The sequence below is a fragment of the Saimiri boliviensis genome, chromosome 1, assembly GCF_048565385.1.
Source record: "Saimiri boliviensis isolate mSaiBol1 chromosome 1, mSaiBol1.pri, whole genome shotgun sequence".
In the NCBI taxonomy this organism is placed as follows: domain Eukaryota; kingdom Metazoa; phylum Chordata; class Mammalia; order Primates; family Cebidae; genus Saimiri; species Saimiri boliviensis.
The window spans coordinates 81,929,727-82,073,905 of NC_133449.1; the positions used below are offsets into that span (position 1 = coordinate 81,929,727).

Sequence of the window (144,179 nt, forward strand, 5' to 3'; positions counted from 1 at the left end):
TCCAAAGGATATAGAGAAATAGAGCATAGTGCTCAGTGTGTGATCAACATCTGTGAATCTTTTCTAAAATTAGGAATTTTTGGCACCAAATACATCTTCAAATCTTTCCCTTTTTTAATTTTAATTTTATTTATTTATTTATTCAATCAGAGTCTCTCTCAGTCGCCCAGGCTGGAGTGCAGTGGTGCAATCTCGGCTCACTGCAACCTCCTGAGTAGCTGGGATTACAGGCGCACACCACCATGCCCAGCTAATTTTTGTATTTTAAGTAGAGACGGGGTTTTCCCATGTTGACCAGGCTGGTTTCGAACTCCTGGCCTTAAGTAAACCACCTGTCAGCCTCCCAAAATGCTGGGATTATAGAACCACCTGTCAGCCTCCCAAAATGCTGGGATTATAGGCATGAGCCACAGTGCCCAGCCCAAATCTTTAAAATCTCAGATTCCTCTGAGCTCAGAGCAATTTAGGAAGGTGAATTTACTGCAATCTCCACTTGCATCCTGCTTAATCCATGTATCCAGTTTGAATCCATAAAGTTGGACTTCATTAAAGAAATCCTCCACCTGGCATGGTGGCTCACGCCTGTAATCCCAGCACTCTGGGAGGTCAAGGTGGGTGAATCACGAGGTCAGGAGATAGAGACCATCCTGACCAACATGGTGAAACTCTGTCTCTACTAAAAATACAAAAATTAACCGGGCATGGTAGTGTTCGCCTATAGTCCCAGCTACTCAGGAGGCTGAGGCAGGAGAATCGCTTGAGCCCCAGAGGCGGAGGTTGCAGTGAGCCAAGGTGGTGCCACTGCACTACGGCCTGGGCAACAGAGAACCACTCCATCTCAAAAAAAAAAAAAAAAAAAATCAAAATTTAAAATGTCTGGTCTCAAGAGACAGCATCAACAAATTGGAAAGACAAGACAAAGACTGGAAAGAATATTCAAAAAATATAAATCTAAAGAGGACTTGCAGGAAGGCTATTTTTAAAAACTCTTACAACTAGTAATACAAAAAAATAAATAAACCAACAAAAGTTAAACAGAAAATATATTGACAGACAATAAGCATACCAAAAGCAAAATTCAACATCACTAGACATCAGAGAAAAGTAAAATAAAACCACAATGAAATAGCACTTACACACCCACCAGAATGGCTAACATTGTAAATTACTGACGGTACCAGGAGTTAGCAAGGATTTCAGGCAAATTGAATCTCACATATTGCTGGTAAGAACATAAAATAATACACTCACTTTATAAATCAGTTTGGCACTTTCTCATAATGTTATTATTATTATAATAACATTATGAGAAACATACCCCTACCATATGACTTAGCAATTTCACTCCTAAGCATTTATCTAAAAGAAAATATATGCCAACAAAGGCTTATATATGAATGTCCATAACAGCTTTATTCATAAACAATCCAAGTCTCTATCAAGATGTGAACAAACAAATCAGGGTATATACACACAATGGAATACTACTCAGCAATAAAAAGGAAAGTGCTTCTGATACACCTAATAACAAAGATACATCTCAAACAACATGCTAAGTGAAGGCAGTTAGACCCAAAAGAGTGCATGCTCTATGATTCCATTCATAGGAATTCCTGCTGTAAAAAGGCTGCAGGGGAACAAGGTTGTAAACAAGGAGACCAATTAGGAGGATGCTGCAATAATACAGGCAGAAAATTGTGGTGGTTTAGACCAGAGTGGTCACAAAGGAGGCAATGAGAAACGGCTCAATTCTGGATATATTTTGAAAGTGAAGTCAACAGAATTTTCTGAAGGATGGAATGCAGGCTATCTGAGAAAAAGAGAAATCAAGGATGACTCCATGGTCCTAGATCTGAGCAAGTGGAAAGATAAAATTGCTTTAACTGAGAATGTGAAGGTGGGTGGAGTAGGTTGGGGGATGAGAACACAATTGTGTTCAGTTTGAAACATCCATTAGATGTCCAAATGAAGATAGCAAGTTGGCAGTTGGATATATAAGAACAGTTCCAAGCTGGAGACATAAATTTGAGATTTTTCACCCTATGTTTCTGGAAAAGTAGCTGAGGACAGGTAGAAAGAGCTTAAGAGAAACAGGAAAAACCATGTGCACATATCTTCTTACTGTACAAAAAGCAAAAATCATTTTTTTGTCTGAAAAATCTGGAAGTCATTAATGACTTACGAAAATTTCGATAGTAAAAATATTCGATACAATTAGCAAAACCCTGTATACTCAAGTAAGGTTTAGGGAGGGTTGTACACCTCCCCCCTCCCAATCTTGTCCAATTCTGTGTGGCCTGCTGCCAAACTGAAAATGTCTAGGTAACCCACACTTGAAAGCCCAGAGGTAATGAGAGCAGCTTTCACCTGATAATCTCTCTCTCTCTCCTATAAGCTCTGCCTCCATTGCAAGGGCAGAGTCACAGTCTTTAAACCCTTCAGTTTGTAGGTTGTCCCATTCATGAAATTGTATTTGGCCATTTGCTTCCTAGAAGACAGCTGCCTTGGAAGCAAGCTATTACTATGATGTTAGAGCTGGAGCCTTCAGAGATAACTGCAATTTGTGTGGTATGATTTGATAAAGCCAGAAAAAAAAATTTCTCTCTGGATTCCTAAAATTCCACTGAGTATGAAAGGTGAAAGTGAAATGCCCAACTTTGAATGAGCAGTATTGGAAATTTCACTAAGTCAATAAATGGAGAAAAGAGAAACTATAGATGAAAAAAAATCATAAAAGGGAGATTTTTATTATATATAGACAAATTATAGTTGTATATATTAATAGGGTACAAGGTAATGTTATGATTTTTAATACAATGTGAAATAATTAAACAAAGCTAATTCATATATCCATCACTTCAAATCTTTGACATGTTTTGTGGTGTGAACATTTGAAATTTACTCTTACCAATATTGAAATACACAGTACTCAATTATCAGCTATATTCACGACACTATGCAATTGATCTTAAAAAATCAAACTTATTCATCCTTTATTTTTGAGATGCAATCTCGCTCTGTCACCCACAGGGGTGATCTCAGCTCACTGCAACCTCCGCATCCTGGAGTTCAAGCTATTATTCTGTCCCAGCCTCCCAAGTCGCTTGGATTGCAGGCACCTGCCACCACACCTGGCTAATCTTTGTATTTTTAGTAGAGGCAGGGTTTCGCCATGTTGGCCAGGCTGGTCTTGAACTACTGACCCTAGGTGATCCACCTGCCTTGGCCTCCCAAAGTGCTGGGATTACAGGGGTGAGCCACCTCATCCAGCTTTTATTCATCCTATCTAATTGATACTTTGTACCTTTTGACTGTTATCTCCTCATTCCCCACAACCCTGGCTTCTGGTAACCAGCATTCTACTCTCTGCTTCTATGAGTTCAATTATTTTAAATTACATTTAGATACTTGAGAACATGTGGTATTTGTGTTTCTGTATTTGGCTCATTTCACCCAACATAATATTCCCACTTCCATCCATGTTGTCACAAATGACAGAATTCCACACAATGGAATACTATTTAGCCTTTAAAAAGGCATATATATGTGTATATGTGTATGTATTTATGTATATATGTGTATATATGTGTGTGTATATACATACAGATATATATATGGCACATTTTCTTTATCCATTTATCCCTTGAAGGACACTTAGGAATTAACTTATGTTAATTCCGCATCTTGGCAATTGTGAATAGTGCTGCAATAAACATGAAATTACAGATACCTATTCAACATACTGATTTCAGATCTTCCCAGTAAATGCCCAGAAATGAGACTGCTGGATCATATGATAATTCTGCTTTTAGTTTTTTGAGAAACCTCCATGCAATTTTCCATCATGTTTGTACTAATTTACATTCCACCAACAACCTACAAGCATTCCCTTTTCTCCATTCTCACTGACACTTGCTATCATAAAGGGAGGTTTGAGAGACCATAAAACAAACCCCACTTCACAATTTTGTTAGCGCAAGTTCGATTTGGCTTATTCCCAACACTTAGCACACAATAGGTAACAAGGATTTGTTGAATGGATGAATTCTCATTTTTTCCTGTTGTGGAAGCAGACACCACCTCAAAAAAATATCTGCAAGAAAAGGCAAAACAGTTCTATGAATGGGGTTAATTTACTCTCCTAGCATTCACTTAATGGGGAAAAAAAATAACAGCAATTTCTAGAGACCCTCTGTTCTCTGGGAGATGCTGTGTTCCTCTCCTCTGGGAACAAGAAAACACCCTTGGGGGGAGCATCCCCAAGGCTAAAGCACACCCAGGACATCACATGCCAACTAGCCTGGGGTCCTAGGGGTTGGCAAGAGAGGGCAGGCCGGCCGGCGGAGAGGGCCCCTGGACCGGGGGGCGCGGACCTCGCTGCGCTGCATGCTCTCCCGCCGGGCTCGCAGCGCTTGACTCAGCGCTTGCGCCTCCCTCAGCTCTCTCCTCCGCCCCCCTTCGCCCTCCCCCTTTCCCTCCCTTTCTCCTCCTCCTCCTGCCGCCGCGGCCGCTGCCAGACTTCCCTAGATCAGACCCACAGGGCTGCCCTCCCCTGCGCACTCCCCTCGCTGCCCGGACCTGGAGCGCAGCGCGGCCGCGCAGGTAGGAACCCCCGACCGGGAGTTGCCCCAAGCGAGCCCAGTGCCCAGGGGGCCGCACGCGGGAGAGTAACTGAGGTGGGGTGACCTGAGGGATGCTAAGTACCCGGGAACTGCCCTGCACTGTGCAGGGTGTCTCAGGCAAAGAAGGAGGTGGAGGTGTGCAGCCTCGGAATGCGATCTGTCAGCGAGTGCGAGTACGCGGGTGACATCTGTTGGGATGGGCATGTGTGTGCGCGCCGACAACCAGCTGGCAAGGCTTTGCCCATAAACATGGTTTTTGAAAGTTTAGGGGACCAGTGTGCAAGATTTCAGCCGCACCTGGATTCCACAGGAGCTAGTTAGAAGCTGGGACGCTGAGCAGCTGCGGGGGACCGCCGCCTGTTAGCTTGCTGAGAAAGAGACCTCGCCTCCCTGCGGGCTAGGCCGGTCGCCCGAAACTGGTACCTCGGCCTGCGGTGAGATCCCCGGGTCCGGTCCTGGGCAGCCTGATGGCGAAGGTAGCATGTCGGGGACCCAGAGACTGATAAGACAAAAGAGAATCAGACTCTTTGGGCTGCTCCTCCACAGAACCTGGGACTTTTAAACAAAGCTCTGCGCAGAGAAAGGCGTGGAAATGCCACTTTGAGAGTTTGTGCTGGGGGATGTGAGAAGCTCTGAGAGATGGGAGAAGGTCTAGTATTCTGCGAACTGGGAGGAGATTGCTCTTCAAGTTTTGTTTTGTTATTTTGATTAAAAAATAAAAGGTTTGAGGCCAGGGCAATTCAGATTGGCTCGCAGGTATTTTTGCTAAGCTGTGCCCGGAACTTTGCTAGCTCAAGGTGAGCATACTGGGAAAGCCTTAAAGTTCTGGAGAACAGAGTTTTGCAGCCCCACCTCCGTGACCGGGGGTGGAGGATAGGATGGGGGGAGGAAACGCACCCTCCGCTTTGAAATGGATTACTGTTCTTTCCTTTCAACCCCCTCTTTCTGCAGCCGGTTGTGTAGGTGCAGTATAAAATGCACGCTGAATGTCTTTTGCATGTAAACAGTGTAGCAAGATAGAGTAACGTGAAATGCAATTCCGCAGCAGTTTTTACGTCTTTGCTGCCCGGTTCTTGGGCTACAGGGAAAGTTCGGGAGGGGGAGGGGAGGGGAGATGAGAAAGCAGATTGGAAGTTGAGTATGGTGGAGCCTCAGCCTCTCCCACCCTCCCTGCTTCGCGTGTGTTCACTGCTAAAGTTTTGTTATTTTCCCCGCAGCAGATACTAAACATCAGTTTGTCCTGTATTTTCTTTGAGATTCACAATGTTGAAAGCCCTTTTCCTAACTATACTGACTCTGGCGCTGGTCAAGTCACAGGACACCGAAGAAACCATCACGTACACGGTAAGGGGTGATGGAATTTGAGATAAGTGCGGTTCAGCGGGATTCCGTGACAAAAAAAGACTTTACCCACCCCTGCCAGTGTATTTGGGCTGAACTCTGCGGAGGGTGATAACAACACTTTATTCATGGTTCATATCTGAGATTCGTTGTAAATTGCCCCTTGATCCTTTCAAAGGTTCACCGGGCTCACCAAACTAAGATAGCAACCAACATGTAATCATTTGTGCAAGGCTAAAAATGGGATCCGTTTAACAGCTAAAACCAAAGAAAGTTACATGTTTCCAATACATTCAATAAATTAATGGGTGTAAGGAACTGGAAAACCTGGATTCCTACATATATGCAGATAAAACCGATATGTGAGTCAAGTAAGAATATTAAACACCATGAAGACACGTTCTTCTCTCTATACATGACATGCATTCTCATGTAAGTGGCCTTTATTGAACTTATAAAGGCTATATATTCATTCTTTTATAGTATAACTGGTAATTTCAGAAATAAAGGCAGACACACCTTATATGTTACCAGGATGCTTATTGGCTAAAGTGGTTTTAAAATGTAACATGTGCAACTCAGTTTTACATTTTCTAATTAGCATCTCTAATATTTCCAAGTAATATTTGATTAGTTAATTGCATAGGTATAACCAATATTTAATAAAATATTAAAAAGATCATCTGACCCCTCCTGCTGCTACAAATAACTATGGTGAGAACAGAGAAGGGCAGTACTGACCTCACTTCTGGTGAGTCTGTTTGCACCTCTGTTTTGTGTTTTCTTGTCTTTAATCAGTGTTAAGCAAACGACATTTGTCCTGGATTGGAATATGAAAAACACATTTTTCTGCTGCTCCCAATTTAAAATTAAGTAATCCTACTCAAAAGAATGTGAAAAAGTTTTGAAAATAAAACTCTTAGAAATGAACTAATGTCAATTACTGATAATAAACATTATCTCACTTTTTGGTACCACATTATCCCTAGAATGTTAGTATTCATCTGGCAAATGTTCCTTTCTGTTGTTCAGATCCACTATAAATAAAATAGCTTAATACAAATATTTTGTTAACTTCATGTTAAATGCAGTTGCTTCCTCTGCTGAAGATAAATAAAGCAAGAAAAATGAAGGCATGTGCTGTTTATCTTAAAATGAAAATGTTTTGTTATTCAGACTAAACCTACTGCCTTCTCAGGGAGCTAAAATTAAATTCACTACCCACTTTTATAATCATCTCATAAAAGACTTTACTTCTCTTCCAATTGCTTATCTTCTATGCCCTTCCCTTTGCTAATCACCTAAATCTTACTCGTTTTTTTTGTTGTTGTTGTTTTGTTTTTTGTTTTTTGTTTTTTTACCAGCAAAGGTTATCTGTGGCTTAAACATGATAGTTTTAAGACCACTAACTAGGGTTCATTATTATTGTAACAAATTTTCCAGATATGATACCCTTTTGTGCGAAGGTTGGGCCTATTCTCTTTCAAATTTTATATGCCTAATAATTCATAGTTAAAGGACAAGATAATAACTATTTTTGAGTACCCCACTGTGGAGACACGATCTCCTTTGATCCTTGCAGCAATGTATAAGGTAAGTGGCATCATCTTCCCTCTACTGTCGGTACAGCTGAAGAGAGAATGCCTAACTTGCTTAGGGCTACACAGCCAAGTGATGAAGCTAAACCCAGTCTAGGCTTACTTAATAGTATACTCACATTAAATGTCTAGAAGCAAATACCTAAAACAAACGCAAGTCTTCCCTATTTGCCATACAAATTATTCAACTGAACAGCCATTTTTGCCTGGCTTGAAAGATACTTTTCAGAAGAATGGGCTTGTATCCAAAAAATAGCCCCTCATACTCCCCTTCCATATTAAAGATAGAGTACATTCAGCTATATGCTCAACAAGTATCTGCATAAACAATTCTCATCACTATTAAAAGAATTTATTTGTTTGCTAAGAAAATTCAACCCCCTCTCAGGGAATTTACCCTGGGAAGATAGTGTTGAAAACTACAAAGTTCCTAAGCAAGTACAAATGATGTTATTATACAGATTATACAAATTGCCAAGGAAATAGAAAATCAAGGAGGTGATTAATGCTGGTGCCAGCCTATTAGAGGAGATGGAAGTCTGCTGGTTCTTGAAGGCAAGTGATGACCTCAGATTGAAAGCCTGAAAGAGGCGCTGAGTCAGAGAGTGGCATAATCAAAGACTAGAGCTGAAAGCATCTGAGACCAATCCAGGCAGTGATAAGGTCAGATCTGCTGGAACAGGGTAGTGGAAAGAACCCAGAGATGGTGATGATGAGAGACCTGCAGGCCACTGTGAGGTCTCAGAGAGGTGCAACATAACAAAGGTTTCAAGAAAGATCATCAAGGGGACTGTATACAGCATGTAGAGATACAGGATCTTGCCTGCTCACAGGGCCAGCAAAATGCTTAGGTCAATGTGGTAGAGGTCTAAATAGGACACAAAGTCAACAGAGATGGAAGGAAAATAAGCAGAGCATTCAGCACTGATGTTAAAGTTGGAATCCTGGGTTTCGAGAAAGGTGGTGGTACCTTAAGCACTGTTTGGGAAACAAGAGAAAAACTAATTTAGTTCTCACTCCAGTAAGTTTCAGACATCAGTAAAATATCTAAATGGATCTCTGGGCTTCCATTCAGCTATTTCCTTGTCAAGCATCCGCTGTGTACATAAGCAGCTCTTGGCTATATTAAAAGAATTTAAGTTTATTTGTTTGTTTACTCCACTTTTGCTCAATCCTTCCTTAGGCTTCTTCCTCACAGTGTCTTTCTCAGATGAGCATCAGATCAGTTTGTTTTCTGAGCTTAAAAATTCTTCAGAGGCCTCTTATAGCCTATAGCAACATTTCTCAAGAAGTAGTTCCTAGACAACCTGTATCAGAATCACCTGGGATACTTGCTAAGAATTTAGATTCCAGGCCCCCTACCCAGGCCTAAAGAATCAAATCCTTGTGGGGGGGGGGGGGGGGCTGGAATCTTCATTTTAACAAGCACCCTGGGTAATCCTTAGACACAGTGAAACATGAGATTCACTGACCTTCAGGGTAGAATTCAGCTCTTCCCTGTGCCAAAGAAAGGTGTTCTGGACTTGGCCCTGCCTACCTCTGTAACCTCATCCCTTGCCACCCACCCAGAACTCCTTGCAGCTCCTTCACTTTTTAATAATTTTATGGCTTTGTCACAACAACCTCTCTTCCTAGAATTCCCCCATTCACCTGGAAAAAATCCTGCTCATCCTGTAAGGCCCAATTCACTGTGACTTCCCCTGTCAAGCTTTCCCTTCTGCCCTACCATGCTCACCACGGCAGAGTTCATCACTCCTTCCTGCATACACTTGTAGAAGGCACCTGCCATCTTGCTGCAACTTGTCTACCTGTCTGTCTCCTCTTCTGGCCTTTGAGCTGCTTGAGGACAGGGACAAAGTCTGCATCATCTTTGCATCCCCAGGCCCTAAAACAGTGCCTGGTGTCAGAAGGTGCTCTATAGGTTGTTCAGTGGGTGAACTAGAGAGGAGACTGAAGCTGGGAACTGCTAGGAGGAACACCTCTGTTCCTTAGTAACTGAAACTAGGAAGCAGGCCAGGGTGTGACATGGAGGTAAGAATGGTAGGGAAAGCCAGGTGCATGAATGCTGAAAGAGGATTTAGAGAGAGAGAGAGAAGAGTCTGGGGCTGATGGGAGTTGGGGGAGGCAAGGAATAAGAGAGAATTTGGCTTTTTTTTTTTTTTTAACATTTACAATGTGTGAAAAAGGGCAAATTAAAAAAGAGCAGAGAAATTGGAGAAGATTAGTCTCAAAACAAAAGAAGATGGTACTGGGCAACTGTACCAAAAACAACAGAAGAGTTTAGGCAGCTGATGATTGAAAATGGATCCTTGAATGTGTCCAATGCACAGACTTGTCTTTTAAAAAAGCAATAGAATGTTAAACCACCCATCTCATCATATATCTAGACTCTAGTGCAAGGATTGTTGCCATAAGTATGAAGCTTTTAGAATGATTTCTTAGGGAATGGACATATCAGTTAACTGTCTTCTGGCCCCTCCTTTGATGTTTTCTTTGCAGCAATGCACCGACGGATATGAGTGGGATCCTGTGAGACAGCAATGCAAAGGTGAGCCAGCTTCCAAGACCTCCCATGTGATCATTGCCTTCTGCCTCCATCTCTTGTGTCACTCTTCCTGTCCTGTTATATTTATATGTTTGACTTTTCCTTCTTAGAAGATTCCTGACTTATTTTATTACTGACCACAGATATTGATGAATGTGACATTGTCCCAGATGCTTGTAAAGGTGGAATGAAATGTGTCAACCACTATGGAGGATACCTCTGCCTTCCAAAAACAGCCCAGATTATTGTCAATAATGAACAGCCTCAGCAGGAAACACCAGCAGCGGAAGGAACCTCAGGGGCAACCACCGGAGTTGTATCTGCCAGCAGCGTGGCAGCTAGTGGAGTGCTGCCTGGGGGTGGTTTCGTGGCCAGTGCTGCTGCAGCCGCAGGCTCTGAAGGGCAGACTAGCCGAAATAACTTTGTCATCAGGCGGAACCCAGCTGACCCTCAGCGCATTCCCTCCAACCCTTCCCACCGTATCCAATGTGCAGCAGGCTACGAGCAAAGCGAACACAACGTGTGCCAAGGTAGGTAGGATTTATCTTCCTAACCACTGAAAGCTTTTGCCCAAGTGTACCTGTGGTGAGGATGATAATAGTGCACATTTATTAAGGACTTTCCATGTGCCAGACAATAGGGCTAAGTGCTTTGTGTGCATTATCACATTTAATCATCACAATGTTCCTAAAAGGTGGATGACACTGTTGTCATCATTGTTTTACAAATGAGAAACTTGGCTCAGAAGATTCATCAGTGGTTCTCAACCTTAGCTGCCCATATTTAGAGTCACTCGGGAAACTTTAAAACTTCTCGATAGCCAACCTACACCCCAGCCCAATTAAATCACAGTCTCTGAGGCCGGGTTGCAGGCATCGGCTTTTTTTTTTTTTTTTTTTTTTTTCTTTTCACTTTTTCATGTGTGGCCAGGTTTGAGAACCAGAGATCACACAGGTGCTAAGTGCAGAGCTGACCTTCCAACCCAGGCAGACGGGTGCCAAAGTCACAGCTGGCAAAAGTTGCCATCAGGTTATTCACTGGGAATTTGAAATTGTCATGTCAAGCTACTCCACAGATGTACCCTTTGGTTTCTCAAGTTTCGTTTCATTTAACTGGCCATGGACTTATTTTCCTCATTTAGGAATAAAGAAATGGGCTCGTGTTTCTCATTACCTTGGAGGTACTCTCTCCTACTCACATTTAGTCTCTTTTAAAACTCTCATTTGAGCATATTTCACTTATATCATTTGCACCATGGCATCATCTGCCTAGGTTTTTTTCGTTTATTTTCACAGAGCATACACATCACTGTGTATTCTAGAAACAGCTGTAGGCTCATACTAGCAAAGTGATAAGAATCTGGGGCTTTGAAGACATGTAGAATATTAGCTAACCAAACTGTGCTAAGAGATGATTTGTTTTCCTTTTCCTGCTTAGCAAACCATTTCACAGCAGCCTGGTACGGAGACTGTGTTACGGAAATGGGGCTATTTTAGCCCCCAGGCTCCTTTCTCCCTGCCAGAGGCTAACTAGGTAGACCCCGTAGTGCAGAACTCCATGTCACCACCACATGCGTGTATGGCACACGTGAGCCCATAAAAAGGGCCCAGGAGTTCTTACTGTCTATCTGGTCATGCGTGAGAAAGAGAGCACCATCCTCCCTTATCAACAAGGGTTTCAACAGAGACCACTGAGCTGCTGCATTAAATGAAAGATGCAAGTTCTTGTGCCCTAGGATGCTGCCCCTTATTCACCCATGCTTAGTTTTATCTTCTGCATAAAAGATACTCGAATTTAAATGACTTAAAAATGAAGTAAGGGGCTGGGTGTGGTGGCTCACATCTGTAATCTCAGTAGGAAGTTGAGGCAGGCAGATCACCACAGTTCAGGAGTTTGAGACCAGCCTGGCCAACATGGTAAAATCCCGTTTCTACTAAAAATACAAAAATTAGCTGGCAATGGTGGCATGTGCCTGTAGTTCCAGCAACTAGGGAGGCTGAGACAGAAGAATCACTTGAATCTGGGAGGCGGAGGTTGCAGTGAGCTGAGATTGCACCACTGCACTCCAGCCTGGTCAACAGAGAGACTCTGTCTCAAAAAAACACAACAACAAAAATGAAGTAAGGAAAGCTGTCATGCTCTAACTTTTATTTATTTCATATTTTGTTTGTAAGTTTTAAGTACCCCACATCAAGACCTAACCCATGTTGTGATGGTGGCACTTTTCAGAGGGTGCACTGTATTAGCATCTGCTTTGTGTTACTCTCATGAGTCAGAATTCTAGTATTGATGATGAATGCTTCAGCATCTGCTTGATATTCTAATATTGAATTTAAGGATTATGTCAAGGAGAGAAAATGATGAGGTTATTCTTATACATGTATTTGGGTGAATACTGATTAAAAATATCTTGAGTTTATTTAAGATATACAAACTTTAAACTGTGTTACTTAGTTATATAACTAGATTGGAAAGTTTGGTGTTATTTTTCCCAAAATCAAAAAGTTTTGCTGAAAAATTCTTAAGTGTCAACTTTTATATACTGCATTATGTTAACTACTTCAGATGTATATTTTAATGGTACTTGGGAGAAAAAAAAATGGATAAACAAATAAGTCATTTCCTAAAGTACTTTGTAGACCATCATTGACACATATGGTTGAATTCAATAACAATGCCTAGAACTAAATGAAGAGGTCCTAGAATAAAATATATTCAAGGCTTACCACATGCATTGGTTATGGTAGAAACTTTACTGTGATTAATTAAAATAAAATCCTATTTAACTTTTCTTGAAAATATTTAGACGACCTAACAAAGTAAGTTACATTACACATAGTAAAACATTTATAGTTCTTAATTCTTTGTGAATTTTTTAAAATTATAAGCAGACTATTAAGTGCCTTGTTTATGGAACATGCTAAATACGTACTTGTTGACTGTGTGCACACAGGTTATTTCCAACCCTAACTGTTCTGTGTAATTCAGCCAGTTTCTAAAATTTGGGATTGGTGTCTATACCATTGAAAGGAGGGTTAAGAGCGTTTTGGAAGGCTTATGGCTTAAGTTGGATTTCTTCCCACCTTAGAATTTTGCGAAGTGCCCATAAGTGTGGATTTACTTAATTGTTGATAAAAGGGGGTATTTCAAATGATAACAACAGGATAATCTGCCTAGGGATTTTGACTAACATAAGTTGAGTCACACTTATGCCCGTTTATTATTGAGCTAATCAAACATGCAGTCCAGCTTCCTCTAATTGCCTGCAGATGTATGACATTCTCATTCCAGGCCAGCAGCACAAAATAATGTTTTATAACCAATGTGAAAGTATGGGGACCTCCGTTTAAAACAGTAATGTGCTCCAAGGACCTATATTATTGACATCATCATGGAGTTTGAGGAGTCTTCTGTTTCAGTAAAGCTCTGCACGCCCTTTTAAATGTTGCATATTTATACCCAGTAATCCAAACACATTTTTCATGGTCTACTGGATTAGAATAAATGAATCTTACAGATAAGTCTTATATGCATAAAAATTATTCCTTTTTGGCCGGGCACAGTGGCTCACGCCTGTAATTCCAGTACTTTGGGATGCCGAGGCAGGTGGATTACAAGGTTAAGAGATCAAGACCATCCTGGTCAACATGGTGAAACCCCGTCTCTACTAAAAATACAAAAAATTAGCTGGGCATGGTGGCGCACGCCTGTAGTCCCAGCTACTCAGGAGGCTGAGGCAGGAGAATTGCTTGAACCCAGGAGGCAGAGGTTGCGGTGAACCGAGATCGCGCCATTGCACTCCAGCCTGGGTACCAAGAGCGAAATTCCATCTCAAAAAAAAAAAAAAAAAAAATTATTCCTTTTTTCCATATACATTTTTTAGCAGGTATAGTTTATCATTATATAACCTAAAACTGAGGACATTTTAAATGTAAGAACTGAAATCTGTACTGTGATTCTGTCTTCAAACCTATTGTGCCTTTGAATGCACTGTACCAGTCACAGATGGCTCCTAAATAATTTAAATAATTAGATTTTTAAAATGTACACTATTTTATAAATATATCTTTTAAGAAGCTATCCATGTTTTAACTGCTTAATGAAAACATGATATTTTTACTCCTCTTCATGTATTTTTTTGGGGGGGAGTTCAGTTTTTTACGAAAACAAGGAGTTTAAAATACAACATAACATCAAAGATCAGGTCATAGTGAGCAGGTTTTTTTCAGGGAATTTTTGCTAAATGAGGATCATGCTGTGGGAGCCAGTCCCACTGAGAGTTTCCCATGACTGACATTATTCTTGGCAGCTATAAAATGAAGATCATTTCAGTGTTATATACCTGAAGCCATGTATAAATAGTTTTAGAAATTAATTGTTTCCATGAGATATCATCTGTCTCAAAAACAACAGATACTTACTTACACCAAAAATAAGTTGAATTGAATGGGGCCTATATTACAAACTGTTGCTGGCTCACCTTTAATTTTCTACACCTTTATTGCATAGTCTCTTTAATAATCTGTCTCTTTCTTTCTTTCTTTCTTTCTTTTTTTTTGAGACAGAATCTTGCTCTGTCACCCAGGCTGGAGTGCAGTGATGCTGTCTTGGCTCACTGCAACTTCTGACTTTCCAGGGTTTAAACAATTATTGTGCCTCAGCCTCCTGAGTAGTTGGGACTACAGGTATGCACCACCACACCCCGCTAATTTTTGTATTTTTAGTAGAGATGGGGTTTTGCCACGTTGGCCAGGCTGGTCTCAAACTCCTGACCTCAGGTGATCTGCCCACCTCAGCCTCCCAAAGTGCTAGGGTTACAGGTGTGAGCCACCATGCCTCACAATAGTCTCTATATAATTTTTCTAAAGGAGATGGAGTTAGAAATCACCAGATGCAGTTGAGAAAGGATTTTTTTTAAATCATATATAACTTTCTAAGACTTCCATTCCTGTATTTAAAAAAATCATTTGGGAACTGAAAAGAAAGAGAAAGTATTGATTGTCCTAACTGAAGAAACTTGTTTGTTTAATTGAACTTTAATAAAAATTAAAACACAAGGCATTTTGCATAGCTGGTAATTAAGCCATTACCAAACTCTGTCAGAACTTACAGGTATGACTACTAACTTGGTAAAGAAACTATGCCATCAAGAAATGAACTCAGTATGAATGCCTAATAAAACTGATTGTAAAACAAATCAAATACAGTACATGGCTTATATTATATAAGATATCATTAAGAAATATGAAAAAAACATATGCTAGGGTTTCTACCATCTCTGTCTACCGGGACTGTCTGGTTGCAAAACCAGAAGTTCCATGTTCCTGGAAATGCTTTCGTCTCAGACAAATAAATGGTTGAGCCCCTAGCATACCCCCCTAGACAAATCGCCTGCACCTCACAGAAAATAGTGAAGAAGTTCTAATATTAGAGCCATTTTTTCAGGTTGAGGCATTGATTGTCCAGTGAGACTATTTTTACAATTTGTTTTAAACTTTCAAAAGCCAAACTGCACTGATTTTAAACTAGTTGGACAGAGTCTTTCTTTTGCAGTTCTTGGGATCCCATTTGCCAGTTTGTCAATGAGCAAGTTTCTACATTGTTTTAGATGTTTTATGTGTAGGATATCTGGACATTAGAACCTGCACGCTTAAATGTGTGTCATACTATGGGAAAGTTAGGAATCTTTTCACATTTCTACCTGGAAAAAATTTCACCACATGGTCAAATTAAATACCATGTTTCATCTATAAATTTTTCAGTTTGTTAAAATTTTTATTTTTTCCAACTTTCAACTATATTTTCGATTTTATTTTATTTTTATCATGATTATATGTGATACAGGAGTGATTAGAACACTAAAAAATGTATTTTTGCCTTCTAAAGCAACAAATTACAGTGTACCTAGGGTAAAAATTCCATAAACTTAGGAACCATCCATTATATTCTACCATTTCTTTATAAACATAAGGGCAACTAAAATACTGTTTTGAAAAGGAAAGAAGTTATTATCTATACATTTACCTTTGCAAAGATGAACTTGAACTAACATGTACAGCTTCTCAGATGCTAGAGATATCTTTCTTTGACTTCTTCTATTTTAAACTTAAATGACCTCATATCCAGAAGAGAATTAGAAAATTATAGTGTAACCAAGTGGCTTAGTTATCTGGTATTGTCATTACCAAACAGCATTCAAACACTGCCCTTTTGTTGATTCTCATTAGGGTCACTGGTGGCATGGGTTAGTTTTTTGAGGAAATGCCTAATTTTTCTTACATATAATTATATAGCCCAGTGAAGACCTGTGATCTCAGAAAATAGATATTTTGCAAAAGGAAGACTATAATTGAGTAAATTATGATGTTAACCTAAGAAAAAGTACTTCAATCAATAAGGAAAATGGGCATTTAGCCTGCTTACAGTTCTTCATTGTTTTTAGTTGTTAATTACCTCAAGTACCTGAAAATTCTCTAAAGCCTTGTAAATGGATAAGAGTTGAGTTTATAGGGGAGACTTAATTATTTTTCAAATTATACAAGTGATTGATTTGCTTCTAAAAATTCTAGCACTGTTTCATAATTTACTTTTCAATATACTGCAGCCATTGAATTTCTAGTCAATTTATGTCATTTTAAATATGATTTGTGAACAGTATGTATATGTATCTGATTCATACACAGTCACAAAATGTTCTTTAAGTTCCTTTGTAAAAATTGAATGACAAACGTTTGAGGTAGAAGGATAGAAGAGGTCGGTAAGATCACTCCTCTGCAGCAAGACTATGCTATGCACCTCCCTAATTCAGTGGTTCCCAAAGTGTAGTCCCTAGACCAGAAGCATCAAGAATCACTGGATAACTTATTAGAAATGCAGATTTCCCCCAGACCTACTGAATCAGAAACTCAAGGACCAGGACCAGCAATCTGGTCCTGGGATTATATTGTTTTAGTATATGTGCTGCTGAAGCGAGCACAGGATTATATCGTTTTAACTATATATATATATAAAATATATATATTGTTATAAAAAGACAATTATATATATTTTGATAACAATATAAATATACTAATATAATTATGATATATAACTATATATAGTATATAACTATATATTGTTTTAATGATCCCACAATAGTGACACCCTCCTCAAAACTGAGAACCAATGCCTTAACTTAATCTTGACTTCAAGAAGCTACATGCAGCTATATAAATCTGAGGGCAGGGTGGGAATACTTCACATGGGATATAAGAAGCAGTGAAAAGAAAACATCAGAAATATACACTCTGCCTCTAGGGTAAGATAATATTTCTGTTTTACTTCTTCCACTCTTCTTACTGTCATCTCTAGTACTCTGATTCCTAAACATGGATGGCCATGAGTCCTGATTAAGACCATATTCCTGAACCAAGGACATAATGTATGCAATCTAAAGGAAAGGGGACATATTAAGAAAACAGGATACATATCTCTGCAAAACCTACAAATATGCAATCATATAACTATTCTTAAGTTGTCAGTAGGTGAGACTTTAATTTTTGTTCTGGCTATGGCAATGATTGGTGCTAAGTGACACCTATATCTTCTATAGGGCTCCTCCTTAAGTTCATGGCACAAACTTTTAAGATGAGGCAATGCCGTTTGGCGGTTCAGTTTGTATAGAACCACAAAAGAGAAGATTGACGCTGACTTGACTGTAAAGCATCCTTCAGTCACCAGAGTGTTATGAGATCCTTCCAATATCAGATGCACAGCTAAACATCTCTTTTCATTTAGACTCTGTGAATATCAAGTATTTGAAGAGTGTTCACATAAGCATCTCCCTTCAATTTAAACTTTATCAGCGATTGACTTCCCATCAAAGACTAGGAGATTCTTTTTAAAACTAGTTAATGTTTAATCTGTTGAATGAATTTTCCCCTCCCGATTGCAGCAAGAAGAAGCAGATTAGAGTAGAATTGCAACCCTGGGTAACTTCAGGAAAGTGCACTGGTACTGGCTCATTATTTAGATCTCCAGTAGGAAGTCTCAGGCTACATTCCCTGAAATCAACAAGTTGCCCCTTCTGTAAGGATTCCTTTTGCACGTGTTGAATTGCTGGCACAATTTTATTATTTGAAACCAAAGAGTAAACAAAATTTTTCCCAATGTGTTTGGTTTTGCACGAATGTCCAAATAAGTAATTCACGCCACATCTGAAATTCATTAGCATGCTGCTTTTTCCAGGAGGTAATTACAAATTGCACACTCAAAAATTAAACTGATCAAGAAAACTGCATTTCAAATATTGGCAAAAGAAAATGCTGTCATTGCAAAAATTTAAAAAGAATTGCAAATTTGTAGTTTAAACTGAAATGATTTGTAAACCTTTAATAAAAATGATGTGAATAAATTACATGAAAAAAAAAGGCTGAATGAAGATATTAGCATGGCCACAGATTAAAAGAAGAAACAGTCAATCAATGTATATAACTGTGTACTAATTACACTAAAAAGCTTGAGATTTGCACTAAATCAAATTCTAAAACTTCAACTACCTTTCAAATGATTGTGCGTCTATCCCAGTCCAGGGTCACTAGTCAGTATTGCAAGTGAAATTGATCAAATGGAACACGAAAGCATTTCATTAGAGTTCAGTGAATTCAGTCAAGTTTAAAAACCACTTTCTGTTGTGGCTTAATAGAGTCAAAGTAGAAGGAAGGAATGCTCATAGTCCTTAGGGAATTTGTCATAATTGTCCCATGAGTTATCAAATAACAAAAGAAACAAACAACAGTTCAATAAAGTAACATGGGACATCACTAGAAGTACATAGTGAATTGCCAAAAGTAGATGTAAAACTAGCGTGTGACACAGATAGCACCACAATATACTAAAATAAATATTTGGACAGGAAAAGAAATATGTTCACAGAAACGTGGTTAAGTACAAAAGTCTGTTTCCTCCCTGGAATGGGACATTTGGGAGAGAATAATGAGGAGACATTGGGAAATCTGATAAGGAAATTAAAATCCAAACATCAGAGGAAGTAATCACACTGTAACTGCACAGAACAACTGAGAAGCATTCTATTTTCTCCACATTGTATCTTTCCTAGAACGATTTCCCAGGAGGGGTCCCCAGAAACAGTGTGCTTCTGATTGGAATGCTAGCAAGATAAGGTGGGGAAGAAGACCAAATCAGAAAGAATAATTGATGAGCCACTTTACAGAGCAAGTATCTATGACTAGCTCCATCCTCAGTAACTCCAGCAAAATGCTAATGAGTTCATCTAGCTCTGTCTAAACATCTTCCAGAACTACCTCCTGTTTTACTTATTATTGAATAGGCAATCAGTTAATGTTGTCCCTTTAACAGGGAGGTCTTGGATACCTTGTCCCTGTTTTAAGCTTATGCTACTTGAAAGAAAGATTCATAAAAGCTAGTATTTATATCCTGAATTACTAGGTTTTCAGTAAATATTAGTGACTAAACAGCTTGCTGTTATTCCTAGAGCAAGACTAGTTGAGAAAAACATGAATACGTTTTTATTTTCCAGTAAGCCATTTAACCTGGAAATGTATTTCTTTATCAAATATATCCTTCTTCAGAAATCTCATGGAGAATAATGAAAATACACTTTGGTTGGAAAAGTGTTAATATTTATGATACTTGAAGTGAGATAATATAAGGCTAAAAAATATTTTTGATTTTATAATTTTATTTTTAATTGACAAATTATACATATTTATGGGGTACAATGTGATGTTTTGATATATGTATACACTATGGGATGATTAAATCAAGCTATTTAACATAACCATTACCTCACTTTTTTTGCAATGTAAATATTTAAAATCTACTTGCTTAGCAGTTTTGAAATATACACCATATTATTATTAACTATAGTCACCACATTGCACAGTAGATCTCAAAATCTTCCTGTTTAACTGAAACTCTGTACCCTTTGACTAACATCTCCCTATCTCCCCACATTTCCAGCCTCAGCCTCTGGTCACATTTCTCCCTCTACTTCTTTGAGTTTGACTTTTTTAGATTTCACATTTAAGTGAGATCATGCAGTATTTGTCTTTCTATAAGGCTAGAAAAAATTGATGTGAGCTCTCTGATACTGTGAAGAAACTCAAGGCTTTGATGAACTTCTGTAAAATAAGATGAAGGAAGAAGGACTCTGAGCAATCTATCTTACCTTAGACATCTCCCTGGCTAGAAATTATTCTTCTCAAATCTGTCTTTAGACTCCAAGAAAGTCACTTAGTTGGGTACAGGTGATATAAAAGAAGAATTTTTTTATCTCTCCTCAAAGTAGAGGAGCTTGAGGGAGAAGGATAAGTGAGAAGGAAAGCCATAGCTCTCAGGAGCCCAGGAAGAAAGAACAGAGCTTGCTGAGAGCCCATTGAGAGCTGATAAACTAGCTTAGACTTGAACTGTAGGTGAAGTAAGAGTGAAGTAGGGAAGAGAATCCAAGAGAGCCATAAAAACTGCATTTGCTTTTACATGTGCCTAGTTAAAATGAGAATCATGACAGGAGCTGGAACTGCATATAGTTAAATCTCAGAAAGTTGTGAGGAAGGCGGTGAAATAAGTTTTCACTCTAAATTCCTTTCGTTGCAAGGAATCTAATTCCACTCCCTTGAGTGAAGCTACAGAACACAATCCAAAATGGGAAACAACTCAGGGGTCCTACTCACTGCCCACCTTGCAGACCAAGTCTGACACAACTTGGGTTAGGGAAGAATTTTTATTCAGTGATAATGTTAGATTTCCCTTGTGAAATATTTTGCAGCAAAGCCCTTCTCTTGTATATATATAGTCACACCAGCATGCCATTAAATTACTATTTTTGCTGTTTTCTGAAAACTTATATATCCCAATATTTTCCAATATACGAAAATTACAAAGGGCAGTATAAATCTGTTTTCAGAGTTTGCTGTTGAATCCTCAGAATTGTTGATTTGAAGAGACTTCATATGTGAGTAATTTAAGTCTCTGGCTGGAATCATTCAACTTTGCAAAACCTACCAGTGAACTTTTTCTAATCACTACTTATCATAATTTGGGGTCTAAAGAGATACTATTGTATAAAATGATTTTCTCTCTTTATCCATGTTCTTTCCTGAGTAGTTTGTGATACCAAAAGATCCCACTTATAAAAAGAAAAAAATATCCCAAGAGAAAAAATTAAAAGACATTTTAGACACCTGCCTATGCAGGCTAAATATCCCTTTTATTGCCTAGTTTATTCTAGCTATTTACACCTATATATGTACACATATACAGATACCTATTCAAGTACACAGCTATATACATGCATATGTACAAACATGTAAACACACCATTATTTTCAGTAGGAAGGTACCATGTACCAAAATGAAACTGATCAAAGTTTATGCTGCTTTTGAAATGGCTGAATGCAGAGAGAAGTTTCCTCTTATTATTCCTGTAACATTAACATTGGAAACTGCTTTCTTTTTTCTTTTTTTAATTATACTTTAGGTTCTGGGGTACATGTGCAGATAATGAAAGACTGTTGTATAGGTACATACGTGGCAAGGTGGTTTGCTGCCTCCATCCCTCCATCACCTATATCTGGCATTTCTCCCCATGTTATCTCTCCCCAACCTCCCCACTCCCCACTGTTTCTCCTAGCCACCCCCATGACAGACCCTAGTGTGTGATGCTCCCCTCCATGTGTCCATGCGTTTTCGTTGTTCAACACCCACCTATGAGTGAGAACATGCGGTGTTTGATTTTCTGTTCTTGTGTCAGTTTGCTGAGAATGATGGTTTCCAGATTCATCCATGTTCGTACAAAGGAAACGAACTCATCGTTTTCTATGGCTGCATAGTATTCCATGGTGTATATGTGCCACGTTTTCCTTGTCCAGTCTATCATCGATGGGCATTTGGGTCACTTCCAGGTCTTTGCTATTGTAAACAGTGCCACAATGAACATACATGTGCATGTGTCTTTATAATAGAATAATTTATAATCTTTTAGGTATATACCCAGTAATGGGATTGCTGGGTCAAGTGGAATTTCTATTTCTAGATCCTTGAGGAATCACCACACTGTCTTCCACAATGGTTGAACTACTTTACACTCTCACCAACAGTGTAAAAGTGTTACTGTTTCTCCACATCCTCTCCAGCATCTGTTGTCTCCAGATTTTTTAATGATCGCCATTCTAACTGGTGTGAGATGGGATCTCAATGTGGTTTTGATTTGCATTTCTCTAATGACCAGTGATGATGAACATTTTTTCATATGGTTGTTGTTCATATCCTTCACCCACTTTTGAATGGGCTTGTGTGTTTTCTTTTCTTGTAAATCTGTTTTAGTTCTTTGTAGATTCTGGAGATTAGCCCTTTGTCAGATGGATAGATTGCAAAAATGTTTTCCCATTCTGTTGGTTGACAGTTCACTCTAATGACTGTTTCTTTCACTGTACAGAAGCTCTGGAGTTTAATTGGATCCAATCTGTCTATTTTGGCTTTTGTTGCCAGTGCTTTTGGTGTTTTAGTCATTAAGTCCTTGCCTATGCCTATGTCCTGAATGATTTTGCCTAGGTTTTCTTCTAGGGTTTTTATGGTGTTAGGTCTTATGTTTAAGTCTTTAATCCATCTGGAGTTAATTTTAGTGTAAGGTGTCAGGAAGGGTCCAGTTTCTGCTTTCTGCACATGGCTAGCCAGTTTTCCCAACACCATTTATTAAACAGGGAATCCTTTCCCCATTGCTTGTTTTTGTCAGATTTGTCAAAGATCAGATGGTTGTAGATGTGTGGTGTTGCCTCTGAGACCTCTGTTCTGTTCCATTGGTCAATATCTCTGTTTTGATACCATGCTGTTTTGATTACTGTAGCCATGTAGTATAGTTTGAAGTCAAGTAGCCTGATGCCTCCAGCTTTGTTCTTTTTGCTTAGAATTGTCTTGGCTATGTGGGCTCTCTTTTGCTTCCACATGAAGTTTAAGGTGGTTTTTTTCTAGTTCTGTGAAGAAGGTCATTGGTAGCTTGATGGGGATAGCATTGAATCTATAAATTACTTTGGGCAGTATGGCCATTTTCACGATATTGATTCTTCCTAACCGTGAGCATGGAATGTTTTTCCATCTTTTTGTGTCCTCTCTTATTTCCTTGTGCAGCTGTTTGTAGTTCTCTTTGAAGAGTGCCTTTCTTAGGTGTATTCCTAGGTATTTTATTCTATTTGTAGCAATTGGGAATGGGAGTTTGCTCATGATTTGGCTCTCTGTTAGTCTGTTATTAGTATATAGGAATGCTTTTGATTTCTGCACATTGATTTTGTATCCTGAGACTTTTTGAAGATGCTTATCAGTTTCAGGAGATTTTGGGCTGAGACGATGGGGCCTTCTAAATATACACTCATGTCATCTGCAAATAGAGACAATTTGACTTCCTCCTTTCCTAATTGAATACACTTTATTTCTTTTTCTTGCCGGATTGCTCTAGCTAGAACTTCCAATACTATATTGAATAGGAGTGGTGAGAGAGGGCATCCTTGTCTAGTGCCAGATTTCAAAGGGAATGCTTCCAGTTTTTGCCCATTCAATATGATATTGGCTCTGGGTTTGTCATAATAGCTTTTGTTATTTTGAGATACGTTCCACTGATACCTAGTTTATTGAGAGTTTTTTGGATAAAGGGCTGTTGAATTTTGTTGAAGGCCTTCTATGCACCTATAGAGATAATCATGTGATTTTTGTCTTTGGTTCTGTTGATGTGGTGGATTACGTTTATAGACTTGCATATGTTGAACCAGCCTTGCATCCCTGGGATGAGGCCTACTTGATCGTGATGGATAAGCTTTTTGATTTGCTATTGCAATTGGTTTGTCAATATTTTATTGAAGATTTTTGCATCTATGTTCATCATGGATATTGGCCTGAAGTTTTCTTTTTTTGTTGAGTCTCTGCCAGGTTTTGGTAACAGGATGATGTTGGTCTCATAAAACAATTTGAGAAGGATTCCCTCTTTTTATATTGTTTGGAATAGTTTCAGAAGGAGTGATACCAGCTCCTCTTTGTACATCTGGTAGAACTCGGCTATGAAACCATCTGTACCTCGACTTTTTTTTGTTGGTAGGCTATTAATTCCTGCCTCAACTTCAGCCCTTGTTACTGGTCTATTCAGGGTTTCAACTTCTTCCTGGTTTAGGCTTGGGAGGGTGCAAGTGTCCAGGAATTTATCCATTTCTTCCAGGTTTACTGGTTTATGTTCATAGAGTTGTTTGTAATAATCTCTGATGGCAGTTTGTATTTCTGTGGAATCAATGATGATATCCCCTTTATCATTTTTTACTGCATCTATTTGATTCTTCTCTTTTCTTTTTTATTAATCTGGCTAGTGGTCTATTTTGTTGATCTTTTCAAAACCAGCTCCCGGATTTATTGATTTTTTTTTTTTTTTTTGAGACAGAGTTTCGCTCTTGTTGCCCAGGCTGGAGTGCAATGGCGCAATCTCAGCTCACCTCAACCTCTGCCTCCTGGGTTCAGGCAATTCTCCTGCCTCAGCCTCCTGAGTAGCTGGGATAACAGGCACACGCCACCATGCCCAGCTAATTTCTAGTATTTTTAGTAAAGACGGTGTTTCACCATGTTGACCAGGATAGTCTCAATATCTTGACCTCGTGATCCACCCGCCTCAGCCTCCCAAAGTGCTGAGATTACAGGCTTGAGCCACCGCGCCCAGCCAATTTATTGATTTTTAAGGGGTTTTTGTGTCTCTGTCTCCTTCAGTTCTGCTCTGATCTTAGTTATTTCTTGTCTTCTGCTAGCTTTTGAGTTTTTTTGATCTTGCTTCTCTAGCTCTTCCAATTTTGATGATAGGATTTCGATTTTTTATCTTTCCTCCCTTCTCATGTGGGCATTCATTGCTATAAATTTCCCTCTAGACACTGCTTTGAATGCGTCACAGAGATTCTGGTACATTATTTCTTCATTCTTGTTGGGTTTGAAGAACATCCTTTTGTCTGTCTTCATTTCATTGTTTATCCAGTCCACATTCAAGAGCTAGTTGTTCAGTTTCTGTGAAGTTATGCTGTCTAAGTTAGTTTCTTAATCCTGAGTTCTAATTTTATTGCACTACAGTCTGAGAGACTTTTTGTTATGCTTTCTGTTCTTTAGCATTTGCTGAGGAGTGATTTACCTCCAGTTATGTGGCCAGTTTTACAGTAGGTGCAATGTGGTGCTGAGAAGAATCTATATTCTGTGGATTTGGGGTGGAGAGTTCTGTAGATGTCTATTAGATCCTCTTGGCCCAGATCTGAGTTCAAATTCTGGATATCCTTGTTAATTTTTCTGTCTTGATCTGTCTAATATTGACAGTGGAGTGTTAAAGTCTCCCACTATTATTGTGTGAGAGTCTAAGTCTCTTTATAGGTTGTTAAGAACTTGCTTTATGTATCTGGATGCTCCTCTATTGGGTGGGTATATACTTAAGATCGTTAGTTCTTCTTGTTGCATTGATCCTTTTACCATTATGTAATGCCCCTTTTTGTCTCTTTTGATCTTTGTTGGTTTAAGGTCCATTTTATCAGAGACTAGGATTGCAACTCCTGCTTTTTTTTGCTCTCCATTTGGTTGGTAAATCTTCATCCATCCCTTTATTCTGAGCCTGTGTGTGTCACTGCACATGAGATGGGTTTCCTGAATACAGCACACTGATGGGTCTTGACTTTTTATCCATTTTGCCAGTCTGTATCTTCTGATTGGGGCATTTAGCTCATTTGTATTTAGGGTTAATATTATTATGTGTGAATTTGATCCTGCCATTTTGACACTAGCTGGTTGTTGTGCCCATTAGTTGACACAGTTTCTTTATTGTGTCGATGGTCTTTACCATTTGGTACATTTTTGGGGTGGCTGGTACTGGTTGTTCCTTTCCATGTTTAGTGCTTCTTTCAGGAGCTCTTGTAAGGCAGGCCTGGTGGTGACAAAATCTCTCAGCAATTGCTTGTCTGTAAAGGATTTTATTTCTCCTTCGCCCATGAAGCTTAGTTTGTCTGGATATGAAATTCTAGATTGAAAGTTCTTTTCTTTAAGGATGTTGAATATTGGCCCTCACTCTCTTCTGGCTTGTAGGGTTTCTGCCAAGAAATCCACTGTGAGTCTGATGGGCTTTCCTTTGTGGGTAACCCTTTCTCTCTGGCTGCCCTTAAATTTTTTCCTTCATTTCAACCCTGGTGAATCTGACAATTGTGTGCATTGGGGTTGCTCTTCTTGAGGAATATCTTTGTGCTGTTCTCTATATTTCCTGGACTTGAATGTCAGCCTGCCTTGCTAGGTTGGGGAAGTTCTCCTGGATAATAACCTGAAGAGTGTTTTCCAGCTTGGACTCATTCTCTCCGTCACATTCAGATACATCTATCAAACATAGAGTAGCTCTTTTCACATAATCCCATATTTCTTGGAGGCTTTGTTCATTTCTTTTCACTCTTTTTTCTCTAATCTTGCCTTCTTATTTTATTTCATTGAGTTGATATTCAATCTCTGATATCCTTTCTTCTGCTTGGTCAATTCAGCTATTGAAACTTGTATATTCTTTGTGAAGTTCTCGTGCTGTGTTTTTCAGCTCCAGCAAGTCGTTTATGTTCTTCTCTAAGCTGGTTATTCTAGTTGGCATTTTATCTAACCTTTTATCAAGGTTGTTAGTTTCTTTGCATTGGGTTAAAACATGTTCTTTTAGCTCAGAGAAGTTTATTACCCACCTTCCGAAGCCTGCTTCTCTCAATTCATCAGACTCATTCTCCATCCAGCTTTGTTCCCTTGCGGGTGAGGAGTTGTGATCCCTTGGAGGAGGAGAGGCATTCTGATTTTTGGTGTTTTCATCCTTTTTGCGCTGGTTTCTTCCTATTTTTGTGGACTTATCTACCTATGGTCTTTGTAGTTAGTGACTTTTGGATGAGGTCTCTTAGTGGACATCCTTTGGGTTGATGTTGAAGCTATTTCTTTCTGTTTTTTACTTTTCCTTCTAACAGGCCCCGCTGCTGCGGAACTGCTGGAGGTCCACTGCAGACCCTGCTTGCCTGGGAATCATTGGTAGGGGCTGCAGAACAGTAAGGGTTGCTGCCAGTTTCTTCTTCTGTTATCCTTATCCCAGAAGGGCACCTGCCAGATGTCAGCCAGAGCTCTCCTTTATGTGGTGCTTCTCTGGATATACAGAGGTTGGGGGGCTGCTTGAGGAGACAGTCCATCTCTTATCAGAGCTCAAGTGCTGTGCTGGGAGCGCTGTTGTTCCATTCAGAGTGCTGGGTAGGTATGTTTAAGTCTGCTGCAGCAGAACTCACAACCACATTTTTTTCCCAGGTGTTCTGTCCTGGAATGGTGGGGCTTTATTTATAAGTTTCTGACATGCTGCTGCCTTTTTTTAGAGATGCCCTGCCCAGTAAGGAGGTAGTCGAGTCACAGTCTGCCAGCAGAGGTGTTGCTGAGCTGCCACAGGCTCTGCCCAGCTGCTGTGTAAACTTCCTTGCAGTTTTGTTTACAGAGGTAGAATTAGAACTGCCTCGGTAATGGTGGTCTGCCTCAGTAATGGCAGACTGCCTCAGTAATGGTGGATTGCCTGGGTAATGGCAGACTGCCTCGGTAATGGTGGACCTTCTGGGTAATGGCAGACTGCCTCGCTAATGGCGGATGCCCTTCCCACCACAGAGTGCCATGTCCAGCTGCACTTGCCACGAAACTCTCAATCCAGACTGTTTCAGACTACTGGTCTTTGTGGGGTGGGACCCACCAATCCAGATCACCTGGTTCCCTGCTTTCAGCACTCTCTTTTTCAGTTGGGTGGGTGACTCTGTCTCTCAGGCATTCCAGGTGCCAGTTGAAACAGACGTTAAGATTTGTGTGAGTTTTTGTGCAGAAACCCGGGGCACCAGCTGAAACAGCTGTGCTGGAAACTCATGGCACTTTCCAGCCAGGGAATATCCTGGTCTGTGGGTGGCATAAACTGCGGGATAAGCGCAGTATCTGAACCAGAATGCTGGAGTGGATGGAAAAGCCAATGATGACCTCCATTAGGTAGGAAGGGGAGTCCTCCGGGGATTGCACTTCCTGGGTGAGGCAGCATCCTACCCTACCTAGGCTAACCCTTCTTGGACTATACCCACTGTGCAAACAGTCCCATTGAGATGCACCTGGTACCTTGTTTGGAAACGCATCGATCACTCACTCTCTGCTTTGCTCTCACTGGGGACTGCACTCCAGAGCTGTCCCTATTTGGCCATCCAGGGTCTCCCAGAAACTGCTTTCTTAATGCATATGTTCACCTATTACAAGAGAAAAGGACACCTTGGACAGTTACTACACATTTTGTTAAAAAAAGATTTGTGTTAGATGGATTATATAGAAAAGGTTGACAAAAAAGTAAAGGTGCTAAGACATAACCTCTGAGACTTTGTCATAATACATTTCTGCAGCACGCCGATCACTTCATAACTAATCTTTCTCACAGATTTGCTGGATTTCATCCTGACCCACCTTTGTATTTTATACTGAACAACTTAATTTTTAGCAAAATTAACATTTTTAATAAACTATCTTTTAAGATAGATTTAAAAATTACTTATCTGGGACTGACACTGAATCTCCAGGCTTTTTCATTCTTCAGACTTTGGTAAATTATATAGTCAGGAAGTAGTCTAGAATGGAACTCCACTCAACAAGCAAGGCAGAAAATTCCAGTCATTCATGATGAAATAAACTTTGCAGTAAAAGCTGTGGGCACCTTTTGCTAAAAGAGTTCATGACCTGGAATATCAGAAGAATCTTAATCCAGGGAGGAAGCCAGAGAAAAAAGTCCTCCTATACAAGCTGGTAAAGATGTAGGGCTTTGGCTAGGCAAGGTGGCTCATGTTTGTAATCCCAGCACTTTGGGAGGCTGAAGCAGGCAGAATCACCTGAGGTCAGGAGTTTGAGATTTTCCTGGCCAACATGGTGAAACCCTATCCCTACTAAAAATACAAAAATTAGCTGGGCATGGTGGCATATGCCCGTAATCCCAGCTACTAGGGAATCTGAGGCAAGAGAATTGCCTGAACCTGTGAAGCTGTGGTCACAGTGAGTGGAGATCACACCACTGCACTCCAGCCTGGGCGACAGAGCAAGACTCTATCTCCAAAAAAAAAAAAAAAAAAAAAAAAAGATGCAGGGCTTTGTTCCGAACTTTAATCATATGACCTCCCTCCTTCATTGACTATGGTGGTGGGGGGTAAGCCAATGTTAAAAAGAAACTAAATGGAAGAAGGAAATTTAATTGTAGTGTAATTTAAGCAGCTAATAATAGTTCTGAGAAACAGGGAAGATTAGTTGGTAAGTAGCTCATTCAAAAAAATGTTAAATAGCAAAACTATTATAAATTAGAGCTCAACTCTAAATCAACTGAAAAATCTTCTCACTGATTTTTCAATAAGCAGAAAAATTGATTGTGTAAGAATGCCAGGGCAATAATTTCCAATAAACCAAGCTGTCACAGAAGGTTAATACCCCAAATAGACTATCGCTATTTAATACCCCAAATAGAATATCACGCTGTTAGAAAAAGAGCTTATACTATCTAGTTGCCGTTGTAAACACTTGGCAAGAAACAGTATTAGGATTCTAATCGAGCTTTAAAGAATTATTGGAAAATGAGACTGGGCACCGTGGCTCACACCTGTAATCCCAGCACTTTGGGAGGCTGAGGTGGGCGGATCCCCTGAGGTCAGGAATTCAAGACCAGTCTGACCAGTATGGTGAAATGCCATCTCTACTAAAAATAAAAAAATTAGCGGGGGCGTGGTGGCAGGCACCTGTAATCCCAGCTACTTGGGAGGCTAAGACAAGAGAATCACTTGAACCTGGGAGGCGGAGGTTGCAGTGAGCCGAGATTGTGCCATCACACTCCAGCCTGGGCAACAAGAGTGAAACCCCATCTCAAAAAATAATATAATAATAGAATTATTGGAAAATCTGTTTATAGTATCAAAGTCAGGAATAGGCAGACTTTACAAAAGTATTGCAAACTTTTGATATTTTCTCAGTAAAATATATAGTTTCTGGTTTCAGATTACGGGAAAAGTTTATAGTGACAAGAGAAAATCAGGAAGACTTCAATAAAGATTACAGTCATTATTTAATTAAAATGTGAATGGTATTTTGAATTTTTTCCCTAGCTAAAAAATGTTGAGTAAAAGTCCTGAGACATGGATAACTGCAAGCAACAGACCTGCTTATTTTTCAGTGTAAATCTTGATAGGCTAAGAAGATACGAAAAGAAGAATCGGTGCAGATTCAAATTCATTCCAAGCCTTTGCAGTTGGAGATCCTAAATTTTGTATTTATTCTGATAGGTAACATACCATTGTTATGCCAAAGCTGTTGCTCAGCAGAAAAAAAATGTCACTATCCCTTAGAAGAGAAGAAATAATTTCTCTTCTCTGTCACAGTTAAGTGAACCTCTATATTTAGTCAAGGTTCTCTGGGAAAACAGACTCAGTAAGATACATGGAGAGAATAAGAGGGAGAGAGATTTGTTATGAGAATTTCTCATGTGATTATGGAGGCCAAGAAGTCTCATCATCTGCCATCTACAAGCTGGAAAACAAGGAAAGCCAGTGGTATAATTTGGTCTCAGGCTAAAGGGCTAAGAAGTGGGTGGGAGATGGAACCTGCTAGTGTAAGTCCCAGAGTCCAAAAATCTGAGAACCAGGAGCTCCAAAGCTGCTTTCTCAAGGGCAGAAGATGGATGTCCCCTCTCAACAAAAGAAAGAAAAAATTCATCTTTCCTCTGACTTTGTTCTATTTGGGCTTTCAGTGGACTGGATTACACCACCCACTTTGGTGAGGGCCATCTGCTTTACTCAATCTATTGATTCAAATGCTCTCTTCTGGAAACATCATCACAGACACATTCAGAAATAATATTTTATCAGCTATCTGGACATCCCCTAGCCCAGACAAGTTGACACATAAATTTAACCACCACAGACTTGTAACCACAAAGATCACAACTGGATAACAGCAATTGCTGAAAATTCATGACTTGGTGTTGCTTGCCCATCAGTCAATTTAAAAAACATATACTGCATATTATTAAGATGAAACACTCAAGCTAGTGATGGTACTTCCTGGCTTCTGCAAGGCTTAAGTAACAGTGACACTCACCCTCTAGTACCACCTACCACTACCAGATAGCACTCAGGTATGAAAATCAGTCTTCTAAGGAAAAAGCAAAAATTCAGATAGTACCTACTAGGGTAGGGGCTAGGACTATATTCAAACATATTTGTGGAGAAAAAGCAAAATGGAGCAAACAACTGAGCCCTACCTCTTAACCCTGGAAGCCTCCTCTTACCCTGAAAGACAGGACCATCTGCAAGAGGAATGACAGGCTGAAAAAAAGATGTGGAATGGAACTGGGAAGTAGATTAAAAGAGAGCAAGACAAGGGAGTAGAGGACAATGAGCAATCACAGGACTATACTAATCAAAAGTAGATTATCCTAAAGTATCTCATAAGATATTGTAATTACCAACTGTCCACTCATATATGTGTGTATGCATACATATATATGTATAAATGCATATATATTTGGATAAATGCATATTTTCCACAAAAGACTGATGATGGAAAATAGAAAAGGTGACACCTAATAAATCAGTTCTGCTGTTTTTATAAACTTGGCTAAAGAAGTCTTTAAATTTGGGTTTCGATTGTTTAATATGTTTTTTAGAATCTTCTCCATGCTATGTTTGAGAAGATCAGTGCTTCTCAAACGTTAATGAACATATTAGTTCCCTGGGGATCCTGTTAAAATGAAAACTCTGATTCTGGATAGGTCTGGGTTAATGTATGGCATTATATATTTCTAACAAGCTCCCTGGTTTTATTGATATATGCAGAACCCGTCTTCCAGTAGCTGACAGTATCCTTCCTATCAAGAAACTGATAGGTCTAATGATTATTCATTCTCTACTTTCTGCAGCAGCAAATGTGGTATAATTTGGATACAGTCAAATTTGCATGTGGTTACTTTTCAAAAATACATTTTTCTCCTTTGTTAGATACTCAGTTTCTCCAGTGCAAATTACATTGTAACAGCTATGGCTATAATACAGAGATATTTCCCTCTCTTACTAATTAATAGAATTTTCTCCTGTAGTGGAATGTTTTTATGATTGAAGACTTCAGAGGATTCCAGAAAGTAGTCTTTGGCAGCAAAGAGTGGTGGAAACTCCATGAAACTAAGCAAGAGATTAAAGTTCCCATTTGGGTCTTCCCCTGAATGACTTGCTGACTTTATTAAATCAGTTCATCTTGCCGGATCTCAGTTTTCTCAGCTGTTACAATTAAGAGTTGTCCTTTCAGCTCTTACTTTAAGTTATTTAAAAAGAACAAGAAAGAGAAAGAAAGAGAAAATGGGTTCACTTTATCTAGGCTGTAAGCCTTGCGGATGTATGGTAATGATATGTTTCCTAATTGATGCATGCCTGGCATTTAAGATGTTTCCATTGATAGGAGTTCATCTTTGCCTTTTGGATGGCATTTTTATCAGAAAAACATACCCAGGCAAATCAAAATCCACCCTGGAAAGAATGCAGGTGCATTCTGTGATTATAATAGCATTAATGACTCAGAAGCAAAAAACCAGACAGTTCTAATCGCCTGAGCTTTATTGATGAAACAGTTCACACCTACTACTAGTTGTTTGCTAAAAGTCTGGACCAAATCACTGAAGCTTGAAAAACTAGATCACTGCAGTCTTTTCCCCAGGCTCTGACCTGGGTGATTATGGTATTGTGGTTCATGTCACAGCCCAAGGCTTCATTTCAGTCCTACCTTGGAAAAGAGTCATTTTTATTTTATTTGGTGCACAGTAAATAAACTTTGCATATATTAATATAAACCCATTTTAAATGTAAAGGTGTCAACACTAAATGTGTGCAGCCCTTTATTATTTTCTTGACTCTTGAATTAAGATTTCCCATCTTCATTGGAGATGAGAGTGTTTAAAATCTATGAATTAGTTCATTTCACATTTTGGAATTTCTTTCAGCCTCCAGCTCACACCATGCTTATAATCAAAGCAGTGACTCTTCCCTGAGTTTATTTATTATTTTCCGTCACATATGAACCGTAAGGAAGTCTAAGTGCTGGTTAATCTGTTGCTACATAACAAATTACCCCAATGCTTACTGACTTAAAACAACAAACATTTATTACCTCACCTTTTCTCTGGGTCAGGAAGCAAGCTGTGGCTTAGCTGGATCCTCTGGCTTTGGGTCTCTGACAAGGCTGCAGCTCTCTCAATGCTTGACTGGGAAGGATCCACTCCCTAGCTCACATACTAGTGGTTGCTGGCGGGATTGACTTCCTGCCTCCTTTTCTCATAAGTTCTTCCACCTTCAATTCTTTGCCACATACACTTCTCCGTAGAGCATCTCACAACATGGCAGCTTTCTTAGCAAGTGAGGGAGCAAGAGAAGGTGCCAGCAAGAGAGAGGACGCTAAGACCAAAGTCAGAGTCTTTAGTAAGCTAATCAGAAAAGTGACAACCTATCACTTTTGCCATATACTGTTCATTGGAAACAAGCCCCTAGATCCAGCCCACACTCAAGAGTATGAATGCCAAGATGCTGGCACTATTGTGAGCCATGTCAGAAGCTGCCTACCACAATCTAGATTTAAAATTCTCCCTGACCGTTTAGAGTTAAACCTAGAATTTTAAATGATTCTCTGACCATTTAGAGTTAAACCTAGAATTTTAAATGATTTCAAAAATCAAAATATGAGTTCAGAGCAAAATATACCCCCTCCCCAGCAGTGCAAGAGGCTATATGACTCACGCAGATAGGCAGCCTAATGGGTGTGGTCAGTAGCACAGGCAAAGAAGAACCTGGCTGTTTCTAGAAGCTCCTTTTGAATAAATGTAGCCTTTTCTTCACTGATCTGAGACTTCTAAAATGTTATCAATCCTCCCCAAAAACACTCAAATCATTCCATCTCCTTTGATTTTAAAACTTGTTTAATTAGAATCTTATTTTACTCCACTCTACAAATAATATTCATGAAACAAAAACTTTATGGGCAAGCATTAAAAATTCCCTTATTGCTGATTAACATGTACTCATCACAAGCTTGTTACATGAAAGACATTTAATACACACTGCTCTTGCTTCATGTTACCTTTTGTCCTAGACATTCTGGTATTAGTGTTTGTTAGGGAATCATGGAAATCATGTTCTCCATCTCTCCCCTAGAAATCTCTCTTCTGTTCTGGTCACATTTTTCCTCCCACACTCTATTCAAAAGCCTTCGCCTAGAATCATCACCCCTATGTTTAAATATGTTTACATTTCTGTTGCCTCAAAATTCTACTAGGCAACGTGCACTGAACATATCCTAAGGTTACAATAAATAGGTTGTGTAAGAGGTAAAACTTCAGCAGCAACAAAATCCAACATGAATTTTCTTGGGGTCTCAAGGAATAGGTATCTCAATAAGAGGCAGGATAGTGGCTTATTTTTCAGAGAAGGGGCACTAATGAGGTATGATAGCACTCTGAGGAAAAGAGAAAAAATATATAGCTAAAAGTCAGTGAAGGTAGAAACCAGCTTAACAATTATAGCAGGAACTATGATATGAGATGATGACATGAAGGGACAACCACCAGCCACATGCAGTCTCCCCATGAAGATACTCTAGTAGCCAGATTGTCAACCAGAGAGAAAAAAATAAAGAAAAATCTTAATGCAGCTATTAGAAAGTGTAACTAAAATCTAAAGGAAAGTTTTGGGGGTTTTTTGGTAAAGAAGATAGAAATAGACCAAACATTCTTAAATTGCTTTTAAAAGTACATAATACAGGTCTATATGGAGTACAGTACATTTTCTCCTTAGTTCACTCTCTCCCAGATTATTTTTCAGATTTCTCCAGGTGTTTCTTATGCCAATAATACAAATCTCTATGAATCAGTTAAGTGGGTTGTGGGATAAATGGGCACCTCACAGCCAGGTAGAGGCCAGCCCAGAGCATCCCTGGAAGGCTGGTCTAGTCCTAGTCCACGAGGCAGGCAGAGAGAATAGTTGGTGGTGGGGGGATTGTGGGGGTAGTCAGATCTGATTCCCTTTATGGTGAACCCCAGAGGGAAAAAAAAGCATTACTTTCATAAGATTTCCTCATATTCAGCCATCCATTTGCTAATATATTCTCTTGACATAAGTAGCACCACTAAATTCCTCTTTCCTCATCACTAACTCTAAAATGACAGTTTAAGGATTATCCTTGCTGACACTTACCATGAAACTCAGCTCCAAACCAGTTTGTTGTAGGTTTCTGAACTTAACTACATAGCTCACAACTGAGTGGCTAATCAATCATTCTATGACTGAATCCATCTGGAACAAATTTGAAGAAGTGGCCATGTAGGTTTCTTTAGGGATAAAAAAAAAAAAAAAAATCTAAACTGAAACCAGAGTTGATTTTTTTCAAAAGTTCAGAAGAAAAAAACTTATAAAACTTAGCAATGACTTTTCCCCCTAGAAATTGTGCGTGCTCTCTGAATAAGATTTATTCTGTCCTGCTCTATTCTGCATTTCATTTCATCCTTCAGAGAGGTGGCCTGTGAATGTGGTGCAGCAAAGTCCACTTTCCAGAGAATGTGCTTGTGGTCACTCCTTGGATAGAAGGAAAGGGGGACATGGTGTGGCCAGGTCGTCAACATAACCTAATGTTCCTCTTAAATAGCCAAACACACAGGGCTCAACTGAGAGATTATGGAACCAAAAGAGCCTGTTTCTGGTCAATTCTGCTTTTTGCCCCATAGGCATTACAGGATAAGATTCAAATACTAGATGGTTTTTAGAACTCTTCCTTTCCTTTTCCTTTCCTTTCAGTGATTTTTAGAACTCCATCTTTCCTTTCCTTGTTAATGTAAATTTAGGATATATTTCTCCATGCATACCCTTAATTCTGCACTATTTATGCATTTGTTCAATTTTTAGTGATTTATTCATCAGTTACTGCATCAGTGCAGTCAATTAACGTGTTCAAACTATACTAGAAGCCTAGGCACACCACCTTTCTTGCAAGGACTTTCCAGTCTGTCTGAAGATGTAATGTAAGATCAGACTTTCAAAAATTAAATGATACAAATAATTCAGCTCAATGATTCAAGTCAACAGACTCTAGTTGAGAGCCTTAGTTCCCACATCATCAATGTTAAGTGGTGATTACTGAAAAATTCTGGAGAAGTCAGAGGAGCGATTGGTCCTGTCACCCAGTAGCCAGTTAGGACTTTTCTGAGAGAATAGATGTGATTTAGGTCATGAAGGATGAACCAGAGGTGAACAAACCTTAGAAGAACAGGACAGGCTTTGCTGGATGAACACCCTAGATGCAGCATAATGGTGACAGTATTGTCCTTGTGTATCAAACTCTCTCCTTTTATGCCTCTTACTAGCATAGGTACTGTATGTAAAGTACTTGAAAGTATGCAATTAGTTTTTAGGAAACTCCCTTTTCCGTAAATCATAGTGACATAAGCCCTCACCACGGTTTCCCACCCAGTCCTAGTGTCACTGTTTGGGTTGAGGGAAGGGGGTTACTGTGGGTATGCAGTAAACAAGATTGGAAAATTCCATTGGAAGACAGTTTAGGTAGGACCCAGAATTCTTGTTTAAGCCATTTAGATTTATTACTGTCACAATTAGTGACAGATTTTGAGCAAAGAGTGACATAATGAAAACCCTATCTCCAGATAGGTGTAGGATGAGGAGGAAAAAATACATATGTACATATGGTTAAATGTGTTAAATCATCCTAATGGGACTGAGGTGAGGGGCATTGGTGGTGAGGGCCTATGTCAGTCTGATTTACAGAAAAGGGAGTGAGTTTCTCAAGAAAGAATTGTATTACTTTCAAGTACTATACATAAAGTAGCTATACTAGTAAGAAGCATAAAAAGAGAGTGTGATACACAAGGACATTTTCTGGATCATAGTAATTAGTTTAAAACTATTTAAAACTTCTAACAGACACATTCATTATTTTGCCATGGAGCAACTTCTCCTGCATGAAACAGTGATTCTAAATAAGTTTGACTCTAAGTAAGGTGAACAGTTTGTTTCTAATATTCTTGACCAATATATTTAGTCATAGGTATTACAAAGATAAGCATCAACTACAAATTAATAAGATGGTGTGATTTCACCCCCCCACACACACTTCATGAAATAACGAATTTGGAGTTAAGTAAGCCCTTACATGCTCTGCTGAATAATCAGCCTTTCTGCCTCATGCCCACATTCATTAAACTATAGAATGTTCATTAGTTGTAATATGTGACTGAAGGAATATGGAGCAAGTCTCCAACTACAAACTACGTCTAAACAGGCTATAAACAGCAGTTACTCTTATTTTAGCATGTTTAAGGCAGTGACCCTGCAAAATGCAGTGAATTCAATGTAAGCAGAGTCATGGTAACAAGGTTTTTGCAGTATTGGAAATCTTGGCAGGGGACAATTATCCATAGGCCCATTCTACCCCACAGCCCCCCTACCATCCATTCTGCAAATAAGCATGAACTAAAAAGTAATCTGGTTGCGGATAGAGGAAAGCAACAAGTTTTCCTGATACATCTAGGGGAAACATTTTCCAGTTAAAAGTTATTTTTATTTAAAAATAAGCATTTAAAAGGGGTACAGAAAGAGGTTTGGGAGTAGGGGTGAGGCTGGACTGCTGAGCTAATAAAGCAAGAATTTAAGAACATAAGAATAGATAGTTTAGTTTATGGATTAATCCAAAAGGATTTTAACTGAATTTATATCTTACTTCACTAAGTCTTGACTTTTTTTCTTGGGAGACGCCATAGCTATTTTGCAAAAGTAAAACACTGATTTATCCATTTATTGACCTACTTAAGTTTCCATTCTGAAATACTTCATTAGCAATAGTTATACCTGTACTTTTCCTCTCAATGGTGGGGGTCTGCTGGAGATGATCTGTTCGTTATCTGGAATTTACTTTTTTTAATTTTCTAACAGATTTAGGAATAATAAGATCAGGCAAAATCAATATTGCTTTGTTAGTTACAGTTTGGGAGATAGCATAAAACCCCAGACTAGATATCCTGTAGCTGGATCTCTAAACATCATTTCAAAGTGTGAGACTATTCAACAAGCCTGAATTAAGTAACTAGTATGTGCAAAGCACAGTGGGTGCTGAGAATACAAAGATAAAAGCTTATGGGATCTACCCTCGAAGAGCTCTGTCTATGAGGAAGCAGACAGTAATTAAAGTGTGATATTTTAAGTCCCATTTTAGTGACTTCCTAAAGAAGGTGACACCAGGCCTCAGTCTTAGGAAGTTGTGGCAATTAGACTTTAAAGAAGTGGGGAAAGGAGAAAGAATGTTCCAGGCAGAGAAAGCAGCATTTGCTAAGGTCATCAGAAGATGGGAAAAGGGCAGAGCAAACTGTTCTGTATAGCATGAGAGTAGATAGGAGTCCAATAATGAAGGCTTTGCCAGTCCTGTTTTAAAGTTTGGGTTTCATCTTACAGGTGGTAGGAAGTGATGTAATCAGCTTCCCTTTATACAAAATGAAAGATGCTCTATGTCAGCCTGAAACTCATGTATGCAAATCGAAATGAAATCTGCCCTCTTTGCTCACAAAAATGTTAAATACATCATTTACTTTTAAAATTTATTTCTGAGTTCTCAATTGTTTAACCTATCTAGATAATTTTATTATAACAAATGGTTTCATTCTCCATTTATAATAGTTCTGTGGTAGAAAATTAAATATGAATTTCATTCAAAAAATAACACAGGTCTGTTCGTAAGCTTAAATTTTTATCAAACATAAGGAGTAGGGAAAATATTTTAGCTCAAGGAAAAGCTATGGAAGTCAAACCAGCCCTAAAAATGGATTCAACATTTAGTGCATCCATTCAGGCCATTTCTAGTTTTTCTCCACATAGAATATAACTGCAACTTTTAAAGGATTTTTACTGTTTGAGGTTTGCTCTATTTTAGAGTTTGTGCTACCACTTATTAGAAGACTGGTTTGAAAACAAAATTGTAATTCAGCCTTTGCAGAAGTTACAAGAGAGTTTTACACATTCACATTTTTCATCACAACATCCCCTAATCTTGTAAGACAAAATATTATAATTATGATATAATTGTGTAAATACTATGGAAGCATCAAATGTTATTTAAGTGTTTTGTCAGTTTATAATATAAACATCCTGGAATTTATACATCCAGTCTAATGGACAGCTCAATTGCTATCTTTAACAAGTTGAGGCATAAAGTTATATAGGCCACTGATAGGAGCCTGAGGTTATTCAGCTATTAGTTCCCCCGTGGGGAATGCCAGACTTCGGTGGTCAGCGCAAAACTTGTTTAGGACCCTGAGCCAGCCAAACAAGGTGCCTCATCCTTAAGGGGGCTTTAACTAAGGATGAGGTGGGGAGCAGCCATTGATCGCCTCCCCAGGTCAGTAGAGTTTCCAGGGGAGTGAGTTTGCTGCAATTCTCTTTCTTAAAAAAGATAATTTGTGGACACAGCTGTACCAAAGTTCATCTAAACAAGGTACTTTCTGTGGTGACCTGGAGTTGAGCTGGACCCTCAAGGGGAAGGTCTTTTTCTTGGGAGATCCCACAGCTAGTTTGCTAAGGTAAAACACCTGACTTATCCATTTACTGACCTACTTAAGTTTCCATTCTGAAACACTTCGTTAACAATAGTCATACCTGTACTTTTCCTTCTCAGTGGTGGGGATCTGCTGGAGATGATGTGTAATTCTCTACCTACCTTCCTGGTAAGGTAGAGAATTTAGAGGGAGGCTCAGGGACAAAGGCAGACAAATGGCAAGAATGTGTTGCATGTGGCAGTAGGTGGCCTGACTGATGTAGAGGGTCATGTGAGATGGCACTGATGAGATGGAGCCCAAGGAAAAAACAATTTTGTGTATGGAACCACCTGTTATGCTGAAGTGAAGGTTCACGCTAATCATACAGGACCATCTGCATTGTGTTAACACCTATGTGCACAGTCACAGGCAGGTCTTGGAGCCCTGGGAGCCTGGCAGCAGCCCAGCATCACTAGAAAGGTGAAGATGGCAGAGACAGTCTTACCAAGGCTGCAAGGAGTGCACTGCAGAGCCTGAGCACTGGGCCAGGGAAGCAACCCAAGAAGAAGTGTCCAGGGGCTATAGAGCAGTAGGAGGCAGTCCTCACACCACTTCAGAGGTGGCAGCAGTCAGAGTTCACAAGTTGGAAGAATGGTCTCGAGCAAATGAAAAATTCAATGTTTAGGTAGGAAGGGATCAGAAATGTAGGATGATGATTGATAGGCTAGTATGACAACAGAGAAGGAGTCAGCCTAGCCATGAGATTTGTCACCTTATTATCATAAGCATGGTGCTTTTCCTTGGGCCTTAAGTTCTTCCGTTTTTCCTGTTTGTTAATACTCTGTCTTACAAGAGTAACAAGAAACAGTCATGTACGCACATATAATTTACCTTCAGCAATAATGAAGGCATTTGAAGAAGGTCATTTTGTATTCAAAGAAACTAAAATTAGCTTTCCAAAAGAATACTTTTCTAACATGCCACGGTTTTACTGTATTACTAGCACAGCATTTAAAAAACAAATAAGTGGCCCAAAATTAAACTTTCCTATATGATATGACTGGATGAATGTTTCATTAAATACAATAGTGAAGACTATGCCAGCCTGCTCATTCGAAAAGTCAGGCATTCAATGTTTTAATATTAAACTCTAACTCTAAGCTTTGTCCTTAAGAACAAATGACCAAATATCCTTGTCCTGGCTTTATATGCGTTTAACTCTATGACATTTGAAAATATTCCCTGTTTGTTCATAGTTCTGGTTGACAAAATTTTATTACTGCCTTGAAAAATGGTGACCATAATGGCCTTAACATTCTCAAAATAAATAAAAGTAGCTGCTAAAATTTACATATATCTTTTTCATAGCTAGAACTTGTTCACACAAAAGTTATCTCCCAAAGTTACATGTAGGTTCTAATTAGAGCTCTAGTTAATGTTATGTGTGCTAGGTAGTCTTTATAAATATTAATACTTCATTGCTATGAAGCAATCCTGTAGCCATCAACAGTCCTTTCCTCTGACAGGACTGATTCTATGAACCAAATATTATGAAATGCAGAAGATGCTAGATTTGTTTTGTTTTGACAGATTTTGTTTTGCTTAAATGTTTGCAATTTTCCTAATGAGAAATAACTTTTAGCAAGAAAGGCTGTGTTTGCCTTTTCTTATATCCATTCATCTGGAATATGCCAAAGGAAGGGAAAGTCATGCTATAATGCTCCTCCTGATTGGGTTTCAGTCATAAAGACCATATCGAGAACATGACACTAATCAAGAAAACAAATGTAGGAAATTTAATAATGTGAAAGTGTATAGAAAATTACATTAAAAGCCCTGACTTTCTGCAGTTTTCTTGCTTCGTTCCATCTGTATATAGAAAAAGTACCACCATGATCCTACTACCAATTTAAGTCTTCACACTGTTAAGTATAATTTATTGAGCACTTACTGTGGACCAGGTACATCCATTTTGAGTGTGCATTGTTTCAATTAGTCCTCACAATATCATTATGACCTGATTAATGTGGCAGTGAGGTTATACTTCATAGATGTGGCAGTGAGATTTGGAAAAGTGGAAAAGTTAAATAACTTTCCCAGGACACATAACTAACATGTGATGTTGCCTGGATTTAAACTGAGGCCTATTTGACTCTAAAACTTGTGATCTTACCCACTCTTCTGTGTTAAGCATAGTTGTCAGTGAGCTCATAAGAGAAAAAGTTATTCTGTGATTCTCAGACTTTCTTAAAAAGATCAACAAGTCCTCCCTTGAACTCTAATTCTTGGTATAATAAATTATATATAAATATTAATTCTTGGTATAATAAGGCTAGTTAAAAAAAAGCTAGCATAAACAACTACAGAAAGATACAATCTCAAATAAAAGAACTTAAAAATACTAGCTGTGAGAGAATAGTATGATTTCTCTAATTCTGAAAATCATGAAAAGAGATTTGTAATTGAAGGTCACTGACAGGGTATCTTACCTCCTTACACCTATCTGGCAGCCTCACAGTCATCCACATTAACCACATATGTGCCTAAAGCCAAAGGTTTTCACTTAAAAGTTTCTATAAACAAATTATTACATTTCTACAGGAAAAAATAGTCCTAGGCTAATTTTAAAATTAGCAATCTAAATTGCTCAATTTTTCCACTTTCTTTCAAAATGAAAACTTGGAATATGATAGACTCCATGGATGTGCTCCATACAATAACCAATTTAAGTATATATAACAGATCTAAGAATGTAGGGTTTGGTTTTTTTCATCTGTTTATTCATGCCAAGAAATTTTCTTTAAGATTGACTTAGTTTGGCATCAAGCTCTAACACATCAACTGCATAACTGGCTTGGGTCCACCTGCCTTTGTACTCTGCAGACACACAAACCTTGTAGAGGGCATGTTTTCCTACCAGATTTTTTTTCAGAATTTGCATTGCCAAACAGACATTAAGCTACTCTAAATTCTTGACAAGTATGTAACTTTACAGGTACACAGTAGTGCATTTAAATTGAAGAGAACTTTCTAGTCATCCCACTCTCCTAACAGAGCCATTTACTCCTATGCAGAAAGATGAATCCATTTTCAGACTCCCCTTTGATCCTACAGATTAAAGGGAGAGAGAAGTCACTGCTGAAAAGTGGAAAAGGAGGGAAGAAAAAATGGAGATCCGTGACTATGGCCCCAAGAAAGCCAGAGCATGTTACTCAGGTTTTCCAATATCCAAGTTTGAGAGGGAAGAAGATGTTAAAGCTAGAAAACAAATACTTTTAAAAACAACATTTTGGAATTGATCAAAGTAAGCATTAATTTCAGATTCATAAAACTGAAACAGATCACAGAGAACGTATTTTCTGAGAAACTTATTTCTCTCCCCAATAGAAATGTAAGGTAAAATGCCCCAGACTCATTTTAAAGTCCAAAGACTATTTTATATGCTAGCTTGGAGAAGTCTTTAGAATTGCAACACTCACAGGGTCAGAAGTTTTATTGAACAGATTTTCTTTTGTCCCTTATGGCCTTTAGGCACTCCTTGAATTAATATTCAGGAGTTATTTGAATGCTGTTGCTTCACAACACTAAAAGTGGTTTAACATAGAGGGGGGACAATACCACAGCCTATGTCAACATAAATTATCAATAAATTAAGTCCAAAATATGCATGGTAATTTATGGATAATTTGGAGGAAATGGTAATTATGGTATCAATTTGGAACAAAACCAAGAAGTCAAATCTCACTTGGTTTAATGTTATCTGAAGGATCTGGGCACAATTTTAACATTTTGATCCCTAAATAATCTTATGCCTTAACATGATGAAAACTGAATCTTCCTTCCTGAAAAATCCTTAATACAGGACAAGAAATAATAAGTCTAAAATTTCATAACTGTTTTCCTTCTCAAGGAAGAGGGAGGGAGTAAATAACCACTTACAATGAAATCTTTCCTTGCTACACTTTATCATGAGGCAAGTTTTTCAGATGTTGGGAGATAGATTGTAAAGGTATAAAAGTTAACTTCACAACTGTACAAAGCTATATGTATGTGCACCATGTGTCAAATGAGAGAAAGTAAAGGTAGTCATTGCTGAATCCTCACAATCTTCTATATTAGACTGCATGCAGCATCTAGTTTTCCATTTTTAATCATCATTTCTAAACTTAGAGAAAAATTAACTGTATAGCACAATGAACCAATGAACATGGAACACCCACCATTCAGATGAAAAAATTATTAAAACTTTGCCATATTTGCATGTAGCATGTTAACACTATTTTAAACACAGATGACTAGTTAAATCCCCCACGCCATGCTGGGATCCACATTGAATCATTTGTGTATTTTCAGTGATAGGAAGCTCATTACTTCCTAATACATCAAAACATCTAATAACCACATTTTTTCTTACACTGAGCTAAAATCTGCCTTTCTTGCATTTCTAGGCATTTATTCTGTTTCTGCTTTTTGGAAATACATGGTTAAAATCTTTTCCTCTTCCCAGGATGAAGAGCAGAAGAAACAACTATTGAGTACTAGGATTAGTATCTGAGTGACAAAATAATCTGTACAACAAACCCTCATGACACAAATTTACCTATACAACAAACCTGCACATGTAACCCTGAACTTAAAAGTTAGAAGAAAAAGATTTTTTCCTCCTTCCCTAAGCACCCTTTCTTTACACTGAAAACCATCTCAGATACAGACCTTATCTGCATTTTCTTCTCTTGTAAATTGAATAAAGGGAAAAAGATAAGGATGGTGTGAGGAGGCAGGGTGGGGCTATGGGCCTTCTTATAGGTTGGCTTTTTTTCCCCCCCACAAATTCTTTCATTCAGTTTGAGATTTTTCAAATTTCAGTTTTGCTGTCTTTAAACCATGGGTTGTTCTGAAGTATGTCTAATTTTCCAAAAGAAGGGCTTTTTCTAGCTTTGTTGTTGTTGTTGTTTCTATCTTATTTGCACTGTAGTTGGAGACCATAATCTGTATATTGCAAACTTTTGAAATTTATTTAGACTTACTTTAATGCCAGCATATAGCCATTTTATTTAAATGTTCTCTCAATACTTAAAAAAGCTATGTATTCTGTACAGTGCTCTATACATGTCAATTAGTTCAAAGGTTTTAATCACATTTTCTATTCATTTCTGAAAACATGTGCTTATTCTTTCAATTACTAGGAGAAGTGTGTTAAAATCTTACTGTAACTGTGCTGGTCATTTTCCCCCTTTAGTTTCATTTATTTTTGCTTTGTCTATACTGAGGCCATATGATTAAGTGGATTTAAACTTAGAATTTCTACATATTCCTGATAGATTGAAATTTTATCATTATGTAGTATTCCTTTTTATTCTCTAATAATCATTTTTCCTTAAAGTCAACCTCTTCTGATACTAATATTACAAAGCCAATTTTCTTTTGTTTAGTGTTTGCATAAATAGTTTCCATCTTTTTTCTTTTAATCTGTGTCCTTATATTTAAATTATGTCTCTTGAAACAGTATATTTGAATTTTGTTTTTTAATCAATTTGACAATTTTTGGTTTTTAGTGAGAGCATTTAGTCCATTTACATTTACTATAACCACTGATAATGTTTAGGTTTAAAACTACCTACCATTCTATTTACTGTCTATTTGTCCTGCATATTTTAGTTTCCTTTTCTTTCTTGCCTTCTTTCTAAATTCAGGCAGCATTGTGTATTACTCCATTTCCCCTTTATTAGCTTTGTCATTTTACTTTTTTGCCGTTACTTTATTGTTTTTCCTAGGGATCATTTGAACATGCATCCATGACTTACCAAAATTTAAGACAAATTTGTACTTTTAACTCTTCCTGTGTGATGCAAAGGACCTTAAAATATTTAAACTCTATTATTCCTGCCAACCTATATATGCTATTATTCGTATGTATTTTAATTCTAAATATTTTGTAAATCCCAAAATACTTTACTATTATTGTTTTAGGCAGCAGTATTTATTTAGATTTATCCGTGTCTTTGTTCTTTTCATTGCTTTTCATTGTACTGGAATTCTGAATCAAAAAGAGAACAGAAAAAAAGAATTTAGTGCAAATAAGGGCCCTGAGGCATATGGAGAAACATTGCACAGAAAGATCATAAGTAAGATCTAATGAAATGGGCAGGAAAATACACACAAGAAAATAACATTCTCTGAAGGCAAGAGGCACAAAGATATTCTTTATTGAAAAAGCTTTAGGCAAGCAGTTAATGAGTTGGAGAAGTATTGCCAAGTTACACTCACCAAATTTAGTAGTATGCCTCAATTTAGTGGGCACAAAAGCTGCTTATTGTTGAATGAACAACAAGCATAATGTAATTGGTCTCATACAATTAGGAGGTCAGCAAGCCATGCTTGTTATAATTGGCACTGCCATAGCCAGGGGCTTATGCGACCTCAAGTGATGATTTGCCTGAAGGAATAAGCCAGGAATGTGTGTGCTTTGGGCTTCAGAGACTTGACTAATCTGGCTGCAAGGCCTCAGGGAGGGAGGCCAAGAATCAAATCACAGTACTCGGGCAGGGCTTGGTGGACTCAGTTGAATGTAGTCAGTCTCCATTCAGTTCATCTCTCGCCAGTGTTTGATCCAGACCAGGGAAGTGGGAGATAGGAGAGAGGAGAGATGAAGTGGCCAGGCACCAGGAAAACACAATTGAAATGTCAGTGCAGAGGCATCCTGTAATAGGGCAGGATCTTAATTCTTCTAAGGGCCATCACTTTGAAGCGGGTCTCCAGCCTGTGTGGAATGGGCTTAAACCTTCACACAAAGGGTCTTTAATTCCTAGTACTGAGTCACCCTGGAGCAAAGACTTATGGTGCTGTTTGTTTCAAAATACAGGTTTACCTCCATAAGGTGACAGATTGATGATTGGTTGTAATATCCCAAATATCAGGGTTATCTTTTCCCAAACATTTTTTAAATTAATAATTAAGCTGGGTGGGGAAAAGGAGTTTATCTGGGTATGACATATTCACAGAGATGCCAGAAAATACTCCTAACTATTAACCATCATTTATCAGTAGACAATGTTGTTTTCTTGAGCTTTTGAAAGCATAAAGTTTATGTTGCCAGTGGGCAAAAACAGCTGAAGAATGAGAAGTAAAGCCTCTGTTTCCTTGCTCTTCTGTTTCAGCCTATGACCCTTTGGTTCCTTTGGTTTGTGTGTAGCACAGATGAGTCACAGATTGGTCGTTCACATGTACCAGTTGGTTTTCTTCCTCATGTTCATGAACTATATGCCTATCCAATCATCTAGCAAATGAACATTATTGTCCACAGAGGAAGCTGGGTGAGGGGGTCCATTTGCAATGCAAATCCATCATCATTGCTGGAAAAGCAATTGGAAGTAGCATGATTTTTTTCCTATGAGAACAGCCTATTGTAAAATCCTGATAGAAAACAATGCAATGCCAAGAACTTCTAGGACACTTGACTCGCCACTCTCTGAAACAGAGAAATGAACTATCAGGGAAGCTGATATTTGTTGATTTTGGTGATATTTTTGTTTATCATTTAAAGCACACCAAATTATTAAGGATCTGTTTTGCCAGAACTGATAAGAATCTAGAACTATAAATCTACTGCTGGCCATCGATGAAGACAGTTCTTTCTTGTTACTTAATATTAGTATTTATTTTCTCCACTAGAACTGCTTAGCTTGGGTGAATTCTAGCTGATAATTTCAGAAGGGTGAAAAGCTAACTAGAACTGGGCATTTGGCCCAGATAAATCTGATTCCAGTGCTATGAAAGAAACAGCAAGGGAACTAGAAAGTCTTTAACAAAAAATTGTTGATAATTGGCTAAAAACTGGGGAGAGAAACAGAAAGCTTGGAGGGCTATGAATGTTATTCTAAGTAGAAGAAAGACACAAGGGAGGAATCAAGGTGCTGTGACATTAACAATCCTATCTTTAAGGCTAAAAAAAATTAAAAACACATATAACTCCACTTAAAACTGCTCTCCAGAACTCTTAGGAAATAAGTCTTTCTGAAGATCTAAATTGCAGAAACAAAATGGAAACCTTGGGTTTGAATCTCTGCTCTATGTGACCTTGGGCAAGTCCCCTCAACTGAGTCCATATTTCAGTGATATTCTTCTTCCTCATCTGTAAATTGTGGATGAATTAACTACCTCTTCCACAGGGCTGCCATTAGGATTAAATCAGAGGCTTTGTAATTCTGCCTTCCCAGTCAAATAATAGATCTTTTCATATTGGTAAGGATTTACCTATTTTTGTACCAATTAATTTTAGAATATTACCAAGTTTGTATATGAAGCTATGTAAAACGTTATACACTTTCTTCTAAATCAGATTTCAATCTACATAAGTTATCATATTAATTACTCAGGTTATCGTTATCAATAGCAATTACTGAATGAGTAAATCAGTAGTAAACTGTAGTGCCCTCAGCTCTTGCTGAAGTGGTTCTTACCTTCCAGGATTATAGTAAAAAACCAAATATTCCTAATACCTCTAAGACCTTCACTCAATGAGTCCCTTTTTATTTGAAAAGTTTCAGAGAGTAAGCAAGAAGAGTACTTTGGTAGGAACTAGTTTATCACCCTCTCCCTAGAAAGGATTGGGAGCAATCATCTTGAGCAGGTGGGTATCTAAATCATTAAGAATGTTGGGGGGAAGGAGGCCAATGGTAAAGTAGCTCCTCCTTCTAACAAACATGAATACTTGACCTTGACCTTTTTTCCACTTTACTCCATTTTGATTGAGAAAGCTAGGTATAATATGGTTTTAAATCCACACAGATCAACAAGTATCAGCAACTTGAGTTTAACCACTACTTTTTCTTTAACCACAAGAGTTCACAGGATAGCACCACCGAATAATACTTGCAAAGCATGCACAGGGTCCACACAGAACTAGTAAAAACATGGTTATTTGACTCCAGAGATTTATAGTCTGGAAATAAAAAAGCATATTGTAAAGAATCTGAATACTTTAAAAACTCTGTGTGTTATTGTTGCTATTTTAGAGATGGAGAAACAAAGAGAAAAAAATTGATACCATGACTCTAGATTACATGGGAGTGACAGATTCGAAATAATTTTAGCCTTCTTTGTCCTATTACTAATGCATTCTCGTTACTAGTCAACAGTGGCTTATTCAGAAGTAGTTCTGAATTATTTATTAAACCAAAAGCAGTACAATTTAGAAAAGTCTAAATGGTACTCAACACCATTCAAGGAACAGATAATTTTTGTCTGTGAAAACATGCTGAAGGGACTCCATGTCGTGGTAAGTTATCAAATTATGGAAAGAACATTGCAGAGATTAAAATGTTGCATAAGAGAGAGAAAGCAGCATGAGTCAGGGGTTTGGGAAATATGAGTCAGACTGAAGAGAAGGAGCCAAAAACATAGAGAATGAGGACCTAAACAGGGACTTAATGGACACCACAGAGATGTGGACATAGTTGCCTCCATTAACTTTGAGAGAAAATCAAATGTGTGGTTCTCTAGACTTGGGGTTTGGTGTGTCAAAGAGGCTAGAATTGAGAGCTGAGCAAAGATTAGCCTGCGTTATTTAAAGCAACTAATGGTGCCAAAGTCAGCAAGAGAGGGACCTACAATAGTATAAATCACTAGGAAGGAGCATGTGGGCACATTTTTGAAAAATGAGGGAATCACCAAATATTGCCATTAGCTATTCTTAATGTATTAGAATGATGAAATGTGTTGTGATATTTTAGGAAGCATATTCTATTATTTTGTTATTTGGTAATGTTAGCATTAGGCTCTGTCTGCATAGTTCAGAGTGACTCCCCATGTTGTTCAATCCAGACTCTAATCCTGCCTTTAAGGCCTTGAATTTTGCTCACCACAGAGCTAGCATTTCGTGATCCCCTTCAACCTGGCACTGCACTAGTCTCCTCGCACAGAGCCCCTGCAGCTATGCTGACTCCATCTGTCTGCCATTCTTCTCATGGAAACCAGTTTTGTCTTATCAGCATTTTCTAATGCGAGCTGCTTTCTTCCTAGAAACAGCCTCCTTTTCCTGGCAACCCATGCATCTCGTTTTCTTCAAAATGCAGTGGAGAACTCACTTGCTCTGGCAAATCATCCATGGCTACCCACTGCCAATGCTACTTTATACCTCATAGCCTCTGCACTCCTGGACTCAATTGCTCAACATCATTTTTCTTTGACTAACATCTGCTGATTTTGCTGTGTTTCTCAGATATTACCTGTTACTTTGCTTTATACATTTTTAGCTCCATTAGGTAAAACACTGATCCTACTTTTCCTGAAACTTTAGGCACCAATTCTCAGCAAATGGTAGTAACTCACTTACCCATTTATTGAACAAATACTTACTGAAAATTCACCATGTTTCATGCACTATCCTAGGCACTGGGAATATGGTGGCGGGGTGGGGGGGAGAAAGTAAGATATATATCCCCCACCCCCACCCAAAGAGCTTGGGACCAGGTCCCAGGAAATTTATTAACTGACTGCCTGAAAAACCAAGTGAGCTTAACTGTTAATGACAAATTATAATCATGAATAAACAACAACAAAAAATTTCTCCCTATAGTAATTTGTCCTAGATTATCAGGAAAATCATGGCTGACCTGAGTAGTTTCCCTTATAAATAAAGCATTGCTTTTGCCAATGCAGATATTCTCCCATATAAATGTAGGAAACTGATTTTTCTTACACACCATGAAGATACCTATGAAAGGCAGTGTTTGCACTATGGGGAGTCAGGAGCAAGTAGAGGACAGTGGGCTGTCATCAACCCTCCTGGGAGAGCCATCTTTTCCATAGAATTTGCCCAGGGATGGATATTCTGCCTTGAGTTTCTGACATCATTGTCCATTTTAGTAATTTTTGTATCATAGTATCATAGTGAACTTTCTGATATTTAAGACAAATGGAAATGCATAGAAGTAGAAAAGCAAACATAATAAATTTAACAATGTGTAATAACTTTATATGACTTTGTATAGATGTGTAAATAAGCAATGCCAGGATCAAAGTGTAATTTTCAAAATAATAAAATTGTGTTCTTTAGATAAACAAATAAATGGACATTATAATTGAAAATAGGTCAAAGAAATTCAATCTGTTTATAGCCCCTAGCATTAGATAAACTGACAACAGCAAGGGAGAGGATAAGTATTTTAAAGTATAGCTAGAGAAGCCATAAATGGAAATGTAGTTAGTAGCTGCTTCCTGGTCACAGAGGTCACTTTTTTGGACAATTTTATGAGTCCCAGTAAGTAGAATGTGTAATCACCAGTCAGTCCTAGGTGAGGCAAGTCTTGTTGCAGCTTTGTTTAGGTTTTGGTGGAAAAAGGGAAGAAAAGTAGTGGCAGTGAACACAGTAGTATTGTATTTGTTTTTGTTGTTGTTTGTTTTTATTAAATTAATTTAACTCACGTAATATTTGTTTTAAATAATTCTCTCAGAAGATGTCATTCTTAAGAAGGAGTAGCACAAATTTTTGTGTTTAAAATCTATGTAATGTTATATTAATTCCACTGGAAATGTTAGCCTATTTATCAGACACTAAGAAATGAGTGACAAGAAAGTAGGAAGGAAGTCATAGGGCATAAGTTGTAGGAATGCAGTGGGGTCGAGGCAGTTTGCAGAGAGATGTCAAAAAGAAAAGCCTCAGTCACTGCTGAGGCCTCCCTTAGAAAATGCAGCAGCCAGCCCAAGGCCTTGATCTTCTGCCAGAGGAAACTTGCCACATCTGAATCTAACATTGCTGTATCTCTCAGGACTGTTATCACTGCAAATGCTGGCAAATGTTTTTGACATAAAACAATAGAAATTCTGCTGTCATTTCTGCATTAACGAGTCATAAAGCTCCGAAGAAACCCCAATAGAAAGGTTTTCATCAAGTGCATCTGAGAAAATAATAAAAGACACAAAAAACAGCAGATAATGTCAAAGCAAGATTGTTGCACCATCGCATAGTACCTAGAAAGGACAGTTTGTAATCACTGATTTGAAAATAATACTAGTAGTAATTATAATAAATTCCAAAACAAAGTAACAAAAACCTTAGCCAAAACTTTAAAAGCAAGTTCAAAGAATTACGTAAGTGGATGCTTTATAGATTATTATCCAATAAATAGCCATACATCATTCAAGTGTTTTTCATCTCCCCTTCCTTTTTCTTATGGAAAGAATCTCTCTTATCATTTCCACACCCAGCTAAGTGAAGTTGATTTCTGAAGACAACCCTTTTATAATCTCAACTTTATATATTATTATACTGCATACTGTAAATGCAGCAGTCCCCCTTGAAAACTACAGAAAAGTGAAAGGCAAAACAACCCTAGGGGCTACTCTGAGATTCTTAGAGGGAAGACAGAAATCGGGTAAATTCTAGTTACTGATTTTTTTCTTATTGATTCTTTCCCTACATTTTCCTCCAAAATACTACCCTGGGTCTGCCACAGTGATGATCTAAGACCCCTGAGGCAGATTTAAGGAGTCTTAGATGATCACTGTGGTAGACCCAGGATAGTATTTTGTTTTTTATGCAAAATTTGTCATCTAGGAATCCCAAGTTTTAAGATATTTTTTAATGAAGCTTAGAGTGGTTGTTGAAGAATGACGTAATTATATGATCCTTTCTTGTGTGCTACTTAACTTCAAAATATGGATTTGAATGAATATAAAGGTGATATAGATAAGGCAAAATTAATTACTATAAATATGAATGCACACACACAAATTTACATTACCTTTTGATCCCAAAGAAATTTCTTGTAACTGGTTTATTATGCTATCACTGAGCCTTTACTTTCCTAGAATTGTAACCTGCATACTCCTTAAGGTACATTCAGTAAATTATTCCCAGAAGTACACTGCTTTGAGAAAATGTGGATTTTTAAACTACACAGGCTAGAGGAACATGATTAAATTGAAGCCTTTGCATGCTGAAATTTGCAATGAAATATTTATACATACATGTTACTCTGCTGTTTGCAAAAACAAACAGTGACAGGGAACATACAATATTAAAGTTTGATTACACCCAGTTATTGGTCAGATTTTTAGAAATTTGTCAATGGAAATTATCTCAAATACAATATATTGGATGGAAAAAGCAAGTATCATGTAATCTATTTAAATTTTTTAACGTACAAAACAATACACTATGTCCTAATGGCTGCATCCCTGTCTAACAGAAGCACAGAAACATCTCAGGGAAGGATTCATGCCTACCAAGATAGTGGTAGGTGATGGGTCAGGGGATGAGGATGGTGTGAGGCTTTAGCTGTATCTGAAATGTTTCTTAACAAAACAGAGTGTGAGTTGACACCAACAAGGCAAATGTTAGCATTTGTTAAATCTGAGTGGTACACACTGGTATTTGCAAAATTATTTTCTGAACACTTGAAATAATTTATACTTTTAAACACTTCCAATGTAACAACATTATAAAGCTTTAAGAATAAAGTAAACACTTAAGAAGTGGCAAAATGGAGGAAATATCAACATCTCACAACTGACAATTCTTTCTGTTTTGCGTGTCTCTGACAGACATAGATGAGTGCACTGCAGGGACACACAACTGTAGAGCAGACCAAGTGTGCATTAACTTACGGGGCTCCTTCGCATGTCAGTGCCTTCCTGGATATCAGAAGCGAGGGGAGCAGTGTGTAGGTAAGTACCACAGTGTAGTGAGCACGGTCCTGTCTTGAGTACTTTAACTGTTTCAACATCAAGCATTCCAATCAAAGCATTCAGATTTCTTTGGAGAATGGTAGCTAACAACTGCTTATTCTTTTATAGACTACCCATCCATTTTTACACTAACAAGAAAAAATTCACCTTACAGGTTGAGCCTATTCTGGATAACAAAGTGTTGATAAATATTAGACTAAGCAAGAGCAGATATTTGGGGTATGAATGGGACCATAAAAACAACCAAAAATAATTTTAAATTCGCTGTTCTGGGGGCCATGGCGCTAACACACTGGTACTGTGGGCTTCGTTCACCATTAAGTGCTGCAGAGCACAGCACAGAGAGCAAATGGTGGAGTTGCATTCCAAGCACCACCCCCAGCTCACTTTGAGACCCTGAGCAAGTTACTTAAATCCTGTGTCTCACTATGTTCGTTTGTACTGTGGAGATAATACTAGTCCCTACCTCCAGAGCTCATGTAGGGAATACTTAGAATGGTTCCTGTCCCTGTGCAGTAAAGCTGTATGCTGTCATTGTGTTTGAGTCAACAGATGGGTATTAAAGGCTCTTTATGCTGCAAGCCTTTGTAGGGTACCAGGAGTACAAAGCCAAGTTCAGCTTATGCCTCTGCTGGAGGACCTTCAGGGCATGAGCTCCCTGACAGCAAGACCAGGTCAGCTTGTGTCACTGTGGTCTCCCCAGACCCTGAAAGGTGCCCACCACATGATGGAGGCTCTATGTGTGTGTTTTGAGTGAATAGAGAACAAAGTATGAGGAAGCCAACTGGCAGATAGTGAAGTAAAATATAACACTGTGGGCTTAATCATGTGACTCAGCAATAGGCATGAAACTCTAACTCCCTCTGTCCATTTATTTACATACCCCCTCTTACCACAGATCAGTGAATAAGCCTTGTTTCCTCTTAGGAACAGAGGGTGAAGATGTGGAGACAGACAACCAGCATCAGTTTTCGTCTGAGAATGTGAGCTGTTAATGTTCACATGTCCACACTGAGTTTGTGGGCCCCAGCCCAGTTCTGCCTGCCATAGGGCTGTGCCTAGATGTTGGGGTTAGTGCCCAGCCTCTGAGGAAGGCCCAGGGTTTGCTGTAAATAAAGCTATGGTTTAAAAGAAGAATGTGTGGAAAACTCCAGCGATACCAAAGTTTTGCTATTGTGTTAGACAGGAAAATAAACATTTGACGGCATCAAAAGTACAGAAAAAAGAACTGATCCAACTTAGTGTAGGATGAATCAAAGAGAATCAAACATATGGTCACAGCCCTTTTAATGTGGTAGGAGATGCTCCTAAACTCAGATGTAATCGTGTGTCTTCCCCTCCTGCTTCCCTCACTGAGAGAATCAAGTTTACATTCCTCCACAGAGCATGAAAGGTTTTGCTCAATCTGATCTTTGTTCAGCTCTGTTGCATAAACACCTCTCCCCCATCAAAAAAAAAAAAAAATTACACTCCAGCTTTATTCCACCAGTTCTCTACACATATCACACAGTGTTACTTACACTTTGGTGCCTCTACACAAGCTCTTTACAGCACCAAGAACATTCCCTCCTGGCAAACTCTTATTTCACTATCAAATCCTAGCTTAGGATCACTTTCCCTGGGAAGCCCGCTGTGATCTACCCAAATATAATTAGTTGCTCCCTCCCCTGTGCCAGTACTTCTCAAATTATGGTAAAGGATACTTTTTTGTAAATTTCCAATCTGTGACGGACCAATACTTCTGTAAAGTACAACAAAAATGATGTTGCAGTAATGTCAAATTGCTATGTCTAAACATGTACTCTCAGTTTCTGTATTTACTCATTGCAGACTGGTCCAAATAGTCCATGAACCAGCAGCAGTCAGCAGGCCACACCTCAAGTGGCATGGTACTCCCTCTGTCCCATACACTCGTTTCTTTTTTTTTTTTTTTTTTTAGATTATATTGTAAAATTTATTTTTGCTCTAATTCGAGGAACGGCAAGCAACTCTGACCAATTTTATCTGTCAAAGTGTCTGAACTATTTGCTTTCCCTCCCAGTCCTTTTTTTTTTTTTTTTTTTTTTTTTTAAATTGTGTGTGTGTGTGTTTTTTTTTTTTTTTTTCTTTTTTTTTTTATTGCATTTTAGGTTTTGGGGTACATGCGATGAACATGCAAGATTGTTGCATAGGTACACACATGGCAGTGTGCTTTGCTGCCTTCCGTCCCCTCACCTGTATCTGTAATTTCTCCCCATGCTATCTCTTCCCACCTCCCCACCCCCCGCCCCTCCCCCATTTCCCCCCAACAGACCCCAGTGTGTAGTGCTCCCCTCCCTGTGTCCATGTGTTCTCATTGTTCAACACCCGCCTATGAGCGAGAATATACGGTGTTTGATTTTCTGCTCTTGTGTCAGTTTGCTGAGAATGATGGTTTCCAGGTTCATCCATGTCCCTATAAAGGACGTGAACTCATCGTTTTTGATGGCTGCATAATATTCCATGGTGTATATGTACCACATTTTCCCTATCCAGTCTATCATCGTTGGGCATTTGGGTTGGTTCCAGGTCTTTGCTATTGTAAACAGTGCTGCAATGAACATTCGTGTGCACGTGTCCTTGTAGTAGAATGATTTATAATCCTTTGGATATATACCCAGTAATGGGATTGCTGGGTCAAATGGGATTTCTATTTTTAGGTCCTTGAGGAATCGCCACACTGTCTTCCACAATGGTTGAATTAATTTACATTCCCACCAACAGTGTAAAAGTGTTCCTATTTCTCCACATCCTCTCCAGCATCTGTTGTTTCCCGATTTTTTAATGATCGCCATTCTAACTGGTGTGAGATGGTATCTCAATGTGGTTTTGATTTGCATTTCTCTGATGACCAGTGATGATGAGCATTTTTTCATATGTTTGTTGGCCTCCTGTATGTCTTCTTTTGTAAAGTATCTGTTCATATCCTTTGCCCATTTTTGAATGGGCTTGTTTGTTTTTTTCTTGTAGATCTGCTTTAGTTCTTTGTAAATTCTGGATATCAGCCCCTTGTCAGATGGGTAGACTGCAAAAATTTTTTCCCATTCTGTTGGTTGCCGATTCACTCTACTGACTGTTTCTTTTGCCGTGCAGAAGCTGTGGAGTTTGATTAGGTCCCATTTGTCTATTTTGGCTTTTGTTGCCATTGCTTTTGGCGTTTTGGTCATGAAGTCCTTGCCTACACCTATGTCCTGAATGGTTTTGCCTAGATTTTCTTCTAAGGTTTTTATGGTATTAGGTCTGATGTTTAAGTCTTTAATCCATCTGGAGTTAATTTTGGTGTAAGGTGTCAGGAAGGGGTCCTGTTTCTGCTTTCTGCACATGGCTAGCCAGTTTTCCCAACACCATTTATTAAACAGGGAGTCCTTTCCCCATTGCTTGTTTTTGTCAGGTTTGTCAAAGATCAGATGGTTGTGGGTATGTTGTATTTCCTGTGAGGCCTCTGTTCTGTTCCATTGGTCTATATCTCTGTTTTGGTACCAGTACCATGCTGTTTTGATTACTGTAGCCTTGTAGTATAGTTTGAAGTCCGGTAGTGTGATGCCTCCCGCTTTGTTCTTTTTGCTTAGAATTGACTTGGCTATGCGGGCTCTCTTTTGGTTCCATATGAAGTTTAAGGTGTTTTTTTCCAGTTCTGTGAAGAAGGTCATTGGTAGCTTGATGGGAATAGCGTTGAATCTGTAAATTACTTTGGGCAGTATGGCCATTTTCACAATGTTGATTCTTCCTAACCATGAACATGGAATGTTTCTCCATCTGTTTGTATCCTCTCTTATTTCGTTGAGCAATGGCTTGTAGTTCTCCTTGAAGAGGTCCTTTACGTTCCTTGTTAGTTGTATTCCTAGGTATTTTATTCTCTTTGTAGCAATTGTGAATGGCAGTTCGTTCTTGATTTGGCTCTCTTGAAGTCTATTACTGGTGTATAGGAATGCTTGTGATTTTTGCACGTTGATTTTGTATCCTGAGACTTTGCTGAAGTTGTTTATCAGTTTCAGGAGATTTTGGGCTGAGATGATGGGGTCTTCCAGATATACAATCATGTCATCTGCAAATAGAGACAATTTGATTTCCTCCTTTCCAATTTGGATACCCTTTATTTCTTTTTCTTGCCTGATTGCTCTGGCTAGAACTTCCAGTACTATATTGAATAGGAGTGGTGAGAGAGGGCATCCTTGTCTAGTGCCAGATTTCAAAGGGAATGCTTCCAGTTTTTGCCCATTCAGTATGATATTGGCTGTTGGTTTGTCGTAAATAGCTTTTATTGTTTTGAGATACGTTCCGTCAATACCTAGTTTATTGAGGGTTTTTAGCATAAAGGGTTGTTGAATTTTGTCAAAAGCCTTCTCTGCATCAATCGAGATAATCATGTGGTTTTTGTCTTTGGTTCTGTTTATGTGGTGAATTACGTTTATGGACTTGCGTATGTTGAACCAGCCTTGCATCCCCGGGATGAATCCTACTTGATCATGGTGGATGAGCTTTTTGATATGCTGTTGCAATCGGTTTGCCAGTATTTTATTGAAGATTTTTGCATCTATGTTCATCATGGATATTGGCCTGAAATTTTCTTTTCTTGTTGAGTCTCTGCCGGGTTTTGGTATCAGGATGATGTTTGTCTCGTAAAATGATTTGGGAAGGATTCCCTCTTTTTGGATTGTCTGGAATAGTTTCAGAAGGAATGGTATCAGCTCCTCCTTGTATGTCTGGTAGAATTCAGCTGTGAACCCATCTGGACCTGGGCTTTTTTTGGGTGGTAGGCTCTTTATTGCTGCCTCGACTTCAGACCATGTTATTGGTCTATTCAGGGTTTCGGCTTCTTCCAGGTTTAGGCTTGGGAGGTTGCAGGTGTCCAGGAATTTATCCATTTCTTCCAGGTTTACTAGTTTATGTGCATAGAGTTGTTTGTAATAATCTCTGATGATGGTTTGGATTTCTGTGGAATCTGTGGTGATATCCCCTTTATCGTTTTTTATTGCATCAATTTGGTTATTCTCTCTTTTCTTTTTTATTAATCTGGCTAGTGGTCTGTCTATTTTGTTGATCTTTTCAAAAAACCAGCTCCTGGATTTATTGATTTTTTGAAGAGTTTTTTGTGTCTCTATTTCCTTCAGTTCTGCTCTGATCTTAGTTATTTCCTGTCTTCTGCTAGGTTTTGAGTTTTTTTGATCTTGCTCCTCTAGCTCTTTCAATTTTGATGATAGGGTGTCAATTTTAGATCTCTCCTTTCTTCTCATGTGGGCACTCATTGCTATATATTTTCCTCTAGAGACTGCTTTAAATGTGTCCCAGAGATTCTGGTATGTTGTGTCTTCGTTCTCATTGGTTTCGAAGAACATCTTTATTTCTGCCTTCATTTCATTGTTTATCCAGTCAACATTCAAGAGCAAGTTGTTCAGTTTCCATGAAGCTGTGCGGTTCTGAGTTAGTTTCTGCATTCTGAGTTCTAACTCGATTGCACTGTGGTCTGAGAGACTGTTTGTTATGATTTCTGTTCTTTTGCATTTGCTGAGGAGTGACTTATTGCCAATTATGTGGTCAATTTTAGAGTAGGTGTGATGTGGTGCTGAGAAGAATGTATATTCTGTGGATTTGGGGTGGAGAGTTCTGTAAATGTCTATTAGGTTTGCTCGTTCCAGGTCTGTGTTCAGGTCCTGGATATCCTTGTTGATTTTCTGTCTGGTTGATCTGTCTAATATTGACAATGGGGTGTTAAAGTCTCCCACTATTATTGTGTGGGAGTCTAAGTCTCTTTGTAAGTCATTAAGAACTTGCCTTATGTATCTGGGTGCTCCTGTATTGGGTGCATATATATTTAGGATCGTTAGCTCTTCTTGTTGCAGTGATCCTTTTACCATTATGTAATGTCCTTCTTTGTCTCTTTTGATCTTTGTTGCTTTAAAGTCTATTTTATCAGAGATGAGAATTGCAACTCCTGCCTTTTTTTGCTCTCCATTTGCTTGGTAGATCTTCCTCCATCCCTTTATTTTGAGCCTTTGTGTATCCTTGCATGTAAGATGGGTTTCCTGGATACAGCACACTGATGGGTTTTGGCTTTTTATCCAATTTGCCAGTCTGTGTCTTTTGATTGGGGCATTTAGTCCATTGACATTTAGGGATAGTATTGTTATGTGTGAATTCGATGCTGTCATTTTGATGCTACCTGGCTGTTTTGTTGGTTAGTTGATGCAGATTCTTGATTGTGTTGCTGCTTTTTTACCATTTGGTGTGTTTTTGGAGTGGCTGGTACTGGTTTTTCCTTTATGTGTGTAGAGCCTCTTTCAGGAGTTCTTGTAGAGTAGGTTTGGTGGTGATGAAATCTCTGAGTGCTTGCTTGTTCACAAAGGATTTTATTTTTCCTTCACTTATGAAGCTGAGTTTGGCTGGATAGGAGATTCTGGGTTGAAAGTTCTTTTCTTTAAGGATGTTGAATATTGGCCCCCAGTCTCTTCTGGCTTGTAGGGTTTCTGCTGAGAGATCTGCTGTGAGTCTAATGGGCTTCCCTTTGTGGGTAACCCGACCTTTCTCTCTGGCTGCCCTTAGCATTTTCTCTTTCATTTCAACCCTGGTGAATCTGACGATTATGTGCCTTGGGGTTGCTCTTCTTGAGGAATATCTCTGTGGTGTTCTCTGTATTTCCTGGATTTGAATATTGGTCTGCCTTGCTAGGTTGGGGAAGTTTTCCTGGATAATATCCTGAAGAGTATTTTCCAGCTTGGATTCATTCTCTTCATCACATTCAGGTACACCTATCAGACGTAGATTAGGTCTTTTCACATAGTCCCACATTTCTTGAAGATTTTGTTCATTCCTTTTTGCGATTTTTTCTCTGTTCTTGCCTTCTCTTTTTATTTCATTGAGTTGGTCTTCGACCTCTGATATCCTTTCTTCTGCTTGGTCAATTCGGCTGTTGAAGCTTGTGCATGCTTCACGAAGTTCTCGTGTTGCATTTTTCAGCTCCATCAATTCACTTATTCTCCTCTCTATGCTGTCCATTCTCGTCAGCAGTTCGTCCAATCTTTTTTCAAGGTTCCTATTTTCTTTGCGATGGGTTAGAACATGTTCTTTTAGCTCATTGTAGTTTCTTACTACCCATCTTCTGAAGTCTGATTCTGTCATTTCATCACCCTCCTTCTCCATCCGGTCTGGTTCCCTTGCTGGTGAGGAGTTGTGATCACTTTTAGGAGGAGAGGTGTTCTGGTTTCGGGAGTTTTCATCCTTTTTACGCTGGTTTCTACCCATTTTTGTGGGTTTATCCACCTGTTGTCTGTCTCTGTCCCAGGGAGTTGGAGTTTTATGAGTTTCCGTTGCACTACTGCCTTTTTCGATTTTTTTTTTTTTTCAGGTCGGACCCGCCCAGCTAGCAGCACGCCTAGCCTCTGCCTGCCCGCGGGGGCTTTGCTGAGCTGCTGTGGGCTCCGCCCAGCTGCCCTGAGCTCTTCCCTGTAGTCCTTTTTATATGGGCGTAGTTAGAACTGTCTGGGCAATGGTGGCCCCGCCTCTGTTATGGCGGACTCTCTCTGTTGTGGCAGGTTGCCTCGGCAATGGCGGGTTGCCTCGGCAACGGCAGCCTGCCTCCGTAGCCGTGGAGAGTCTCAGTAATGGCGGAAGCCCCTCCCCCACGGAGCCGGACCGTCCCGGTTCAGCTGTGCTTGGTTTGAAGGGCTCAACCCAGAGGGTTTCCAATTACTGTTTTTGTTTTCGTTGTTGTTGGGGGTGGAGGGGTGGGACCAACCGAGCCTGATCACCTGGCTCCCTGACTCAGAGTCTTTTCTTTTAAGTTGAACGACCCCGCGTTCCGGTTGCTTGTTGAAAAGGTGCCGGGATCTCCCGTGCTGCGACTCACGGAGTCGGCTCGAACCGCGGCGCCGGCTCCTGGCGGATTTTTTGCCTAGGAATCTCCTGGCCTGGCTCGCTGTTTCAGATGAATGGGCTATTCTGCCGTCTCAAGGCTCTGCTCGCCAGCTAAGAGGGCTCCCAGACCAGTGGCTTTTGTATGGAGAACCGCAGCAACAGGGAGTGGTCACAGCAGCCGCGCGGGCGGAATCAGCCCCGCGGGGGCCAAAACAGCCGCACCGGTTGGGACTGCGACGCTGGCGACCCCTCTGCCTGGGTATCTCCTGGTCTGTGGGCAATAAGAGTTCGTCTGGAAATGCGGCGTCCACTCACCCTCTGCACTTTCACTGGGAGCTGAAGTCCTGAGCTGTTCTTAGGCGGCCATCTTGAAAGTCGGATCCCCAGTCCTCCATACACTCGTTTCTATTGTTGATCTTATCATTTCATGGAATAACTTGTTTCATACCTGTCTTTTATACCAGACAGGGCAGAACATATGTATATTTATTATCATTATAAACTTGCAGTGCCAAACACAATGCTAGCAAATAACAATGGTTCAATGAACATTTACAAGTTGAGAAGACATGCATCATTTATTCACCAAATAGTTACTGAAGGCTTACTGTGTAAGAAGCATTGTTCTAGGCACTGGGATAGTAGTAAACAGTTTACAAATTGATAGCCCTCATGGAACTATTAGACAGTATAATACCATTCATATGAATTAGCTATCAATACTAGCACTTGACAATAGTACTGGACTAGGAAGCACTATGCTAAAATTGCTCTTAATCAGTGTGAAGTTTCAATTCATTCAAATAATATTTATTGAGCACCTACTATGCTAGGCCCTATTCCAGATTCAACAATGAATGACAAAAAACCCTCTACCTTCACCTCAAGGGGAAGAGACAGGTCTTATTTGCCAGGCATTATAGTGAGGGAGACAGACAAGAAGCAAATAAACATGTAATATAATGTTGAACACTGTTAAGGGCTACAAATAAGTCTAAAGTAGGGTAAAGGATTAGAGTAGAAGGATCTATTTTATATTGGTGGGAGAGTGGTCTCCCTGAGGAGGTAACATTTGAACAGACACCTGAACAAAGGGGAAAAGCCATGTGAATATCTTCTTATCATTTATTTCAACATTCAAGTTGAATCAGATGTATCTTGCAGCTTATTAGCTCCCATTTATGTTTACCTGCTTTGTGCCAGGAACTTTGCCTACATTATGACATGTAACCCTCCCAACAATTCTACTTACAGAAGAGGAAATAGAAGTTCAAGAGGTTAAGACCAAGCTAGTAATTGCCAGAACAAAGATTCAAACTCAGGTTATCCTGAGGCCACTTGAGTACACTGTCTCCCACAATTTTAGTTATTAAAGTACCAAAAGAGCCCAGCATAAAGGTTTGTTTTGTTTTGTTTTGTTTTACCATAAGGCAGTGTCACTATCTAGTGTTACATTGTATATGCATAATTGTTGTTTTAAATTACACATGCCATGTTGGAATTGCCACAAAGTGTAGAATCATGAATTAATGAAATTTTATTATGCTTCTAAGATGTTAGTCCTACTCTGCAAGTTCTCAGTTGAGCATTTTATAGTTGAAAATATTTATATGAGAAGGACACAGGCTGGAACACTTTACCAAAGTGTCAGAAGAGCACTCTCAAGAGGTAACTTATTTAGCATCCTATTCTTCCACAGTGTTCTTCTATTGGATACACAAAAACTTCCTAAGATACACATGGCAAGACTTGCTATCCAGATCTTGCAAAAGAAAAAAACAAAATACTAAACGTATAAATGACTTAGCCAAGGTCACCGGTTGAGCACAGCCCACAACTGTTTCCTCTCTTTTGTACAGCACTATGCACTTTAGTAGTTCTTTTTTACTTCCGTAGTTATAAATAAGCTTTTGACTCCCCAGACTGACATATTATATATATATATATATATATATATGTGTGTGTGTGTACAATAGTCTTAATTATTTTCTTTTCTTTAAATCTCAACCTATCCACCAGGTTTATTTACCACTGAATGGTGTGAACACTGAGTCTTTGTTTTTAACGTCTTAACTACAGAATACAGACAAAGTATATTTAAAATATATATACTCCAATTTTAACAAAACAGAGAGGAAATTATTACTTTTAAAAAGAGATTTTTCACTAGATAATGCTCTACAGAGAATTTGAAAGCAAACAGCAATGCTAATTCAATAATTTGGTTCTCTTTGTGTGTGTGCCTGATAACCTAGACATAGATGAATGTACCATCCCTCCATATTGCCACCAAAGATGCGTGAATACACCAGGCTCATTTTATTGCCAGTGCAGTCCTGGGTTTCAGTTGGCAGCAAACAACTATACCTGTGTAGGTAAGCCTTTTGAGAACTTGCTGATTTCTGTCTTCACAAAAGGAAACCCCATGCCCTGTTGCAGTATTTCCAGTTTTCTATGTTCTTGACTAAATAGTTTCCATTGACTTCCCTTCAGCAATCATAAAGCTTAAAAGATAATAACCAATCTGTGTCTTAAAACACATCAAGATGTGAATGGAAAACTTTTTAACTTTGGTTTTAGTTATCCTCTGTGGATATATCAACAAATTTAAAACTAAAAATCAATTGATAGACACACACCAATTAGTCAACAGTGAGTGATATAATGCTGAAAGTGCCAAAGGTTTAACTACAAGTTCAAGTATATAAACTTTCCATTGAACGTGCATCTGATTTTTACATGCTGCTTTTCCTTTTTCAGAATGCAATGTCATGGCACACTTAAAAGATTGGCATGACATGGAAAAAAATCTAGTGTAGAAAAAATGCCTTTTCACAATATTTGCAGTGCTTTAGAGCATTGCAAAACTCTGTATGGGTCTCAAAGGCTTATGTTATAATTGTAATGGAATTTAACAGAACCCATTTAAAAAGTAATAAATAGCACAGATTAATCTGCAGTATAGCATGTTGAGAGACCATATCAGTATAAGTGTCTTAATATCAATTATTTATAGACTTGGCATTTTGTATCTGAACAACAACAAAAGAAAATAGATACTGGAATGTATATTTATTAGCAGCATTAAATTCCTTTGGAAAGATTCATCAAACATCAAACTGTCATTCCTAGAAAAAATACTTTGGTATTTCCAAGAGATGTATATGACAGATGTTAGAAGTTGTTCCAACACATATGAAACCTAAATGGATGTTCTGCAGTGAGCTTCTGCAGGGCAAGTAATTCAGCTAGGGAATTACTCACTTATCAGTAGATGACATAGGTACAAAAGAGCAAGGATATGTTTAAAGTCTATATATATTTTTAAAAAAAAAAAACTTTTTTCAGATATAAATGAATGTGATGCCAGCAATCAATGTGCTCAGCAGTGCTACAACATTCTTGGTTCATTCATCTGTCAGTGCAATCAAGGATATGAGCTAAGCAGTGACAGGCTCAACTGTGAAGGTAAAACTCTTCCCAAATAGTATGGAATAAGAGTCCAGTTCCTGGGACTCCATGTTTGGGTACCCTTCCACAAACACTCCCTTTGTGGAAGCTGTTTTTCTCTATCCTGGATTTTCCCTCTGGAGTCCCTTTCCACACTCTCTTGTGGAAGCCTGTCTTCCCCTCCTAAACTCCATCTCTCTCTATTCCCTTCCACTCAGTGTGGAAGCTGCTTTCCTCTCCTGGATTCCATCTTTCTGGAGTCTCTCACTCAGTGTGAGTGTTAGCTGTTTCTTTCTCTCTCCTCCTGTTTGTTTCTCTCTTTCTTTAAATAAATCACTTTCCGAAAAATTTTAAAAAAGAAAAAAAAAATTTAAATAATAAAAATAAAAATAGAAGAGTCCAATTCCTGTGATTGCTGTTGTTTTATCTGATTATGTACCTGTTTCTGAAAATAAATGTTTACTCTTGGGAATTCTGTTCTAAAATCCAGTGAATGTAGTTCAGTTGTTACACTGCCTTTTTAATATGTTACCAAGAAAAAGGGAAAGAAATAAAATAACTGAAATACTAGGTGCAGGCTGGATCTAATAATTAGAAAGGGCGCTCTAGCATGTTGCTTCTCAGTGTGTTATCCATTGACCAGGAATGTCAGCACCTCCTGGGAGCTTATGAGAAATGGAGAAACTCAGGCTTCCCACCCAGACTTCCTGAGTCCAAATCTACATTTAACAAAAACTCCAGGTGACTGGTGTGCACATTTAAGTTTCAGCTTAGTGAATGTCAAAACATTAAAATAAAAAATCAAGAGATCTGGCTTCTGATCTTATTCTTGCTGCTGTGTGACTTGGGCACATTTCTTAAGTTGCCTGGGTTTCACTTTCCATGTGAACAAGAAGAGATCCATTTAACTAAATTGATGAACTTCAGAGTCCATTGCATGTGCATATTCCATTGTGTAATGCAAAAGGCATTAGACACCCTGAGGGGAATGCCACGGACACTTGATGTCTCTGACCTTCATTCAGCTTTACACAAAGTTCAAACCCCACTGAGAGAGGCCTCACATCATGCCATTATGCGTAAAATTGAAAGAAGCTACCTCAGGACAGCTGCCTCTGCCCTTCTGAGGAAACTGGTAGGGATATCACTATTCAGAAATGCAAAGCATTCTTACCCTGAAGGCCAGCTCCTGCCAAGCTGTCATTCTGGAAGCTTGCAAAGGTAGGGGACTTGGAGTTCAAAGCTCAGATGAACTTGGCGTCAAAGTCACCCAGTTTCTGAGAAGACATACATGAACCCTGCATCCTGGATATGTCTGCAGAATCCAAATGAAGAGCGACAACCACAGACAGTTCGTTCAGTCTGTTCAGCTATTGTAGTTAGGTACAGGATTAGCCGAACTGTCAGAAATGATTCAGTAAAATTCCTGATAAGAAAAACTCTTCCTGCTGTGAAATTATAGAGGGAAATAAGCTGATATTGTTAGAATTTGCCTTTGAGCTGCTTATAGTTTTGTATTTCTATTTCAGAATTTGCAATATTTTTACACTTTTTAGCTCACATCAAAAGTATATTGCTTCCCCCTGGACTGTTGAGCAGAAGAAAATAAATAAATACATACATACATACATACATACATACATACATACATACATACAAACATACAGAGGTGAAACCCAGGCAACTTAAGAAATGTGCCCAAGTCAAAACATAGCAGGAATAAGACCAGAAGCCAGATCTCTTTACATATACATATATATACACACATATATATAATTTTTCCTTATTAAAATATAAATAATTTTAATTATGTATGATTATTTTAATCTTATATAATTATTTTTATATAAATAATTTTCATTATATATGTATATATATAATTATATATATGTGTGTGTATATACATATAAAACAAAAGTAGTGGTGCATAAGCTTTTCAACCCTGTGTCCTTGCTTTTGTCTGATTCAACAGACATTGATGAATGCAGAACCTCAAGCTACCTGTGTCAGTATCAATGTGTCAATGAACCTGGGAAATTCTCATGTGTGTGCCCCCAAGGATACCAAGTGCTGAGAAGTAGAACATGCCAAGGTAAGTTTATTATTTTCATATACATTAGGTATTTAGTTTTAACCAGGAAGAGCCGAGAGGAAGTTATGAGATTCTCCCATAGATTTTCATTTTTACCACTTTGAATATACAATGTAAGCCCGTTTTTCCCCTGTCCATCATAAAACATATATATCTCATAAAGAGGCAATTCTATGTTAACACTGACTTTCCTTGAAATTCAAAGTAATCATTTTTCCTCCTTAAAAGATAAATAATTTTAATAAAATATTGATATTCCTTTTAACCTACATAATCTCTTTGAGATACATCTTCAAATCATCCACCAGAAAAGATTCAGTTATTAAAATGTTTTACCTGTGAGTTTGAGTTTAAAGCATAAGCTCAATATGTGAGTTAAACATATCTCAATCCAGTCTCAATGTCTTAAATGCCAGAATTATAAATTGGGTAAGAATGTAGATGCTGAGAAAAGTTAGCCTTATATGTAGTAAAATGTGCTTGAACATCTTGCAGAAAAACTAACTCCAAAATAGCTAATGACCTGGGTCCATTTCAAAATAAACATTCAGATGATCTTCACACCTATTCTTAAGTGGAAGAGGCAGCTCCCTACAATGGTTATGATTTCAGAGTCTCTCAGGAAGATCTAAAAAAAAAGAATTTGCACCCTAACTCTGAAGTTGCATGTCGTTGAAAATCTTAACAGGGAAAAGACTGTCAGATAAAACCAAAAATGTAGAAAATCCTGGAAAAGCTAGTACAAACACTTAAATTTATACAAAGCAACAAAAGAATGAAAAAAAGATGGAACTTGAGGACAGAAAACTTGTTTGAAATTCAGCTCCACTGTATTCGGTCTGCATAATCTTGAAGAAATATCAGACTTCTCTGAGCCTCAGCTTTCTCATTTGGAAAAGGGAGTTGTGAAAATTTAGTGGAATGACATACATACAAATAATTTGTAAACTATAAAGCCGGTAGAAGTCAAAGTGTTTTTATGAAATTTACTTACCAATGTAAGTGACTAGTAGTAAATCTGCTGTAGAGAGTCCTTTTTAATCAGAGTTGGAACAAAGACATAAGGACAATAAAGATCCTGTTAAGAAAAGATCAAGGGAAGGAGACACTGAGGATTCTCAGTCTATATCATGATTTTACAGGAAAATATTAACTCAGAGGAAATCTATGACCTAGGATTTTATAATATGCACACAATTATTCAACTAGACTCCAACCACTGAATATGAACATAATCAGAATGTCGTTCATTGAACAATGAACATCTTTATAATCCTTTCCAGGTTACTAGAGACTTTATAAATGTGAATTGTGGGAAAACATTGCATTCCAATGGTTTTACTTACTGAAACTTAATTGAGACTTTCAACATTCATATTACATGCAAGAAAATGTTAGCGGGATGTCTTAACAAATTTCTCTGGAGTCCTTCAAATATCTGTGTGTTTCTGATCAAAAATTGATTTGATGCTCAGCAAAAGACAGAAGCAAATTAATGCACAGTGGGATCCTACCTGCCTAGTCTGTCTATCTAGAAACATTTATATCTACTGTAATTAAAGGTGAAAGTGCACTAAAATTGCAAGATGGGGATTCATAAATGTTACATGTTGAAAATATGGAGCTTTAGAATGTTTGGTTAAGCCAAAACATTTTTTTTTTAATAAGACTTAGCATTCTTCTAAAGTATAAAGCAATTGCTTTCCCCCTCTGAAATCATTCCTTCTGAGCCTTGTCCACAGAAATAAAATGAAATTGAAAAGGTTTGGATTCTTAACTTTCTCCAAAAAACTTATTTTGGAGGTGAAATAACTTTTCTCATTTCACAGGCCTATACAATTGAAAACTCATGTGTGTGTGTGTGTGTGTGTGTGTGTGTGCACGCGCAGAGACAGAAAAAGAATACACATACACATAAACACATACTCATCAAATATTTTGAGAGTATTAATTTCTGAAAAATATTCCAGAATGATTAAGATGATGATTATGCTAGGCTCTAAATTACTGGAAGTAATAAATGAAATTATAAAGTTGTCTTTTGCTTCTGTTGGACTCCATGTAACAAAACAGTATTAGTTTTCCCTGTACCTAAACAGCATCTTTATTTTTCAAAAAAGTGGAAGATATTGAAAGCATAAGTCAATTCTGATTTCGTCTGAAGAATCTGTTTTCTTTCTTCAGCCATAGCCAGTCCAAGAAGACACATTTTGTAACTATCTCTTGGAGACTACCTAGCTTTCCCAGTTTCCTCTTGGGTTCCAGATAACTTTAGGCAGTTTGGAAGCTAAAATACTTTTTTTCTGTAAACTCAAGGCATGAATTACTTTTAGAGTATATGAACTTGATTGAGCCACTAAAACTTGTTTGTTTTTACCCAATATCAAGTGAAAAATATCTTTCTCACCTATCTTCACACAGTTTGTGTTAAGAATAACTTAGCTCAATTTAATATTTCTTAAAAGCCAGGTGCTCTATGGCATTAGTTCTAGGTGATGAAAGGATTAAAAGATGGGTACAACAGCCCTTACCCTCAAGGAGTTTACAAGCTAATAGAAGGGTTAAAATAGACATGCAGATTTCAGTAATGCAAAGCAAAAAGCAATAAAGGCCCTTTAAAAAGAACACCAGGTATGATAATTCAAAGGAGATCATATCCCAGCCCATGCTTGGCTTACAGCAAGGATTCAGTAAATTACGTGTGGAATGAGTAAATTCATGAATAAAAATATCTCACTGTAGACAATGAACGGTTCAGAAAAAGTTTACATTGAATAAAATATAAATCACTGTTCAAATGTAAAGGGAGACAGTCATAGAGATATAGATATTAATTTTATTTTTATTGTTTTTGTTGTTCTTATAAATGTAATGACTGTCTAGTAAAACTGTTGTCTCAGATGTCATCTGGAGGCTTCTGATTCCCAAATCTAAAGTCAGTCTTTGTCCAGCCTGACATAAATACAGCCCTTCTTCCCAGGACTCTCCCTCTGGCTACTTTGGCACTGCCTTTTTCTGGGTTGTCTCCCTCCACTGACAGCCTCTTCCTTAACTTCCTCTTCCTTACCGTCCTAAAGTTGCTATGCTCTGTGAGGTGGAACACTTAATAGATTCATTTCTTGTGCTGTGCTTCCTCTGGACAGTATAATCCATTCCCAGTGCATTAACTACCCACCAGCATGCTTCAGCTTACTGAAACCACATTTCTAGTCTTTTCCTCTCTCCCAACCTCCAGAAAGAGATGATAAGCTGTCCTCCATAGTTTGTGCTTGCTGATTTCTCAGCGTGGAAAGTGTTCCCTGCCCCAGCCATGAAAACATCTAACCACCAACCTTCAGGGCCACATTGAGATGCCTCTTCCTTCCTTCAGCCTTCCCTAATTCCCCAGGCAAAATTATCCAACTCTGCTCCCCCAATATACTTATCTATCTCTTCTTTAATTCTGTTTTATTTTCTAAGTAACCATACACCTATTCCCTAAAGTATAATCTCCCTGAGGACAGGAACTGGTGTTTTTTAAACTTTTATACAAGCAGAGTCAATGGTTAACATTGGGCTTTGCATTCAACAGATGAACAATAAGTACTTGATAAAATATCATGAAATGACACATGTTAATCTGTCTAGAGTGACTCAACTCTGTCTGTTCTGAATTCAATGCAGTGAACACCCAGTCTGGTGTCTAAAAGCAGACTGAACACAGTCCAGATGCCCACACCTCATTTCTTGCAAACAGAATCTGCCAGTTATATGATTTAATTAGATCGGTTCATTAGTTTAGTTAGTAAACTCTTTGACCCTACATCTCTACAGATATAAATGAGTGTGAGACCGCAAATCAATGCCGGGAGGATGAAATGTGTTGGAATTACCATGGCGGCTTCCGTTGTTATCCACGAAATCCTTGTCAAGAGCCCTACATTCTAACACCAGAGAAGTAAGAAAAATCAGAACTTTTGAAAGTGAAGATTTTCCGGTCTTAGGAAGCCAAACTGGTGACTACTTTTGTTTGTCTCTGCAGCCGATGTGTTTGCCCAGTCTCAAATGCCGTGTGCCGAGAACTGCCCCAGTCAATAGTCTACAAATACATGAGCATCCGATCTGATAGGTCTGTGCCATCAGACATCTTCCAGATACAGGCCACAACTATTTATGCCAACACTATCAATACCTTTCGGATTAAATCTGGAAATGAAAACGGAGAGTTTTACCTACGAGTAAGTATCCTGAAGGCAGCCTTAACTATTGAGAAAGATGGGAGTTGGTTGTTGTTATGTAGTATCCATACATGGAAGGAGAGCAAACTTTGAGTCTTATGTGTAGGTATTGTGCAAGGCCTTCCAGGTACATTATTTCATTTATTCTTCTTGACAACATTGCCAGATAGATATTAATATTCATCTCCATTTTCAACAGAAGAGAAAAGTGAGATGCAGAAAGATTAAGTAGCATCCCTGAAGTCACTCAAATATTAAGTTTGGCAGCCTCTGATAGAGTTGTATGTGACTACCAAAATACAAGCCTCCCAACCCCCTACCTTCCCGCCAACACACACCCTAAGTAGGGATCACTAATCATTGACGGTTATTTAATTATACATAGACATATATATAATTCAAATCCAAAGTAATACCTGGAGCTCCTCAAGAGATTTTCAAAAATCATGAATTAATCATTGTTACAGTCACAAGGTAGTTTACATTCACACCAAAACTAAAACCTGTAAGTATGTGAGAAGTGACCCCACCTTCCTGCAGAGTATGTGTCAGTAGTTGTAACATTCTTGCAAAACTTCTGGGCTGACAGTATGGAGTCACCTCCCTATCTTTCACCACCTATGTGAAATCTACTTTCTGAATTCTGCTATTTCCTTCTCACACTGTCTCCTGGGTTATCTTTGCTCCCTCACATCCCTATCTCTCTTCCTGTAAACTGGCTCCCATCGCTTCCCTGATCCCTTCAGTGACTTCTGAGTTGGTCTCCCTGACACCAAAGCCTCAGCCTTCCAGTCTTCCTACAAAATCTCAGCAAGTTCATTTTAGGTTAAAATTTGGACATATTTTAAATACGGCTTACCACTTCATGTGAAAATAATGGCACCCTACCAAGCAGTTTGCAGAGTTACGGTAACTGTTTCATGCTAAGGTTGTTATTCATCCAGTTATAATTTTCTCAAAACTCCTTTGGGCACTCTTTATTTTTAATCAGATTTTAAAGTCAATATTTCATTTTGAGAATATGAATTAAATTGGGAAATTCATCCTTGTGGTATGGTTTACAGATATTTAATGTTTACCCATTTATCCTGTTTTTTGATATATTAATTTCCCTTATAACTCCAGAGTTATGTGATAATACTTCTTTGCCAGTAAATTTTAAAATGATTAATTTCTCATGACCAACTTCTGAAAAGAAACACCCAATGCAAAATGCAACCTATTACAATTATTTTTTCTAATAAAAATGAATATAGTTCTTTAACATTTGATATTTTAAATTTGACATATATTTGCCATTTATAAGAAATTTCCACTGAATGAATTTTACACAGTTGAGATACTACCAATTAACTGATTCTAGCCTAAACAAATAACATTATTTGTAACCCATGGTAATAAAGTGGGTTCATCTCAAAACCTTTAAAAATAATTTTCTATTTTGAACTTTTAGCCATAATTTAAGAAAATGAAGTTCCAACATGTTTTATCTTTGCAATTAAACATGGCACTTTTATAGTTATTTATTATTCATATCAGTGCATTTATTGACTTGATATTTTCAAATAAGAACACAGAGTTTTTCTCAAGTGAAATCCTTATTCTCATGACCCATATAAAACATTGCCAATTTTGCTAATTCCAGAGTTAAATAATGTTACATTATCCGAAAATTATTTAAAATAATAAAAATAGACATTTCAAGACTATTTCTTTTCACATAATCAAAAAAGTACTTGGATCAAATCCTACAGAGTTTCTCCACTAAAATTCTGTTTGTGCAGAGGGCATTGAAATGCATGAAAATCAACAGTAGATTAATTAAGTTAATTAATTAGGTTATTTAATTAGATTAATTAAGCACCTACTACATGCTCAACTCTATGCTAGGTGTCATGAGGAATTAAAAGGACATATAATGCACATTTTCTGAATTCAAGGAGCTTTAAGTATTACTGTGTAGCAAAAGTTAACATCTATGAAAATACAAAGAGGCAATTTTATGCCTAATTCCGTGGTCCAAATACATCAAAAAATTAATGTGGGCTGTCAAAGAAGGTTTCTTGATAGCCATGTGTCAGCCTGATTCATGAAAGCATGCATGGAATATAAAATTTTATTTATATTCCTTTTGGGAAAATACTGAGAAAACTATCTTCTCTGGAACAGAGAACATATTGTAAATAAGGTATATGAAATAGAAGGTTGAATATCCAACATCCCCCCACCCCACTCCTCCAGTGTCTCTGCTCCCTTACTGAGACTTACTGTTTTTATTCATAGCCCTATCACCACCTAGTCTATTATTCACTAGACCTTGTCATCCACTAGATTGGGAGCATAATGAGAGCAGAGACTGTGCCTGTCTGTTCACTCTTCTATCCTCAGAACATAGAACGGTACCTGGCACATAGCAGATGCCAAAAAAAAATTATAATGAATAAATTAATTCAATAAACACCTTCAAGGTGTTGTTATTACCTACAACTATTGCTTACAAGAGGTACGCACTATGGAAGATCCTGGAGACACAACAATGAATAAAGCCAAGCCAGTTCCTGCCCTCATTGGAGCTTGTAGTCAAGACATTGAATAGTGATCAGAAAGAGGCTGACTGCTGCAGCAGAGGGTTGAAAGCTGCTCATGAGTATATAACAAGTAGACCTAACCAAAGCATTATCTCCCTTGGTTTAATGTCCACCCATTGAGGTGATTGCTAAATCCTAATCCATGACTCTATCCCTTGGTATTCAGACTTACACATCCACTTACCCGCCCCTCCAACCTCATCTCCTTCTACTCACAAGAGGGAGTATTCATTTTTCATCAAAATGAAACTGCACCCAGTTCTCCTGAACACATTATTTTACAAAACTTTCCTTTATCCCTGGTGACTCTCCTCAGGTTTTCAAAAGCTTTCCCTCAGTGCTTCAGGGCTCTTTCTCTGCTTCCCTGTATACATACACCTTCATGTTTCTTCATACGTGCCTTGCATAACCCCATGTATCTTAGCATCTACCATATTCTGTTGAAAAACTGTTTACATTTCTCTTTACTAACCAGAATGTAAACAGATGCACAATGTCAAGAAAATGAAAAAGGACAACTTTGTTTACAAGTTCAGAAATTATCAGATTCTCACTTAAGCTCTAGCCTCTGTAAAGACCACAAGTAAAAGTGAAGAAAAATGTTAAACAGAGAGGGAGGAATCAAAAACAAAGAACTATTTTAAAAAAGCAAGTCCTTGAAACTTGGAGCTAATGACTGTATTAGACAAGGGATAAGAACAGAGGAGAGTTGAAACCAAGAAGGGAACAAGTAGTGGTTCTTATATATCACCCTCAAAATTCTCCCCCTAATTCTTACAGGAGGTATACTAACAAAGCACAGAAACTCCAGTAGAAGAAAAATTATTCTCTTCCTCTCTCTTTTTTCTTTTATTTTAGCAAACGAGTCCTGTAAGTGCAATGCTTGTGCTTGTGAAGTCGTTATCAGGACCAAGAGAACATATCGTGGACCTGGAGATGATGACAGTCAGCAGTATAGGGACCTTCCGCACAAGCTCTGTGTTAAGACTGACGATAATAGTGGGGCCATTTTCATTTTAATCTTTTATAAGAGTCAATCACAGGCATTTAAGTCAGCCAAAGAATACTGTTACCTTAAAGCACTATTTTATTTATAGATATATCTAGTGCATCTACATCTCTATACTGTACACTCACCCATAATTCAAACAATTACACGATGGTATAAAGTGGGCATTTAATCTGTAAAGATTCAGTTTGTCCTTATTACTGTATGTAAATTAGACATTAATCCACTAAGCTGGTCTTCTTCAAGAGACCTAAGCATGCACTCTCTGGTGAAACTTGGATTCTTTTCTATAAAAGTGGGACCAAGCAATGATGATCTTCTGTGGTGCTTAAGGAAACTTACTAGAGCTCCACTAACAGTCTCATAAGGAGGCAGCCATTGTAACATTGAATAGCATGCAAGGGTAAGAATGAGTTTTTAACTGCTTTGTAAGAAAATGGAAAAAGTCAATAAAGATATATTTCTTTAGAAAATGGGGATCTGCAATATTTGTGTTGATTTTTTTTTTCATTACCAGGCTAAAGGTGGTTCTTTATTATGTAGTAATAAATCATTATCATACAATATGCTGGTTTCTGTAGGGTATTTTAAATTTTGTCAAATTTTAGATTGTGAATATTTTTAAAAAAACAATAAGCAAAATTTTCCAAAATTCCCAAAATGAACCATATATCCCCTAGAAAATTATTCTATTGAGAAATCTATGGGGAGGATATGAGAAAATAAATTCCTTCTAAACCACATTGGAACTGACCTGAAGAAGCAAACTTGGTAAATGTAATAACATCCCTGAATTCAGGACTTCTACAAGATGCAGAACAAAATGGAAAAAAAAGGTATTTCACTGGAGAAGTTTTAATTTCTAAATGAAACTTGAATCCTAACACTTCAGTGATTTATAAATAAAATTTCTCATCTTTGTGCCTGATGCTCACAGAGGAAGAAAATGATGATAGTTCTTATTTCTGGAATCCAGAGTGACAGTGAACTTAAGCAAATTACCCTCTCTCTCACCCAGTTCTATGGAAGATTTAATACATCTCCTTATTTAAAATGTCACTACTTCACTTTGATGTATCATATTTTTAAATAAAAATAAATATTCTTTTAGAAGATCACCCGATCTTTGGAGATTTTTCAGTGTAGCCAATAGCCTCCCATATAATTTTTATATCTGGGGAAAAAACATCAGTTATAGGTGCAAAAACTACCGTTAGATTTTTTTAAATAAATAAACGGAAATGAGGAAGCAAAAAGACAGTTAAAATCATGCCACAAAACAGGTACACGGCCAACTTTTTCTGACATCTGGTGTCACAGCATATAGGAATAGCCTCTGTCTCCAGGTAACCTTGCTGCTAAAACAAATATCTCTCAAAGAGTTGACTAATGTACAGGAATTGCTAAAAAGAAAATTCACCAAGAGACCAAGGAACAAAACACAAACTCTTGTGTGAGAGTAGGGGATGGGCTCTTAAAGGTTGAAAAGGCACAGAAACAGTGGAGAGAACAGATCTGACCGAGGGAGAGCACAGAAGCAGCGTCAACAACCAGCCACAATACAGAAAGACTGTTGAGTTCATTCCTCTCACCCTGTCTCCATGATTGCTTACAATCAGGATAAATTACAGCTTGATCTAAACACTTCCATTTTTAATCAATCTAGTGATTTTTCTGCATATGAAAACAGGTCTCAAGAGCTGGGAGTAGCAACAGTTAGAAAAAAAAATGCCTAAGACCTTCTTCCAACACATTTTTCACTCTTAAACAAGAAGACTGGTCTTGTCTATAGCTCCCCAGGGAATTGTAGAAGAAACAGGAATCTCTGAAATGTTTATGCTAAGCTCTGGCCCTCAATTTCTACCTCCAAATATATATATTCTGAGCCTATGGAAGCCATTAACTGCAGACAAGATGTTTGCCCTTTTATCCCAAAGCCTAGTCCTACTCACAAATCACAGACACATGGAGGGGGTTGACATTGAAGTTTCACTGAGGCAATTTCTTTGTTTTCTTGTGATAAAATTTACCATTTTAGACATTTTAAAGTGTACAGTTCAGTGGCATTGAGTACACTCACAGTGCTGTGCAAATATTGTCACTATCTAGTTCAGGGGTCCCCAACCTCTCCCCCAACAACTGCAGACTGGTACCTGTTCATGTCCTGTTAAGAACCAGGCCGCACAACAGGAGGTAAGTGGCAGATGAGCATTACCACCTAAACTCTACCTCCTGGCAGATCATCCCAGCATTAGATTCTTATAGGATCACAAATCCTACTGTGAACTGTGCATGCAAGGAATCTAGGTTGTGCACTCTTATGAGAATCTAATGCCTGATCATCTGAGGCCTGAGGTGGAACAATTTCATCCCCAAATCATCCTCCACCCTTACCCCCTCCACCACCACCCCATCTCTACTCTCACGCAGGGAAAAATTGTCTTCTACCAAACCTGGTGCCAAAAAGGGTGGAGACTATTGATCTAGTTCCATAACATTTCATCATTCAAAAATAAACCCCATACCCATTAACAGCCACTTCCATTTCCCCTTCCCATAAGCCCCTCGGAATCAACATTAATCTACTTTCTGTCTATGGATTTCCCTATTCTGGACGTTTTACATAAATAAGATCATACAATAATATGTGGCCTTTTATGTCTGGTTTCTTTCACTTAACATAATGTTTTCAAGGCTTATCCGTGTTACAGCACGTGTTAGTACTTCATTTCTTGTTCCAACCGAGTAATATTCCATTGCATAGATCTATGACATTTTGTTTATTCATCAATTGATGAAATTCAGTTGGTAGGTAAACTGTTTATACCTGTGATTATTCCTTTTCAATCTTGAGTGTTGAAAAGTAATTGTTTCCTAGACTATTTACAAGCTAGTTTAAAAGCCTAAATTCACCCATTTTAGTTTGGTTTTTGACGAAGAAAAGTAGCAAGTAAAAAATTTTTTTTTAATTCATGGAAGCAAAAACCTGAAAAAAGCTTTGAGAAGCTAACACATGAGTTCCTTTACAGGTGCAGTCATCCTCAGTAAACATAACTATCTCCTGCTCTCAATTTGAAATTGAAAATAAATATCATCTCTAAAAACAAATCAAAGTAGTAAGACAAAATTCCACTGTTTTCAAACTACACATGCCTCCTTCCTTTCCTCAGTGAAAATCACTGATTTAAGCCTGTTCCCATAGATGAAAATTATGGAAATAATTTATTGTCACAATCATTTATTATTGTAATTTTTCTCAGCATTTATTGAGAAACTTGGAAGGTTATTCCTTCCAATGTCTAATAGTGTGATAATATAGAAGAACCAAGAGTCTAGCCTTTGTTCTAAAATAACCAGCCAAGAGATCCTGGGGAAGTCAACTTAGCTTCTCAGTACACTGGTTTCATCTCTTAAAGTGGAATGTTGAAACAAGGTGTTCTTCCAGCTTTAGAAACCATATTTAGGGCAAGTGTGATGGCTCCCACCTTGGGAGGCCAGTGCAGCTGAATCACTTGAACCAGGACTTCGAGACCAGGCTGGACAATGTAACAAAACCCCATCTCTACAAAAACATGCAATTAGCCAGGTTTGGTGGCATGTTCCTGTAGCCCTAGCTACTTGGGAGGCTGAGGTGGGAAGACTGCTTGAGCCCAGGAGGTGGAGGTTGCAGTGAGCTATGAGTGCACCACTGCACTCCAGCCTGGGCAACAGAGTAAGACCCTGTCTCAGGAAAATTCACACACACACACACACATACACACACACACACACACACACATGCCTTACCCCAGGCATGCACCATTGAATGAAGAGTTAGCTCTATTTGCTAAATCTCTGAAAACATCTGAGTCTTCTTTGTATGCAGCAGCTACTGGGAAGCATTAGTCATTGGAGGAAGAAAAAAAATGAATAGTGCCCACCCAAAAAAACATATCTTCACATTATAGGCTCATTATTAATGCCTAGGTCATAAGAAATAATCCAATTTAACTATGTTTTTTAAATTGCAATTCAAACTACAATTACTTTTAGTATTCACTCTTACACATGTTTTTGCTCCTTTCCACTAAAACTAATTGCAATCTGATTACTCATGTTAAACTGGAAGTCATTTTACCTTATTTCACCAGTGGAAAAAATGGCCACTCATGAGTTCCCACACTTCCAAACATGCTTTCAGGGAAATTCCTATGTTTTTACTCAGTGAGCCTCAGTAATGAGGACTGACCTAGATGTTTCCAACACTTCCCTATTCTAATACCTGTGGCCTGGGCTCTCAGACTTTCATGCTCTCTGACTGGACATAGTTATTTTTTGACAGTGGTTAGAAAAGACTTGTTGGTTGTTAAGCTCTCAAAAGGAAAATAATTTCCCTTCAGCTGCCAAATTTCCCTCTTAAGCAGTTTCTTTAACAACTGGCAATCTCCATCTCTTCCAAACATAAAATATCTCCTATTTCATATCCTTATTTTTAATAACAATAGGATTCTAGAACTTAGATACCATCCTGTAAAATTCACTTATTTTTAAGACTTGCACAACACTGCAGTTTGTTGAGCAAGAGTGCTATGCCTAAAATGCAGTTCTTATGACTTAGATTAGGGCTCTTTTCATTGGCCATACTCCAAATTTCAAAACCAACAAGCAATCTCTTTGCTTTTAAACCTCTTCTTGAACAGTGTCCCCTCCACATCCAGGGCCAGCATTTCTGGTTACATGACTTTCTGTCACTGCTGCTGTCACATGCAATCGGATTGAAATAACATAGATACCACACCAACCTGATTCTGATTTACTTTCTTGAACTGTAGCTTATTTGTTCTCTTTAACTTCAGAGAGGCAGAAGTAATTGTGTTACCCAAAATACTCCTGAATTCTGGAAACTGAAATGCAAAAACCAGTCATGTAGACCTCACTACACTTGAGAGGACAGCAATTTCCTGAAGAAAAGGGTCTATTAATAGAGATTCAAGTGGATCTCTACTAATAATGTGGGACCTTTGAGAGAAATAGTGATTGATATGGTTTGGATGTTTCTCCCCTCCAAATCTCATGTTGAAATGTAACCTCCAATATTGGATGTGGGGCCTGGTAGGAGTGTTTAGGTTATGAGGTGGATCCCTCATGAATGGCTTGGTACAGTAACACGTTCACATGAGAGCTGGTTATTTGAAGGAGTCTCCTCCTTTCCCTTGCTCCTGCTCTGGCCATGTGATATAACTGCTTCCCTGCTTCACTTTCCACCATGATTGTAAGCTTCAGAGGCCCTCACCAGAAGCAGATGGTGGTAGCTCATTACCTGTACAGCCTGCAGAATCATGAACCAATTAAACCTCTTTTCTTTATAAATTACCCAGTTCAGGCATTTATTTACAGCAATGCAAGAACGGCCTAACACAGGGGTGAAGATAAAATGAGTCTAACACTCTCCTGGTTCCAGGAGCTGGACAGAAAAGCTTACAGCGTCCTTCCTGCAATAAGGATTATGATAAGGTAAAGGGTTCTTGTAAAGAATACTGCCATTCCTTGACACTGGTTTATGTTCATTAGGTGATTTCGAAGGTGCAAACATGAAAAGGAACATCATCACCTATGGCTTCTGTTTTAGAGGCCCAGAGTAAGATAAGACATCACACTTTATTAACAACTTAGTCCTCAGTGGGGCTTTAGGTTCTTTCACATGTTTAAGTGAAAATGGCAAAAACATGTAAGTTTTTTAAAAATTGTAATTTAAAAAATAAGTATTGAAGAATAGAAATCAGCTAGAAACTAGTCCCTATATCTAATACATGTAGTAATTTCTATCACTTTTCATTTTCAAGGGAGATGCTTTAGTAAATTCAAATGATGGAAATAGAAAGATTGTTCAATCCCCTAAGGCCACCTGAACACAGCCCAGTGGGATTATTATTTTGAGGGAAGCTTCACAAATAAAAGTTTATTGTTGAATCTTGTTTCCATGACTTCAAGCAGTTGCTTGTGTTTTGAATAGCTATGTATAGTTCTAACTTACTAACTCTTCTTTTAAAATATAGAACAGCTGCTGGTCTGCTCATATGTTATGCATAAGAGGCCCACAAGGGACAAGGCCTTCTATTAATATGTCGAATTATTTTTAACACACTTATATTTCTACCCCAAATCATCATCTCTGAAAGATGGCAAGCTTCCATCTTCCCAGCTGGGGGGAGCACCTGCAAAATTCAAACCTAAATTGTGACACATCTGGTACCAAAAAACCAATCTTGTTTCATCTGGACAGCAGACTAAAATATCAAAATCACTGAACAGAAACAAGGCAAAAAGTTAACTGCCTCTTACATTCAGTCAACGCAGATGTCTAGTTAAGCTGTTTATATAGTAAGCGCATGTGTATGTTAACGGAGCACAGACCCCTTTAATAAGCCAGAGTTGGAATATAAATGCAAGAGAATTTTAAAGACCTGAATGCAATATTTCAGTTCTTTTTTATCTTCCCATAGAAACTAAATTAGTTTCTGCAAAATCTCAGCATGATCTTTAAACAGATGCATATAACACAAACAAATGATTTTGTTGAATTGAGTATCTCCAAATTGTTTATTTCCTTTAAAAACTCCATTTTATGTTTTTGTATTTTAATATTTAGATTATGTTTCTTTAAGTGGTAAATTACTTGCGTATGGCTTAAACAACGTGTCTTGGTTTGTGTTGCCCCAAATGCAGATTCTGACACAAGAACTGAGTTCTGGTAGGTTGAGAGGTTCTCTTGGGAAGCAAACTTGAGGGAGTGGGCCAGGGAAGGAAGAGATGCTAATGAATCAGTGAGTTAATGAGTGGGTCACCTCTGTGAGCAACTGGAGCTCAATTCCTCTGAGAAGTCATATGGAACTCAACTGAGAAACATTCCACTAGAAGCCACATGGGCTGCAGCATTTATCTACCAACCACCACCCCTGTGGTAAAGGTTGCTCACACACACTGCCTGCAAGAGGGTATGCTTCCTAGTACTGGAGAAAGCCCTCAGGTGAGGGTAAGAAAGACAGGCTTGATATGGGATGCTGTTGGCAAACTAGAAACTTCTACTACACCATTCAGTAAACTCATGTGGCTAAGGAGATGTGGGGCGGACATCAACATTCACTGACCGAGGTCAGTGCAATGCTCGATGATTCTGACAACTGGAGCTTCTGTTACTTACTGGCTTGATTGCTTCATATCATAAAAATCTCTTCCTTGACCTTTTTCTGTTCATTCTCCCATCTTTTCTTTCTTTTACTCTCATTCTTTTCTTCTACTCAGCACTAACCATGTCCAAGGCACATGATACTGAATTAGATTCAAGGACACATGCAATATTATGCAGTGGTATTGTATAGTTAATACCATGAACTTATCTGACTCTAGAGCTCATCACAAGTCCAATTGCAGAGTACTGAGTAGAATGAGTAGCCCTTCAAAAGCTAATCTTCAGGGAAACTAATGAAGCTAAAGCTTCAAGGCTCCTCCCTTGCACCAGCCCCTTCCAAGGTCCTGAAAGGGACCCTATGTTCACACAGTCAAATATTTTTGTAAAATTTGTATAAGTAATACATTTTAGTTGAACTGGTTAGAATTGCTCTTTCATCTTGGGCTCTCCCCATCACACTTCACATGTCACATGGCTCTGAAGTGGGTCAAAAGTATGTTTGGGATTCAGCCTGGGAAAATTGAGTTAGGAGAGTACATTTAGTTTGTATTTAGTAGGATATATTTATATAGTTCACATTCACTTCTATGTACGGTTAATTTGAGCTCCTGTCTGGGGTAGGAATAGCCTCTAGAAATATTCCCACCACTCTCTGTGTTGACCATAGGTAACAGCATGCACAAAAGTTCAGGACCAGGATTCCCATCACACTATAACATTCTACAGCATCCAACACCAGATGTAAATAGCAGAGGAAAAACAAGAATTTAAATATGCAAAGCTATAAATTAATCTATGGAAAATTCTTCCATTCACCAAACATGTAAAATAATAAGCAGAGGATGTGGTTTTTAATCAATGCCCAGTCATGAATATATCTAATCATGCAGCATATACAATTATAAATGTGCCATACCATAAAAATGTTTTTCATATATTTCTCTAGAACTCACCAGAAATTATTCTAACAATAAAAACTAAGTAATACAAGAAGTGATAATTTTTGAGAAGAAGAAATAAATTTCAAACAGAAGTAATAAATAGACTCTTGAGTTGATTGATAAATTAATGGAGAGGACTGTGAATCATATGAATACACTAGGAAAGAACACAAATGTCCTGCTACTTTGATCTAGAACACTAATATCAGTGAAGGTAACAGAAAACTGGTCATTATACACCAAAACAGGACATCAACAACTCACTGGCTAATTAGTATGACCATTTCACAGGATGTTTAAATCAGCCCCTGCACAAGAACACTTGGAGTGATCTGAACTCGTATAGATCTAATGTGACAGAAACCTGATAGAGATGTCCCAAATCTGAGCAATATTAAAAATTTGCATGACATTGTAATAATGATTTGTGAAGGCAAAGAAACTCTTATAAACTACCAATTTAAAAAAATCATAACCATGCTAGAGGAAAACCTGGATTATTTTACTATTCTCTCTATAGAAAATAATACAAAATTGTTTTCACTGGCAACCAGAGTATGCATCAAAAAATGTAGGAAAAAAAAAGTATTATAAAGGAGTGTTAGGCAGCTAATTAACAAAAAAAATTATTTTTCCAGACTTTGTGATTTTTGCTGTATTTATCAGCTTTTAAAATTCATAATTGGTTGTAATTGCTTATGTCATTCTAAATAAAAATTCATTTTTGTGTCTAATTTTGTACTTTTAATTCTATATTTTTTTTCTTTAAAGTGAGCCTTCAAATACATATAAGCTTCATCCAAAATCTGGACACATCCCTGGAATAAAAGCACAAAGCAGTACTGCCACTAGCTTAAATGGTGCTTTTGTGCAAATTAGAAAGGACACATACTCTGGGCCTTCCAATATTTAACTAGGCAGAAAAAAGGTACATATTGCAGGTGCAGGAGGTGGCCCTTTATTTCAATCTTTCCCCACTGCCTATAACCATCATTTAGTCTTGTTAACAGTAATTGTAGAGTTAAGAGTTACATTCTGACTCAAGCTCAAGAGTTGAAAGATATATTTCAACCCTTGGTCTCCATAGATGAGTTTTTCTCGTAGTGCTTCAACATTCTGTTTCCTCTGCTTGTCTCTTAGCAGTGATTATCTGCCTTGACTTTCCTTTAAGATCTATTGACCAGTCATTAATAAAAAGGCAAAGACCTCAAAGAGGTCAATCTATGACTGCCTAAATCCCCGATCATATCCCAGCTCCTGGATGTTGCCTTATAATTCTAGTGTCATTTACTTAAATAAACATTTCACCGGGCATCTGCCATGTGCCAGGCACTGTGTTAAGTACTAAGGAAAAAGATAAAAATGGCATGGTCTCTGACCTCAAAGAAACTTACGAGATGGTGGGGAAAATAAACAATGTTTTCGGTTTAATTTTTTTAAGTCACTGTTTCTCAATTGTCTATTGTTCATAAGCTGCTTTCAACCCATTATCTGACTCCTCAAATTCATCCTAAAAAGAAGGGATTATTAGTTTCATTTTAATTATGAAGAAATGGATTCAATGATTTGTTTAGGTCCAAATATCAAGCAGGGACAGAACCAAAACTAGAAACAAGTTCCATCTTTCTCCAAAGACTGAGTATGTTCTTAGGGGAGCATAGCTCAGGGCAGTTAACCCTGATCAAAGCAGGTCAGTGAAAGCATGCCTGTGCTGATCTTAAAGGTGGAATAGGGTTTCTTCAAGTAAGGAAAGGGTGTTTCAGCAGAAAGGAATTTATGCATAAAGGCAAGGAAGCAAAACATAACAAGCAACATGTCATGAAACCTCATAAACCTTGTTGTTCCAAACCCTCAACCAAGATTCTGACTCCTAATAATGAATCATGTGGTAAAAAAACTCACTTCATCCATCAGTTTATTTCCCTAACCTTTTTTCCCTCTTTTCTTGCTTCTCCTTATAGTTCATTCTTTCCACAAGCATGGATACAATGGTTGTTTAAACACCATATCTACTTTTTTTTTTTTTTTTTTTGAGATGAAGTCTCTCTCTGTTGCCAGGCTGAAGTGCAGTGGCATGATCTCAGCTCACTGCAACCTCTGCCTCCTGGGTTCAAGTGATTCTCCTGCCTCAGACTCCTGAATAGCTGAGACTAAAGGCACACGCCACCACACCCAGCTAATTTTTGTATTTTTAGTAGAGACAAGCAAGGTTTCACTATGTTGGCCAGGATGGTCTCCATCTCTTGACCTCATGATCTGCCCACCTCAGACTCCCAAAGTACTGGGATAACAGGCGTGAGCCACCACACCCAGCCAACATATCAACTTTTAAGGAATGTACAGTTTATTGGAGAAACAAACTAATCAATCCCACAGACAAATGTAATTTTTGAAATTACATGTAAATATACTTTACACATTGCAACTGTGACAGGTGCTACAAAAAAGGGCATGAGATGCTACAGGAACCTATGAGGAGAAAATCAAATTACCTATCAGGCCTCCAGAGAAAAGTGTCCCTTGAACTGAGATCTTAAAGATGAGTAAGAGTTAACTACATAAAATAGGTAGGTAAAAACATTCAGAAAGGGATCTGCTCATGCAAACACCCTTTGGAGGGAGGGAACATTTTCTGGGACCCAATCCAATCAACCAAAATACCAGTGTAGCTGGAGCCACAGATAAGCCTGGAGAGATAAGTAGATACCATTGAAGAAGTTGTGTCTTTACTCTTATATCAATGAGAAGGTATTTAAACATTTTAAGCAGGTAAGTAACAATCAGATTCACACTTTGGAAAAATTCCTTTTTGCCTGGAGATAGGTTGGAGCAAGCTCAGATGGCTGCATATTAGAAAGCTATTCCAGCAGCCAGGGGAAAGATGACATGTTAATTTGGGCAAGAGTGTTGCTAGAGAGCATGAGAAATGAACAGATTGTACTGTATACAGGAGATGAAAACTAAGACTTAACAATGTATTGGATGCGGAAAGTGAGGCAGAGGAACGTGTTGAGAATGAGTGTAGGTTTCTGGCTCCCATAATCTGATAGGCAGGCAATTGTTTGCAAGTAGAGATTCATAGATCCATTCAAGGTTCTCCCACTGTGGGGTTCTATCACCTTCAACAACTGACTTTCAAGGTCACCGTGCTCATCCCACATCAGGAGGTAGGTGGAGAAAATCATGAAGAATAGAATCGAGAACTTGTTAGGGGGCAAGTGTGGAAGCTGCTTACCTCACTCTGCTCATCTTCCTTTGGCTGGGAAACAGAATCTGGCTATCTTTCCAGGAAGAAGAGCAAACAGGTTTTGTCACTAGTTAGCAGTCTCTGCCTCAATGCGCAAGCTAGAAAATGATCATATTCTTTATTCTGGTCATAGAAGTATTTCATGGGGACAGAGAACAGTTTTCCATCTTCCAGATTTATGGTTTACTTTCACTTATTTCTCTTTATCCCTATACCTCTTGTCTTTAAAAAAGTAACTAGAGTTCCACACTTGCATATATTCATTTTTAGTGGGGGCAAAACTCCAGTAGCACCTGTATCACCAGTGAGACAGAACCATTCATTCCCCTGGAAAGGGGGTTGAAGCCATGGAGCCAAGTGGTCTGGCTCCACAGATCCCACCCCCACAGAGCTCAGTAAGCTAAGACTGGCTTGAAATTCTCACTGCCATTACAGCAGTCTGAGATGGACCTGGGATGCCCAAGCTCGGTGGGGGGAGGGGAATCCAACATTGCTGAGGCTTGAGTAGGTGGTTTTATCCTCACAGTGTAAACAAAGCCACTGGGAAGTTTGAACTGGGCAGAGCCCATGGTAGCTCAGCAAAGCCTCTGCAGGCAGACTGTGTCACTTGACTCCCTCCTCACTAGACAGGGCATCTTTGAAAAAAAGGCAGCAGCCCATCAGGGACTTATAAATAAGGCACCCATCTCCTTGGGACAGAGAACCTGGGGGAATTGGTGGCTGTGGGCACAGCTTCAGCAGACTTAAACGTCCCTGCCTGACAGCTCTGAAAGGAGCAGTGGATCTCCCAGCACAGTGTTCGGGCTCCAATAAGGGACAGACTACCTCCTCAAGTGGGTCCCTGACCCCTGCGTAGCCTGACTGGGAGACACCTCCCAGTAGGGGCCAAGAGACATCTCATACAGGAGAGCCCTGGCTGGCATCTGGTGGGTGTCCCTCTGGGATGAAGCTTCCACTGGAAGGAATAACCAGAAATCTTTGCTGTTGTGCAGCCTTTGCTGGTGATACCCAGGCAGACAGGGTCTACAGTGAACCTCCAGCAAACTCCAGCAGACCTGCAGCAGAGGGACCTAATTGTTAGAAGGAAAACTAAGAAAAAGAAATAGTATCAACATCAACAAAAAGGATATCCACTCAGAGACCCCATCCAAAGGTCACTCACTGACTTCAAAGACCAAAGGTAGATAAATAAATGAAGATGGGGAGAAACCAGCACAAAAAGGCTGAAAATACCAAAAACCAGAATTCCTCTTCTCCAAAAAAATCACAACTTCTCACCAGCAAGGGGACAAAACTGGATGGAGAATGAGTTTGATGAATTAACAGAAGCAGGCTTCAGAAGGTGGGTAATAACAAACTCCTCCAAGCTAAAGAAGCATGTTCTAACCTAACCCAATACAAGGAAGCTAAGAACCTTGAAAAGGGGTTAGATGAATTGCTAACTAGAATAATCTCAGAATAAATGACCTGATGGAGCTGAAAAACACAGCACAAAAACTTCATGAAGCATACACAGGTATCAAAAGATGATCGATCAAGCAGAAGAAAGGATATCAGAGATGGAATATCAACTCAATGAAATAAAGTAAGAAAACAAGATTAGAGGAAAAAGTAGTGAAAAGAAACAAATAAAGACTCCAAGAAATGTGGGACTATGTGAAAGCAACAAATGTATGTTTGATTGAAATGAAGGAGAAAATGTTAATAGAGAGAAAGACAGAGAAAAGTCAGTTTACCACCAAAGGGAAACCCATCAGAATAACAGTGGATCTCTTGGCAGAAACCCTATAAGCCAGAATAGAGTGGGGGCCAATAGTCAACATTCTTGAAGAAAAGAATTTTCAACCCAGAATTTCACATCCAGCCAAACTAAGCTTCATAAGTGAAAGAGAAATAAAATCCTTTATAGACAAGCAAATGCTGAGAGATTTTTGTCACCACCAGCCCTGCCTTACTAGAGCTCTTGAAGGAAGCTCTAAACATGGAAAAGAACAACTGGTACCAGCCACTACAAAAACATACCAAATTGTAAAGACCATCGATGCTATGAAGAATCTGCATCAACTAACGGGCAATATAACCAGCTAGCATCACAATGACAGGATCAAATTAACACATAACAATATTAACTTTAAATATAAATGGGTTAAACGCCTCAGTTAAAAGACATAGACTGGCAAACTGGATACAAAGGCAAGTCCCATTGGTGTGCTGTATTCAGGAGACCCATCTCATGTGCAAAGACACACATAAACTCAAAATAAAGAGATGAAGGAATATTTACCAAGCAAATGGAGAGGGAAAAAAAAGCAGAGGTTGCAACCCTGGTCTCTGATAAAACAGAGTTTAAACCAACAAAGATCAAAAGAGACAAAGAAGGTCATTACATAATGGTAAAGGGATCAATGCAACAGGAAGAGCTAACCGTCTTAAATATATATGCACCCAATACAGGAGCACCCAGATTCATAAAGCAAATACTTAGAGACCTACAAAGAGACTTAGATTCCCACACAATAATAGTGGGAGACTTTAACACCACACTGTCAATATTAGACAGATCAATGAGACAGAAAATTAACAAGGATATGCAAGACTTGAACTCAGCTCTGGACCAAGCAGACCTAATAGACATCAACAAAACTCTCCACCTCAAATCAAAAGAAGATACATTCCTCTTAGCACCACATCACACTTATTCTAAAATTGACCACATAATTAAAAGTAAAACACTCCTCAGCAAATGCAAAAGAATGGAAATCACAACAAACAGTCTCAGACCACAGTGCAATCAAATTAGAACTCAGGATTAAGAAACTCACTCAAAATCGCACAACTACATGGAAACTCAACAATCTGCTTCTGAATGACTACTGGGTAAATAACAAAATTAAGGCAGAAATAAAAATGAATCTCTGGGACATATTTAAAGCAGTGTGTAGAGGGAAATTTATAGCATTTAATGCCCACAAGAGAAAGCATGAAATATCTAAAAATCAGCACCCTAACATCACAATTAGAAGTACTAGAGAAGCAAGAGCAAACAAATTCAAAAGGTAACAGAAGACACAAAATAACTGCGACCAGAGCAGAACTGAAAGAGATAGAGACACCAAAAAAACCCTTCAAAAAAATCAGTGAATCCAGGAGCTGGTTTTTTGAAAAGGTCAACAAACTAGATAGACCACTAGCCAGACTAATAAAGAAGAAAAGAGAGAAGAATCAAATAGATGCAAATTAAAAAGATAAAATGGATATCACCACCAATCCCACACAAATACAAACTACTGTCAGAGAATACTATAAACACCTCTATGCAAATACACTAGAAAGTCTAGAAGAAATGAATAAATTCCTGAACACATACACCCTCCCAAGACTGAACCAGGAAGAAGTCAAATCCCTGAATAGACCAATAACAAGTTCTGAAATTGAGGCAGTAATTAATAGCCTAGCAACCGAAAGAAGTCCAGGACCAGACGGATTCACAGCCAAATTCTACCAGAGGTAAGAGGAGCTGGTACCATTCCTTCTGAAACTATTCCAAACAACAGAAAAAGAGAATCTTGCATAACTCATTTTATAAGGCCAGCATCATCCTCATACGAAAACCTGGCAGAGATCCAACAAAAAAAGAAAATTCCAGGCCAATATCCCTGATTAATATTGATACAAAAATCCACAATAAAATACTGGCAAACTGAATCCAGCAGCACATCAAAAAGCTTATCCACCATAAAGTCAGCTTCATCCCTGGGATACAAGGCTGTTTCAACATACACAAATCAATAAACGCAATCCATCAAATAAGCAGAACCAGTGACAAAACCCACATGCTATATCAATAGATATAGAGAAGGCCTTCAACAAAATTCAACAGACCTTTATGCTAAAAACTCTCAATAAACTAGGTATCGGTGAGTCGTATCTCAAAATAATAAGAGCTATTTATGACAAACCCACAGCCAATATCGTACTGAATGGGCAAAAACTGGAAGCATTCCTTTAGAAAACCAGCATAAGACAAGGACGTCTTCTCTCACGACTCCTATTCAACATAGTATTAGAAGTTCTGGCAAGGGCAGTCAGGCAAGGGAAAGAAATAAAGGTTATTCAATTAGGAAAAGAGGAAGTCAAATTGTCTCTGTTTGCAGATGACATGATTGTATATTTAGAAAACCCCCTCATCTCAGCCCAAAATCTCCTTAAGCTGATAAGCAACTTCAGCAAAGTCTCAGGATACAAATCAATGTGCAAAAATCACAAGTATTTTTTTTTTTTTAGATAGAGTCTTGCTCTGTTGCCCCGACTGGAGTGCATTGGCACAATCTGCTCACTGCAACCTCTGCCTCCTGGGTTCAAGCAATTCTTCTGCCTCAGTCTCTTGAGTAGCTGGGATTACAGGCATGCACCACCATGCCCAGGGAATTTTTATATTTTTAGTAGAGATAGAGTTTCACCATGTTGGCCAGGCTGGTCTCGAACCCCTGACCTCAAGTGATCTGCCCATCTCAGCCTCCCAAAATGCTAGGATTACAGGAGTGAGCCACCATGCCCGGCTGATGACAAGCATCACTATACACCAATAACAGACAAACAGAGAGCCAAATCATGAGTGAACTCCCATTCACAATTGCTACAAAGAGAATAAAATGCCTAGGAATACAATTTACAAGGGATGTGAAGGACCTCTTCAAGGAGAACTACAAACCACTGTTCAAGGAAATAAGAGAGAACACAAACAGAAAAACATTCCATGCTCATTGATAGGAAGAATCAATATTGTGAAAATGGCCATACTGCCCAAAGTAATTTATAGATTCAATGCTATCTCCCTCAAGCTACCATTGATTTTCTTCAGAGAATTAGGAAAAAAAACTGCTTTAAATTTCATTTGGAACCAAAAAAAAGCCCATATAGCCAAGACAATCCTAAGCAAAAAGGACAAAGGTGGAGGCATAATGCTATCTGACTTCAAAGTATACTACAAGGCAATAGTAACAAAAACAGCATGGTATTGGTACCGGTACCAAAACAAATATACAGACCAATGAAACAGAACAGAGACCTCGGAAATAACACCACACATCTACAACTCTCTGATCCTTGACAAACCTGAAGAAATAAGCAATGGGGAAAGGATTCCCTATTTAATAAATGGGGTTGGGAAAACTGGCTAACCATGTGCAGAAACTGAAACTGGATCCCTTCCTTACATCTTATACAAAAATTAACTCAAGATGGATTAAAGACTTAAATATAAGACCCAAAACCATAAAAACCCTAGAAGAATACATAGGCAATACTATTCAGGACATAGGCATGGGCAAAGACTTCATGACTAAAACCACAAATGGAATCTAATTAAACTAAAGAGCTTCTGCACAGTAAAAGAAACGATCATCAGAGTGAATAGGCAAACTACAGAATGAAAGAAAAATTTTGCAATCTATTCATCTGACAAAGGGCTAATATCCAGAATCTACAAAGAACTTAAACAAACGTAAAAGAAAAAAACAACCCCACCAAAAACTGGGTGAAGAATATGAACAGACAATTCTCAAAAGAAGACATTTATGCAGCCAATAAATGTATGAAAAAAAGCTCATCATCACTGGTCATTAGAGAAATGCAAATCAAAACCACACTGAGATACCATCTCCCTTTAGTTAGAATGGCAATTATTAAAAAGTCAGGAAACAGCAGATGCTGGAGAGGATGTGGAGAAATAGGAATGCTTTTACACTGTTGTTGGGAGTGTAAATTAGTTCAACCATTGTGGAAGACAGTGGGGTAATTGGGACAAGTATCTAGAACTAGAAATACCATTTGACCCAGCAATCCCATTATTGAGTATATACCCAAAGGATTATAAATCATTATATAAAGACACATGCATACATATGTTTATTGCAACACTGTTCACAATAACGAAGACTTGGAACCAATCCAAATGATCATCAATGATAAGCTGTGTAAAGAAAATGTGGCACATATACAGCATGGAATACCATGCAGTCACAAAAAAGGATAAGTTCACATCCTTTGCAAGGACATGGATGAAGCTGGAAACCATCATTCTCAGCAAACTAACACAAAAATAGAAAACAAAGCACTGCATGTTCTCACTCGTAAGTGGCAGTTGGACAATGAGAACACATGACTATAGGGAGGGAAACATCACATCCTGGGGCCTGTTAGGAGGTGGGGAGCTAGGGGAGGGAGAGCATTAGGAGAAATACCTAATGTAGATGATGGGTTGATGGATGCAGCAAACCACCACGGCACATGTATACCTATGTAACAAACCTGCACATTCTGTACATGTACCCCAGAACTTAAAGTATAATAAAATAAAATTTAAATTTATTTATTTTTTAAAGAAATAAAGAGAAAGAAGGAAAGGAAGAAAGGAAGGAAGAAAGGAAAGAAAGACGGAGAAAGAAAAAAAGAAAGAAAGAAAGAGGAAAAAGGAAAAGAAAAGAAAAGAAAGAGAGAGAGGAAGACGGAGAGAAAGAGGGAGAGAGAACGGGAGTCTTTCTCTATTGGCCAGGCTGGAATGCAGTAATGTAATCATAGCTAAGTGCAGCCTCAAACTCCTCACCTCAAGCCACCCTTCCACCTCAGGCTACCCTACCAAGTATCTGAGACTACAGGCATATACACCTCTGTGCCAGGCTAATCTAAAATAAAAATTTCATTTTCTTTCTTTTCTTTTTTCTTTTTTTTGGAAACTGTTTTCTAAAGTGACTGTCTTGTTTTGTATTTCCACCAGAAACATATGAGTTTTGCTCCAGTTGTCCCACATATTCACCAGCATGTTGTATTATCAGTTGTTTTATTTTAGCAATTCTAAAAGATGTATAGTAGTGTCTTAATTTGCTTTTATTTTGTACTTCCCTAATGAGCTATGATGCTGATATCTTCCTTTTTTTTGTAATTATTTTAATTTAATATAAATTAAATTACACATCTAATTTCTCAGTTGCACTAATCACGTTTCAGAGGCTAAAAAGCCGCATGTAGTTAGTGGCTATCTTATTGGATGGCACAGATTATCAAACATTTCCTTTATTGCAGAAACTTCTGCTAGACAATAGGATGCCTTAGCTAGTCATGAGTTCTTTCACATCAGATTCACGGCTAATCTTCAGTAGGAATTTAAATTTAAAAAACATTAGGCTCTTGGATAAAGCAGATCAAAATTTTGAGCTCACAGCAAAAATATAAAATATTTCTGTCTAACATAAAAACTGCTTTTGTCTACCATGCAGGGATTAAAAAGAAAAAGGCAGGAAAAAAAAACTTTTTAAAAGTGTTTATTTACCTGCATTTACTAGTCAAGAAAAACAGACTGACAAACAAAAAACAGATTCAAGGATACTTGAGTATTTTTGTTTTTTATACAATTCAGCCAGTTTCAGCTAAAATGTAAACACTGAAAATTTAACCCTAAACTCATCTAAAACTAAGAAAAAGTTTGGGGGACAGTTTTTAAAACCAAACTGGTAGTTAACTGCTTTAGTCAAGATTTTAGTCCATAGCTTTCATTGTATTACCTACAGGGACAAGTAAAGTTTAACAATGTAAACAAGTCTTCGTTTTTGTTCAGAAATATAATTTAGATTCAACTATCTTTTAAAAACTACTGAATGTGTACATAGTACTAAAATTCTAAAAATGAAACCTGTAAGATCTTTATTTATGTGTATATATATGTTATGTGTTTATACATATGTACATTTATTATATGTTGTGTCTGCACGGTGAAATAGGGCATAGTTGGCCAAAAATTCCCTAAGGAGTTTTATTCATATTGGCTTAGACAAATGAGCACTCATATAAAATACATACTAATGAACTCAGTCACAGCATTTTACTTCATGTGACTTAAGCAAATTTTTCATAAATAAGCTGGTTTTAAATTATTGGCAAAATTAAAATAGAAACTTCAGAATTGTCAGCATACATTTTTTCCTGGGTTTACTGATCAGACAGTTTTATATATTTGTCATTGCTGTATTTGTCCATCTAGCAAGGACAAATATATAAAACTGTCTGATCAGTAAACAAGGTATCAAAATTTGACATAAGGTTATAAAATTATAAACCAATCCTAAAACAGAATGAACTTTGCTTGTGCAACTTTTTGATAAGTAAGACTAATTTAATATTGTTGGCTTAATAAAAATGACCATATCTTCTGAGTTGTCAACAATATATCAATATATTTAACTTTAAGGTTCATACCTGGGTGAATGTCAGATATTAAAAGGCTATAAAAATGATTAACAGGGATAACTTTAAATGATGACTAGCTTTCTCTAATATTTCAGTTTTCACACATAATCTATGTAAATTGTTTTAAAAAGCAAATAAGTATGTAAAAGAGATAAATGTTTATCAATAAACTTTCTGTATAATTTGAGATTTTAAATTTATGTTGAATTAAGCAATAGATATCCGCTAAATGTCAGGGTTAAAATTTCCAAATAAAGCCAAAGCTAAAACATAAATTGCCTGGGCAACAGAGTGAGACTTCATCTCTACAAAAAAACAAAACATATTTTTAAGTAGCCGCATCATTGCCTTCAGCGCTTTCTCCCCTTGGGAAGGCCAAGGATGATAACTTTCTCCATGAGCCTTTCATTAGCTGGTGGAACATCTTTTTTTCCCACTTCTGACTCTACTGTTACCACCTGACACTAAAATGCTTATCTTGAAGGCCCAGAAAAGCAATGTTTTGCTCCACTATAGTCTGGACTCTTGGCTTTTGTTGATGTGTTTGAATTTTCCACATAACCAGTAAACCTCTGTGCTGTTACTAAGAACCATATATTCTCCTGCTCAAAGTACTAGTTTTCTTGTTTACATTCCTCTATAGTAAAGTGCACACTTATGACCTTGGACATACTTCTTCCTGTGCCTTATTAAATTCAAATACCCTTTTTAAAATCAAGTTCATCTTCCAGTTTATTTAAATAGGCTTCCTACAAGAAAAAGCAATCACATTGCAGGGGATTTTTCTTCACCTTTTTTCTAACTGGCAAAAACAAAAACAGAAATTTATATTTCATTAGAATAATTTCCTGTGTCCTCTTTATTAGGTTTTTTATTACTTAGAAAAACCAAGCTTTGAAATGATTAAGGTTTTGCATACATCTGATTTTCTGTGCTGTTTTAAAGTCTTTTGATTATCACTGTGTAAATAAATGACTTATTTCACCATGACCTGTGATCCTACTTTGAGTGAGTATTTTTGACCTTTTAATATTTTTGTCAAGCTTATCCAGAATCACAATTATAAATCAAGTCTTTTTGATATAGAATTCACTTTGGGATTTTCCAGTTGAGCCCCCGGAGAGTCTCAAAGGATACATCTCTTATCTTGTAGAGATATTAAATGATTACTATTATTTGATAAATTATATAGGAAACATTGTCAAATAATAAGTGACACTATATCCTCTTTCAGTTACATTTATGAATATATTATTCAAAAATTATTCTGAAAATTATATAAATTCATAGAATATAACATGCTAGTTGTACTTTTGGTTATATTAAATTCTCTTTAAAGTTATATTTGTATTGATGATATTGATGTGAATATTCTAAAGATTATGTGGAATTTATAAAAGTTTGGATGTAGCTCAGTCATGATTCTGGTTGTCAATCTTAAAATATATAATAGAAATAACTAAGTTTCCTTGCCAATTGTGAATTCTCATCAGTTTTAACCATGACTATTCTAAGTTTTTGTCATCCACAGTTACTGTTTGTTTGTTTGTTTTAAGATGGAGTCTCGCTCTCTCACCCAGGTTGCGGTGCAGTGGTACGATCTCAGCTCACTGCAACCTCCACCTCCCACGTTCAAGCAATTCTCCTACTTTAGCCTCCCAAGTAGCTAGGATTACAGGTGCCTGCCACAATTCCCAGCTAATTTTTGTATTTTTTGTAGAGACAGCGTTTCACCATGTTGGCCAGGATGATCTAGAACTCCTGACCTCAGGTGATCTGCCCACCTCCACCTCCCACAGTGCTGGGATTATAGGCGTGAACCATGACACCTGGCCTATAATTTCTTGTCATGAAAAAGATTCTATGTTTAAGAGAACATAGGTTTCCAGTAACATTAAGAACAATAGACGAAATAAAATTTTGAGAACTGCAATAAAGAAACTGAAGAATTCATGAAACGGCTAATCAAGATCAAACAGAACAAAAGTTAATTATACCAGATTAAGTAACTGATGAAAATAATGTTTTTATGACTGTTACTACATTACTGGTTCTATATATAAATATTTTGTTTTCCAGATTTAAGAAAATTTTCTCTCTTAAGCTATCCATAGTTTACAGCAAGTTGGTAAAGTATACTTCTGTGAACAAGAATGAAAGCATTTGCTTTTGCTCCCTACTTGATTCCTCCAAAATTCATAAACTATTTGTAAGTGTTCTGATGGCAATATGGTTCTTTGCATAAGTCTAATAAAAATATACTCCCTCTTTATAGCAGGATACAACTGGAAATGTTGGTTTATATTGCCAAGACCTTAGTGTCATATTTAAGAATGTGCATTGAATTCCTGGCTTTCTAGCCTTACAATAGCCTATTTGAGTAAATTTAAAATGCCATTCTCTGACAGGCCCAGGAGCCTTAAGACTGTAGATAAAATCTGAAGTCTGCCTTGGCTTGGCTGCCTAGCCTCAAGAGGTTTGTAAATCTGAAGTTTCTATGTGATCAATGTAGAGAGAAAAAAGTTATGTTTCTAAAGAAAAGCTATAATACACCTGTTATTAGATTGTAGCCCTGTACATTGTTTTCAAGTTTTTGATATCCACCTAAAGGCTAGGCTAGATCCTAAATTCTTTTTGATTCCTTCAATCTAACTCTGTCCATTAAGTTACTAAAAACAGGAACTGCTCTACTCCTAAAGCCCTGTAAGCTGAAACTAGATGAATTTTAAGAAACAAGTCTTATATCCAATGTATGAGCCACACAGAAAGTTCACCAAACCACCCAATGCATAACCAGAGACATTCAAACCACAAACCAACATAAGAACCTGGTATTTTCACACTGTTAACAATTTTTCCCAATACATTAGAACAGGCTTTCTATCATAATGAGACTGTTACCCCCACTTGATGTCTGCCTTTTTCACTTAGCAGGATAATGATGTAATTGAAATTTCACAATCAGTAGTTTCTGCTGGTACCTTGACAAAACCTGACCCAAGAAATCCTTTTGTATCTGTTGGTTAAATAAGGAACGGTCTGTGCTAATACTATATGTTGTACTTGAATAAATTTCTCTGGGAAAATTGAAACCCATACACACAAAATAAGAAAACAGGCCACATGGTTACAACCCATACATACAAAGTAAGAAAACAGGCACATGGTTACTCATCTAATTCTCTACACTCACTTGACTGACTTAATTGGTTGCCTTTGAAGTCAAGGTTCATGGCTTAAATCGATTATGCAAACTGAGATTGTAATATTACTATTAATTTTACTTTTGTATTTTCTCTTTCTAAACTTTGTGTCTGGTACTTGTTAAATTTTTGCAGAAATATAACTCCTAAATGCTGTCCCAGTACTTTGAGATGATGGGAAAAGACTACAGAACAAAGTTAAACTTAATAATGAGCTCCAAGTAGGCTTAGCCTGAAAGCCTGTCCCTTCGAATCTCCTTTGTTGCTCAAATGTGTTAAGAGTTTTAACTCTGACTGCTAGCTACCATTCACTCTTTCCAATATAAGACCAGAACAGAAACCCAGGACAGGCCCATCCTGGCACAAAGGGGCATCAAAATTTAACTACAGGATGATTGATCAACAATGTGTTTGGAGAGAGATCTTGATCAAAAGGGGGATGGGCCAGGTGCCGTGGCTCGCACTTAAAATCCTAACATTTTTGGGAGGCCAAGGCAGGAGGATTTCTCGAGGCCAAGAGTTCAAGACCAGCCTGGGCAACACAGCAAGATCCCATCTCTACAAAAAAGTAGAAAAATGAGCCAGGTGTGGTGACACACACCTGTAATCCTACCTACTCAGGAGGCAGAGCTAGGAGAATCACTTGAGCTCAGGAGTTTGAGGCTACAGTGAGCTATGACTGTCCAGTGCAGATGATAGAGCAAGACTCTTTCTCAGAAAAAAGAGAATAAAAGGGCAGTGAAGAGTGGAAATGTGGAAATGTTGCATTTTAATCAAAATAGTTACCTGTGTTAAAAAAAAAAAAAAAACTCTCACATTTTAATCAAAATAGTTACCTGTGTTAAAAAAAAAAAATACCCTGATGAATAAGGCCAGGAATATTAAGAGGGCGGTTCTCATTCATAAATGGCTGATAAAAACTATCACAAAAGATATTGCAAATACTGCCAACTTGAAAACACAAAAATACTTCTTCAAGGACACTTCCCCAGCAAGTGCCTGTCTAACTTTGGGCTGGTGTCACTATTGTTGATCCTTGTAGCCAAGGGTAATTATCTCAAAACAATTATGTAATCCTCCTCATTTTTCCTTTAAAAACTTTGTCTTTCTTTCCCTGCCTGAGTATGCATATAGTTTACTATGGCACATGCAAAGCAAAGATTGCCTCATGAAAGCTAAGCAAAGACTGTGCAATTCCCATTGTAATGCTCTATTCCCAAATAAATATCATGTTCTTTTAGAAAGCCTCTCTCTTTTATTTAGACTACCATCAACAAACCAAAGTAGGGCTGGCAGACATCATGAGTAAATAAACTGCATTAAATTCCTTGATCTCTGTTACAGTAATTGTACTAATAGAAAACTATGGAAGTTAATTTGGGAAATACAGAAGTCTTCTCAGCACCCCTAACATGATGGGGACTGGAGATGACTCTTCTTCCCCATCTCTAGACAAGGCAAATAGGGAAAAAACTAGAATATGCATGCCTATAGTCCCAGCAACTTGGAAGGCTCAGGCAGGAGGATCTCTTGATCAAGGCTGCAGTGAGCTATGATCCTACCAATGCACTGTAGCCTGAGCAATAAGTGAGATCCTGTCTTAAAAAGAAGAAGGATGAGGATGAGAAGGAGGAGGAGGAGGAGGAGTAAGAGGGGGAGAAAAAGAGATAAAGAGAAAAAGAAAGAAAAGAAAGAAAGAGGAAGGAAGGAAGGAAGGAAGGAAAGAAGGAAGGGAGAAAGGAAGGAAGGATCTGTACTAGGAATACTCAGGCAGCTATGAAAATTAGTCTGTTTTCAGGAAGGACCAAAATGGAGTAGGTAAGGCATTAAGCAATTACAATATCTTAACACAATATACATGGCTGTGAGATTCTTTTTTAGATACTGAAATGTACTTCCTTTAGACCAAACATCTAAAGGACACTGTTAAATAATAAAGTTTAAACATAAAAAAACACCCTTATAATACAGTAAACATTTGTGTGAGCTGAAGAATATATTCAATTGTGTAGGACTGAAGAATTGATAAAACAGGAAGTACTCCTTTGTTTGCTTCTTAGAGATTAATGTAGTTCAATATCAGTTGTAATTTAATAACATGATCAGATTTTTGCATTTTTTTAATTGCTCAAGATTTGGCACATTTCTTCTATTGAGTGAAAGCCCATGCATGCAATTACCTGTGAGGAAAGCTACAGACACTCTAGGGCCATTTTGCCCTAACAGAAGTAACTGTACATCATCAACTGCGTTTTCTCTAGCTCTGGCCTTAAATCTAGCAGTCCATTCCAGAAGCATCCATGGGAGCTTAAGCACACATCATTTACTTCCTACTCCAAAAAAAGATAATTCCTTAAACAGCAATTCTCTTCCTGTTCCCAAAAATGGTTTCAAACCCTCTGTGATGCAATTATGCAAAGGAAACAAGTGTTCCTGTGAATGTTACAAAATGGCATATGGAAGTCTAATAGCAGCCTATGACCACTTGGGAGGAGGATAAAATTAAATATCTGTCCAAACACACAAAAGAAATTTTGTTAGTATTTTTTTTTAATGGTCCAAGTGTCAATCTGAAGATTCCATTTTGAAGTCACTGAAGTTATAACAAGATACATTTTTTTATTCAATGAGAGTGCTCAGAGGTGGGTGGGGCAAGTTTCCATGTCAAACAAATAAAAGTAGATGATAAATAAAAAGAAGAAATCAAACATGATGTAATACAAAGCCATTTAGCTCTGCCAGATGCTTCTGTAGCAAACAAGGAATCTCAGCAAGTCAAATGCATGTCCTGTTATCTTCCCAATAGCTTCAATAATGAATTATTTGGTGTGAAAGCAAGCTTGGGTCCCAGCTCTTGACAGTTTTATAGTCCTTGGTCAAAGTTTTCAACAGCATTTGGGGCAGGCGTGACTAGGCAGCTAGATTGCACATACTGAATTTCCACTTACAGATACAAAATATTTACTTTTCAGGGTGAGCCAGTAAACCAGCTGACCAATTAGGCCACACATTCTTTGTGCCTCATGAAAGCTAAGCAAAGTCTGTGGATGTAAAAGCCTCCGAAACACATGGAGCTAGAATTTCCTCCAATGTGCCTTCATATAATCTCCATGAAAAAGACTCAGAGACCAGAACCCTTCTGTATCAGAAGCACTGAGGTGTAAAAACACCAAGAGTGTCTCTCAAGTGGAAAGTTCTATTTCTGTGGATTATGGAGAACCACATCCAGGCGGTTGAGAGAATCAAACTTCAGAAACGTAGGCAAATTTTTACCAAAACTTCTTCTAAACTCCTTTACATTCCCTATCACTCAGCCTGTCATTCAGGTTTCTCCACAATCAATTGTTCAAACTTTTAAACCAAAATGTCCTTAAATGAATCCTATATTCCAATCAAACTGATCTTCTCACGGTCTTCTAAATATGTAGTATATATTTCTACCTCTCTGCCTCTGCTCAAACCATTGGCTCCACTCAGAATGTCATCATCCTGCCCTTCCTATCTGTTATTCCTCATCATAAATATAACACCTCCATATAGACCCCATTCGAATGCAACATCCTCCATGAACACTTCTTGGCTACAGTGATTTCTGTCTTCCCTGGCCTCTTGTAGCATTAACTGCTTTTATACTCATTTGATGCTAATGCTGCTACATGAACATTCTCATATCATTATAGAACTTTTTTTTATGTGCATTTTGCCCTTCCAAAAAACTGCCCAGCCACCTATAGTCTGCTTCTACTTGGGTGGCTGCCATACTGCAAATTCAACAAATCTACACCAAGCCTATATCCTTCTTAAATATCAACTACCAGAACCATTATTCATACATTTCAGCTGGGCTCAAAACTATGAAATCACTTTATTTTTCCATATTTCCCATACTCAATCAGTCACCAGGGCCTGTGAATTTTAGCATTGTCATTATCTCTCACAACCACCACTTTTTCCATTTCTGCTGCCAGCATACCTGTTCAGGCCCTTATTTCTTCATCTGGACTGTTTCAGTAATTTCCCAATGGCCTCTCTATCTGCAGTTTCTCCACCACCTCCAATCTAATCTGAGCATGCAACTAGACTAATCTTCTCAAAGGCAGCTCTGACTCACATGATTTCTCTGTGTAAACGTCTCCAATGGCATGCCAAGGCCTACCAAATAGAGCAAAAATTCCTCAATCCAGTTTGAACTAGGCCCTGTGTAGTGGATGTGGTCATGTGCCACCCAGGTCCTCCAGTACCAGGATAGTCATTCTCCTAGATACCAGCAATGTTGGCCTCTGACAGGTTATAGTTGAATCCCTCATGGGAAATTGCCCTTGGCAAAAGGAGCAGTTTGTCCTGAGTTTGCCCCCTCCCCAGAGTTAGCCCACATTCAATGACTGGTTGCTGTGAAGATACACAGACACAGCCCCATTGCCTCAATTCAGAACTTTATAAGGTTATGCCAGCTTCTAAGTACCACATGGGATCAGCTGAGAGTCCTGTTTCAATTTCATTTCAGTTCAACTTCACCCTCTGCCATATCCTGCCTCTCTTACTCCCTCAGTGTCTCGCAGGAGTTGATCTTAAGAGCACTCCCCAATAAACTGCCTGCACTGGAATCTTCATCTCACTGTTTGTGCTCAGGAAACCCAGTCTAAAACACCCAACCACCTTTCTTTCATATCCTCCACTTTTGCCTTTTGTATGTCCTCTACTCCAGTCAGTCTGGGTGATCTGCTTCTAAGAAGATCAAGAGAATTCTTGATCTTCCTTTAAGCCAATTCATGGAATACCCCTCACTCATTCATCCAGAAAGTGTCTACTGATTATCTAGAATGTTCCAGACTCTACAAGGAGTATTGGCCTAAATAAATATAGACAAGTAAACAGGCCAGTAGGATAAAGTAGGAGCAGTGATTTCCCAGCTGAGACCAGAGAAAGCAAGGGAAAAGAGTGTGCTAGATAGGGAACAGTGTGCACGGAGTCTGATAGAGAGGAAAATCTGCCTGGTATGTGAGTGAACTGTGGGTGCACTTCAAAATGTCTGAAGCTCAGGAGCTTGAGGAGTGGTGGCAAGAGAGGAGGCAAGAGATATCAGCAGCTCCAGAATGAGAAAGACAAAGAAGACTTCTTAGAGACCTGGACACTATCCTTACAGCAAAAGGGAGATATTAGAGTGCTGTAAGGAAAGAAAACATAACGATCATATTTGCACCTTAGAGAGATCCCATTGGCTACAATGTAGAAAAAAAAATTATGTGGTGGAAAAGTTGAAGGAGGATGGCTACTGCAGTCATCCAAGCAAAAGATAATGATGAGCTGACCCAAAAAAGTAGCAATGGAGATGGAAAGACCTGGACAGACGCAGAAATATAAAATTTAATTTAAAAGGTGTAGTTTTTTTTTAACATGGAAGGTGTGGGGAGGGAGGAGTCAAGATTATACCATCGTTCTGAGTTGAATAACTGGGTGTACATTATTCACTAAGATAGGAAACTGAGGAAGAGGCAGATTTGGGGAGAAAGATAATGAGTTCAGTTTTGGACATGCAGAACTTAAGGAATTTAAGTAAGAGCTGTATATATGAATGTGCACAGCAGAAAGTTAGCTATATAGATTTGAACTTCAAAGGGGAGCCTGGCTAGAGATATAGGCAAGGCATCATCCGTATATATACACACAGTAATAGAAACCTGGAGATGAGATTGAAAAGAGCCATCAGAAAAGCAGAAGTAAACACAGCAGAATGTGTTTTCAGAAGCCAAGAGAATACTTCAAGATGAAGCAAGTGGTCAACAGCATCAAATATTGCTCAGGCCAAATAAAATAAGGACTAAAAAGAGTGTCCACTGATTAGAAAAACCTCTGTGCCTTTGCTCAAACTATTCCCCTGATTTGGAATGTCCTTTCCCGCAACCAGAGACCACAGAAATATTTTCCATCTTTCAAGGATCTGCTCAAGTTACCTCACATTTGCATATGGTGGTTTACTAAACATCATCACATGTTACTTCATTTACAGACAGCAAGATTTTGAGGGTTAAGACCATCTCTTATGCATCTTGGCATCCCCTTCAGCTCATTAAAATGTAGATGCTGTAGGTTCAGAAAAGGAGCCAAATGTGCAGGAAAAGGTTCATAAAAGAACAGAATCTAGGATTGGAAGAGCTGATCCACAGGGCAGAACCATTGCCTGTTCCCGTCAGCAAAAGTGCATACACATAGGACAAGCCCCTGTCCATGTGGGAAGAGTGATGAAGAAATTTCCTTTACTGTTTAGAGAGGAACTCAGTATAGCCTTTATCCTTATAGGCAAACTTAGTAAATGAAATGGTAGACAAGACTTTCCTGGTTTTTTATTGTGACATTAATTTTGTAGACCAGTTTAGTGCTAGATCTGGAACAAAATACCCATAATCTTCCAAAGCCTGGCTGACATCACTTGCCCAAATGGAAGGACCTGAATAGCCATAGCCACTGATAAGCAGACATTCATCTTCTTTTTTTTTTTTTTTTCCTGGAGTATAAACATCTAAAGAGAAAGCCTTTTTGAATTAAGTGAAACTGCCAACTTCATTTACCCCCTCATATTTAATGAGCCTATTTTGTTTTATGGGTACTTCAAAAGAGCTAACAGAGAGGAGGCGGCTATGAATAGAAAACATGAAGCAACTTGCTGAGCCCTCATTGTGAGGTCGACAGCTTGCTTTGTCACACTCTGGCAAACCTATGTTTTCATGATTTCTTTTTCAAACACTTATCAAAATCCAAACCAGAAGAGAATTCTTGATCTCCTCCAAAGCGTCAACATGAAAGAGAGTATTTTAAGGCAGCCTGAGGCAGATGTGGTCAGCAACACAGTAACAATAATCAAGGCAGTAGTAATGCGGTACATTTTTTTGGAGGAATTCAGCCCAGTCCTCCAAAATTTGCTGCACAGCTGCAGGGATAGGCATTATTCTGCCCTTCCCCCATTCCTGCCTAAGCAACATTCCTCTTGACTTGTCAAGAGGCCCTGGCATTTAGAACACTGGCAAATATTTACTCAACACCAGTAGAGTACTTTAAATACGGTGAGTCCTTAATGGTGGAGACACTCAACACCGCTAACAAACAGCCCTTTGAGCAGTAGCTTTTTATAAATGTAGGGAGGATAGAGGAGATAAAATTTAATAAGGATAGAAATTCCCAGCAGCTTCTATCTGGAATATGACTCCTAAAGGAATTTCGAGTAAGTTTGTAAATATCTATTAACACCAAGTACTGCAGGATTCTGGGTGGCCCCCTCTTTTCATCACCTCATTTTGCTGTTTTGGCACTGCCTTCATATTAATATTGCATATAATATTACATACTTCACTTCTGAGTGTCTTTACTCCTTATATTGTGGTTTCCACTGACAACATGAGCAGGTTAAAAACAGATGATCTACTTCACACTGCTCTATCCCACAAGTGCTAAAGGATGAATAGTATCATAAAAATGGAACAAGCTGTATAAGGAGAGAATTTCAGGAAGAAGAAAGAGTCAGATAAATCTGACACCCAGAAAGAAAATTAGGATTTAGTCCAATGCCAGCATTTTACATGATTAAAAAAAAAATTTTTTTTAACAAGCTAAGACATGAGAAAAAATGTTTTACCAAGATCACATAATTATAAGCATCTTCTCAGAATTAGTTTTATTCTCCATGTGTTTCCTCTGTTTTTAATACCTATAATATTAGAACTCAATCACAATATAATTGCATGCTACACTTTACAATCTTTTTTTAAAAAAAATTATTTTAGGTTCAAGGAGTACATATGCAGGTTTGTTATATAGGTAAATTGTTTGTCACCAGGGTTTGGTGTACAGATTATTCATCATCCAGGCAATAAGTATAGTACTCAATAGGTAGTTTTTTGATCCTCTCCCTGCTTCCACCCTCCCTCCTCAAGTAGGCCCCAACACCTGTAACATGCACTATTTGATACTGTTTCTGCTTTAGTTTGCTTAGGATAATAGCCTTCAGCTCCATCCATGTTGCTGCAAAGACATGATCTCATTCTTTTTTATGGCTGCATAGTATTCCCTGGTATATACCATTTTCTTTATCCAGTCTATCATTGATGGGCATTAAGGTTGATTTCATGGCTTTGCTATTGTAAATAGCCATGAACAGATGTGTGCATGTGTCTTTATGTTAGAATGATTTACATTCCTTTGGGTATACACCCAATAATGGGATTGCTGAGATGAATGGTAATTCTATTTTAAGTTCTTCAGGAAATCACCACACTACTTTCCACAATGGCTGAACTAATTTACATTTCCATCAGCAGTGTATAAACATTCTTTCTCTGCAATCTCACTAGCATATTATTTTTTGACTTTTTAATAATAGCCATTCTAGGCCAGGCACGGTAGCTCACACCTGTAATCCCAACATTTTGGAGGACTGAAGTGGGTGAATCACTTGAGCCCAGGAGTTCAAGACCAGCCCCAGCCTGGGCAACATGGCAAAACCCTGTCTCTACAAAGAAATACTAAAATTAGCCAAGTGCTGTGTTGTGCACCTATAGTCCCAGCTACTTGGGAGGCTGAGGTGAGAGGATCACTTGAGCCCAGGAGGAGGAGGTTGCAGTGAGCCGAGACTATACCACTACACTCCACCCTAGGCAACAGAGTGAGACTCTGCCTCAAAATAATAATGACAATAATAATAACAATAACAATAGCCATTCTGACTGGTATGAGATGGTATCTCACCATGGTTTTGATTTGCAATTCTCTAATGATTAATAATGTTCTGTGTTTTTTCATATGCTTCTTAGCTGCTTGTATGTTTTCTTTTGAAAAGTATCTGTTCATGTCCTTTGCCCACTTTTTAACGAGGTTGTTTGTTTCTGCTTGTTGATTTAGGTTTCCTATAAAATCTTGTTACTAGACCATTGTCAGATGCATAGTTTGCAAATATTTTCTCCCATTCTGTAGGCTGTCTGTTTACTCTGTTGATAGTCTCTTTTGCTGTGCAGAAGCTCTTTAATTTAATTAGCTCTCATTTGTCAATTTTTGTTTTTGTTGCTATTGCTTTTGCCATCTTCATCATGAAATCTTTGCCAGGACCTATGTCCAGAATGGGATTTCCTATGTTATCTTCCGGGGTTTTTATACTTTTAGGTTTACATTTAAGCCTTTAATCCATCTTGATTTGATTTTTTGTATGTGGTGTAAGAACAGGGTCTAGTTTCAATTTTCTGCATATGGTTAGCCAGTTTTCCTAGCACGATTTATTGAACAGGGAGTCCTTTCCCCATTGCTTGTTTTTGTCAACTTTGTCAAGATCAGATGGTTGTAGGACTGCAGCATTATTCCTGGACTTTCTATGTTGTTGCATTGGTCTATGTGTCTGTTTTTGTACTAGTATTATGCCGCTTTAGTTACTGCAGCCTTTACTGTTTGGAGTCAGGTAACAAGGTAACATAATGCTTTTAGGATTGCTTTGGCTATTCAGCCTCTTTTTCGCTTCTGTATGAATCTTAAAATAGCTTTTTTGTAATTCCATAAGGAATATCATTGGTAGTTTGACAGGAATAGCATTGAATCTGTACATTGTTTTGGGCGGTATGGCCATTTTAACAATATAGATTCTTCCTCTCCGTGAGCATGGAATGTTCCCCCATTTATTTGTGTCATCTCTGATTTCTTTGAGCATTGTTTTATAATTCTCATTGTAGAGATCTTTTACCTCCCTGGTTGGCTATATTCCTAGGTATTTTATTCTTTTTGTGGTTATTGTGAATGGGACTGCATTCTTGATTTGGCTCTCAGTTTAGATGTTGTTGATATATAGAAATGATACTGATTTTTGTATATTAATTTTGCAGCCTGAAACTCTACTGAAGTTGTATATGGTCAGAGATTTGGGGTGTTTCTAGGTATAGAATAGTGTCATCTGCAAGGAAATTGACCTGAAGTTTTCTTTTTCATTGTGTGTCTCTGCCAGGTTTTGGTATAAAGGTGATGCTGATCTCATAGAATGAGCTGGGGAGAAGTCCCTCCTCCTCAATTGTTTGAAGTAGTTTCAGTAGGAACAGTACCAGTTCTTTTTTATACATCTGGTAGATTTCAGCTGTGATTCCATCTGGCCCTGGGCTTTTTCTGGTTGGTAGGCTTTTTATTACTGACTCAGTTTCAGAACTCATTATTGATCTGTTCAGGGATTCAGTTTCTTCCTTGTTCAATCTTGGGAGGTTGTATGTTTCTAGGAATTTATCCATTTCTTCTATGTTTTCTAGTTGCTGTTCATAGAGGTGTTCATAGTAGTCTATGAGAGTTCTTTTTATTTCTGTGAGGTCAGTGATAAAGTTCCCTTTGTCATTTCTGATTATGTTTACTTGGATCTTTTCACTTTTTTCCTTTATTCTTCTAGCCAGCAACCTATCAATCTTATTTATTCTTTCAACGAACACACTACTACATTTGCTGATCTTTTATTTGGGTTTTCCCATCTCAGTTTCCTTCAGTTTAGCTCTAATTTTGGTTATTTCTTGTCTTCTGCTACATTTGGGGTTAGTTTACTCTTGTTTCTCTAGTTCCTCTAGATATGATGTTAGGTTGTTAGCTTGAGATCTTTCTAACTTTTTTAAGTGAGTCTTTAAGTACTATAAATTTCCCTCCTGGTACTGTCTTAGCTGTGTTGCAGAGATTCTGGTATGTAATATCTTTGTTCTCATGAGTTTCAAAGAATTTCTGGATTTCTCATATTTTACCCAAAGTCATTTAGGAGAGCAGGTTGTTTAATTTCCATGTACTTGTATAGTTTTGAATGATTTCTTAGTATTGATTTATATTTTAATGGTGCCATGATCTGAGAATGTATTTCATATTTTAGGTTTTTCAAATCTGATGAGGACTGTTTTATGGCCAATTGTGTGATTAATTTTAGAGTATGTGCCACATGCAGATGAGAAGAAGAACATAAAATCTGTTGTTTTGGAATGAAGACTTCTGTAGATAACTGTTAGGCCCATTTGGTCAAGTGTTGAGGTCAGGTCCCAAATATCTTCATTCGTTTTCTGCCTCAGTGTTCTGTCTAATACTGTCAGTGGGGTGTTGAAGTCCTCCACTATTATTGTGTAGTTATCTAAGTCTCTTTGTAGGTCTAAAAACTTGCTACATGAATCTGGGTGCTCCTGTATAGGGAGAAAATATATTTAGGATAATTACATCTTCTTATTCAATTGAACATTTTACCACTACATAATACTCTTGTTTGTCTTTTAAATCACTATTGGTTTAAAGTCTGATTTGTCTCAAATTAGAATAAGCAACCCCTGATTTTTGTTTTCCATTTGCTTAATTGATTTTTCTCCATCCCTTTATTTTGAGCCTATGGTGTCATTAGATGTGAAATAGGTCTCTTGGAGACATCATACAGCTCAGTCTTGCTTCTTTTTTTTTAAGACACATTTACTCAGTGTCATATCAGACTATTACATTTAGCAATCAACAGCATGGGTCAAAAAAAAAAAAAGTGTACATTAAAACCCTGTTGGAATGCTGTATACTTTCCACAGAACAAAAACTAAAATAACTTGTTATAAAATTACTCACAAATACAGTACTTGAGTTTTTTGCACATACACAGGACTATTTATTTAAAACATGTCTTCCTTGTAGCAGCTAGGCCCTGCCACCACTGTGTTTCATTTGGTTCACAAATCTGTTGTAACCTGTAGCTTCCATGTCCCTTCTCTGGCTCTCTTCACTTGCTGAGCTTTGTTTCCTGGTAGCAACTAAAATCTTCTGCCACTGCCATTGCTTCTTTATCCAACTTGCTACTCTGTGCCTTTTAACTGGAGTACTTAGCCTGTTTACATTAAAAGTTAATATTGATACATGCAGATTCGATCCTGTCATGTTGTTAGCTAGTTATTATGCAGACTTGATTGTGTGGTTGCTTTATAAAGTTAATGATCTATATACTTAAATGTGTTTTTGTGGTGGCCAATAATAGTCTCTTGTTTCCGTATTTAGCATTCCCTTAAGTACCTTTTGTAAAGCAGGCAAGTCTGGTGGTAACGAATTCCCTTAGCATTTGGTTTTCTGAAAAGGACCTTATTTCTTCTTCACTTACGAAAATTAATTTGGCTGGATGTGAAATTCATGGTTGAAGTTTCTTTTCTTTAAGAATGTTGAATGCAGGCCCACAATCTCTTCTGACTTATAGAGTTTCTAGTGAAAATTCTGCTGTTATCTTAATGGGTTTTCCTTTGTATATTAATAGGTGACCTGCTCCTTCTTTTTAGCTGCCTTTAATATTTTTTCCTTGATGTCAACCTTAGAGAGTCTGATTATATGTCCTGGAAATGGTCATCTTGTATCATATATCTCACAGGGTTTTCCGCATTTCCTGAATTTAAATGTTGGTCTTTCTAGCAAGGTTGAGAAAATTTTTGTAAACAATATCCTCAAATATGTTTCAGAGTTGCATATTTTTTCTCTCTCTCTTTCGGGGACACCAATGAGTCACAGGTTTGAAATTGCCATTGCAAACTTATAACAGACAGTGAAAGAGATCTGACCTAACCAAATCCATCTTGCTTCTAACCTCCAAGCTGTCCTTGTTCATTCCTAGGCATAGGCCAAACTAACTTTGGGAGGAACTTAGTTTATAGTTTAGCTTTGAAATAAACATGATAAAACCCTTTCCCCAAACAAATCCCCTTTCTACCTGGGGAATAGACTGTCTTTGTAGGACTAACAAATTAGTCACAAGATTAGAAATCATGGTTTAGGAGTCATGCAGCTAGAAACTGCAAGATTCTAAACCTCCCCAAATTGCTCCTGGGGATAATATCACTATTATAAAACCTAAGATCAGTGCTTGAAATATTTTGCAGATCCTGAACTCGGTGGATCAACTGGCTCTACCTAGATCAATAAACTGGTCCATCTGGTCTTGCGGCCCCCACTCAGGAACTGACTCAGCATAACAGAACAGCTTCACCTCCCTATGATTTCATCTCCAACCTGACCAATCAGAATTCCTGATTCACTGGCCCTCCTACCCACCAAATTATCCTTAAAAACTCTGATCCCTGAATTCTCAGGGAGACTGATTTCAGTAATAATAAAAATCTCAAATCATAAAAAAAGCCAGCTCTGCATGAATAACTCTTTATTACAATTCCCTTGTCTTGATAAATCAACTCTGTTTAGGCGGTGGGCAATGTGAACCTGTTGGGTGGGTACAGGTTTGGTCTCTTAACATAATAACATATTTCTTGAAGGGTTTGTTCATTCTTTTTTATTCTTTTTTCTTTATTTCTGTCTGACTGAGTTAATTTGAAGACCCAGTCTTTGAGCGCTGAGATTCTTTCCTCAGTTTGGTCTACTCTGCTGTGAATACTTGTGATTGCATTATGAAATTCTTGTAGTGTGTTTCTCACTTTTATCAGATCAGTTATTTCTTATAATGGCCATTTTGTCTTTCAGCTCCTGTATCATTTTATTGTAATCCTTAGATTCCCTGGATTTAGTTTTGACTTTCTCCTGAATCTCAGTGATCTTCATTCCTATCCACATTCTGAATTATATGTCTGTCATTCTAGCCATTTCAGCCTGGTTAAGAACCCTTGCTAGGGAACTAGTGCAATCATTTGGAGGAAAAAAGACACTGGCTTTTTGAGTTTCCATAGTTCTTGCACTGGTTCTTTCTCATCTGTGTAGGCTGATGCTACTTAACTGTAGTATAATTTGAATATAACCAGTTGACTTCATTTCTGAATGTTTTCAATATGCCAAAGCTTTGTGCAGGGTCTTTATTTTTAGCTGAATTCTTGTCCTTGGTTCATGAGGCATTGTAATTTCAATGTTACACTTTGGACTGTGATCTGGTAGATGGCAGTAAAGGTAATGGCCAGTAGGTAGGTTCTTGCTCAGTCACATGGTTCCTATGTATTTCCTCATGTTTGCAGCTGTGCTCTCTCTCAGTTCTCTGAGAGTGTGGGCTCCTCTTCCACTCAAGTGCTGGCTGCAGATCTTGGCTTGGCACTCCTGGGCTGCACACTGAAGCCCTGGAGCCAGCTCAAGTTTGATGTTTCCTCCTCAGCTTGGAGGCAGCAGGCGAAGGGAACTTGTTAGTGGCTGTGGCAGAGTGCCTTTCCCTTGTCTCTTGGGGATCCATCCCAGAGAAACACAGAGCCATTACCAATTAGTGCAATCAGTCCAGGGTGGGACAGCTATGTTGTGGGCTCAAGCCAGGAGGCCCTACCTGATGATGAGCAGGAGGGTGCAGGGAACTCATAAGGGAGACAGACTGGCTTCTCCTTAGGGCAGCTGTGGCTTGCTGGAGGTGTGGATAAAGCACTTAGGGTCTTTGTTCCTTGCCCAGTCCAAGGCCAGCAGAAGTAGTACCACTGCAGTGGCAGTGGCAGAGGAGCTTTCAGTTGCCTCTGGGAGCTCCACCTCAGAGAAACACAGAGCCTCTGCCAATGGGAATGCTCGGCCAGGGGGTGGGGCAGCTGTGCTGCTGGCCCAAGGTGGAAGATACCTGGTGAAAAGCAGGCGTTTGGGGGCTGACAGGGAGCACAGAGGGGGTGACTCCATATGGTGACTGTGGCATGCTGGTGCCACAAGTAATCCTGCAAGCTCTTTGTTCCTTCCCAAGTCTTAGGGCGGCAAAGGCAGAACCACTGCAGTAGCAGTGGGGCTGTTGGTTGCCGTAGCTCCACTCCAGGGAAACACAGAGCCACCACCAGTGAGAATGCTTAGCTGGGGGTGGGATCACTGCTCTGTGGTCCCGAGCTGGGAGGCCCTACCTGGTGAAGGGTGTGAGGTGGAGCGTCAGACAGAAAAGAGACTGGGCTCCTCTCTGTATAGTGGCTGCAACATGCAGCAATTCTTTGTCGACCAGAATTGCTGACCACTGCAGCTTCAGTGACAGAGGGACTATGGATCTTCTCTAGAATTTCCTTCCCCATTAATGGCAGAGCCGCCATTAATGGAAGTGTTCAAGCGGGGTCAGGGTGGCTGTGCTGGAGGCCCAGGTCAAGAGATCCCACCTAGTAAGAAGTAGCAGGGGCAGGGATCCGCATGGAAAACAGTCTGGCTGCTTTTCTGCAAGGCAGCTGCACTGTGCTGTAGCCCCGCTTGAGTCCCTAGTCACTGCACTCCCCAGCCTGAAGGCAACAGGATCCAGGGCTGTGGAGCAGCGAAAATGGCGACCCACCTGCTACCTCTGGGAGCTCCATCCCAGGAAAGTGCAGAACTGCTACCAGCCTAAGGGTCCAAGCAAGGGGTGGCTGGAGTCCCAGGCCAAGAGGCTCTGCCCAGTGATGGAGAGCAAGGCTGGAGTCCCATGTGGAAGACAATCTGGCTGTTTTTCCGTAAGGCAGCTGTGTGCTCCCTCAGGGGTCTGAGGGCAGCAGGAGGGACCACTGCGGAGCAGCGAAGATGGCAGCCTGCCTGCTACCTCTGGGAGCTGGTTCCAGGGAAGCGCAGAGCAGCTACTGGCCTGAGAGATCAGCTGGCGCTGGGTGGTCACGCTAAGGTCCCAGGCCAGTGGACTTTGTCTGAGTAGGTGCAGCGGAGGTGAGGGCTGCAGTTTGCTGCACAGCCCCGTAGGTTTGGTCCTATCCTGGTGGTGTGGGAAGGAGCCTGGCCTTCCCGGTTGCCCAAACTGCAGCCACTGGTGTCGGGGTGCCCAGGGATCAAAGGCCCCCAGCACTCTGCATGCACCTGACTGGCAGCTCGGCCCAGACTCCACCTAGCTCTCCGTGTAAATCTGCAGGCCCCGATTGGGAGGGGTCATGGCTGTTCTCCTGAGCCCAGTGTTGCAAGGTCCCTGGCAGAAGTGTGGGTCCCCAGGCACTTTCACTCACTCACCACTTCCCCATGGTGGGGCCTCCCCTGGCTCCGTGCCACTCTGGGTGGGCAGTTGTCCTGTCTCACTCATCTCTGTTTCTCCGTGGATGGCGTTGCTTCCTTGCTAAATCCCAAAGTGTTCACCTGGCTGATCAGTTAAAGAGCTAATATCTACTTACCACTTTCTTCTGTCTGTGAGAGCGGGGCACACCAGCTGTTTCTAGTCAGGCTGTTTTGTTTTGTTTTGTTTTGTTTTGTTTCGTTTCGTTTTTGACCTGGTCTTGCTCTGTCTCTAAGGCTGGGGTGCAGTGGCAAGATTTTGAGTCACTGCAGCCTCAACCTCCGGGGCTCAAGTGATTCTCCTGCCTCAGCCTCCAGAGTAACTAGGACTACAGGCACACAATACCAGGCCTTGCTTTTTTTTTTTTTTTTTTTTTTTTGATTTCTTGTAGAGATGGGGTTTCCTCATGTTGTCCAGGCTACTCTCGAACTCCTGGGATCAAGCACATCCTTCTGGGCCTCCCAAAGTATTGCTGAGATTGGCCATTAGCCACCGTCCCCAGCCTAGTCGGCCATGTTAAGTAGAGGGATCCACAGTATATTTCCATTTTCTAATCTTGGTCATGCCAAACACACACACAGCCCACAGATGTCTCTGAGGCCTTTAGGAAGAACAGGGACATAAAGATTAAACAACTTAGGCAGGACAGAACATTCTCAAGACACCAACTATATATTAAAATGAAAAGAAAGTTATTTGGATTAAGCCAGAACATTCTCACCTATAGCTAGCAATAAAAATAATAAGTAGAAATTTTTATATGTGTTATGACATCTAATCCTGACTAAAATCCTGTGAAGTAGGACTGTTATCCCCATTTTAGAAACGAGGAAACCAAAGCTTGAAGAGGTTGAGTAATTTCCCAAGGTCTTGGAGGTCCTGTAGCTAATGCATGGATTTGAATCTAAGCAATCAGCCTCCAGAGACTTCCTCTTCACTACTAGGCTTCACTGCCTAGGTTTAGACTTAATATACACGAGTAAACAACATGCATGAAAGTGATTTGCAAATCAGTTCCCCAGAACTTAAAAAAAGTTTCATTCTACATACAGAATTAGGAAATTTCCTTATTTTATAGTATGTCATAGAATTGCTGACCTAAAACAGTAGAATAATTCGGACTCACAATTCTCAAGCTCTCAAGTTGCCTTTTCTACTGATGTGCTGCATTTTATTTCAATTGCTAATTGTTATAACTAATCGATATGATTGCTCCCAGCTTAAGAACTATAGCAGGCCGGGCGCAGTGGCTAAATCCTATAATCCCAGCACTTTGGGAGGCCGAGGTGGGTGGATCACGAGATCAAGAGATCGAGACCATCCTGGTCAACCTGGTGAAACCCCATCTCTACTAAAAATACAAAAAATCAGCTGAGCATGGTGGTACATGCCTGTAATCCCAGCTACTCAGGAGGCTGAGGCAGAAAAATTGCCTGAACTCAGGAGGCGGAGGTTGCAGTGAGCCAAGATCGCGCCATTGCACTGCAGCCTGGGTAACAAAAGTGAAACTCCATCTCAAAAAAAAAAAAAAGAAGAAGAAGAAGAACTATAGCTATGCACTTATTTTAGTATTTTTCAAGAACTTGGATTTTTTTCTTTACAATATTGCTTTTTTTAACTAAGTATTTAGCATTTGTATCTTTTGGTCATCATTCTTAACTTGCTCTATTTCGCATAATTTATTAGTGGAAATTATGCTTAGTTTTGGAACAACTCATGCAGATTGGAAATGGGGTTACTTTCTGTTAAGGGTAAATGAAACATTTTAATAGTGACCACTTATTTTACCAATGGGAAATTAACTAACACTTTAGGTGAGCCCTTTGAAATGGAATCTGAATTTTTCTTTTTTGAGATGAAGTCTCACTTTTGTCACCCAGGCTGGAGTGCAGTGGTATGATCTGGCTCACTACGAACTCTTCCTCCTGGGTTCAAGTGATTCTCCTGCCTCAGCCTCTGGAGTAGCTGGGATTACAAGCACCCGCTGTAATTTTTCATATTTATAGTAGATATGGGGTTTCACCATGTTGGTCAGGCCGGTCTCGAGCTCCTGCCCTCAGATGATCCACCCGCCTCAGCCTCCCAAAGTGCTGTGATTACAAGCATGAGCCACTGTGCCTGGCCAGAATCCGAATTTTTTTAATAGACGAAATAGGAGATGGCTTCTTTGTCAAATACGTATCTTATACTTTTAAGCTTATCAGAATCCTCCAAATTATGAATCACTGTCAAAAATTATAAATTCACTTTCAAATTACAAGATAATTTAATTCAATAGAATTTATTAGATGACTATAATGTGACTAACTAGTAAATAGCAGTTCCAAACAAGTATCTACATTATTTACAAGCAGAAATAAGAAGGTTACTTATTGATTAAATGTTAAAGATCAGCGTCTTTTTAGCTCTTTCTTTTCAGGTAGGCTATGAGTGCCAACTAATTATTTTTTTTTTTTTTATCATCGATGAGCATTTGGGTTGGTTCCAGGTCTTTGCTATTTAATTTTGTACTAGTTTTTCAAATAAGACAAAATAAAACCTAGTCTTAAAGAAAAAGAAGCAAATTAGCCATGCCAATTAGTAAGCTACATGTGATGAGATGAACAGGACTTCATATTAGATGCTGATAAGATATACCTAAAACTTCAAAAATAGATCCCAAACAATTTTACCACACTGAGTGTCATCAATTTTACTATGCATTTTTTATTTCCTTAAAATTTTATATAGCTAAAGTATACAACTTGATATTTTTAAATACATTATGAAATAATTACCATAATCAAGCTAATTAATATATCCATCCCCTCATATAGTTACCTTTGTGTGTATGTTGGAAATGGAGGGCTGAAAAGCATCTACCATCTTGCAAGTTCAGGTGTATAATACAGTATTTTTAACTATAGTCGCATTGCTGTGCATTAGACCTCCAGAACTTATTCATCTTGCAAAACTAAAACTTTATACGCTTTGCTAAACATCTCTTCATTTCTCCTTCCCCTGGTCCCCTGGCAACTACCATTCTCTCTGCTTCTGTGAGTTTGACTATTTTAGATATCAGATATAAATGAAATCATACAGTATTTGTCTTTCTGTGTCTGGATTATTTCACTTAGCATAATGTCCTCCCAGGTCATCCATATTATTGTAAATGGCAGATTTTCTTCTTTTCTAAAGTTCAAAAATATTCCATTGTGTAAAATATATACCACATTTTATTTATCCATTGATCTGTCGTGGCATTTAGGTTGTTTCCATTTCTTGGCTATTGGGAATAATGCTGTAAAGAATATGGGGGTGCAAATATCTCTTCAAGACACTGATTTCAGTTCCTTTGGATATATACCTAGAAGTGAAATGGCTGCATCATATGATAATTCTATGTTTAATTTTTTAAGGACCATCCATACTATTATTCATAATGGCTGTGCCAATTTACATTTTCACCAAGAGTGTACAAGAGATCTCTTTTCTCTACCTCCTTGTCAACACTTGTTTTAGTCTCTTTGATAGTAGCCATTCTAACAGGTGTGGGGTATTACCATATGGTTTTGATTTGCATTTCCCTGATGACTAGTGATGTTGAGCATCTTTTTACATAGCTATTGTCCATTTCTGTGTCTTATTCTTGAGAAACTTCTGTTCAAGTCCTTCCCAGTTTTTAAACCAGGATATTTGTTTTCTTGCTATTGATTTGTAAGAGTTCTTCTTTATATGTTTTGGAAATTAACCAGTTATCAGATATATAGTTTGCAAATATTTTCTCCTGTTCTCTAGATTATCTTTTCACTCTATTGATTTTTTTCTTTGCTGTGAAAAAACTTTTAGTTTGATGCAATCTACTTGTCTATTTTTGCTTTTGTTGCTTGTGCTTTTGGTGTCATATCTAAAAAAATCATTGCCCAGACCAACATCAAGAAGCTTTTTCACTATGTTTCCTTGCAGTAGTTTTATGGTTTTAGGTCTTATATTTAAGTCATTAATCCATTTTGAGTTAATTTTGTGTATGATATGAGATAAGGTCCAATTTCATTCCTCCACCTGTGGATATCCAGTTTTCCCAACACCGTTTATTAAAGATATGATCCTTTCCCTCTTGTGTGTTCTTGGCACCATCGTTGAAGATCAGTAGACTATAATTTGTAGTTTTATTTCTGGGCCCTCCATTCTATTCTACTGGTCTATGTCTGTTTTTATGCCAGTACTATACTATTTTGATTACTATAACTTTATAATATATTTTGAAATCAGGAAGTGTGATGCCTTCTGCTTTGTTTTTATTATTCAAGATTGCTTTTAATTTTCAGGGTTTTGTGGTTTCATATAAGATTTTTAAGATTTTTTTTTATATTTCTATGAAGATTTTAATTGGGGTTGCATTGACTCACTTTAGGTAGTATGGACATTTTAATAATATTAATTATTCCAATCCACAAACACAGGATGTCTTTTCATTTATCTGTGTTTTATTTCACTTACTTCATTAGTTCTATAATTTTCAGTCTAAAAGTGTTTCACCTCTTTTTTTAGTTTATTCCTATGTATTTTATTTTTCTGCTGATACTGTGAAAAGAATTGTTTTCTCAGTTAATTTTGTATGCAGTTCATGATTTGTGTATAGAAATGGAACTGAGTTTTGTATGTTGACTTTGTAACTTGCAACTTCACAGAATTCACTTTAGTTCAAATATTCTAAGTCCTTAAAATTTTCTACAGATAAAGATAATTTTACTTCTTCCTTTCCAATTTGGATGCCTTTTATTTTTTTATTGTCTAATTGTTCTGGTTTGAACTTCCAGTACTATGGTGACTAGAAATGGCAAGAGTGCACTCTGCTTTTGATCACCTTTTTATGGTGAGAGATATAATGAAGTAAATTTCACTAAATCATTATAATTATTTGAACAAGTTTCTATATACATACTTAAAATATTTCTAAATTTCCATTTTTTTTAATTTTTGGATACTATTTTTATCAGGTCCATTCTTTGGGGGATAAATTTTACAACAAAGATTTAACTCATTTATGAGGTTTTCATCTATAAATAGTTTTACTGATTCTACTGATTTTATCTTTGGCCATTTTGCTTTCTTTCTGGGACTGGTTTTTCATACCAAGTAAGAATTTTGCCATCTAAGTTTTGCCAAGAATATTTTATTCATCTGTTAAATTTAGAAAAAAATACATTTTATCTGTGATATTTTAATTATTATAATTATTCCTTATTGATTATCTTTCTGTAATATTCATTATTGATTAGAAAGAACTGTTGGTTTATGATAATATTGTGAGAAATTTCTCTCAAATAATCCAGGATTGAACTGTCATTCACAGTTGGCCAGTTGTGTGGTTTGAATACTTCTAATCACTTTTGTAGGCTGTAAACTGCATATGTTACTGACTGGATTATTTTGGCCAAATTGCTTAATCTAATTACCTGACTGTGACTCAATTTTCTTATCTATAGAATCAGGTCTATAACAGTGTATGCCTTATCAAAACTATCACAAGAAAAAATACATATAGAACACCTAGAACAGAATCTGGTACCTAGTAAGCAATTAATAAATAATAGCTATTATAATTTGTACTGTTGTTATTAGTGGTAGAGAAAAGAGTATATGGAGGATTCAAAATGTCCTCAATGTAAATATGATGGAGTCAAAATAAGAAGCTCAAAACAGCAATATCAAAAATTGGGATCAAAATATCCAGTTTCATTTACACGTGATATTTCATTTGCAAGACCCCCTTGAAAGAGAAAAAGAAGAAACTCTCATTATTACCTTCTCTATCATAATTTAGCAACCATTTCAGTTTTAGGAATAACTCTATCCTAACTTCAATAAGCTAAAAATATAATAGAACCCTGTAATTCATAGCAAAAACTGTTACCTATTCATACTTTTTTTTCTATAATAATTTCTCAAGGTTCCTAAAATTTTCAATAATAATGTCTACTTGTTTAGCAGTCTGCCCTTCTCAATATGTTTTCACATCCATGGCCCCAATTGAGCCTCACAACCACTCTGGAAAGTTGATGAGGGCATTAGAGAGATAATGATAACTGGACTGTGAGGAACTTAAAGATTTGTCCAAGGTGCACAATTACCTAGGAAGTAAGCCAAAAATGGAAGTCAGCTCTTTAAAAATATATCTCAGTTTCAAATGTTTGAGGTCCTCTAATACTTCTCGGGATGTTTCCTATGATGCCAAAGTAAAATATTTTTGACATATAAATTTGATCACCTCTCCTAGGATTTAAGACCAAAATCATCTGAAACGTGGCCTTTGTGCCCCTGGATGACCTGGCACTGCTACCCTTCTTTATATTGTCCCCTGTGGCTGGCTCACCCTCACTCTATTCCAGCTGCACTGGCCTGTTATTTCCATCCTTCCTATCCTAGAGCTTCAACACTTGGCCACTGCCTCTCAGGAACTGCTCACCCCAACCTGCAACCTCCAAGCAAGTCCTGTTCTTCCTTCACTTTTCTTCTATCATCTCATAACTATGTCAGACCCAAATATTATGTGCTCAAATAGCTCCATGTACTTCCCATTTTTAGCCCTTATGACTGATACAATTTTTCATGTATTTTTGTGGTCATGTGGTTACTGTCTTCCCCACTAGACTATACATTCCAGAAAGGTGGGAGCACCATATCTGGCTTTGCTCACCATTGTTTCCCACTGTTTAACAATATGCCTGGAACAGAGTAGGTGCGCTATGGAACAAACAAGTAAATAAATAGCCTCAACAAAATAAATGAATTAGATTGAGGCTTATCACTTGTGGTGTATAAATCTGTAGTCTTCTCCCTTTCCAATGACTCCCATTTGGGCATGGTTTTATAAAGGCACTAGCTCTTTCTGAAATGAAGTCTCGCCACAGAAATCCCAGGGACAGCATGGCTTGCTGCAGATATCCATGACCTCAAATTTCCCAGGAGAGTTTAAAGTTATCATATTGGGGGGAAAAGACAAGGTGTGCCAGAGAAAGGCCTTTTAGTTGCATTCAGAGTTAATCCCACCACAGTTACTCTCCCTTCTGAGAGTTAATCTTCTCTCAGATAATATAAGGATTTCTGGCCATCTGATATTATTGATCTTTTGGTCTCTCTAAAAACAGCTAAATCTTCTTATGGCTTTTTTTTTTTTTGTCTGCTTGTTTTTTCAGTTCAGTGGAACTTAAGAGGTTCAACTATAATATTTGAGTTGAAGAATCTAAACGCATAAAAAGAGCTTACCTGATCCACCAATCTGAAGAGTATGTCTTCATGAAATCACAGTATCGTAGGGAAGAATGGACCTAAGAGAGATCCTAACCTATCCCCTTTCACACCTGCAACTCCAAGTCATTTCATCTCTCACTAAAGTTAACTTGAACTTGGGCAATTCTGTTTTATATAGTTTAAGGAGACTTGGAGCAAAACTTCATGAAAGTTCTGTGATAAAAGAGCAAAAGAAGATTGTGTCTCTCCACAAAGGCCTAGAGAAACTGGAAGAGAAGGTAGAGAAAGAGGAGGAATATGTGGAAACAGGAGTTGAGGAATGGACAATGGGAAAAAGAACAACTAGGGAAAATAATAAAAATGAAAAAAACTAAAAACATTTCTGGAAACATGTGCAAATTCAGATAGCCCAGGATATGAGTCAGAGAAGGCTGGGTTTAAAGGGGAAAAAAAAGACAACCAAAGAAAAATAAGGAAAATGAGGATGGCTTTGCTGTTTTTGTTGTTGTTGTTCTATTACAAGTATAAATTTATAGTAAATAAAAATTAGAATTGTTATTAATGTACTGTACAAGTAGGGGAAAATTTTTTGAGGTAAAATATGAAAGTCTAACAAAAAATGTAAATCAGATTTTAAAAAGTAAAGATGCAAAATAAACATATCTTACATTTGTTTTTAAAGAAATCACATTAAGCAGCTAAGAAGATCCCTTCCAAAATGTTTCAGTTTCTTTCTCTTCACTGGCTTCCTCACAGTGTGTTCACCCACACACCCTGATGTTACTGGCATGTAAATCAAATCTTTCATAAAAATCAGAAATAAAAAATATATGAGTACAGGAGGTTCCTGTTATTGGCAAGTCTCCAATCCACACATACTCCTGGGCCTGATCCTCTAACATACTTTAAGAAGTCAGTTTGTTCTTAGTTCAGCAATAAGGAAGGTGTTACCAGCCCTAATGTACACTCCATAAGTAGCAAAATTTCTCTAACAAATTACTACAGAATTGTTGCATGGGATATTGCTGCAAGGTGTATAAATGCTTCCTAACTACCAATTTGCAAGCAGGCCAGTGACTGAGGCATCAGAAGATTTGGAAAATCTGGTTCTATAGGTTTCGGACCAACAGTAACATAAAAGCCTATGAAAGGATGTACCACTGCATTGGGTGTGACATCAGAAGAGAGAAATCATGTCTTATAATGAGAAACTTGCATGCAATACAGACCACTCCACACCTCAAGAAGATCTAACAATGACTAACAATAAAACAATAAGGGTTCTCTAAAAAAAACAAACAAACAAACCAAATCTTTGTAAGGGACAAGATGCAGATCATATAGAATAATCTTAGCTGAAAAAATGTCCAAAAGGAGGCACAGTAACTCCCTTCTGCCAGAGGCTGACTCCCAGGGAGGGGCTCCCAGAGCAGTCTTCAAGTCTGTTGACTTGTTTTTTCAAGCCGTTAGTGTAACTTGCAGCTACATTGGTTTGTTTTGTTGTTGTGACATGGTCTCCATAGATGTGCATTGAAATTGTGCCCAGCTGCACCGAAGCCAAGAACCATGCAATCTGGAGGTTGTGCAAGCAAGATTACAAGGCTCCAAGGTATCCAGTGCCTGTGCTGCTCATCTCTTCTGCTTACCTCGAAGCTTTGCATGTCCAGTCCGGGCAACTGAATGCTACGTTGGAAACAGATCCAATGCTGCACTGGGAACAGATCCAAATGCTGCAGGAAAGTGACCACATTTGCAGAGAAGTAATAGGTCTTTATCTACCAATCAGGGCTTCATTTGCATGTCTAGCAAATAGTCACTGATAACTAGGGTGAGTTTAGCAATGGGATTAATGGGATTTTTTTTTTTTTTTTTAATGGAGTCTCACTCTGTCGCCAGGCTGGAGTGCAGTGGTGTGAGCTCAGCTCACTGCAACCTCCACCTACCAGGTTCAAGTGATTCCCCTGCCTCAGCCTCTTGAGTAGCTGGGACTACAGGCACACATCACCACGTCTGACTAATTTTTTTGTTTGTATTTTAGTAGAGATGGGGTTTCACTTTGTTGGCCAGGATGGTCTCCATTCCCTAACCTCATGATCCACCCACTTCAGCCTCCCAAAGTGCTGTGATTACAGGTGTGACCCCCCATGCCCAGCCAGTAATGGAATTTTTTAGTTACCCCCTTCCTTTCTTGCTCATCTTTATTCCTCTCAAGAGTCCATTACCCTCATGTTTTCTTCCTCCCCTGTCCTTCTCAAGAAATATATTCTCCAGAAATATCTTGATCAGGTCATTCATGTCAGATACAAATACAGGACATCTAGTTAAATTTGAATTGCAGATGAAGAACAAATAATGTTTTAGTGTAAGTATGTTCCATGAAATATTTATGCTAACATTTACATATTTATACTAACATTTATGCTATAATTCGTCATTCCTTATTTGAAACTCAAATTTAACTGGTTCTCCTGTATTTTATGTGGTTGCCCTGCACTAATGCATAAATGACTTGTGTATCTCTCCTAAGGATACTGACTGAATCTTAACTTAGGCTCAAAGTCCCCGTACCATAAGCTAAATTAATGATTAGGAGATTTTTGGAACAGACTGGAAGAAAAATATATCAAGCAAGCAATCACTTACTCTTACCCATAATGAGTTATGTTTTTTAAATAGTGAAGGCCTCCACCCCAGGGACAGAAAACATAGTTTGATTCTTATCTGTTTGGACTTAAGGCTACTTATCAACATTTACTTCATATCAGACAATGGAATTCTTCATTTTACCTTGTGCTCTATTCATCTAGATGGAGACAATATTATTCAAAGACATAAACCTGTGACCCAAAATATCTATTCCCATAGTGTCTTCAGCGGACTAGAGACACAAATGATAACAGGTGACTATTCTAGGCCTTAGCTCACATCTCATCACCAAAGACTTTTCACATGTCATGTGCATGGACAGGGCCAATTATGAAGTAGCTTCAAGTCCTCAGAAAACCTATAGTTAGAGAGTGGGAGAGGGAGGAGGTATGAAAAGAATGGTAATGAGAGAGAAGATAGGGAGGAGAATGGAAAAAGGCAAAGAAGAAAATACCTAATTATAAAATAAGCAAATGGGAAGTGAAGAGGACACTTGAGCCAACGCCAGTTGCCCAGAATAGGTGGTTACCCTGGTGTGGGTTGAGGATATCTGGGAAGAAACCTATGGAAGATACCAAAAATCGGCTCATTCAATATCCATTCCAATCTCCTTCTTTTTTTTTTTTTTTGAGACGGAGTTTCGCTCTTGTTACCCAGGCTGGAGTGCAATGGCACGATCTCGGCTCACTGCAACCTCCGCCTCCTGGGTTCAAGCAATTAATTCTCCTGCCTCAGCCTCCCTAGTAGCTGGGACTACAGGCACGCACCACCATGCCCAGCTAATTTTTGTATTTTTAGTAGAGACGGGGTTTCACCATGTTGACCAGGATGGTCTCGATCTCTTGACCTCGTGATCCACCCGCCTCGGCCTCCCAAAGTGCTGGGATTACAGGTGTGAGCCACCGCGCCCGGCCTCCAATCTCCTTCTAAAATGCCTTCCTGTCTATTGCAGACTGGTAATCTAAAAATTACTTTTCTTCCAGGCTCCCTTGCAATCTGGGGATGTTTCAGGCTGCATTATCAAATGCACTTTTAGAACTTGGATTCAGATGTGGGTGAAGCAAGGAAAGAGGCTGGGCATAAGTTGTCCTCCTGCTGCTACAGAAGGCTTCTCAGCTGCCCGGTTTAACAGAATTGGCTTCCTAACCACAGCTTCTCCATTGACTGGTGGTGCCTGGATCAAGGCAAGTGAAGCAGTTCCTTTGATGACTCAGTGGTGGTATAGCTTCAGAACTCATTTTTGGAGGCTCCAGCCTAGAGTCTGTTTCTTCAGCACACAGACCAATTTTGTGGACCATTAAATACTCTGTTGTTAATACATTTCAGCTTGAGCCAGCTATGGTGGGGTCTTTTCTCTGCAACTGAATGCTAACTGACAAAAGCCACTTCCCCTAAAACATCTATTCCACTAGCCAAGTGGTCCTGAACCAGAGATAATTTTGCCACTTACCCAGGGGATACTTGGCAATGTCTAGAGACATTTTTGGTTGTGACTGCTGGATGCTGGGTAGGGGAGTAGTTGGGAATAAGCGTCATTGGCATCAAGAGAGTGGAGAGAGGCCAAGGAGGTTGCCGAACATCTGACAATGCACAGGACAGCTATCCACAACAAAGAAGTATTCAGCCCAAATTGTCAATACTGCCAAGATTCAGAAACCTTTCCGTAGCAGAGTACCCAATTTGAAAATTTATCCTTAAAAAAGCAATATTTGCAATATTTTAGCTTTGAAAGTATCCTCTTTGACAATGCAAATAGCCCTCAAAAAAGTACAAAGTTTTGCTTTCAACCAATGTGATGTTATATTATTTTCTTTATTCCAAGATTTACATGATTTTTACATTTTAATGTTTCTGAAGACATGGCATGACCTAAAATTACGATGTACTCATAATGTAATATTTTTTCTTGTTCCTTCTTGTTTTTTTGTTTTTTTTTTAGATGAAGTCTCATTCTGTTGCCCAGGGTGGAGTACAGTGGCATGATCTCGGCTCATTGTAATCTCCACCTCCCGGGTTCAAGCAATTCTCCTACCTCAGCTTCCTGAGTAGCTGGGATTACAGGTGCCTGCCACCATGCCTGATAAATGTTTATATTTTTGGTAGAGATGGGGTTTCACCATGTTGACCAGGCTTGTCTCAAACTGCTGATCTCAAATGATCCATCCACCTCAGCCTCCCGAATTGCTGGGATTACAGGCGTGAGCCACCATACCTGGCCTCTTGTCCATTCTTCTTTTTAATCAAAAAGCTGTATTAAATCTATAGTATATCTTAGAACCGGTGTCATCTTATAATCAAGGAACTAGAGTGACTTAAGCAGGTATTTTCCTGAGGACAAGCTTGCCATGCTGCATGCAGAAGAGGAGTGCTGAAGGTGAACAAAGGCACCTGGGCTCACCCGGGCTGCACAATAAAATCACTGTGGCACTTTTAGTTGGTTTTGATAGGAAGCACAGGCATCAGTATTTTTTTCAAAGCTCCTTGCAAGCCAGGGTCAAGAGCCACTAATTTAGGTCACCTCGAAGGAGATAGAGAAAAGGGAAGAAAGGGATGCCACTATTAGGAAAGACAAAAAGTGATGGCAAACAACCAGACAGACTTCAGAACTTCACTCTTCCGTCCAGGCCTGGCCTTCATTACTATCGCCAGGCAATTTGCTAACACTCCAGCCTTACAGCTCTTGAGTAACTTTCACAAGCTCTCTAGGGCCCCAGGAAAATTACAGTAGAAGAATTTAACTAATAATGATTTCTGACAAGAAGAAACCAAATATGCTTTCATCTACTCCAAACTCGGCACATATTCAGAAGCCAGATATGTATATCTTATAAATACATTTCCTATAACTTGTAAACACCTCATTTCCCCCATAAAGCGAGCTCCTGGCTTGAATGAAGAAGTGCTCAATATTTGCTGAATTGAATTAAATTCACTCCCTCAGGTGTTACTGTCCCTTTTAAAGGGGAGAACAAAATTCAAGAGACAGCAATAAGGGGTGCAAAGGAACTATCCCATTCTAATTACCTTCTCTATCTAGCAACAGGAAGAGATCTACACAGGTGCAAATAAATGTTGCCTCAGATATTTGCTACTACTCCCACCCCAATATTCCTATTTATTTTTTAAATACAAGAAAAAAGCAAAAATGAACACAATAAATGCTACAGTATCTCCAAACTGTCTCAAGACCCAGAGTACAGGTTTCTAAACCCAAACCATGGATAAGATCCTCAAGCCATGCTTTGCTATACACATAGGATGTGTTTAGGTGGACAGGCCCTGATATTGCCAGAGTTGGTTTCAAGCAGTAGAGTCTGAAACTTTACCCTGTCTCTTTAGAAACAATAATTCTCAAAATTCCAGCAAAGTCAGTTTTCCTTTGTTTTACATTTATTTATTTAGAGACTTCTAAATATATGCTGGTCTGTTGAGACAGCCTCTGGGACCAAGTACAATAAAAACATTAATTAAAACACACAATTAGAAACACCCAGCGGCGAGCCTGGAACAGCCTCAAATGAGCTCTGCCGTTTAAGTGTCAGTCACAGAAGATAAAGCCTGTGGGGGACCTGCAATGTGGCCCCCTGGCTTCTCTGTGGATTCCTGATTGATGCTGAGGTGAACACTCTCTGCCGATAGATGCCCATACCCAGTTAGTCCATTTCTCTCCTAACTCTTTATTTGGCACAGGCTTTTCCTGCCTCTTCTTTCATTCTGCAATGGACTAACAAGAAATTCACAGAATCTCCAACCTTGGCAGAGATCTGGGCACGAGAATCTTACATAACAGTTGGGCTTTGGCAGGGCAGGACCAAAAGGGCTGGGAGCCCTCGGCTAAAGTGCACTGTGCAATTTGTGGGCATTGTCACTTTCTCTGAGACTGTATACTCTTGCTTATGGCTCTGAACACTTCTGAATCCAGAAGCAGCAGCAGAAAAAGCATGAAATGCACACTGCAAGAGTCAAAGGGAACACTGAAGAAACAGCATAGATTCAGAAAATGTGAACACTTTAGGTTTGGAGGTAGGGAACCCAACTACCAAAAAAGAGGTAGGAAACCTTCACTCCCCTGTAGTATAGAAAATTCCCTAAATTTCAAACTTGTTTACATAGTCAATTAAGCACGAAAATTTTGAATCTAGTACAGACCTGTTAAGAAGTAAGATCTTGTTATTTGCAGACATGTTCTGTCAAGGGATTGTAACCTGTGAAGGATGCCATCAATGGGAAATATGACTTTATAAGTGCCATCTTTTCCTTAAAGGCTCTCAAGTAAAACAAAAGCAGAAGATTTTGGCTTCCTTCTTTTATGTATAATTTCCCACAAACCTCCCATCTCAGAAAAACAAGAAAAAAAAGATTTAAAAAAACAGCAGCTCAATGCTAGGTAGGAATAGTACTTCAAAAGTGGTGGAAACTTATTATTTACTGTTCCACTGGATTCTGTATTATTCATTCCTCTTTATTTTTTCTTAATGATAAATGTGTCAATATCTTATTACAAAGAGGCTACCACCAAAGTAGATAAAAACTGCCTTTTATCAAACATCTGGCCCACATTATATATCTGGAACCCCTTTTCAATCAGCCACAGTGTTTTTTACAGTTCTGTGATTTTGTCAAATTGGCTGAGTCTCATGTGGTGCCTGCTACTACATTCTAAAGTGTCAGGCTGGTACCTAAGAGGAAAAATAACATTTTTCTTCACTCTTAACCCGCATTCTGACTTCTCATGCTGAATTCAATCCCCAGCTAATTAGTTTAAGAGCAAGCAACTTTAACCAAGATTCGGTATTACTTTCCTGTTTCTGAGAGCTGGGCTTTCCCCAAATGTAGCTCTCTTGTTACCCTTTGCATTTTAAAGAAAGTCATTCTGGAGCATAGCTCTTGTTTTTTCTTTAATATATGCACCCCTTGGGGCTGCGCTGAAGCTTGTGATGGCTCTCTGCCTGCAGTCAGGGCAACGGGATGTCTTCGAGACCCAGCTTTGTCCTGCAGTTGGCATTCATTGCACAGCCCCAGCTGAACGGGGACGTTGCAAGTCAATTTTCTCAGAAATGCAGGGTCCTTAGTACTCTAATACAGAGTCCTGAATCTCACTTAGTTTCCTCCACTTTTTTTTTGTTGTTGTTTAAAATGTAGTATTTCCTTTATTGATGGTTTATAGAATAACATTATTCCACAGAAGTCAATTTTTGGATAGCTGAAAACTCATTAATCTGAGTTTGTTGGAAATTCTTTCTAAAATGTTAAATAATTCCCTTGGGTCTCAAACAAGGTACACTAAATGTATTTTACTTTTTCTTGATGATTTAGGGTCCTCTTTAAACCAGGTCATTACATAGGGGTATAAAACAATAACAAATGCAGAGAATGAGTTGCCTCTACATTAAATGGCCCCAGGCTACCACGCTCCCTTTGTTACTTTGGCAAATTTTTGTGTTTCGTTTTTCGCTCCTTCTACACTATCAAACTATCCATAGTCATTTTGCACTGAAGTTCATGTATCAGTCTAGAAACAAACTTTGAGTTTATTGCCTCCAGTTTGCAGATGGCTAGAAATCTAAATAAACAAATCTGTTGCAACAACATCTACATTAAAAGTAAATCAGTTCTAGAGTTTTCGGAGGTCCTGCCTTCTCATCTAAATGCATATACATCAGCATACGAATGCATGACATCTATTCTGGTTGTATAAAGTTCTTGAGGACTTAACTGCAGCTCCTTATTCATATTTCACAGAAGACTGATTACCAAACACTCATCTCTGGATATTGCACAGTTAAGTTCAGTGGTCAGTAATCAATTTTTTCACTATCAAATCTCTCCTCTTTCCCATTTGTTCTCATCTTCTTGTTGTCTCTCTGATTTCTGCTTTAAGTTATTTTGAGTAAGCATTAAATTATTCACCAACAGGAAAGAAAGCATTAAGGAAAGAGCAAAACATTTTAATCTAAGCAAACTGAACTTCAATTTTTTTGGTGAGGGAAGCGTGAAAGTACATTGAAATTTGAGGTTATTTTAACATTTTATATTTTAAGTTTGCTTCTCACCAAAATGGAAGCCTGAAGGAAGTTGGCTATACTGACACAGGCATGTACCACTCTTTTTTTTTTTTTTTTTTTTTTTTTTTTTTTTTTTTTTTTTTTTTTTATGAGACAAAGTCTCACTCTGTCACCCAGGCTGGAATGCAATGACACAGTCTCGGCTCACTATAACCTCCCCGGTTCTGAGCAATTCTTCTGCCTCAGCCTCCTGAGTAGCTGGGATTACAGGTGCCAACCACCATGTCTGGCTATTTTTTTGTATTTTTAGTGGAGACAGGGTTTCACCAAGTTGGCCAGACTAGTCTCCTGACGTCAGGTAATCCACCCGCCTTGGCCTTCCAAAGTGCTGGGACTACAGATGTGAGCCACCATACCCAGTCAACCACTCATATGTAGCATTCTGTCCGTCCTGGTTATAAAAGTCTCAACCCCCTTGACTAAAATCCCAACAGCTGCTTGAAATGCCTGTTCAAGATGATCCCAGCCAAGTTGACTAGAGTGTGTCAAAAGAGCCCCATGGAAAGATAAAAGCTTTTTTTTTTTTTTTTTTTTTTTTTTTTTTTTTTTTTTTGAGACAGAGTTTCGCTCTTGTTACCCAAGCTGGAGTGCAATGACACTATCTCAGCTCACCACAACCCCGCATCCTGGGTTCAGGCAATTCTCCTGCCTCAGCCTCCTAAGTAGCTGGGACTACAGGCATGCGCCACCATGCCCAGCTAATTTTTTGTATTTTTAGTAGAGACGGGGTTTCACCATGTTGACCAAGATGGTCTTGATCTCTTGATCTCGTGATCCACCCGCCTCGGCCTCCCAAAGTGCTGGGATTACAGGCTTGAGCCACCGTGCCTGGCCTGAAAGATAAAAGCTTTTATTCAACATCACACTGTATGATATTGGCACTGGTCAGGAACAGAATGACCAACTCAACCTGGTGTGCCAAGGACCATCCCATTTTGAAGTCAAAAGTCTCATGTCCTGGGAACTTTCTCAGTCCTAGGCAAACTGAGACAATTGGTCACCCTATTGGTGAACCCTCAAAGGTTTCTCGTTTTTTCTTCCAGGTGGAACTTTTATCTTTTATCTTAACATTTCTAAGAATTCAAAGACATCCATCTTCTTTTCTCTTTCTGCTAAGTCAGTCTGGTTAATTCTTTCTCAGAAATATGTCTAGCATCAATCACCTCTTTTCCTATTGCTACCAACTTGGACCTTTATCCTTTGGTTCTGGGTTACTTCCATGAAGTCTTCCTGTCTTCTCTCCAGTAGACATGCTACTCTTGGATTAATCTTTTTAAAACTCTGTTTGGCACAAGGTTCAGTTAAAGTCCCAGCTCTTCCATAAAGTCTGGCATCTTCCTGGGCAGGAGGGGAAGAGTGACCAGGGCAGAAGAAAGGAGTGGCAAGAGGTATTAGCTGCTTAGTGCTCGTAAGAGTGCTGTGGGGCCAGTGGAGGGGTTATCAACTCCCAGAAGCTTCAAGAACAAAGTCAAGACAGGCTGCAGAGCAGTGACAGGCAGGACACTAAAGTCAGTAATACAAAAAAGAGATCTGAGTCACCAAGCCAAGGAAGCCTAGCTACAGACACAAAACCTTACTATCAAGGTGAATACCCAAAAGCCAGGGTGTGCTGAGCCCAGCCCAAGAGAAGCAAGAGAGCCATACCAAGCAAATCCGCAAGAGAGCACACTGGGCCCTACAGCTAGTTCAAGGCAAGGCTGACTCCAGGAGAAGGAGAAGCAAACTGCAGTAGCAGGAACTGCCTGTGTCATCCTTTCTGCACTTAGCAGGTACTAATTTGGAAAGCTGTTGATATTTTAATATATGCATACCTTAAATGCAAAGACTACATCTAAGAATTCTCTGTATTCCCCACACCTAGAACAATATGTAGTCAATAAATATTTGATTTAAATGATAATAAAAAGTACTCCCATATTCTAAAGGCCATGTGTGCAGGAAACCATGAGAAAGTTACAGTGACTCCACTTCTGTTCAGGAAGTCTGGAAACCATCTGCCTGGTTGGTGTTTAAGATACACTAATCAGCAAGTACAGAGTAGACCCAAATCCTCCCTTTTCTCTTTTTAAAAATTCAGGGAAAATTTCAACGTTCCTACTTCCTTTTGTATCTTAATTAGAACCCTTTCACCAAGGCTGCAAACCAAGCCCCAGACCCAAAATAGCCATATGTTTTCATGCTATAGTGTTTATTAATACTTGAAGTTCAACCAGAGTGAATGAAAGGTTGATCTAGTTGTTCAGTTTCTCAACTTGAGAGTTTCCAGCACACATGCTAAATCACTTCTTGAGCGTATGTTGTGATGTGTTCATGCTGAGAATCGCTTTAAAATAATCCAGTCTTAAAAGAGTTTGTGAAGAATGTATTTTTCACTCAATAACATTTTTTAAAAGATCCAAGTTAAAATCAAGGCCTATTATGCTAGCTTTATAAATGCAATCACCTTTCTTTATTGACTGATTTATGAAGTCCCTTGAGTAAAGGGGCAGGGGGGAATGATAGTTAAGATTTGCCAATAATGTACTGTTGGAAATAGCCTCAACTGAAAACTTTGTTTTAAGTGCCAAACTGCAACTATAAAGTGAGGCTACTGTATTTTGTTTTCTATCCAAAAAAATGTTTCAGGTAATTTTGGAAAGTCTCTGGAGAAACAAAAAAGGAAGGCCTCAACATAGATCCCAGATAGGAATCTGCATGTCATGCATAATGCTGGAAATATTAATTACCCAAAGAAGGCACCTGTGCTAAACTTCGTAAATTATCTAAGTCAGTATTTCTCAATCTTAGCACTATTGACATTTTGGACCAGAAATTATTTTCGTTGGGGAGGAGCTGTCCTGTGCATCCCAGGAAGATAGCGGCATCCCTGGCCTCCTCTCTGGATGCCAGGAGCAGCTTCACCTCCTCCCACCACCACCAATGGTGACAATCGAAAACATCTCCAGACACTGCCAAATGTCCCCCCTAGAGGCAAAATCAACTCCTCTTGAGCACCACTAATTAGACCAGAGAAATTTTTCTTAAATGTAAAAGATTGTGAAGTATCAGTTTTGGTGGGGCACAGCAAAGAAGTCAGCAATGCCACAAACAATATGAACTAAAAAGACAACCAACTTAGAAAAACAACAGAAACCGCCGGGCGCAGTGGCTCACGCCTGTAATCCCAGCACTTTGGGAGGCCGAGGCGGGTGGATCACGAGGTCAAGAGATCGAGACCATCCTGGTCAACATGGTGAAACCCTGCCTCTACTAAAAATACAAAAAATTAGTTGGGCATGGTGGTGCGTGCCTGTAATCCCAGTTACTCAGGAGGCTGAGGCAGGAGAATTGCCTGAACCCTGGAGGCGGAGGTTGCGGTGAGCCGAGATCGCGCCATTGCACTCCAGCCTGGGTAACAAGAGCGAAACTCCGTCTCAAAAAAAAAAAAAAAAAAAAAAAGAAAAAGAAAAACAACAGAAACCATGCACAGCTGTAAACATACCTGAAGAAATGGAGCCATCAAATCTAACTTGCAAGAACAGTGGTATATGAAGAAAACCAAAGAAGCTGGCACCAGTGGAATATTTGATTTGTTTGATCTGGGAAAAAAAAAAAAAAAAACACATCCATCTGGATGAAAATAGTCAGCTATTCTCAGAAACATTCTGCAAAGAATGACAATTCCCCTACTACTCCCCCAAACAAATTGTATTTGTCAAGTATTTACCATTTAAAAGAAAAGATTTTAGAAATTTCCATGGAGTCAGTACTAATGTGAAAGTCGTTGATATTTTTATATATGTATCCATGAATGTGAAGACTAGCTTAGAAATCTGTATCCCCCACACTTAGCGCTATAGGTACTCAATAAATATTTTATTTAAATGATAATGAAATGTGCCTTTATGTTCTGAGAGGTTTTGGGGTTTGGGGGGGTTGAGTGGGACAGGATCTCACTATGTCATCCAGGGTGGAGTGCAGTGGCACAATCTCAGCTCACTGCAACCTCTTCCTCCCAGTCTCAAGCGATCCTCCCGCCTCAGCCTCCTGACCAGCCGAGACAACAGGCATGCGCCACCACGCCCTGCTAATTTTTTGTGATGAAGTCTTGCCATGTTGCCCAGTCAGGTCTTGAACTCTTGGGCTCAAGCCATCTGGCCCCCTAGGCATCCCAAAGTGCTAGGATTACAGGCAGGCATGAGCCATTGTGCCTGGACTCTCGGAGGTTTTAAAGACGATGTTTCAAAGTCCAGTGGTGTGAACGATTCTGAACATCTCTCCTGGAAATAAGAAAAGCCATATAGAAAGCTCCAGACAAAGCTCAGCAGAAACATCAGAACAGGAAAGCAATGTTCGGGGAGTTAGAAAGACCTGAGTTAAATTCCATTGGTCCTAGATATCTGATACTTGGTCTGTTTACTCCTCCATAGAATGAGTACAATAATCCCACCTCAAAAGATGGTTAAGATAATTATATAAGATAAAGAACACACAGTCAGATAAACAAAAATCAGTTCTCTTGAACTCCCTCTCTAAGAATATGGAATTCTAACCCCAAGTGCAGCAACTACTACCTGTTAACTTTTATCTTTAAAGTCAAAAAGAGAAAAATCTCAAATCACTGCAGACCTAAAACACAGTGTCAGCAAAATCCCACACCAACAGTAATAATGCAGGGAAAAAATATCAAGGAGTACAAAAAACATGACAGACACTTGAGAATAAGTGGACACAGTAAGAGAATGCTGTCGATACAAAGTTAATTAGTAAACTTTTAAATCTTTTTATGGAAACTAGCATAAAGAGAAAATCATGACTAAACAAATGTTTTGTGTCTTCTATAAAGTATTTAAAATTTTACTTGATTTTAGAATTTCATATAATATTTTAAAGAATAGTTCTATATAACTGTGTTAATGCTTTTTTAAAAAAGAAAATTGATTAAGCAGAATATATTGAGTTAAAATTATCTTCCAACTTTGTTTTTGAAAGCTTTTGAACTGAAGGCTACTTCTGGGGTCATGGAAATATTCTATTTCCTAATGGAATGTTAATTACACAGATGCTTAAACTTGTCAAAACTCACAATTTGTTAATTTAAGATTTTACATTTCACTATAAGTGAAAAACATTATATACATACATCTCTAAATGCACATAAAGTATATATACATATTTACCTATATTTATATATGCATGTTTATATTTACATTTATATATCTCAGTATTATATTCATATGTATGCTTACATATATGTAAAACTGTTTTAAGTTTTTGAAATAGAGCTATAAATTTATATGGCCCAGTTATTTTTCCTCTTCTTCCCTTGTTTTGTAACCATTTTTTAAAACTTTTTTTTAGGTTCAAGGTTACATGTTCAGGTTTATTATACAGGTAATTACATGTCCTGGGGGTTTGGTGTAAAGATTATTTCGTAAATAATAAGCATAGTACCTGATAGGTAGGTTTTTGGTTTTGTTTTGAGACGGAGTCTGGCTCTGTCACCCAGGCTGGAGTGCAATCGCGCAATCTCGACTCACTGCAACCTCCACCTCTGGGGTTCAAACAATTCTTGTGCCTCAGCCTTCCGAGTAACTGGGATTACAGACATGCGCCACCAAGCCCAGCTAATTTTTTCATATTTTTAGTAGAGACGGGGTTTTGCCACGTTGTCCAGGCTGGTCTCAAACTCCAGACCTCAGGTAATCCACCCACCTTGGCCTCCCAAAGTGCTGAGATTACAGGCGTAAACCACCGCGCCCGGCCGATAGGAAGTTTTTAGATCCTCACCTTCTGCGATCAGGTAGGTCCCAACGTCTTTTGTTCCCTTCTTCGTGTTCATGTGTATTCAACGTTTAGTTTCCACTTATAAGTGAGAACATGTAGTATTTGGTTTTATGTTCTTGCAATAGTGGATAATGGCCTCCAGCTTAGGATAATAGCCTCCAGCTCCATCCATGTTCCTGCAAAGAACAATATCTGGTTCTTTTTATGGCTGTGTAGTGTTCCATGTACCACGTTTGGCTGTATATGTACCACATTATCTATTCTACCATTGATGAGCATTTAGGTTGATCCCATGTCTTTGCTATTGTGAATAGTGCTGCCGTGAACATATGTGTGCATGTGTATTTATGGTGGAATGATTTATATTTCTTTGAACATACCCAATATTTGCTGGGATGAATGGTAATTCTGTTTTAAGTTCTTTGAGAAATCACCACACTGGTTTCCACAATGGCTGAACTAATTTACATTCCCAGTAGCAGTATATAAGCATTCCCTTTTCTCTGCAACCTCAACAGCATGTTATTTTTTGACTTTCTAATAACAGTCAATCTAACTGGTGTCAGATGCTATCTCATTGTGGTTTTGATTTGCATATTTCTTTTTTCTTTTTTATATTTTAATTTATGTATTTATTTATTATTTTGACATTTTAGATTCATGAGGTATGTATGTAGGGGTATATGTGTATATATATTTGATACCTAGGTATATTGCATTGCATGACTTTGAGGTTTGGAGTATGAAAGATCCATCACTCAGATAGTAAGCATAGTACCCAATAGGTAGTTTTTCAGCCCCTATCCCCGTACCTATCTTTCCCTTCTAATAGTTTCCAGTGTCTGTTGTTCTCATCTCGACGTCCATGTGTACCCAATGCTTAGCTGTCACTTATAAGTGAGAACATTGGTTTCCTGTTTCTGGGTTGATTTGCTTAGGATAATAGCCTCCAGCTGCATCCATGTTGTTGCAAAAGACATGATTTTGTTCTTTTTATGAATACACAGTATTCCATGATGTATATGTACCACATTTTCTTTACCCAATCCACCATTTTGGGGCACTTTAGGTTGATTCGATGTCTTTGCTACTTAGAATAGTACTGCAATGAACATGTGAATGCATGTGTCTTTCTGGTAAAAACAATTTGTTTTCCTTTGTGTATGTACCCAGTAATGGGATTGCTGCATTGAATGGTAGGTCTGTTTTAAGTTCTTTGAGGAATCTTCAATCTGCTTTCCACAGTGGCTGAACTAATTTACATTTCCAACAACAGTGAATATGTTTTCCCTTTTCTCTACAACTTTGCCAGTATCCATCATTTTTTGACTTTTTAATAATAGTGATTCTGACTGATGTGAGATGATATCTCATTGTGGCTTTAATTTGCATTTCTCTGATTATCAGTGATGTTGAGCAGTTTTAAATATTTTTATCTCAACAGGTTTCGGAGGAACAGGTGGTGTTTGGTTCTTTAGTGATGATTTCTGTGATTTTGGTACACCCAGTATCTGAGCAGTGTACACTGCACTCAATGTGCAGTCTTTTATCCCTCACTACTCTCCCACCCTTTCCCTTGTGTCCCCAAAGTCCATTGTATCATTCTTACGCCTTTGCATCCTCATAGCTTAGCTCCCACTATGAGTGAGAACATACGATGTTTGGTTTACCATTTCTGAGTTACTTCACTTAGAATAATGGTCTCCAATTCCACCCAGGTTGATGCAAATGCCATGATTTCTTTCTTTTTTATGGCTGAGTAGTATTCCATGGTATACATGTACCATATTTTCTTCATCCACTCATTGATTGATGGGCATGTGGGCTGGTTCCATATTTTTGCAATTGTGAACTTTGCTGCTAAAAATATGCATGTGCAAATATCTTTTTTTGTAAAATGACTTCTTTTCCTTTGGGTAGATATTCAGTAGTGGGGTTGCTGGATCAAATGTTAGATCTACTTTTAGTTCTTTAAGGAATCTCCACACTGTTTTCCATAGTAGTTGTACTAATTTACATTCACGCTAGCCATGTAGAAGTGTTCCCTTTTCACCATATTCATTATTTCTTTAATTTTTTGATAATGGCCATTCTTACAGGAGTAAAGTGGTATGACATTGTGGTTTTGATTTGCATTTTCCTGATAACTACTGATGTTGAGGATTTTTTTATATGTTAGTTAGCCATTTGTATATATTCTTTTGAGAATTGTCTATTCATGTCCTTAGCCCACTTTTTGGTGGAATTGTTTGATTTCTTCCTTTCTGATTTGTTTGAGTTGCTTGTAGATTCTAGATACATGTTCTTTATTAGATGTACAAATTGTATAGATTTTTCTCCCACCTGTGGGTTGTCTGTTTACTCTGCTGATTTCTTTTGCTACGCAGAACAAAAATCACATGATTATCTCAATAAATGCAGAAAAAGCATTTGACAAAATCCAGCAACACTCTATGATTAAAACCCTCAGCAAAATCAGCATAGAAGGGATATACTTTAAGGTAATAAAAGTCATCTATGACAAACCCACAGCCAACATTATACTGAACAGGGAAACGTTGAATGCATTCCCCCTGAGAACTGAAGCAAGACAAAGATGCCTTCTTTCACCACTTCTATTCATCTGATTGCCCTGGAAGTCCTAGCTGGGGCAATCAGATGAGAGAAAAAAATAAAGGGCATTCAAATTAGAAAAGAGGAAGTCAAATTGTCACTCTTCACTGATGACATGATTGTATACCTAGAAAACCCTAAAGATTCATCCAAAAAGCTTCTCAAATTGACTTGCATTTCTCTAATGATTAGTGATGTTGAGCATTTTTTTCATATGCTTGTTGGCTGCATGCATGTCTCCTTTTGGTGTCTGTTCATGTCCTTTGCCCACTTTTCAATGGTGTTGTTCATTTTTTGCTTGTTAATTTGTTTAAGTTCCTTATAGATTCTGGATATTACACCTTTGTCAGATGCATAGTTTGCAAATATTTTTTCCCATTCTGTATGTTGTCTGTTTACTCTATTGATAGTGTTTTGTTGTTTTTTTGTTTGTTTGTTTGTTTTTGCTGTGCAGAGGCTTTTTAGTTTAATTAGGTCTCGTTTGTCAATTTTTGTTTTCATTACTATTGCTTTTGGCATGCTTGTCATGAAATCTTTGCCAGGGCCTATGTCCAGAATGGTATTTCCTAGGTTATCTTCCAGAGTTTTTATAGTTAAACCAGTTTTAATGGTCAAAATAATAAATAAATAAATAGAAAGTTAGTTCACAGAAACCATGTAAATAAAAAGCAAAGAATAAGTACAACAGCCTTAACTCCCAAGAACACTGGCTAAATTAAAAGATGAGATTTCATTTTTATTTGTTGTTGCTGTTGTTGTTGTTGTTTTTGTGGTCTTACTTCTCATTGTTCTCTGCAAGAGAAACACATCCAAGGTATATTAATAGTGGCTGTTACCTATTTGGTAATTAGATTGGGGATCCTTTTGGGAAATGAATACAGGAATACACAGAAAAATTTGGAATACAATTTCGGATGCCTTACAGGCCAAGTTAAAAACCCTTCGACTGAAAATTATCTAATGGTCAAAGCCTATCATCTCTGTATGTCTATAAGAGAAATATAGCTTATTATACTAATAGCCAATAAGGGTGATTTCTTAAAGCACACATCATTAATAGAAATGAATATGGTTACTACATAGTAGATAATACAGGTTAACAATGAAACCTACTAATACTGAATGTACATATTGAAACCACATAGCAAGAGCATATGTAAAAAATATTTTTGACAAAAATGCAAGAAGAAATTGAAATGAAATCATAACTACCAGATAGACAGTTTTTTCTTAGAGAAAATTAAGGAATAAATGATAGAGCAACAGTAGAAAATGTAAGCAATATCAGTCATTTTTAATTATACATTTGTCAGGCATGGTGGCTCACTCCAGTAATCTTGGCACTTTGGAAGGCCAAAGCAGGAGGATCATGTGAGGCCAGGAGTTGGAGACCAGCCTGGGTAACGTGGCAAGACTCCCAACTCCACAAAAATTTAAAAATTTTTAAATCTTTTTAAATTAAAAAAAAATACATTAGCTCAGGTTGGTGTGCTTTCTTTTTAAGAGAAATGGAAAGAAAGAGCCGGACACGGTGGCTTACGCCTGTAATCTCCGCACTTTGGGAAGCCAAGGCAGGCAGATCACCTGAGGTTGGGAGTTCAAGACCAGCCTGACCAACACGGAGAAAAGCGTTTCTGTCTCTACTAAAAATACAAAATTATCTGGGTGTAGTGGCGCATGCCTGTAATCTCAGGTACTTGGGAGGCTGAAGCACAAGAATTGCTCGAACCCAGGAGGCACAGGTTGTGGTGAGCCAAGATTGTGCCATTGCACTCTCAGCCCAGGCAAAAAGAGAGAAACTCCATCTAAAAAGAAGGAAGGAAGGCAGGAAGGCAGGAAGGAAGGGAGGGAAGGAGGGAAGGAGGAGAAAAGAAAAGAGAAGAAATAGAATTCAGGTTCAAAATCTTAAGAAATTTTCAAATTGGAAATTTTTAGGTCTCAGACATAGGAATAAACAAAACTAAAAAGAAAAAACAGACTTGAAAAGACCTGTAATTGACTGCTAGGAAACAGCCTTTTGTGACACCTCCCCAACACCTCTGCAGCCTCGTTACCTCCTTCCCCATCAAACCAGTTTAGCAGACACACTGAACCTGAACTCTTTTTAATGCCTCACTGTTAAAGATAAATGAATAGCCAAGGATTGCCAGATAGTTGAAGAAAAGTTATTTTTTAAAAGAGACCAGTTATTTTTCTGAGGAAAAATAATTTTAACATCAAACTGTATGAGGATAAAATGAAGTCATTTTCTGACATAGAAAGTCTCATGCAAATTCCTAGGCACGCTTTCTCTGGAAGCTACTGAGGAATGTGCTCCACTAAAACCAAGAAAGAGGAAGATTCAGCACAGTAGAGAATTCCTTGAAAGAGCATTCTCAAGATGGTATAAAAGTGAAAACCTAATAAACAGATGTGTAACAGGTTCAAAAAGCAACCAATCCTAATCAAAACAGGACAAAAGATAACAGAATAAATTCCTCCTAAATGGAATTTGCAGATTATCTTACAAATTTTACCATGTAGGAAGCTATAATGAGAGCTACTTTTCAAAGAAGTTTGTAGTTTCCAAAAATATAAAAACCAAGCAAGTGAAAACATTTTTAAAAATTAACTCCAAGAAAACAGAAATTGTTTAAGAAATGCAATTATAGCATAAATTATATAATACATATACATCTATACTATGTTTTAGCTTGTTTAAACCTTACATAGTATATGCAGTATAAACTATACATAGTTTATATTATAATCTATATATGGTATAAACTGTATGCACATATTATGACAAAATAGTACAAATATATAGTATAAACTATATAGATAATACATATGATACAAATTATAGACATACTATATAGTATATACAATTATATATACGCAGTACAAACTATATATTATATATATTTACACACACAAACTATGTACATATTTAACTGCAAAATGGTTATAATAAATTGATGAGTATGGGTTCAACCAAAAATTGTGATAGTACTATTTTGGAAAGAATGGACTGAAGAAAGGAGCTACAAAGGGACCAAAATAAATAATGCTTTAAAAAAGCAATAGCAGTATTTTGATATTAGAAGTGCAGCATATTTTGAAAATAGTTACCTGAGGGAGATGGGAGCATTCAGACGGACAAGAGGCAATTTGAGGTGAAGGGATTAAGAGAATATTGGTTTTTGCTATAAGCCACTTAGCATTATCTGACTTTTTAAATTTGTACTCATTACTTTGATTTTTAAAAGAAGAAAAATATTAATTTTTATATAAAAGGAAAGAAAGAAGGGAGGGAGACAGGAATGAAGTTATTTCCTTAAAGTAGATTTATGTGCATGCTGTAATACTATAAAAATATTTATACAATCATAGTTTTAGAGACTACAAATATAGAAAAAAGCAACTGCCCCAACTTTTCATTTTTTAAAACACTCACCTTTAGAGTTAAGTATTCAAGTTCAACCAAAGTGATTATATTAAGTCCAAAAACACTGGTTGATGATTAGTAGGAAGGAACCCTGGCCTGGTAGGCTTTAGTACAATTACTTCTCACACCCTCTCCTATGTGTTTCATGGGGGTTTGGGTCATATTCCTTCAAAGGGATTAAGGATATAGGACACATCTAAGTGCTCTGGCACCCCTCACAGTGATCTATGCATAGCAGATAATTCAAAATTTTAATTACAGGTACAATAGGGTTCAGACTATTTAATGCAGACAGGAAGATGGAAATGAGCACCTTAATCATAGGGATACAAGAAGAGAATATATCATTCAGATAATATCATTGTAAGCATTCCCAAGGATAAATATGCATGCTCATTACTGTGTAATCCTAGGAGCAAAACAAACCCTCTGTTACATAACTCTTATTTTACCTTTCTTAATCTTTGAGTAATTAACATGGAAAAAAAAAAAGTTGTTTTCTGGGCCACTCCACAGACAAATAGTTTCCCAGCAGAAAGAGACAAGAAAATAAGCCTGAGCATGTGATAGACTTGGAAAGCAATGAATCTTAACAAATTTGCAGTTGAATTATTGAACTGTTAAGACTGCAGAGTTAAACAGAAAAGATCTGGATGAATAAATGGGGTTTTGTTACCTTTGTTTTTTTGCTTATTTTATTTGTTGCAGCTGTTTGTTGCCATGCACACCAAAAGTTACGGCATTGCCATTCACACTGAATATTTTTATTTGGAAAATAAGGTTTCACTTACATAGCAGAGGTTCATCAACCACATGAACTGAGAGTGGGAGGTTTACACACACATACACATAGATTTATTTGCTAACCACTGATCCTTGTTTATTTTTAGATGAACTACAAAATGCTAGTCCTTCAGTTTAGAGTATTTTCTCTGACTCATTCAACAAATATTTTTTGAGTATCTATCATGTGCTGTGTGCTACTATGTACCACACGCTCTAGGCCCTGTGCTAGGTGCTAGAAATAGGTGCAGGGCAAAACAGAGTTTTTCTAACCTAGTGGGTTAGTTGTACAGTTAAGCAGTTAAACCAGCCATTATAATAAGACAAGTTAAGTGTTTGGAACACATATAGCAGACATACTCAATATATCTTGGGGCTCATGGGCAGGGATGGCTTAGTCAGCGAAGCTTCCCAAGGAAAGTGACATTGAGTGGCACTTGAGGAATGACTAGGAGTTAGTTATTCATGCCAAGGAAGATGGAGAGGAGGCAATGAGGCTAAGGAAGGCCAGAGAACAAAGAGCGCAGTGAGGAAGCCACTGCAATAATGAAGGGGAGAGACAATGGTGGCCTGGACTTGGGAAATGACAGTGGTGTTAGAGAAAAAGAGATGGGTCTGAGAACCATTCAAAAGTCAGAATTGGCAGGATTTCATGACTTATTGGATGTGAGAGAGGAGAGAGAAGGAAACACAGCTGCAGGTTTCTGACTTGGACAACTGGGCGCATGGTGGGTGTTATTCACTGAGCCAGAACTTAGAGGAGGAGCAGGTTGAGGGGGCAGATGATGAGTTCAGCTCTGAATATGTTGAGTTTGAGGTACATGGCAGGCTTTCAGTTGGAGATTTCTAGCACATAGTTGGACTACAGGGTCTGGGCTGCAGATATAGATCTGGAAGATAATGATCTCAGAGCAGATAGTTGACACCATGGGTTTTGATTAGATCATCCAGAGAAAGTCTATAGTCTGGGAAAAGCAGAAGTCAAAGGACAGACCCTGGGGTCTACTGACCTTTAGGGATCAAGCCAAGGAAGGAGATCAAAAAGAACCCTGAGAGACCAGACATAGTGGCTCACGCCTCTAATCCCAGCACTTTGGGAGGCCAAGGCAGGTGGATCACTTGAGGTCAGGAGTTTGAGATCAACCTGGGCAATGTGTTGAAACCCAATGTCTACTAAAAATACAAAAATTATTTGGGCATGGTGGCATGTGCCAGAGAAAGGAGGGGTAGAGGGAGAGAGGGAGGGAGGGAGGGAGGGAGAGAAGGAGGAAAGGAAGGGAAGGAAGGAGGGAAGGAAGGAGGGGAGGAAGGGAAGGAAGGAGGGAAGAAAAGAAAGGGATGGGAAGGGAAGGAGGAAGGGAAGGAGGGAGAGGGGAAAGAGGAAGAAAGGAGGGAAAGAGGGAAGGAAGCAGGGAGGTAGGGAAGGAGAGGAGGGAAAGAGGGAAGGAAGCAGGGAGGTAGGGAAGGAGAGGAGGGAAAGAGGGAAGGGAAGGAAGGGAAGGAAGGAAGACGGGAGGGAGGGAGGGAAGGAGAGAAGGAAGGTAAGTCTGGAAAAGCATAGAAGAGAGAGACTATTGCAAGGCAGGAGGGAAAAGCATTTATCTATCCTTTTATGTTCAGTGGCTAAGGCCCTACAAATTAAACTAGTAAAAGACAGATAAAAAGGAGAGAAAAGGCATATGAATTGTATTTGAAGTGTAGTTTTTATGTGGCACATGGATCTTCTTACCAAAAATGTGAAGAACAAAGAAGCAAATAGGTCTGAGAGTTTATATACCATTTTTAACAAAAGCAAAAAGAAATATAAATAGCAGAAATGGAACAAGACAAAGGAAGGAAGTTCTTAGGCTTCTAAGGACTGCAAACTGTGGGAGAAAACTAATGGAAAATAAGGGCTATATTAGCAAGCTTTGTTTGTGCAAGTCCATCTTGGTGCCGACTTTCCATCTTCTTCACAGTCATAAAACTTGCCCAAGAGAGGGGACTTACGGCAATCCTCAGTTCTCAGAAGTTTCTTCTTTTGGTCAGATAATGGGAACTCTAGAAGGACTTCATTCTGCATCTGTTGGTTCTCCATTTTCTTTAGCCCAAAATGATCCCTGTGCAAAATTGGCATATTTTGGATTGGCATAGTCTAATCCCTTTCAGTGGTAAAGTGTCACACACCACAGAGAGATCAATTCCATTCAAAAAATAGTTGTGCCAGGCATATGCTAGTGTGTAATGAGGACAGAGCAGTGAAAAACACAACCCCAGTCATTATCATTAAAAGAAGAGAAAAACGGCCATGAAATTTGGGATTG

General features: G+C 38.4%; 1 protein-coding gene across 3 annotated transcripts; it reads left to right on the forward strand.

The window, feature by feature from the left end:
- Window positions 1–4,493: 4,493 nt before the first annotated feature.
- Window positions 4,494–75,131, forward strand: EFEMP1 (EGF containing fibulin extracellular matrix protein 1). Of its 3 annotated transcripts, none has more exons than XM_003922724.4 (11): window positions 4,494–4,602; window positions 5,879–5,966; window positions 10,061–10,109; window positions 10,250–10,636; window positions 53,277–53,399; window positions 63,545–63,664; window positions 64,638–64,757; window positions 66,712–66,831; window positions 70,645–70,768; window positions 70,853–71,048; window positions 74,495–75,131. In XM_003922724.4, the coding sequence occupies exons 2-11, from the start codon at window positions 5,886–5,888 to the stop codon at window positions 74,654–74,656; spliced, it is 1,482 nt and encodes a 493-aa protein (XP_003922773.1). In that variant the 5' UTR covers window positions 4,494–4,602; window positions 5,879–5,885; the 3' UTR covers window positions 74,657–75,131. The 3 variants fall into 3 exon arrangements, with proteins under 3 accessions (XP_003922773.1, XP_074255963.1, XP_074255977.1); XM_074399862.1 differs by lacking the exon at window positions 4,494–4,602 and adding an exon at window positions 4,777–4,795; XM_074399876.1 differs by lacking the exon at window positions 4,494–4,602 and adding an exon at window positions 5,084–5,419.
- Window positions 75,132–144,179: the final 69,048 nt, after the last annotated feature.

Coding starts and splice junctions, on each gene's coding strand:
- EFEMP1 (XM_003922724.4), top strand. CDS start 5,886: ATGTTGAAAGCCCTTTTCCTAACTATACTGACTCTGGCGCTGGTCAAG. Junction 5,967..10,060: donor AAGAAACCATCACGTACACG/GTAAGGGGTGAT, acceptor TTTTCTTTGCAG/CAATGCACCGACGGATATGA. Junction 63,665..64,637: donor AAACAACTATACCTGTGTAG/GTAAGCCTTTTG, acceptor AACTTTTTTCAG/ATATAAATGAATGTGATGCC.